The sequence below is a fragment of the Leuresthes tenuis genome, unplaced genomic scaffold (assembly GCF_036924035.1).
Source record: "Leuresthes tenuis unplaced genomic scaffold, fLeuTen1.0.hap1 SCAF_4, whole genome shotgun sequence".
NCBI classification, from domain to species: domain Eukaryota; kingdom Metazoa; phylum Chordata; class Actinopteri; order Atheriniformes; family Atherinopsidae; genus Leuresthes; species Leuresthes tenuis.
The window spans coordinates 684,729-807,032 of NW_027325358.1; the positions used below are offsets into that span (position 1 = coordinate 684,729).

Below are 122,304 nucleotides of genomic sequence, written 5' to 3' on the forward strand. Positions count from 1 at the left end.
ACAGAGTGGCAGGACAGGACAGGTGTTAGCTTTAAGTTACAGAGCAGCAGGACAGGACAGGTGTTAGCTTTAAGTTACAGAGTGGCAGGACAGGTGTTAGCTTTAAGTTACAGAGCAGCAGGACAGGACAGGTGTTAGCTTTAAGTTACAGAGTGGCAGGACAGGTGTTAGCTTTAAGTTACAGAGCAGCAGGACAGGACAGGTGTTAGCTTTAAGCTACAGAGCAGCAGGACAGGACAGGTGTTAGCTTTAAGCTACAGAGCAGCAGTACAGGTGTCAGCTTTAAGTTACAGAGCAGCAGGACAGGTGTTAGCTTTAAGTTACAGAGCAGCAGGACAGGACAGGTGTTAGCTTAAGTTACAGAGCAGCAGGACAGGACAGGTGTTAGCTTTCAGTTACAGAGCAGCAGGACAGGACAGGTGTTAGCTTTCAGTTACAGAGCAGCAGGACAGGTGTTAGCGTTAAGCTACAGAGCAGCAGGACAGGTGTTAGCTTTAAGTTACAGAGCAGCAGGACAGGTGTTAGCTTTAAGTTACAGAGCAAACCTGGAACGGTGTTATTTAGTTTGAATAAAGACGTGAGAGCAGAGGAGGCGTTTACGTCCTTAATCACAGAGCCACCGGCTGCAGCAGCTCTGATTTTTCTGTGAAAACACAGATTTATGAACACGTTTCTGAGCTGCTTTAGATGCTTCTGCTGGGAGGTTTTTTTACATCTGTTATTATGCGTAACCACGGCAACAGGAAAGCTGTTCAGCTGCTGGAGCAGCGAGCTGAGGGGAAATGTGAGATGGATAAAATGGAGCAGCTGGAGCCCTGATGAGGACAGCTGGTTTATATTTCATGCCTCATTCAGAGTCTCCAGGCAAGTTGCCCCTCAGGTCCCAACTCTCCCAGCTTCAGGACGGTTCACCGCGCCCCGACCGTTACTTTAACCTGAACAAAGGTGCCTCTTTTTGCACATCGTGTCGTGTGGAAGAAGAAGAGAGACGCTGATCTGGCATCGCAGCACCAACCCAGTGATGCCAGCGGGTTTTAGAGCTCTAAAGAGAGTTCTGTGACGCCGTCTTCAACCACGTGAGGAGCAGCAGCAGCTTAACAAGGACGTCTTTTTGTGCCTAAAAGCTGCAACTGATGGGTGAAAAAGCTGGTTTGGTCAAAATCAAGTTCACCGAATGTGGAGAAACAAATCAGAAGCCCTGGATGAGCAGCTGACCATCTTCAGATGCTGAGAGATCAAGTTCTTTCCCGTCTGACTCTGAGAAACGTTTCTCTACCTGATGGATGAATCTCTGACGGAGTTTGGCACAAAGTGGGGAGCCACGACGCTTCCCTGCTGGGGAGCCTGGGGCCAGGAATAAACCTGATTATAACTGCAGAAACGCCTGTTTATCATCGTTTATCCTGTGTTCACAAGCTGCAATATGCAGGTGACCAGCAGGGGCAGTGTGGGGCCACATTCAACCAGATAACGGGTCACAGGGTCACGGGTCATGGGGTCACAGGGTCATGGGGTCATGGGGTCACTGGGTCACGGGGTCACAGGCTCACGGGGTCATGGGGTCACAGGGTCATGGGGTCACAGGGTCACGGGGTCACAGGGTCACGGGATCATGGGGTCTCAGGGTCATGGGGTCACTGGGTCACGGGTTCATGGGGTCACAGGCTCACGGGGTCACAGGGTCACGGGGTCTCAGGGTCATGGGGTCACAGGGTCATGGGGTCACGGGTTCATGGGGTCACAGGCTCACGGGGTCACAGGGTCATGGGTTCATGGGGTCACGGGGTCACAGGGTCACAGGATCATGGGGTCGGCAGAGGGAAAAAGGGCAGGAAGCTTTGAGGAGGAGCTTGTAGAGAACGTCTAACACGTCCAGCATCTTTCTGATGTGGTTTTGCCACCTAACAGTCACACTTTCATTCAGGGACATGCAAAAAGAAGTGGGTCCCTGAGTCATGTGATCCTGACACCTGTCAGCAGGTGAGCTGCTGGGTGCAGAAGCTTCCAGAAGCAGAAGCTTCCAGAAGCTGTGGAGTCTCTAAACTTTCTGCTGCTGCAGATTCTACTTTCTGTGGATTCTTCTGTTAAATAAAGTTCAAACTAATTAAAATGCAGCAAAATGTTTTTGTTGCATTTTAGATCATTTTCATCTTTTCTGGGAGTAAAGTGGAGAAATCATCAAGAATAAAGATGATCACATTTAACACAAGAACTCCGACATGTGGGGTTCATTTCAGAAACGCCGGATCCTCCAGCAGGGATTCAGAGACGCTTCAGTGCTGCTCTCACAGAGACTTCCTTCTAATGCGATTACTGGAATCTAATTAGATCATGGAGATCAAACTCCAGGTCAGAGGGGGTTGTGAGGACTTGTTCCAGCCTCCCTCCAGGTCAGAGGGGGTTGTGAGGACTTGTTCCAGCCTCCCTCCAGGTCAGAGGGGGTTGTGAGGACTTGTTCCAGCCTCCCTCCAGGTCAGAGGGGGAAGGATCCAGGTGAGCTGCTCCACCTGAGCCCTCATTACTGCAGGATCAGGCAGAGCCTCGTCCCTCAGCTTCCTGCCAACAGCAGCCAGTGGAGCTAATCCTGCTAATCTGCTGCCAGCGTTACGCAGATCTCATTTCAGGGGGGGGGGGGGGGGGGGGGGGGGGGGGGGTCCTGCTGGCCTCCATTAACACTGAAGAAGGTTCGTCTCATTCAGAGGTTCATCCATCCTCATCTTCTGGTTATCTGAGGTCGGGTCCCAGAACCAGCAGGTAAACCCGTCCCAGAAACACTCTCCAGCTCCTCCTGCAGGGACCTGAGGCCAGAGGGGATATATGACCCCTCCAGAGAGTTCTGGTTCTGACCCGGGGCCTCCTCAGCTGACTCCCTCCTGTGTGGAGGAGCAGCGGCTCGACTCTGAGCTCCGGATGGTGGAGGATATTCTATTCTACATTATCTCTGATATCTGAGAGAACCTTTCTGTGACCACAGGATGAGATCAGATCCACCAGATCCATCAGATCCACCTGATCCATCTGATCCATCAGATCCACCAGATCCATCAGATCCACCAGATCCACCAGATCCATCAGATCCATCAGATCCACCAGATCCACCAGATCCATCAGATCCACCAGATCCATCTGATCCATCAGATCCACCAGATCCACCAGATCCATCAGCAGCTGTTTCTGGAGAGGATTTACTGAACATCTGGAGTCTCAGACCCACATCACAGCTGGATGCTGAAGCAGTTTTCTCCGTCTGACTCTGACCTCCTGATGTTGAGGTGAAACAGACGATGATGGGAGGCTTTTTAAGAATTGGACCAGAGCTCTGAGCTCATGATCCACAAAGTGTGGCCCACAGGCAGGGAGCCGGATCTGCTCAGCCAGAAAACCCAACCACAGAGGAAGAGGCCAGCTGGTCCAGAACCAGCACACAGGTGTGTTTCACAGGTGTGGCGCACCTGCAGGTAGCTCCGCCCACACCAGGGACTGATTATTAGTGATTTATGTTCATCATCGATTCAAATAGTCTGAAGGTTTAACTCAGTCCGGATCCTCAGGAGAAGTTCTCCTGGAACAAAAGGTCCAATCAAATAAACATTTAACGCGCACGAACACGCGCCCACCCCGCGCGCACGGCACAGATCTTCCTCCTCTTCACCTGGCAGCCCGAACATTAATCCTCTTACCTGGGCACGCAGCTCGGAGATGAGCGGTCAACCTCCCACGTCGCATACAGGTTCATCGGAACTGTGACGCGACCGTGTGTGAGTCCATCAGCACCGGAACCCGCCGCCGGGTCCGCTGCCGGAGCCGGACCCGGCGGGAGAGCGACTCCCCGGGAGCCTCCTCTGTCCGCGGCCGCCGCCATGCTGCCGTGATGCGGCTGCTGCTGATCTCCGGTGCCGCGGCAGGGCGCCGAGGGGCGGGGCTGAGCGGATGGACGCGGTGGGGGGGGGAGCGCGCGGGTTCTGCTCACTGTTCCTGTTCCGATGTGCTGGGTTCTAAGAACTGATCCTTTTGAACATGACACCAACACAGGGTTCCGGGCCCTGAGTGGGAGTCAGGTGGTCCCCCCCCCCCCCCCTTTCCCTTTCTTTGATTGGGGGACTGAAAATGCCACAAAGTGGCCAAATAAATAAGTTTATAAGATGATAAATACTATTAAAAGTAGATAAAAATAATTTATTCTGAAATAATTTCATAGAATGTGAAACAATTTGAATTTTCTGCTTTAATTTTCATTCATTTGTCTTAATGTTTACTTTTTTATTTACTTTCTTTCTGTTGATTTATTTCTGTTTTTCTTTCATTTGCTTCTTATTGAATTACTTTTTATCATTTTATATTGAATTTCTTTTCTTTCTTTCTTTTTCTTTGCAAGTTATTTATCGATGTATTTACTTTCATTTCCAATATTTTCTCCCCATTTTTATGTGTTTCTGCTTCATTATGTAAAAGAATAAGTTGTATTTTACAGATATACATCTTTAACACTTTATTATCACACATGGTTCACATTAAACAGGAAAACATTCTTTATTTCTCACAGAGAAAAAGATGAAAATAGATTTAACAGAAAAGTTTGTGACTCAACATCATTTTAAATGTTTTCTGAAACATTTAAATGAACAGAACTATCCTGATTAGAGCATTATAAGCAGGAAACGTTCAGTTTAACAGTCTTACTGATGCTGCCATCTTGTGGCGGAAATATGAACCGCAGGAAGAGATTATTTTACATGAATAAATAACTGATGCACGTGCATCTGCACGGACAGGTGGAGTCAACCTTCGAGTCCAGATAATAAAACCAGGGCTGACTTCCCTTAAATAAGATTCAGTTCTAATGGCAGAAGGACAAAAAGGACATTTTTATATATCATAAAGTTTATATAAAACTACATCAGTTAACCTGGATTTATGGTTCCAGCTACAATTCTTAATTCAGCACGATGTCTCCTTGGTTAATTATGGTTCCTTTGATGGAAAATCATTCAGCAGAGAAGGCAGGATGGGGGCATGTGTCAAACCCTAACAAGGAAAATCCAAACTGGAGTCTTCAGAACCAGAATTCAGCAGCCAAAGGTTGCCATGGCGGCTGTTTTTGTCCAAGCTGCATGGCGTTAACCTTCTCCGCCCAGGACTGAGCTCCTATTGGACGCAGCATCAGAGAAACACTAATCAGACCCGTGAAGTCCTCCTCCTCTTCCTGTGGGATGGAGGTGAACTCCTCCTCCTCCTCTTCCTGTGGGATGGAGGTGAAGTCCTCCTCCTCTTCCTGTGGGATGGAGGTGAAGTCCTCCTCTTCCTGTGGGATGGAGGTGAAGTCCTCCTCCTCTTCCTGTGGGATGGAGGTGAAGTCCTCCTCCTCTTCCTGTGGGATGGAGGTGAAGTCCTCCTCTTCCTGTGGGATGGAGGTGAAGTCCTCCTCTTCCTGTGGGATGGAGGTGAAGTCCTCCTCTGGCTGCGCAGGGGCGCTGCACACCGCCCCCTGCTGGCTGCGCAGGGGCGCTGCACACCGCCCCCTGCTGGCTGCGCAGGGGCGCTGCACACCGCCCCCTGCTGGCTGCGCAGGGGCGCTGCACACTGCCCCCTGCTGGCTGTGCAGGGGTACTGCAGCGGGTCAGAAACACATCCACTCACCATCAACTCATCTACAACAAATGCTGATAACGTCATTAATTTAACAGGCTTATTTTTTATTTGGTATTAATCAAATTTTTAAGGTACAATACAGCATCAGGTAGTAATTTGTCATCAAAAACTGATCTAATGCCTCTGTCTTAATCATAAAGCAGCTCCCAGTAACCACAGTCAATCAAATCATCATCATCATCATAAAAGTAATCAGCAGCCATCAGATCCAAATAGATATCAGATATTCAGAAACCAGTGGGATCAAAGTGTTTCTGAGCTGAAACAGTGTTGCTGCTTTAACCCGGTAAAAGAGAACATGAGGATAAAACATTAATGTTTGAGCTTGTTGTCAGGTCCAGATATCTGTGCTGCTCCTAGATAACAATGGACTGTCAGGGTCCCCACTGCTCAGTAAGAGTTAAGGAACCAGAACCTCTCACGTTAGCTTTGGCACAGTTTAATCTACTTTAATGTACAGTTTAATCTGAGGAGAAGTTAAAAGCAGTAGCACCAAAGCATTTGTAAAGTGTTATTAGCACCTCTGCCTGAGCAGTCCTGTCCACTGATTTCATTTCATCAATGAGGTAAAATGAAGCCGTTCAACTACTTTATTGTTTTATTTTTGGGCTCAGATCAGAGCAGAATCCTTCAGAGGAGCAGAACATGTCTGCCAGTACGGCGTCTTTGGCCTCCGATGGGCTGAGACTTCAGAGACTTTTCTGGATCTTGTGTTTTCCAGGAGGTTTTAATCTGTTTGTGGGGCCGGATGTGAACGTTTTGAACGGCCGAGCGTCTCTCTCCACTTTCTACAGGGAACACAGAACCACCGAGGACTTGGTAAATAATCTGAAGCAGGCATAAAGAGGCTCGGTGAAGGTGGTGCTGAAGGTGTGGAGGTGGGTCAGAGTGTCGGAGGAGACTCTGTAGAAGGACAGAGTGCCAGCAGCATGGTCCACATACACTGCCACTCTGTTAGAGACCGAGGAGGAGGAGATGTCCGTCCTTTTGTTATTGTGCCAGAAAAAGTAACCTTCCTGAGAGCACCTCAGGCTCCAGGAGTGATCGTTCCATCCAAACCAGCAGTCCCTGCTGGCTCCGGCCCGTTTGATCCCCCTGTAAGTCACTCCCACATAAACCCATCCTTCCCACTCGGTCTCCCAGTAGCTGCGCCCCGTCAGACCAGCTGAACACAGGGTCTGCTTCCAGTAGTCAAACCTCTCGGGATGATCAGGGTACGGCTGCTTCTGGTCCACCCGGCTCACAGTCCTGTTGTTCTCCGACAGTCGGAGGTTGCTGTTGGCCGTGTTTGTGTCTGCTGCGAGTTCACAGTAATCTGAAGGAGAGAAGAAGAACAGACACAGCAGCAGTTTACATGTCCTGGGAGTGTTCTCAGGGAGTTCATATAAAGGCTGGAGTCACAACTATCTGACCCAACTTTCTCTTTATAGACGTGAGATGGTTATAAAGCTGCTGAAGCTGCTGCTAAAGCTGCTGCTAAAGCTGCTGCTAAAGCTGCTGCTGCTAAAGCTGCTGCTAAAGCTGCTGCTGCTAAAGCTGCTGCTAAAGCTGCTGCTAAAGCTGCTGCTGCTGAAGCTGCTGCTGCTGAAGCTGCTGCTGCTAAAGCTGCTGCTAAAGCTGCTGCTAAAGCAGCTAAAGCTGCTGCTGCTAAAGCTGCTGCTAAAGCTGCTGCTAAAGCTGCTGCTAAAGCTGCTGCTGCTAAAGCTGCTGCTAAAGCTGCTGCTAAAGCTGCTGCTGCTGAAGCTGCTGCTGCTAAAGCTGCTGCTGCTAAAGCTGCTGCTAAAGCTGCTGCTGCTGCTGCTGCTAAAGCTGCTGCTGCTAAAGCTGCTGCTGCTGCTAAAGCTGCTGCTGCTAAAGCTGCTGCTAAAGCTGCTGCTAAAGCTGCTGCTGCTAAAGCTGCTGCTAAAGCTGCTGCTAAAGCTGCTGCTGCTGCTAAAGCTGCTGCTAAAGCTGCTAAAGCTGCTGCTAAAGCTGCTGCTGCTAAAGCTGCTGCTGCTAAAGCTGCTGCTGCTAAAGCTGCTGCTGCTGCTGCTGCTAAAGCTGCTGCTGCTAAAGCTGCTGCTACTGCTAAAGCTGCTGCTAAAGCTGCTGCTACTGCTAAAGCTGCTGCTAAAGCTGCTGCTAAAGCTGCTGCTGCTGCTAAAGCTGCTGCTAAAGCTGCTAAAGCTGCTGCTAAAGCTGCTGCTGCTAAAGCTGCTGCTGCTTCCTTCAATCTGAGGAAAACCGAGGATTAGATCACTATACAAAGATCTCAAACTGCTTTCAGCCAAGAGGAAGTAAAGAGCACTCAGTGAAATTAAAATTTCACTTTAGCTTTCAGCTCAGTATGAAGTGGAGTAATTATCGTGTAATTACCACAGTAATAACAGGTAACAGCAGGTAAAGGTCAAAGATGACAACAGAACAAAGTATCGTTAGAATTTAGTAATAATATTATAACTTATAACATTTAATATGAAAACTGTTAATAATGATGACGTAATATCGGATGAAGTCACCTTAAAATTCATCCCTTACAACCAAACTCTGACTTTAGAGAGACTCCAGAGGGGATGAGATTCTGCGCTTTAAGGAGATCTTTTACAAACTATGACACCGTTTTCTAAAAGCAGAGATCTGTGCGTAGCCCTGCTGTAGGACAGCTGAGGTGCAGCAGGGAACAAGCATAACCCTGTAGGCTTCCTCACAGTTTTCATGGCATCTTATGAAGACTGACTCATGATTACATGCAGAAAAAACTCTTTTTCTGGATCCTGAATCTGAGAATTAACACACTCACATTTCCTGAGTCCACGTTTCAGCCTCATCTCTCCGCCAGAATCCAACCTAACGGAAGGAAAACGATGAACCTTCAGCAGCCTCTTCAACACTGAGCTTCATGAAACTGCATCATTCGACAGCCTCAGACCTTCTTGACCTCATGATATAAACAGAGTGACTGTAGCAGCTCATATATATGTCTCATCAGTAAACAGAGCAGCTGTTAGAGTTCCCCTTCAGACAGTTCATGGCTATAAGAAAACATTCTGCCACGGTTTATCATTGTTGTCCCTCAGTAAAAGTGACAAAAGGACCAGTTCAGCTCTGCTAACTACAGAGTGAGTTCTTCTTCATCTGTCACCACCGATTCTGTGGTTCGCCTTCAGTCCAACACACATAAGAACTGAGACAGCAGAAAAAGTCTGCTAGAAACATTCAAGCCAGATATGCATTCATCTCTGAAGAGACATGTCAAATGTTGGCATCAAATACAAGTCGTAGTGTGGGCTGTTTATACCTGAGTGTCTCCAGCCTCCAGCGTGGATCCTCCAGCGCAAAAGTCAGCAGCTTCCCTCCGGAGGCTCCTGGGTGGTTGTAGCTCAGGTCCAGCTCTCTCAGATGGGAGGGGTTGGAGGTCAGAGCTTCAGCCAGAGAAGCACAGCCTTCCTCTGAGATCATGCAGCCCGACAGGCTGCAGAGGAGCAGAAAAGCTGATTGGACAGAGCTTCACAGTGTACCCAAAACATACCAAGGAAACAATTCAGCAGTTTACAGAGTTCTGTTGATTCTATTGTTTAAGAGAAATATCTACAAACAACTGCCACAGTAAAGGCCTGCAAAGCATCATAAAGGAAGAAACTCGTGTTGGTGATATTAACAGGTTTAACACCTCAGTCAGTCATTGCCTGCAAAGAATGTTCCATCCATTAAGAAATCCATCCTTTTCTGCCCTGATCTCACTCTTACAAGTCAGCATCTCTTCTAGAGGGACACTAAAGCATTTCCAAGCCAGCTGAGACCCATAACCTGTGCGAACCCTTGGTGTTTTCCCATCACCAGGGAGATTTTACACAGAGACCTGAACTAATTAACTTGCTCCTTTATAAGTGGAAGAGCAGAGGCTCTCTCAGGCCCTAAAGATTGACCAAACTCAACACCATATCCCAAGGAAGGTCTTGTTCTTTCATATCATCATTAAGGGTCTGTTGAGAAGTGGGATCCCTCTGTGTTTAGCCCACAGACTCATCTGTCTTCTTAAAAAGGCAAACAAACACCCCTGTCAGCCAGTAACTGTTCTGTGCACTTTGAGGAGGATGGAAGTCTCAGAACTGAGGTTTATGATAAACCTACACACCCAGACCAGCACAGACCTGCTTTTCTACTCCACTTTTCCAGTGCCACTTCTCCTCATCACTTGCTTGCCTGTTTTCTTTAGACTGCTATTTGCACACCGCACATACTGCACGGATGTCTGCCCTATCCACTTTCGATGGTACTTTCTGTGCCTACCAAGGTGACCACGGGTAACGGGGAATCAGGGTTCGATTCCGGAGAGAGAGCCTGAGAAACGGCTACCACATCCAAGGAAGGCAGCAGGCGCGCAAATTACTCCCGACTCGGGGAGGTAGTGACGAAAAATAACAATACAGGACTCTTTCGAGGCCCTGTAATTGGAATGAGTACACTTTAAATCCTTTAACGAGGATCAATTGGAGGGCAAGTCTGGTGCCAGCAGCCGCGGTAATTCCAGCTCCAATAGCGTATCTTGAAGTTGCTGCAGTTAAAAAGCTCGTAGTTGGATGTCGGGATCGAACCGACGGTCCGCCGCGAGGCGAGCTACCGTCTGTCCCAGCCCCTGCCTCTCGGCGCCCCCTCGATGCTCTTAGCTGAGTGTCCCGCGGGGTCCGAAGCTATAAAAGCTATAACTTTGAAAAAATGAGAGTGTTCAAAGCAGGCCCGGTCGCCTGAATACCGCAGCTAGGAATAATGGAATAGGACTCCGGTTCTATTTTGTGGGTTTTCCTTCTGAACTGGGGCCATGATTAAGAGGGACGGCCGGAGGAATTCGTATTGTGCCGCTAGAGGTGAAATTCTTGGACCGGCGCAAGACGGACGAAAGTGAAGAATGTTTTCATTAATCAAGAATGAATGCCGGAGGTTTGAACACGATCAGATACCATCGTAGTTCCGACCGTAAACGATGCCAACTAGCGATCCGACGGCGTTATTCCCATGACCCGCCGGGCAGCGTCCGGGAAACCAAAGTCTTTGGGTTCTGGGGGGAGTATGGTTGCAAAGATGAAACCTAAAGGAATTGACGGAAGGGCACCACCAGGAGTGGAGCCTGCGGCTTAATTTGACTCAAACGTGTCTCAGAGACGATTCTTGTTTAGTTTCTTGTGCTCATTGGTTTATCCTTTGTTTCAGGATCAGCAAATCATTCTCTGGTCAGCTTCAGGTTTCTGTGCTCACCTGGATGATTGCCTGGGCCAAACATGAAGACCTCAGTGTGTTGTCTGTGCCTCCAGTCTCTGAAAGTCCTCATTAGAATCTGTTCTAAATTAAGTAAAAATTGCCTTTTGAGTCAGTCTCTGCTTAAGTAGTCCTTAATTTGGTAAATTATAACATTGGAGGGTGCAAGCGCATTAGCTCCAGTGTTTCTCAATTCCGGTCCTCCTGACCCACCGCCCTGCATGTTTCGATGTTTTCCTCCCCCACCACACCTGATTCAAATGAATGGCTCCTTATCAGGCCGCTGCAGAGCTTGATGACGAGCTGATCACTTGAATCAGGTGTGTGTCTGTGGGTGTTTGTATGGGGAAGAAGCTCTTTGTCAGTCTGCTGGTGTTGTAGCGTCTCCCAGGGGGCTACAGAGCAAACAGGGGGTAGGCAGGGTCTCCTGTGATGGTCTTCTGAGACAGCAGGATGTGGAGATGTTTTGGGAGGCAGTCAATAAAGATTTATAGATAATATTACGTAGGTTAGGAGGAAATGCAAGCGATAGGCTAGAGAAGATGGGAGATATAATTTACTCCTATGGTGTAGAAAGATCTGGGGTGCAAGATAGAAGGCTGAATATCTGTGTGTGACTGTGTTTTACAGGGACCTGTTCAAGTTTGTTAAAGGGTTGTTTAACCAGGAAAAGGGAGGGCAGCTTAAAGCAACAAAGTCAGAGGTGGAAGAGTATCTAAGAAACACTTATTCAGATCTTCAGCAGTGGAGAGTTGGAGGCCTTCCACCTGACATGCCACCATTAGGAGAGATAGCTCATAAGATGGATGTTAGACCACCTGGGTGGAAGGAGGATGAGGAGGTAGTCAGGTGTGCAAAGGCTGGATTTTTAAAAGTGCACCTGATATCCTAAAGTTTTTGAGGAGGCAAAGAGACCCTTTTACCCATGGAGTATTGGTGTAAAACCTCTCAGCAGAACTTCACCGGGCAAAAAGACTTATTGAGAGGAAAAACCAAAGTGGGGACATCGTCAGCTCCACCTATGATGTGCTGGTGAGGCCTGAGCTGTTCAAACTCTCTATGACACTGACCGTCCCATCAGCTGCATGTGAGAGGAGCTTTTCTTGCTTACGGCCTATAAATACCTACCTGAGAAACAGAAGTGGAGATGCACGAACCAGCATTCTGGGGGTGCTGGCAATCAGCTCAAGTAGGGCCAAAGAACTGGAAGTAGATGCAGCCATTAACTCTGCAGCTAATCACAACAACAGGCGGATTGTTCTCTTGTGACTAATGAGTACACAGTTTCTTTTTGACGGGTTATTACTGATTGTTTGCCAAATATTATGTCGATTGTACTTGTAGTATTTAGCCTGCATGTGTGTGTGTTAGTTTCAGCAGAGCCCAGAGAAGAGGAGGAAGAGGACAGTTCTCACAGTTGGGTCAGAATTCACTACCACCTCCTACAAACAATCAGATCCCCCCTTTGCCCCCCTCAATGATCATTTTCTGGTGCCGCCGCTGTGTTAAACAGAAGCTGACCTGAGAGCTTCCAGGGTACAGTTTGGACTCTTCAGTCCATCAGACAGCTGCTTCACTCCTGAATCCTGCAGGTCGTTGTTACTCAGGTCCAGTTCTGTCAGACTGGAGGACTGGGAGCTGAGAGCTGAGGACAGAGCAGCACAGCTTCTCTCTGAGAGGTTACAGCAGCTCAACCTGAAGGATATATGACAGTTAAATGCTTTGTCACTGATAAAAACCCTTCATATGTGACAGAGTTGGTATCTGCAGCTCTCTCTGTACTTACAGAGCTTTGTTGGAGGCTTTGACCACTGGCAGCAGCCTCAGAAGAGCCTCCTCTGAAGCAGAGTATTTCTTCAGGTCGAACACATCCAGATGTTGTCCTGATGACAGTAAGATGAAGCCCAGAGCTGACCACTGAGCAGGACACAGTTCATCTGTGGAGAGACTTCCTGAACTCAGGGCCTGTTGGATCTCCTCCACCAGAGAACGATCATTCAGTTCATTCAGACAGTGGAACAGGTTGATGCTTCTCTCTGCAGACAGATCCTCACTGATCTTCTCCTTGATGTAATCAACTGTTTCCAGATTGGTCTGTGAGCTACTTCCTGTCTTTCTTAGCAGGTCCTTTAGTTTATCCTGGTTGGTCTGCAGGGAAAGACCCAGGAGGAAGCGGAGGAACAGGTCCAGGTGTCCATTTGGACTCTGTAAGGCCTTGTCAATGGAAATCCTGTGGATTTGCGTTGAGGTCTTTTTCCCTAAACGCAGTCGGAGGTTTTTCAGTGACAGTTGTGGGAAGGACGTCACATTTTTGTTGCTGTTAATTAGTGACATCCTCACATAAACAGCAGCCAGAAACTCCTGAACACTCAGATGGACAAAGCTGAACATCTTTTCTCTCTCTTTCCTTCCACGCTCTTCTTTGAAGATCTCTGTGAACACTCCTGAGCACACCGAGGCTTCTCTGAAGTCAATGCCGCTCTCTCTCAGATCCTTCTCATAGAAGATCAGGTTGCCCTTCTCCAGCTGATGAAAAGCCAGTTTTGCTAATGACTTAATGTACTGAATGCACCTCTCTGGCCCATACTTCTCTTTTGTCCGATCAATGTGAAACACCAGGAACTCTGTGTACATCTCAGTCAGGGTCTTGGGCAGCTCTCCTCCCTCTCTGGTTTCCAACACATCCTCCAGAACTGTAGCAGTGATCCAGCAGAAGACCGGGATGTGGCACATGATGTGGAGGCTTCGGGATGTCTGGATGTGGGAGATGATGCTGCTGGCCTGCTCCTCATCTCTGAATCTCTTCCTGAAGTACTCCTCCTTCTGTGGGTCAGTGAACCCTCTGACCTCTGTCATACAGCTGACAAACCTTCGAGGGATCTGATTGGCTGCTGCGGGTCGTGTGGTTATCCAGATGCGAGCAGAGCGTAACAGTTTTCCACTGATGAGTTTCCTCAGCAGGACATCTGTTGTAGCTGACTTTGTTGCATCAACAGAGCCAATGTCTCCAACATGAAGGTCCAGATGAAGGCGGCTCTCATCCAGTCCATCAAACACAAACACAAGTTTGAATTTGCTCTTGTCATAGTTGCTGTTTCCTGATGACTGCAGAGTTGTAAAGATGTCATTAAGAGCCTCCTCTTTGATGTCCACAGTTTCTGGGATACATTCATGAATGAGTTCTGCCAAACTGAACTTTTCTCCCTGCAGTGGATTCAGCTGACGGAAGGTGAAGGGGAACATTAGATGCACATCCTGATTGGATCTGTGTTCAGCCCAGTCCAACACAAACTTTTGCACCAGGAAGGTTTTTCCTATTCCTGCGATTCCATTGGTCAGCACAGTTTTTATGGGTCTGTATTCTCCAGAGGGATGTTTGAACATGTCTCTGGGTTTCACTGCTTTCTCTGGTTCTGCTGGCTTCCTCGCCCCCTCGATCTGTCGGACCTCATGCTGCGTGTTGATGTGTACGTCACACCCTGCTGTGATGTACAGCTCTGTGTAGATATCTACCAGACGCTGCTTATCTTCTGCCCAGCCCTCCTGGGCACACATGAACTTGTCCTGGAAGTTTGACTGAAGCATCTGTTGGTAAAATGTGATGCGCTGCGGCTCAGGAACTGGAACCATTAAATCTGTCTCAAACAGAAAGAGGGAAGTTTCAGTCTGAAACACTCAAATCAGTTACAGATGACTAAGTTCCTCTCAGAAGCTGTAAACACAGCATGTAAACACATTCAAACCAAAGTAAAAAATGCCATGAGAGCGAATCACAGAGTATGCTGCTCTACACACATCAGTCAAAGGATCCCCAAAAACATCTCTGACGTGACCCTTCCTGGAGCAGAGGAAGCCCCAAACACAGATGCTCTGCCCAGTGGGCGAGATGCTGCTCTGAAACTGTCCACAGTGGTTCCCTCCGGCTGCATCAGGAGCACTGATGCTGAGCGCTGAAGATTCAGTTAGACACACGACACTCGTTTCATCTTTCAAGGCTTTCTTTGCTACCCAGAAAATCCAGTAGTTTTACCTTCAGTCTGAGGAAGAGGAGCCTGTGACCGAGAGGATGAAGGTCCTCTGCTCTCTGGAGACCCCTGAACATCCCAGTCAGCCACTGAAAGGCAGTTTATGTGGGTTAAACTGATATAAACTGTTCTCTAAGAAGCTTTCTGATGTATGAGTCAGTGACTTTACGAGTTTCTCTTCCTGTGACTGACCTTCTGGTCCTGAGCTGATGGCAGAAAAACTCTGCAGCAGGTCATTCCTGTGGATCCTCTCTAAAACCTTCCTGGTCACCTCCACAGCTCCAGGAAGTCTGTAGGTGTGCACCATCAGGTCCACGGTGTCCCACCTGTTTGCTGCCTGCAGTCGGCTCTTTTTGACGGCTGGGAGGCCTTGAAGGCTGTCGGCCTGCTGCAGAAACCACTTGAACTTACAGAACTCCTCATCTCCCAGATCTTCCAGAGTGTTAAAGATGTCCTCTGGAGTCATCACAGCTCCCTGGTGAAGTCAAATAATATTAAATTTAAGTTTTTGGTTCAACCAGATACCAAGATATATCTACTCTGAGAAACGCTCAGTAAAACCAGTGACTGGACTCAAAACCAGTGTCAAGATATAAAACCAGTGACAGAATTTAAAACCAGTGTCAGGACTCAAAACCAGTATCAGGACTCAAAACCAGTGTCAGGACTTAAAACCAGTGTCAGGACTCAAAACCAGTGTCAGGACTTAAAACCAGTGTCAGGACTCAAAACCAGTGTCAGGACTTAAAACCAGTGTCAGGACATAAAACCAGTGTCAAGATATAAAACCAGTGTCAAGATATAAAACCAGTGTCAGGACTCAAAACCAGTGTCAGGACTTAAAACCAGTGTCAAGACATAAAACCAGTGTCAAGATATAAAACCAGTGTCAGGACTTAAAACCAGTGTCAAGATATAAAACCAGTGTCAGGACTCAAAACCAGTGTCAGGACTTAAAACCAGTGTCAAGACATAAAACCAGTGTCAGGACTTAAAACCAGTGTCAGGACTTAAAACCAGTGTCAGGACTTAAAACCAGTGTCAGGACATAAAACCAGTGTCAGGACTCAAAACCAGTGTCAGGACTTAAAACCAGTGTCAGAATTTAAAACCAGTGTCAGGACTTAAAACCAGTGTCAGGACTTAAAACCAGTGTCAGGACATAAAACCAGTGTCAGGACTCAAAACCAGTGTCAGGACTTAAAACCAGTGTCAAGACATAAAACCAGTGTCAAGATATAAAACCAGTGTCAGGACTTAAAACCAGTGTCAAGATATAAAACCAGTGTCAGGACTCAAAACCAGTGTCAGGACTCAAAACCAGTGTCAGGACTCAAAACCAGTGTCAGGACTCAAAACCAGTGTCAGGACATAAAACCAGAGTCAGAATTTAAAACTAGTGTCAGGACTTAAAACCAGTATCAGAATTTAAAACCAGTGTCAGGACATAAAACCAGAGTCAGAATTTAAAACTAGTGTCAGGACTTAAAACCAGTGTCAGGACATAAAACCAGAGTCAGAATTTAAAACTAGTGTCAGGACTCAAAACCAGTATCAGAATTTAAAACCAGTGTCAAGACTCAAAACCAGTGTCAGGACTTAAAACTACTGACAAGATATTAAACCAGTATCAGGACCCAAAACCAGTGTCAGGACTCAAAACCAGTATCAGGACTCAAAACCAGTGTCAGGACTTAAAACTACTGACAAGATATTAAACCAGTGTCAGGACTCAAAACCAGTATTAGGACTTAAAACCAGTGTCAGGACTCAAAACCAGTGTCAGGACTTAAAACTACTGACAAGATATTAAACCAGTGTCAGGACTCAAAACCAGTATCAGGACTTAAAACCAGTGTCAGGACTCAAAACCAGTATTAGGACTTAAAACCAGTGTCAGGACTCAAAACCAGTGTCAGGACTTAAAACTACTGACAAGATATTAAACCAGTGTCAGGACTCAAAACCAGTGTCAGGACTCAAAACCAGTGTCAGGACTTAAAACCAGTGTCAGAATTTAAAACCAGTGTCAGGACATAAAACCAGTGTCAGAATTTAAAACCAGTGTCAGGACATAAAACCAGAGTCAGAATTTAAAACCAGTGTCAGGACATAAAACCAGTGTCAGGACATAAAACCAGTGTCAGGACTCAAAACCAGTGTCAGGACTCAAAACCAGTGTCAGGACATAAAACCAGTGTCAGGACTCAAAACCAGTGTCAGGACTCAAAACCAGTGTCAGGACTTAAAACCAGTGTCAGGACATAAAACCAGTGTCAGAATTTAAAACCAGTGTCAGGACATAAAACCAGAGTCAGAATTTAAAACCAGTGTCAGGACTCAAAACCAGTGTCAGGACTCAAAACCAGTGTCAGGACTCAAAACCAGTGTCAGGACATAAAACCAGTGTCAGGACTCAAAACCAGTGTCAGGACTCAAAACCAGTGTCAGGACTTAAAACCAGTGTCAGGACATAAAACCAGTGTCAGAATTTAAAACCAGTGTCAGGACATAAAACCAGTGTCAGGACATAAAACCAGTGTCAGAATTTAAAACCAGTGTCAGAATTTAAAACTAGTGTCAGGACTCAAAACCAGTGTCAGGACATAAAACCAGTGTCAAGATATAAAACCAGTGTCAGGACTCAAAACCAGTGTCAGGACTCAAAACCAGTGTCAAGATATAAAACCAGTGTCAGGACTCAAAACCAGTGTCAGGACTCAAAACCAGTGTCAGGACTCAAAACCAGTGTCAGAATTTAAAACCAGTGTCAGAATTTAAAACCAGTGTCAGGATTTAAAACCAGTGTCAGGATTTAAAACCAGTGTCAGGACTTAAAACCAGTATCAGGACATAAAACCAGTATCAGGACTCAAAACTACTGATAGGATATTAAACCAGTGACAGGACTTAAAACCAGTGACAGGATATAAAACCAAAGCTATTCCGGTCGGCCTTTATGGTTACAGCTGTGATAGTTTGGATTGAAGGGAACGATTCGATCTGATGATTAACCAATGAAATAATGACTTTAGCAGGAATGGACAGTTTGGTCAATAGTTATTCATGTAGTTTTTGGCACATCTCACATTTGGAGGTATTACACAAGCACTATTCCACCTAAAGGGCAACTCCAGTGGAAATGGAGAGAAGAGAGTTATAAGTAATTAATTTAATGATAAAAGGTGTCTGTAACTGTAACTGTCGCCCTTAAGCGAGATGTGAAATTGTCTTAATCCACTGAATTTAAGGCCACTAAACCTGGTTTTACAGCTGATGACCGTATTAAATTTCCAGCCTTATTAATCATTACTTAATCGTTACTTATTAATCATTGTGGGAGTTTTTGAGTTAGAAAGAGCAGTGATGTTGTCTTACTCACCAACAAATGGTGTAGTTTGTAATTCTAAAATACAGCTGGCAGGGTTAAAACAGACAACAATCTTCAGTAAATTAGACTCACTCAGAATAAAGTACCATCTGATCTCCTGCAGTTAAAGTTAAGCCTGCAAACAGCCGACCATCAGGACGGAGAACTGAGAAAAATTATATGAAAATAGAGGAACTACTGCAAACACGTACAATGCACATAGTTCCTCATGCAAAAGCAGAATAGTGAGTTGGCTCATACCGGAACTGAAGTAAATGGGGTGGTAACTTTCACATCCTGTTGCTGCTAATCAAAGAAAGAACTAAATCTGTCAGAAACAACTGTTCCATCAGATGAGCGAACATTCAGCATTTCTCTCTGTACTGAGAGTTGAATGTTTGGATGTCAGCATCTGCTAACTCAGTGTCCTGTTTATGGGAGGATGTGATTAACCTGATTCACAGTAGAAACAGTGGGACAGTGGTGTATTAAAGCAGGCTGCTCTCAGAAAGCCCAACATGAACACAAGAATAACAGCATACTTAGATCATAAAAAATATGCAGCTGGAAAGTTTACTGACTCGGAGGATGAGATATGACTCAGATATGGTGTCAGATTGATTGAAAAGTTATCTCGAGCTACGGTGTCCCACAGGGGTCAGTATTGGGCCCATCCATCTTCTATACTCACTGAATCCGTCGGTCGGGTAGTGGGGGGGCTGGAGCCTATCCCAGCGGTCATCAGGTGAGAGGCGGGGTCACCTGGACAGGTCGCCATCATAGGCCACACAGAGACAAACAACCAGACACAGGCTCCTAAGGACAGTTTTAGAGTCACCAGTTAACCTAACAGCGTGTTTTTGGACGGTTGGAGGAAGCCGGAGAACCCACGCCTACACAGGGAGAACATGCAGACTCCACACAGACAGAACCAGCTGGGAGTTGAACCTGGAACCCTCTGCTGAGGCGATGCTGTTGACCACCACAGCGTTCACCGTTCTCTGCTCAGACGCTGTCTTTAAGTTACTTTAATGGTGATTCTGTCAGATGAGGCTGTGGTTATAAAATCAGGATTTTATTAGGGCAAAGCGACAGTCTGGAAATGCTTTAAAGGTGACATGTTAATAATTTGACACAATTTTCTGAGGTTTCATAGAGATGTTTGAGAGAGACTTTGGTCCAAATATCTGTTGGTTTAAGCTCAGCGGCTCTCAGTCTCAGCCCTGTTTTAACACCTCTTTGTTGCTTTGTCTGTTTTCAGGGTGGAGCAAGAGCTCAACTCCACCCTTTGGTGGTGTTCGTGGCAGTAAACAGACGTAATGAAGCTGTTCCTCCAGTCAGAAACACTCCAGCTCTATAGATACAGATAGTTACTGTATTGATCCCAGAGGGAAACAGGTTAGCAGTTAGCTGTAAGCTAGCAGTTAGCTGTAAGTTAGCAGTTAGCTGGAAGTTAGCAGTTAGCTGTAAGTTAGCAGCAGATGCTAGCAAACAATGCTTTCTCATCAGCAGTAATGGACCAAGCCGGAGATGTGCACAGCGTAACTCGTAGTAATGCATGTGAACCGTTAATTACTGCGTTTAAACATTTTGGATATATTAACCTCATTAAACAGTTGGACCTGGAGACCTCCATCTTTATCAGAAACATGCCGATAATGTAACGTTAACACAGCGAGAGTGAGGAGAGGACCGGTGTTGTGTTGGAAACACACCTTAAACACAGCTGCAGGTTGTCTGAGTTACAGAACGATGAGGCTTAGCAGAGGAGGTTACAGAATGTGTCACCTTTAAGTTTCCTTAAGTTGAGTTTTAATTGGCTGATTTTCAGACAGTTTCAGACGCATTTAGCCATCTGACAAAAACAGAAAAAGATGTCAATGAGAGAAGCTTTATTGGCAATTTTTGTTAATATACACTTACACTGAACTGTTTTTACAAAAAGGTGGAAGGCGGGAGGGGTTCAAACTCATCATCAGGGTGTGTTAGTACTGCTATTCTTTTTCATGTACAATGTGTGACTCAAATAACAGAAGAACATGCTCATGAAAGCATGTCTGTCCAACAGTTCCAAGTCAAAGAGGGTCAGGAGACACTTTCTCCTACAGGGAACACAGAGATATGGAGGAACCTGCCCACCAGAACCCAAAACCGGCATAAAGAGGCTCAGTGAAGGTGGTGCTGAAGGTGTGGAGGTGGGTCAGAGTGTCAGAGGAGACTCTGTAGAAGGACAGAGTGCCAGCAGGATGGTCCACATACACTGCGACTCTGTTAGAGGTGGAGGAGGTGGAGGAGGAGGAGGAGGGCACCGTTTTTCTCCCATTGTGCCAGACAGAGTAATCACCACTGTGAGAAGAGAGAATACTCCAGGACTGATTGTTCCACCCAAACCAACAGTCAGCATTCTTTCCTCTCCTTCTGATTCCTTTGTAACTCACAGACACATAAACGCCTCCTTCCCACTTGACCTCCCAGTAGCAGCGGCCCGTCAGAACATCTGTACACAGCAGCTGACAGCATTCAAACCTCTCTGGATGATCGGGATACGGCTGCTTCACTCTCACTCCAAGAATCCTCCTGTTGTTCCCAAATAGTCTCATTTTACTGTTTACTGTGTTTGTGTCCACAGTGAGTTCACAGAAATCTGATGGAGATAAGAGACAGCACATAAGCTGAGACATCTGAAGCCTTTATTGGCTACTTTACACCAATTAACCTCAACATACTTTATATGTTCAAAGCAGGTGTGACTCCCCAAAGCATTGAATTCATGCATATTCTGTTCAGGATGGGTTCAGAGAACATAACAACGACTCAAAATCCTCCAGATGGATATTCCAGGGAGGAAAATTGCCTGGGAGTTTGTTCCTGAACGGTTTATTCTCTTGGTCTTTAGAGACTATTTTTATGCAAGTACAGAACATCTGGAAATCAGCCATTAAAATAAATTTTTAAAATTAGAAGCACCTCCAGTTCAGTTCAGTTTGCACCTTCCCTGAGCCCTTCAGTGGAAAAGTTAGCTCATCTGTGCTGTTGATCCTCTGAATGCGTATAACCGGACTGACAGTTGGATAAAGAAGAAGCAGAAGTCTAACAGGTGATGCATTAAAGTGAACAAACACTCACACTTCCTCAGGCCAGGTTTCAGCCACTGTTCTCCAGCATGTTCCAGTCTGAAGGAAGAAAAAGTGTAAATGAACCTTTAAAAAAGACAGAAAGGGACACCACGATGCCAGGCCAGGGAAAGGCTGAAAAGTGAGAGTTAATTATTTGAATGAAAAGTACAGTGAAACAGGAGCACATCTGGCATCGAAAGGTCGCCGCTCAGATCTAACCAGGAACAGCTCCCGTTCCTCAGGGGCTCCTCTTCCATCCTGTGACTGTTGAAGTATGTTCATACCTGAGAGTGTCCAGTCGCCAACATGGATCCTTCAGGGCGGCCAGCAGCTTCCTTCCTGAGGCTCCTGGATGGTTGTAGCTCAGGTCCAGCTCTCTCAGATGGGAGGGGTTGGAGGTCACAGCTTCAGCCAGAGAAGCACAGCCTTCCTCTGTGATCAGACATCCTGACAGGCTGCAGACACACAGAACAACTTTATTTTCATTAGATAGAAGCATTTAAATGTTCCAGAGACTGAATCCTGACCTGAGAGCTTCCAGGTTACAGTTTGGACTCCTCAGTCCATCAGACAGCTGCTTCACCCCTGAATCCTGCAGGTTGTTGTTACTCAGGTCCAGTTCTGTCAGACTGGAGGACTGGGAGCTGAGAGCTGAGGACAGAGCTGCACAGCTTCTCTCTGAGAGGTTACAGCAGCTCAGCCTGGAGGACAGTTGGAATACTTCTCTTAGGCTTTTTAACCCATGTTTCAGGGCAAAGTCATGTTCCATTCACAATGGGCAGTGCAGTTACTGTCGTCTAACAGTGATCTAAAATAACAGCACAAAGTAATTATCTTATCATATCAATAGTAGTTTAGTGACATCTAGTGGTGACATAATCCCTGAGCTCACATCCTCCTTTCAATAATTTATTAGTAGGCACGAAGGTCTGTTGGTTATTTCTTTATTCCTTTTTTAAAATAACACTGTACCTGTGTGTTTTGGGTGAAAACTGACTGCTCAGTTTACTTTTTTATCAGTTTTACCTCCTCTCCTCTTCTGAACTCTTCCCATTTTGGACTTTTCACCCATCAGTTAAGCCCTATTAGTGCTGAAAGACATCTTCATTAAGCTGTTGCTCCTTTATGGTAATTCACACAAATAGACATGTCTGCGTGTGCTCAGTTGCAGACATCAGAATCAGCTGAGTGATGGCAGCAGAATATTCTTGCTTTCCCACTGGCTCTGTGCTGTAAGTCGGTAGTTTTTGGACTGTAAGAAAGCCGTGTGAGCCACTTTGTCTTTGCTGCTCATCTGATTGATGCTACGCTGTGTCCTAGACCACCTGTTGGGGTTTCACTGCACATGCTGGGAGACCTGCTGGAAGAGCATTGCTGTAGTTGAGGTGAGCGATGACCATAATCTTTACCAGGAGGCTTACTGAGTCAGACACAAACTGATGTTATTAAGATACATGACCAAGAAACAGACACAACATCATTAGAAAAGGAGAAGTGGTCATGGAGGTTTCCAGGTATTGCTAAGAGAGATGAAGAGATGGTCTTTATGTTGGTATTGTGAAGGTTAGACTGATTGTCTAGATGATCAACAATCTTGGAGAGGTTAATCTGAAGGTGGTATTCCTTCATCGGTGTGGATATCAGAGTAGCAATGATACAAGAAGACCTGAGAGTGGATGACTGGGCCCAAAGAGGTGGTTTATATTAAAAGCGAAGGGGCTGCAGTAGGTTTCCCTCACTTTGACAGCTTGAAAGAACACCCAGCAAGTTATGGTTCAAACCAGAAGTATGTCGTAGCTGAGATGTCCATCTCAGAGAGTACAGATTGAACAACGACACGATTAACCTTGTCAAAAGCTGTAAAGAGGTCTATCGAGATGATTCCATCCGCTGTCGGTGGCTAGCGTGCAGAACTCTATTGCATGATCCACTGATCGCCTTCCCTGCCTCAGGGAGTGAAGAGCTCTCGCAGCTTCTCTAGCGGGAAGAGTACGCTGGAACATTTGTTTGATCGTGTCCATGAAGAGAAGAAGAAGTTTAATATGGCAGAACGCCGGCTCCATTCCGTGGTGGCCTGGCTCTCCCCGATAGATGGGAGACGAAGGCTATTTTGGCTCGATTCAAAGGAAAGTCATCAGCCTGGAACTCAAAATGGAGCTCGCACTGAGTGAGGAAGGGACGACAGTCACCAGACTCCCTGGAGAATCTTTCCCAGCTGGAGAGCTGGACGGGTCTGGTCCCTGAGGGCGGAGTTGGAGCTGGAGCTGATGATGAGGCCGATGCAGGGGGTCAGCTGACTGCTTCACAAGCCACATCACTGCGTTGTGAAGCTTCTGCCCGATGGATCTGTTCCATCTCCTTCTCCTGTTGTCGGACCCGACACTCCTGCACCTCAAGAGTAGCGAGAACAGAGCCCTGCTGATTGTTCCATCAAGAACTCGGAGACTGGCGGACACAAATGCAGGCAGACAGATGTTATTCAGGTCTCAGGGTTATTTATTCGGTCCAAGGGTCAAAATCCAAGAAGTCAATCAGAACAGGCAGAGGTACAAAATCGGAAGGGAAGACTCAAAATACTGGGAAAGAAAATGATTAGACACGGGGAATATCTCTCTTTAATAAAACAATCTGCTCTAGGAGACAAGACAATCTGGCACTGAAACACAGGGTAGCACTGGTTATATACACCCAGGAGCGAAGGGATAACCAGAGACAGGTGAAACACTTAAGGGTGAGGACGGGTAATCAACGGCAAAAAGGAAGTGACTATCAAAATAAAACAGGAAACTGACACAAAACACAGACCCTGACAGACTGTAGAGGAAATTACAGTATTTCAAATATCTGATAACGATAAACGACATGGAAAATACTTTGTAGAACTGACACTAAATTAAGGTGCTAAAAAATTCTGTTGTTTCACTTCCACTAAAAACCTGCTGAATTTTGGTAGTTGATACCCGACATTCTTCTTGTATGTCACATTATTGCAGCTCTCTCTGTACTTACAGAGCTTTGTTGGAGGCTTTGACCACTGGCAGCAGCCTCAGAAGAGCCTCCTCTGAAGCAGAGTATTTCTTCAGGTCGAACACATCCAGATGTTCTCCTGATGACAGTAAGATGAAGGCCAGAGCTGACCACTGAACAGGAGACAGTTTATCTGTGGAGAGACTTCCTGAACTCAGGGCCTGTTGGATCTCCTCCACCAGAGAACGATCATTCAGTTCATTCAGACAGTGGAACAGGTTGATGCTTCTCTCTGCAGACAGATCCTCACTGATCTTCTCCTTGATGTAATCAACTGTTTCCTGATTGGTCTGTGAGCTACTTCCTGTCTTTCTTAGCAGGTCCTTTAGTTTATCCTGGTTGGTCTGCAGGGAAAGACCCAGGAGGAAGCGGAGGAACAGGTCCAGGTGTCCATTTGGACTCTGTAAGGCCTTGTCAATGGAAATCCTGTGGATCTGCGTTGAGGTCTTTTTCCCTAAACGCAGTCGGAGGTTTTTCAGTGACAGTTGTGGGAAGGACGTCACATTTTTGTTGCTGTTAATTAGTGACATCCTCACATAAACAGCAGCCAGAAACTCCTGAACACTCAGATGGACAAAGCTGAACATCTTTTCTCTCTCTTTCCTTCCACGCTCTTCTTTGAAGATCTCTGTGAACACTCCTGAGCACACCGAGGCTTCTCTGAAGTCAATGCCGCTCTCTCTCAGATCCTTCTCATAGAAGATCAGGTTGCCCTTCTCCAGCTGATGAAAAGCCAGTTTTGCTAATGACTTAATGTACTGAATGCACCTCTCTGGCCCATACTTCTCTTTTGTCCGATCAATGTGAAACACCAGGAACTCTGTGTACATCTCAGTCAGGGTCTTGGGCAGCTCTCCTCCCTCTCTGGTTTCCAACACATCCTCCAGAACTGTAGCAGTGATCCAGCAGAAGACCGGGATGTGGCACATGATGTGGAGGCTTCGGGATGTCTGGATGTGGGAGATGATGCTGCTGGCCTGCTCCTCATCTCTGAATCTCTTCCTGAAGTACTCCTCCTTCTGTGGGTCAGTGAACCCTCTGACCTCTGTCATACAGCTGACAAACCTTCGAGGGATCTGATTGGCTGCTGCGGGTCGTGTGGTTATCCAGATGCGAGCAGAGCGTAACAGTTTTCCACTGATGAGTTTCCTCAGCAGGACATCTGTTGTAGCTGACTTTGTTGCATCAACAGAGCCAATGTCTCCAACATGAAGGTCCAGATGAAGGCGGCTCTCATCCAGTCCATCAAACACAAACACAAGTTTGAATTTGCTCTTGTCATAGTTGCTGTTTCCTGATGACTGCAGAGTTGTAAAGATGTCATTAAGAGCCTCCTCTTTGATGTCCACAGTTTCTGGGATACATTCATGAATGAGTTCTGCCAAACTGAACTTTTCTCCCTGCAGTGGATTCAGCTGACGGAAGGTGAAGGGGAACATTAGATGCACATCCTGATTGGATCTGTGTTCAGCCCAGTCCAACACAAACTTTTGCACCAGGAAGGTTTTTCCTATTCCTGCGATTCCATTGGTCAGCACAGTTTTTATGGGTCTGTATTCTCCAGAGGGATGTTTGAACATGTCTCTGGGTTTCACTGCTTTCTCTGGTTCTGCTGGCTTCCTCGCCCCCTCGATCTGTCGGACCTCATGCTGCGTGTTGATGTGTACGTCACACCCTGCTGTGATGTACAGCTCTGTGTAGATATCTACCAGACGCTGCTTATCTTCTGCCCAGCCCTCCTGGGCACACATGAACTTGTCCTGGAAGTTTGACTGAAGCATCTGTTGGTAAAATGTGATGCGCTGCGGCTCAGGAACTGGAACCATTAAATCTGTCTCAAACAGAAAGAGGGAAGTTTCAGTCTGAAACACTCAAATCAGTTACAGATGACTAAGTTCCTCTCAGAAGCTGTAAACACAGCATGTAAACACATTCAAACCAAAGTAAAAAATGCCATGAGAGCGAATCACAGAGTATGCTGCTCTACACACATCAGTCAAAGGATCCCCAAAAACATCTCTGACGTGACCCTTCCTGGAGCAGAGGAAGCCCCAAACACAGATGCTCTGTCCAGTGGGCGAGATGCTGCTCTGAAACTGTCCACAGTGGTTCCCTCCGGCTGCATCAGGAGCACTGATGCTGAGCGCTGAAGATTCAGTTAGACACACGACACTCGTTTCATCTTTCAAGGCTTTCTTTGCTACCCAGAAAATCCAGTAGTTTTACCTTCAGTCTGAGGAAGAGGAGCCTGTGACCGAGAGGATGAAGGTCCTCTGCTCTCTGGAGACCCCTGAACATCCCAGTCAGCCACTGAAAGGCAGTTTATGTGGGTTAAACTGATATAAACTGTTCTCTAAGAAGCTTTCTGATGTATGAGTCAGTGACTTTATGAGTTTCTCTTCCTGTGACTGACCTTCTGGTCCTGAGCTGATGGCAGAAAAACTCTGCAGCAGGTCATTCCTGTGGATCCTCTCTAAAACCTTCCTGGTCACCTCCACAGCTCCAGGAAGTCTGTAGGTGTGCACCATCAGGTCCACGGTGTCCCACCTGTTTGCTGCCTGCAGTCGGCTCTTTTTGACGGCTGGGAGGCCTTGAAGGCTGTCGGCCTGCTGCAGAAACCACTTGAACTTACAAAACTCCTCATCTCCCAGATCTTCCAGAGTGTTGAAGATGTCCTCTGGAGTCATCACAGCTCCCTGGTGAAGGGATTGTTTATAGTTATGTATCAGCTGTGTTAACGGTTTCTGGGGTTCTTTCTGATAAATTATATATGTAGATAAGTTAAACTTATATCATGAACCTGTGATTAAAACTCAGCAGTTTTTGTTGTCCTGAAGCTTCCAGCCGACTGATATTCAGTTTCTGTGCTGCTGCTCTCTTTAAAGTCTGATGGAGACTTTCTGAACCAGGCTTCGGAGGACTGGAGGGTTACAGAGACTGGAGCGTCTGTAAAGAACAACATACCTTCATGGTTTCATTCGCACTGAGATGTAAAAGTCTGCTGTGGATAAGCTGTTGTTGGGATAAGCAAGAGCCACAGCTGACATATCTTCTCCAAACAAAACCTGCCAAGATCATTAACTTAGTAGACTTTGAAGGATCACAGGCCCCTGTGTAGCAGTATATAAAAGTAATTATAGGAAGAATAAACCAAGTAGTTCACTGAAACATTAACCAAAAAGGACTCTATGGTTCTATAAATCTATGACTGAATTTAAAAGCTCATTGCTAACACATCATTAGGTAATAATTTATGAAGAAAAAGAGACTGAGTATAAGAAATGCTCCTAACAATATTCAAAACACCATAAGATAGATATTACTCCTTACTTACTCCTTGAAACCATACAATAGAAAGGGGGTGGAGTCCAAGGAGGGTTGGGGTTAGGGTTAGGCAATTACAATAATTATTAGGGTTAGGGTTAGATAATTACAATAATTATTAGGGTTAGGTAATTACAATAATCACTGCAGGGTTAGGGTTAGGTAATTAAAATAATTACTAGGGTTAGGGTTAGGTAATTACAATAATTATTAGGGTTAGGGTTAGGTAATTACAATAATCACTGCAGGGTTAGGGTTAGGTAATTAAAGTAATTACTAGGGTTAGGGTTAGGTAATTACAATAATTATTAGGGTTAGGTAATTACAATAATCACTGCAGGGTTAGGGTTAGGTAATTAAAATAATTACTAGGGTTAGGGTTAGGTAATTACAATAATTATTAGGGTTAGGGTTAGGTAATTACAATAATCACTGCAGGGTTAGGGTCAGGTAATTAAAGTAATTACTAGGGTTAGAGTTAGGTAATTTCAATAATTACTGAAGTGAAGAGTGAGCAGGAGGTAGAAATGTTTTATAGACTCACCCAGAAACAGGCTGCTTCTCTCTGAGGTCGTGTAACTTTGCAATGAACCAAACAAGAACTGGTCACACATGCTTCCTCATACAAAAGCAGAAGTGGAGGCTGGCTGAAATTAAGAAATGTGGTCAAACCGTCATTTCTGTTACTTCACAGAAACTTCAAAGCCTGAGAATAAAATCTGAGCCGTTGCTGGAAGCGAACACATAAGTACGGTCAGCACCATCGCCTCATAGCGAGAGTGTCATGATCTGATTTGGTTTGGAGGTTTTCTTTTAGTTTCAGGCTGGGTGAGCAGGTTTGCCCGGTTACCTGGGCGGAGTCTGGTTACCTGGGCGGAGTCTGGTGGCTGCCTGCTGACACACCTGTGGTGCTTCTACCAAAATCAAGAGCCAGTGGCTGCCTCTCCCTCCTGCCGCGGCCTCCTCAGACCAAAGTAAGGCAATCTCACCGAACTGTTTGGGACATTCTTCCACTTGGATTCTCATCCTCATTAACCTGTCGTCACCCAGTGCTCCAGCCGCTCCGAACCCTTGTAATACTTGTTTTCTCCAGCGTTTCCCCAGCGTTTCCCCAGCGTTTCTCCAGTGTTTCCCCAGCGTTTCTCCAGCGTTTCTCCAGTGTTTCTCCAGCGTTTCCCCAGCGTTTCTCCAGCGTTTCCCCAGCGTTTCTCCAGCGTTTCTCCAGTGTTTCTCCAGTGTTTCTCCAGCGTTTCTCCAGCGTTTCTCCAGCGTTTCTCCAGCGTTTCCCCAGCGTTTCTCCAGCGTTTCTCCAGTGTTTCTCCAGCGTTTCTCCAGCGTTTCTGCAGCGTTTCTCCAGCGTTTCTGCAGCGTTTCCCCAGCGTTTCTCCAGCGTTTCTGCAGCGTTTCTCCAGCGTTTCTCCAGCGTTTCCCCAGCGTTTCCCCAGCGTTTCTCCAGCGTTTCTCCAGCGTTTCTGCAGCGTTTCTCCAGCGTTTCCCCAGCGTTTCCCCAGCGTTTCTCCAGTGTTTCTCCAGCGTTTCTGCAGCGTTTCTCCAGCGTTTCCCCAGCGTTTCCCCAGCGTTTCCCCAGCGTTTCTCCAGCGTTTCTCCAGCGTTTCTGCAGCGTTTCTCCAGCGTTTCCCCAGCGTTTCCCCAGCGTTTCTCCAGTGTTTCTCCAGCGTTTCCCCAGCGTTTCCCCAGCGTTTCTCCAGCGTTTCTCCAGCGTTTCTCCAGCGTTTCTCCAGCGTTTCCCCAGCGTTTCTCCAGTGTTTCTCCAGCGTTTCTCCAGCGTTTCTCCAGCGTTTCTCCAGCGTTTCTGCAGCGTTTCTCCAGCGTTTCTGCAGCGTTTCTCCAGGGTTTCTGCAGCGTTTCCCCAGCGTTTCTCCAGCGTTTCCCCAGCGTTTCTCCAGCGTTTCTCCAGCGTTTCCCCAGCGTTTCCCCAGCGTTTCTCCAGCGTTTCTCCAGCGTTTCTGCAGCGTTTCTCCAGCGTTTCTGCAGCGTTTCTCCAGCGTTTCCCCAGCGTTTCCCCAGCGTTTCTCCAGTGTTTCTCCAGCGTTTCTGCAGCGTTTCTCCAGCGTTTCTCCAGCGTTTCTGCAGCGTTTCTCCAGCGTTTCCCCAGCGTTTCCCCAGCGTTTCTCCAGTGTTTCTCCAGCGTTTCTCCAGCGTTTCTCCAGCGTTTCCCCAGCGTTTCTCCAGTGTTTCTCCAGCGTTTCTCCAGTGTTTCTCCAGCGTTTCTCCAGCGTTTCTCCAGCGTTTCTGCAGCGTTTCTCCAGTGTTTCTGCAGCGTTTCCCCAGCGTTTCTCCAGCGTTTCTGCAGCGTTTCTCCAGTGTTTCTCCAGCGTTTCTCCAGTGTTTCTCCAGCGTTTCTGCAGCGTTTCTCCAGCGTTTCTGCAGCGTTTCTCCAGTGTTTCTGCAGCGTTTCCCCAGCGTTTCTCCAGCGTTTCTGCAGCGTTTCTCCAGCGTTTCTCCAGCGTTTCTCCAGCGTTTCCCCAGCGTTTCTCCAGCGTTTCCCCAGCGTTTCTCCAGTGTTTCTCCAGCGTTTCTGCAGCGTTTCTCCAGCGTTTCCCCAGCGTTTCCCCAGCGTTTCTCCAGCGTTTCTCCAGCGTTTCCCCAGCGTTTCCCCAGCGTTTCCCCAGCGTTTCTCCAGCGTTTCCCCAGCGTTTCCCCAGCGTTTCCCCAGCGTTTCTCCAGCGTTTCTCCAGCGTTTCCCCAGCGTTTCCCCAGCGTTTCTCCAGCGTTTCTCCAGCGTTTCTGCAGCGTTTCTCCAGCGTTTCTGCAGCGTTTCTCCAGTGTTTCTCCAGCGTTTCTCCAGCGTTTCCCCAGCGTTTCTCCAGCGTTTCTCCAGCGTTTCCCCAGCGTTTCCCCAGCGTTTCTGCAGCGTTTCTCCAGCGTTTCTCCAGCGTTTCTCCAGGACACAGATTCAGCACCTTCTCCCTTTGTGTAAATAAAGTCTCTGAATTCGAATCTGCTATTGAGTCCTATCTGTGTTTTGGCAGTCACCCCGAGACAGAGAGGGTTCCCGGTTCAACTCCTGGGTTCTTTCTGTGGGGAGTCTGCAGGTTCTCCCTGTGTCTGCGTGGGTTCTCTCCGGGTTCTCCGGCTTCATCCAACCGTCCAAAAACATGCATGTTAGGTTAACTGGTGTCTCTAAAGTGTCCTGAGGAGTGTGATTGTGTTTGTCTCGTTCCTCTCTCTGTGGCCCTGTGATGGCGACCTGTCCAGGTGACCCCGCCTCTCGCCTGATGACCGCTGGGATAGGCTCCACCCCCCCGCGACCCGACCGGCAGATTAAGCGGGTATAGAAGATGGATGGATGGGTTATGGGGGAATATTTTCACTTCATGATGGTGACACTGAGCTCAGTTCAATAGATATAAAGAGAAATCATGTAATGGTTGAAATACAACTAGATGAAATCAAATATTAAAGGTTTCAGAGGTGCAGAACCTGGCCAGTAGTGATAGAAAGCGCCACACAGTAACCTGTTGCTTCTAGATGGTATTAAAGTACCTGTGGAACGAGTCGTCTGCTCTGATTGGTCAGGTCCATCTGGCACCGCCCACTATTCTGCTGAAAGTAAACATTTCATAAGGTGAAACGTTAGTATAAGCCCCCAGAATAACCTTATTCACAGTTTTCCAGGAAATTACACTCTACAATTACCATGAAGAATACCTATAAAACTACTTTTTATATTGATGGACCAGGTATGGACAGCTGATCAATACCATGGGAGGTGTGATCAGAGTTTAAAATGATCCAGGTCTCTCCCGGGCATGATGGAGCTCCTCCCCCCGGATTGTGGAGCTCCTCCCTCCAGATGGTGGAGCTCCTTCCCCCGGATGGTGGAGCTCCTCCCGGATGGTGGAGCTCCTCCCTCCAGATGGTGGAGCTCCTCCTCCCGGATGGTGGAGCTCCTCCCCCCGGATGGTGGAGCTCCTTCCCCCTGATGGTGGAGCTCCTCCCTCCTGATGGTGGAGCTCCACCATCCGGGAGGAGGAGCTCCTCCCTCCTGATGGTGGAGCTCCTCCCTCCCTTCAGATGGTGGAGCTCCTCCTTCCAGATGGTGGAGCTCCTCCCTCCAGATGGTGGAGCTCCTTCCCCCTGATGGTGGAGCTCCTCCCTTCAGATGGTGGAGCTCCTTCCCCCTGATGGTGGAGCTCCTCCCTCCTGATGGTGGAGCTCCTCCTTCCAGATGGTGGAGCTCCTCCCTCCAGATGGTGGAGCTCCTCCCTTCAGATGGTGGAGCTCCTTCCCCCTGATGGTGGAGCTCCTCCCTCCTGATGGTGGAGCTCCTCCCTCCCGGATGGTGGAGCTCCTCCCTTCAGATGGTGGAGCTCCTCCCTCCAGATGGTGGAGCTCCTCCCTCCCGGATGGTGGAGCTCCTCCCTTCAGATGGTGGAGCTCCTCCTTCCAGATGGTGGAGCTCCTCCCTCCCGGATGGTGGAGCTCCTCCCTTCAGATGGTGGAGCTCCTCCTTCCAGATGGTGGAGCTCCTCCCTCCCGGATGGTGGAGCTCCTCCCTTCAGATGGTGGAGCTCCTCCTTCCAGATGGTGGAGCTCCTCCCTCCCGGATGGTGGAGCTCCTCCCTTCAGATGGTGGAGCTCCTCCTTCCAGATGGTGGAGCTCCTCCCTCCCGGATGGTGGAGCTCCTCCTTCCAGATGGTGGAGCTCCTCCCTTCAGATGGTGGAGCTCCTTCCCCCTGATGGTGGAGCTCCTCCCTCCTGATGGTGGAGCTCCTCCCTCCCGGATGGTGGAGCTCCTCCCTTCAGATGGTGGAGCTCCTCCCTCCAGATGGTGGAGCTCCTCCCTCCCGGATGGTGGAGCTCCTCCCTTCAGATGGTGGAGCTCCTCCTTCCAGATGGTGGAGCTCCTCCCTCCCGGATGGTGGAGCTCCTCCCTTCAGATGGTGGAGCTCCTTCCCCCTGATGGTGGAGCTCCTCCCTCCTGATGGTGGAGCTCCTCCCTCCCGGATGGTGGAGCTCCTCCCTTCAGATGGTGGAGCTCCTCCCTCCAGATGGTGGAGCTCCTCCCTCCCGGATGGTGGAGCTCCTCCCTTCAGATGGTGGAGCTCCTCCTTCCAGATGGTGGAGCTCCTCCCTCCCGGATGGTGGAGCTCCTCCCCCCTGATGGTGGAGCTCCTCCCTCCAGATGGTGGAGCTCCTCCCCCCGGATGGTGGAGCTCCTCCCTCCTGGTTGGTGGAGCTCCCCCCGGATGGTGGAGCTCCTCCCTCCTGGTTGGAACAAAGATGGAGCAGGAACCTGAAGCGGGTTTGTGCTGTTAAGGATGAGGAGAGTTTACCCCTCCAGTGAGGAACAGTCCAGTCTGAACTGTCTCATCTGTCAGCTTCTCAGCAGGGGGGTGTTGCACCTTTTCTGGACCCCTCTAGGAGACTCCAGGTGTTACAGACCAGCTTCAACACAACATCCTTCTGAACAAAGATTCTCCAGTGCAGCAGAGGAGCTGCAGGACTGAGCCTGTACTGAGGAAGGAAATCAGATGGATATTGGAACTGTGGTATACTGTTGTTAGTGCCTGATCCAGAGGAAGAACTCCACCTTTTTATCAGTTGGAAACCATGACACCAGCTTAAAAATCACTTTGCCTGCTCCTGCTATCTGTTCATTGATACTTTTTAAACAATAAGATAATTACTCTTCTACACACTCTTCTTTAATACAGTTTTTGTGCATTTGTCTTCCACCGAAGACACCTGGATGATTCTATAGCAGGTGAGATCTTGTGGGGAATTTTACCAACTTATCTCCTTTAAATCTCCTTGAAAGCTGAGACCATCAGAAAGGACAAGAACAAATGTTCAGAACTACAAAGTACGCTTAAAATCTGATGCATACGTCAGCGGTCTTGACAGTGAACGCGCTCTACCTGTTTCACCTGGAAAGTTTGTGTAGACGCAAACAGTTCACAGAGCGGTGCATGCTGGGAGATACTGAGGCAGGACAGCAGCACCAGCAGCCGGCGGTCTCAACCTTCACTTCCAGCCGTCCCACCGGTCCGGTCGGCCGCCCCTGACCACCAGCGGACAACGCTGTCTTTACCCGAGTCATGGACGTCGGCGGCCAGCGTCTCGCGGTGAGCACCGCTCCTAATTCCGGACCCCGGACACACCTGCTGTCAAACAGCCGGCTGACGGAGCTAATGCTAAAGCTAGCTCAGGGGTTAGCTAGCTGCGTAGTTAGCTCAGGTAGTTTACTTCTCACCTGCGTTTAGCTGCATCTTTACTTGTCAGTATGTATCTGAATGGACATTTTTTTGTTTCTATGATGATATAACTGTCTCTGTTCTGCTCATGTTTAACGTTGTCAGCTAATTTCTGTCTTAGTCGGCAGGCTAGCAGAGCTAAGCTAAGTTAGCCTCCGCTGAATCCCATCACAGCAGTGTCCCGGCCTTGTAGTTTAATTAGCCGCCCTCTGTTTGACGCTAACAGAGCTGTTGATGTAAAACCAGTGAGCCCCACGCGTATTGTTGTCTGCTCAGGATAAAGAGCCAGCTGTCAGCTCTCTGATAGCACACCTCGGGCTGTTAGCCTGCTCTGTGTGCTTCCTGTTAGCAGCCAACGTCACACAGGTGGGGAGAAAGTGTCGGAAACTGAGTGTTAAGTTTGTGTCCAGAAGGTGCGGGCTCGTTTTGGCACGTGTTGTTTGTTGCTGCTGTGATTTGAACTTGTTCTGCTGGTGCCGGGCTCAGTCTGCTGGTGCCGGGCTCAGTCTGCTGGTGCTGGTGCCGGGCTCAGTCTGCTGGTGCTGGTGCCGGGCTCAGTCTGCTGGTGCCGGGCTCAGTCTGCTGGTGCTGGTGCCGGGCTCAGTCTGCTGGTGCCGGGCTCAGTCTGCTGGTGCCGGGCTCAGTCTGCTGGTGCCGGGCTCAGTCTGCTGGTGCCGGGCTCGGTCCGCTGGTGCCGGGCTCGGTCCGCTGGTGCCGGGCTCGGTCCGCTGGTGCCGGGCTCGGTCCGCTGGTGCCGGGCTCGGTCCGCTGGTGCCGGGCTCAGTCCGCTGGTGCCGGGCTCGGTCTGCTGGTGCCGGGCTCGGTCCGCTGGTGCCGGTGCCGGGCTCGGTCCGCTGGTGCCGGGCTCGGTCCGCTGAGGGCCAGCAGGTGAACAGGGGGCTAAACGCTTCCTCGTGGCTGTGGAGCTGCGAGCTTTAACACCAGCTGTTTGCAGGTGTTCTGGAGGCCAGCAGTTGGACCTCTTACAGTCTTTGGGTCCACCTTTGAACCCGTCCAGGACAGAAGACCTGAAGAGGTCTTGTTGGTCCATCTTTATGCTGCTTATTCTGACAGAGAAAATGCTCCAAAGCACAAATGCATGTGGTTGTTAAAACTCTAAAGTTGGGACTCAGATGCTCAGATTCTCTGTAAAGGAGGACATTTTCTGCTCTGTAGGTTTTAAAGTCGAGTTTCCATCGTGTGACACAAGCAGCTTAATGGGTTGATGCTGCATGAAGCCGTCAGTCGGCCAGAATATTGGCTGCTTTCGGACTTTAACGGTTCAGATTGGCTGCTTTTGGACTTTAACGGTTCAGATTGGCTGCTTTTGGACTCTAACGGTTCAGATTGGCTGCTTTTGGACTCTAACGGTTCAGATTGGCTGCTTTCGGACTTTAACGGTTCAGATTGGCTGCTTTCGGACTTTAACGGTTCAGATTGGCTGCTTTCGGACTTTAACGGTTCAGATTGGCTGCTTTCGGACTTTAACGGTTCAGATTGGCTGCTTTCGGACTCTAACGGTTCAGATTGGCTGCTTTTGGACTCTAACGGTTCAGATTGGCTGCTTTTGGACTCTAACGGTTCAGATTGGCTGCTTTTGGACTCTAACGGTTCAGATTGGCTGCTTTTGGACTCTAACGGTTCAGATTGGCTGCTTTTGGACTCTAACGGTTCAGATTGGCTGCTTTCGGACTTTAACGGTTCAGATTGGCTGCTTTCGGACTTTAACGGTTCAGATTGGCTGCTTTCGGACTTTAACGGTTCAGATTGGCTGCTTTTGGACTTTAACGGTTCAGATTGGCTGCTTTCGGACTTTAACGGTTCAGATTGGCTGCTTTTGGACTCTAACGGTTCAGATTGGCTGCTTTTGGACTCTAACGGTTCAGATTGGCTGCTTTCGGACTTTAACGGTTCAGATTGGCTGCTTTCGGACTCTAACGGTTCAGATTGGCTGCTTTTGGACTTTAACGGTTCAGATTGGCTGCTTTTGGACTCTAACGGTTCAGATTGGCTGCTTTTGGACTCTAACGGTTCAGATTGGCTGCTTTTGGACTCTAACGGTTCAGATTGGCTGCTTTCGGACTTTAACGGTTCAGATTGGCTGCTTTCGGACTTTAACGGTTCAGATTGGCTGCTTTCGGACTCTAACGGTTCAGATTGGCTGCTTTCGGACTTTAACGGTTCAGATTGGCTGCTTTTGGACTTTAACGGTTCAGATTGGCTGCTTTTGGACTCTAACGGTTCAGATTGGCTGCTTTTGGACTTTAAAGGTTCAGATTGGCTGCTTTTGGACTTTAACGGTTCAGATTGGCTGCTTTCGGACTCTAACGGTTCAGATTGGCTGCTTTCGGACTCTAACGGTTCAGATTGGCTGCTTTCGGACTCTAACGGTTCAGATTGGCTGCTTTCGGACTCTAACGGTTCAGATTGGCTGCTTTTGGACTCTAACGGTTCAGATTGGCTGCTTTCGGACTCTAACGGTTCAGATTGGCTGCTTTCGGACTCTAACGGTTCAGATTGGCTGCTTTCGGACTTTAACGGTTCAGATTGGCTGCTTTTGGACTTTAACGGTTCAGATTGGCTGCTTTCGGACTTTAACGGTTCAGATTGGCTGCTTTTGGACTTTAACGGTTCAGATTGGCTGCTTTCGGACTTTAACGGTTCAGATTGGCTGCTTTCGGACTTTAACGGTTCAGATTGGCTGCTTTCGGACTTTAACGGGTCAGATTGGCTGCTTTCGGACTTTAACGGTTCAGATTGACTGCTTTCGGACTTTAACGGGTCAGATTGGCTGCTTTCGGACTTTAACGGGTCAGATTGGCTGCTTTCGGACTTTAACGGTTCAGATTGGCTGCTTTCGGACTTTAACGGGTCAGATTGGCTGCTTTTGGACTTTAACGGTTCAGATTGGCTGCTTTCGGACTTTAACGGTTCAGATTGGCTGCTTTTGGACTTTAACGGTTCAGATTGGCTGCTTTTGGACTTTAACGGGTCAGATTGGCTGCTTTTGGACTCTAACGGTTCAGATTGGCTGCTTTTGGACTTTAACGGTTCAGATTGGCTGCTTTTGGACTTTAACGGTTCAGATTGGCTGCTTTTGGACTTTAACGGTTCAGATTGGCTGCTTTTGGACTTTAACGGTTCAGATTGGCTGCTTTTGGACTTTAACGGGTCAGATTGGCTGCTTTCGGACTCTAACGGTTCAGATTGGCTGCTTTTGGACTTTAACGGTTCAGATTGGCTGCTTTTGGACTCTAACGGTTCAGATTGGCTGCTTTCGGACTTTAACGGTTCAGATTGGCTGCTTTTGGACTTTAACGGGTCAGATTGGCTGCTTTCGGACTCTAACGGTTCAGATTGGCTGCTTTCGGACTTTAACGGGTCAGATTGGCTGCTTTCGGACTTTAACGGTTCAGATTGGCTGCTTTTGGACTTTAACGGTTCAGATTGGCTGCTTTTGGACTTTAACGGTTCAGATTGGCTGCTTTTGGACTTTAACGGTTCAGATTGGCTGCTTTTGGACTTTAACGGTTCAGATTGGCTGCTTTTGGACTTTAACGGGTCAGATTGGCTGCTTTCGGACTCTAACGGTTCAGATTGGCTGCTTTCGGACTTTAACGGGTCAGATTGGCTGCTTTCGGACTTTAACGGTTCAGATTGGCTGCTTTCGGACTCTAACGGTTCAGATTGGCTGCTTTCGGACTTTAACGGTTCAGATTGGCTGCTTTTGGACTCTAACGGTTCAGATTGGCTGCTTTTGGACTTTAACGGGTCAGATTGGCTGCTTTCGGACTCTAACGGTTCAGATTGGCTGCTTTCGGACTTTAACGGGTCAGATTGGCTGCTTTCGGACTTTAACGGTTCAGATTGGCTGCTTTCGGACTCTAACGGTTCAGATTGGCTGCTTTCGGACTTTAACGGTTCAGATTGGCTGCTTTCGGACTTTAACGGTTCAGATTGGCTGCTTTTGGACTCTAACGGTTCAGATTGGCTGCTTTTGGACTTTAACGGTTCAGATTGGCTGCTTTTGGACTTTAACGGTTCAGATTGGCTGCTTTTGGACTCTAACGGTTCAGATTGGCTGCTTTTGGACTTTAACGGTTCAGATTGGCTGCTTTTGGACTTTAACGGTTCAGATTGGCTGCTTTTGGACTTTAACGGGTCAGACCCGGCCGGCGCTGTTCACCTTAACACCTGCTTCACATGCAGCTGCTTCCGTGTGCTGTCGGGTCCGATTGTTCCGAGTGCCTTTGGGCCTCTTTTACAGAACCGGGCCTCTTATTCTGAGGGTCAGGTTTCTGTCACAGGATCTGGAGTCTGAGCAGAACCGCTGTAACAGGAGGAGCAGAAACCTGAGTCCGTGTAATCCGACCCGTATGAGTGGGCCAGCTTTCACAGAAATGGAGTTTCAGAATAAACAGAGCAGTGGGAAGAGCTCCACGTTCAGGTGGAACCCGGCGGCGCCGTTCAGGTGGAACCCGGCGGCGCCGTTCAGGTGGAACCCGGCGGCGCCGTTCAGGCTCAGCCTAAATATTCTTATTGTTTCTTTCCTGTTTATTTCAGCAACATCTGAACCAAGCAGGTTATTTATCAGATCACAGAATGACTTTTTCCTCAAAGGAACCTTCAGCTGTGAAACCGGGACAAAGGCGCCGGTCCAGTTAAGCAGAACCTGAAGCTCGATTTAACTGTTCCCAGTGAGTTCCAGAAATAACTAAATGATATTTACTTTGGGACCTTAAGTTGTTACTAATCTCTGTTTTCAGCTTCAGGTCACATGAAATAGAACCAGAACCAGATTCTGGTCACATGAAAAAGAACCAGAACCAGATTCTGGTCACATGAAAAAGAACCAGAACCAGATTCTGGTCACATGAAAAAGAACCAGAACCAGATTCTGGTCACATGAAAAAGAACCAGAACCAGAACCAGATTCAGCTTCTGGTCACATGAAAAAGAACCAGAACCAGATTCAGATTCTGGTCACATGAAAAAGAACCAGAACCAGATTCAGATTCTGGTCACATGAAAAAGAACCAGAACCAGATTCAGCTTCTGGTCACATGAAAAAGAACCAGAGCCAGACTCAGATTCTGGTCTCATGAAAAAGAACCAGAACCAGAACCAGATTCAGCTTCTGGTCACATGAAAAAGAACCAGAGCCAGACTCAGATTCTGGTCACATGAAAAAGAACCAGAACCAGAACCAGATTCAGATTCTGGTCACATGAAAAAGAACCAGAACCAGATTCAGATTCTGGTCACATGAAAAAGAACCAGAACCAGATTCAGATTCTGGTCACATGAAAAAGAACCAGAACCAGATTCAGATTCTGGTCACATGAAAAAGAACCAGAACCAGATTCAGATTCTGGTCACATGAAAAAGAACCAGATTCATAATCTCAGCTTTAAAGGAACAGCTTTGAGGATCAGATCAGGTTCTGGTTCAGATAGTTCTGAGTTCTGGACTTAGGTCATGTGATGTTTTACAGCTCAGCAGAGGAAACATCACATGACCTGCGCCGACCCTCATGACAGAAACCTTCAGTTTGTCCCTCTGAGGCTTCCGTAGTGGCGGCTGATCTGTCCTGACCTCCTCTCTGTGTCTCAGGTGTAGCCCGGAGGACCCGTTGACTGCCAGAGAATCATGGAGCCAGATGTGATCCGCTTGTACTCCTCCTCGCCGCCGCCGCTGGAGGACGGCGCAGAGGAAGAGGACGACGAGTTTGGAGACTTCGGCACCTTCTCCGGCGTTCCAAACAGCATCAGCTTCTCAGAGTTCGACACCCCGACCACGTTCAACCAGAGCCAAGCGTTGACTGCGACCTCGCCGCCTGAGCTGCTGAACAGGGGGGGGGTGGGGCTCGGTAACGAGCTGTCCAAGGCGAACGGCGTGGCGCCCCTCAGCCTCAGCTCAGAAAGGACTGAGATGAAGAAGCTGGTGTCCCGCTCGCTGAGCGGCGAGCCGGCTGACTGTAACGGCGCCGAGGTGCTAACAAACGGGTTTGTAACCTTAGACATTCAGGGTCGGCCCCCCTCACCCAACTCTGTCCACTCTCAGTTAAAAGGAACATCCCCGGGGGACCCGAGCGGCGCCCCGGGGGACCCGAGCGGCGCCCCGGAGGACCCGAGCGGCGCCCCGGGGGACCCGAGCGGCGCCCCGGGGGACCCGAGCGGCGCCCCGGGGGACCCGAGCGGCGCCCCGGGGGACCCGAGCGGCGCCCCGGAGGACCCGAGCGGCGCCCCGGGGGACGATTTTGCAGACTTTGCTGCTTTTTCCAACGAAGGACGCCTCAGCCAGGCGGCGCAGGAGGACACGGACGACCCCGCCTGCTGTGACCGCCGCTGTAACACGGAGCAGGAAAGCGCCTCAGAGGACGGCAGCACGAACAGAACTGAAGCCGAGTCGTCCGGCTCTGAGTCGCCACGCGCTCCGGCTGAGGCGGGCGGCTCCCGGGGGCCTCGCACAGACTCGCCACAAAGGGACGGGGCCCCTTCACCGAGGCCCTCGGAGGCGGTTTGCACTCACAGCCCGAGCGGGACGGACGGATCCAAAGAGGCGGCGGGCGGCAGCGAGCTGTCACCTGACGCGGCTGCAGACAGCGAGGCGGCGCCGTCGGACGAGAAGGGCTCGGAGACGGAGACGGAGACGTCGTTCGGCCGCCCGCTGTCCGCCGACGCTCTGGAGGAGTACGGCGACGCCAGCACCACGGGCTCGGTGCCGTCGCCGCCCCTGCAGGGCGACACGGCGTCCGCCGGGGAGGGCGACACGGCGTCCGCCGGGGAGGACGACGAGGACTTCGGGGACTTTGGGGGCGCCGCCTCCTTCGGCGCCCACGGCTTTGCAGATTTCGACCAGCTGGACGTCCCGAGGGCTCAGAGCCCGCCGCAGACTTCTTCTTCTGCGCAGGAAGCTGCGAACACGGAGCAGGACGACGACTTCGGAGACTTTAACTCTCCCAAACTTCAGTCCGGAGGAGAAGGAGGAACCTTCGCCAGCTTTCCCGTCAGCGACAGTTTCGGTAACTTCAGCTCCGCCGGCGGCGGCGAGGCGGACGGCGGGTGGAGCGCCTTCGGGGAGCAGCAGGAGGGGGAGGAGTCCTGGGCGGCGTTCAGCACGGAGCCGAGTGGCGCTCCTCCTGCAGAGAGCCGGCAGGAGGAGGAGGAGGAAGGTGAAGCTGCCGCGGTCAGCGAGGAAAGCAGCCGGACGGACAAACAGCCGGTAAGTCGCTCAGGGATGAAAAGTCATCCACAGGATGGGGGCGGCGGCCTTTAGAGTTCAGATCAGAGGCGTTTCAGCAGGATGGCGGCGGCGTTTCAGCAGGATGGGGGCGGCCTCTCAGCAGGATGGGGGCGGCGGCCTTTAGAGTTCAGATCGGAGGCGTTTCAGCAGGATGGGGGCGGCCTCTCAGCAGGATGGGGGCGGCGTCTCAGCAGGATGGGGGCGGCGGCCTTTAGAGTTCAGATCAGAGGCGTTTCAGCAGGATGGGGGCGGCGGCCTTTAGAGTTCAGATCAGAGGCGTTTCAGCAGGATGGGGGCGGCGGCCTTTAGAGTTCAGATCAGAGGCGTTTCAGCAGGATGGGGGCGGCGGCCTTTAGAGTTCAGATCAGAGGCGTTTCAGCAGGATGGGGGCGGCGTCTCAGCAGGATGGGGGCGGCGTCTCAGCAGGATGGGGGCGGCGGCCTTTAGAGTTCAGATCAGAGGCGTTTCAGCAGGATGGCGGCGGCGGCCTTTAGAGTTCAGATCGGAGGCGTTTCAGCAGCTGAGGTGAAGTCGTCTCACAGTAACTGACCTGTGCGCTGATCACATGATGTTTAATCTGATGAAACGGCTGAACTCGCACAGCTGCGATGACTCATCATAACGATAACTTTATTTCTCCAGACGCAGGACAGGAAGCGATTCCCTTCAGTTTAAAAGCATGAATAAAGGGTGAAATCTCCGGAGCTGAGTTTCTCAGGGACTGAACACTGATTCGCTTTAACTCCTCTGTACCTCAGGGGAGAAGGTTGGGCTCTTTGCCTCCTTCGGCTCACAGCTGGAGCTACTTTGTCGTCACATTTACTTGCTTAATGAACTCTGAGTGAAACAGAAGCAGCATCTTGTCCTTGGCTCAGATGCTGACAGGAACCCGGGTTTGTCTGAGAGTTACTGAACCTTCATCCTTTCATGAGAGGCTGAGCGCCCATCAGCTGTTGTGCTCTCTGCAGGTGTTGCTGTCCGGCCGCCTGGAGAAGCTGTTTCAGAGCAGCTTCCCTCCATCTGCCGCCCAGAACCAGCTGCTGCAGGACCGGGTGCTGTCTCTGCAGATCCTGCTGGACCCGGCAGAGCCTGGAGCCGAGGAGGAGAGGTCGGCATGCAGCCGGTGAGACCATCACACCCGAACCCTTTGGTTCCCACAGCCAGTCCAGTTTAATTTGTTCCTGCCATTAAACATGTTTAAAAGCAGAGAGCTGGTTCCAGCAGCTGCTGGTTGAACCAGGAACAGATCCTCTGCAGAGTTACTGAAGCGTCTGAAAGCAGACGGTCCGATGGTGGGTCCAACGCGGTCCGGCACCAACCGGCACCGGCTGTTTCCTGCAGCTTTGAGTCATTTAAACAGAGCCCTGTTAGAAGCTCTTTACTCTCAGCTCAGAGTTTATCTGGATCAGCAGTTTGGTTCTGATGGGAAGAAGCAGGAATGCAGCTCAGAGTGGATGGAAGCAGAGTTCTGCTCACACTCTGTTTTTACTCAAATCTGTGAGTAATCCTGGAGAATAAAGGTGGTTATTATAGGATCACAATCATCAGGACAAGTATTCTGGCCGAGCTGCACCTGCTGAATCTGTGAAACCTCCTCCTCTTTGACTCCTCTGCTTCTCATTGGTCGGTGCAGGTCCGGGCGTGGCGGCGTGTGGATGCAGCTTCAGGACATCCACGAGGCGCTGGGCCTCAGATACCAGTGGGGGGGCTCCTACTGCAACAAAGCCCTGCTCTGCTGCCTGGGCATCGACACCCGGAACATCGTAAGTTTCTGCTGGACCTGAAGTCTTTGAACCAGCTCCGGCCTGCGGGGGCAACCTTAAAGACCGGTTCCTACTTCTCTGGAAGCCCCCCCAAAGCTTTCTTTTTTTCAGGAAATGTTTTTTTGTCCACTTCATCGCAGAAGAGGCTGAAACAGGTTCACAAAACCTGATTTTAGAGCTCTTTTCTACCTGATTTTGCCTGAGAGGTTTATTCCCTGAACTTTGTCTGAAGGCTGAAGGTTTAACCCTCCAGGGATCATGTTCCAGCTTTAAAAGCTGAGAAAAGTTTATTTTTTTAGAGCTGAGGTGCTTTGTTCTGTTTAAAAAAAAAAAAAAACTTAAGTGATGTCAGTAAAGGCTAAAATCATGCATCATTTTAATATTTCTGCTTTAATTTAACAGCTTTATGACATTTATTTACTTTATGATTTATTTAAGAATTCCTTTTCTTTGCATTTTGCTTTTATTTATTTCCCCTGAATAAGTTTTGTTCTCATTTTACTCTTTATGTTTTGTATTATGGATTGATCGACGTAAACTGCTTCAGTCGTCCACTAACTGAGTGTTTCTGTGGTTTCAGCTGTTCACGGGACAGAAGAAGCAGCCGGTAATCGTGCCGATGTACGCCGCCGGTCTGGTGAGTTCCCTTAAACCTCCGTTGGCTCTTCATGATGCGTTTCCTGTTTAGCACAAGGTCGGGAAATGTTCATTATGACTAAAATATGATTAATCATTGGAAGATGGTCAGTTGGTTCAACATTAACTCTGTTGTTGGCTGTTATTTCTGTTCGTTACTGAGTTTAAACGCCAGGAAGTTGGTCTACAACCAGCACAAAGTCATGGCTTCATGGTTATGCTGAACTGTGCTACTGGCTGTCTGCAGGGGATGCTGGAACCAACCAAAGAGCCGGTGAAGCCCGTCTCAGCAGCAGAGATGATCACCTCCATCGCCCAGGTGCCTCCAGCAGCTCCAGAGAAAAGCTCCTGCTCCTCCGACTCTGTCCAGGTGGGGGGTCCAACACCTGAGACTCACTCTGAGACTCCATCTGACTCGCTCTGAGACTCCATCTGACTCGCTCTGAGACTCCATCTGACTCGCTCTGATTTTAACTCTCTCTGAGACTCACCCTGACTCGTTCTGAGACTCACACTGACTCACTTTGAGACTCGCTCTGATTTTAACTCGCTCTGAGACTCACACTTACTCGCTCTGAGACTCACAGACTCACTCTGACTCTCTCTGAGACTTACTTTGACTCACTCTGAGACTCACACTGACTTACTCTGACTCTCTCTGAGACTTACTTTGACTCACACTGACTTACTTTGACTCACTCTGAGACTCACACTGACTTACTCTGACTCTCTCTGAGACTCACACTGACTTACTTTGACTCACTCTGAGACTCACACTGACTCGCTCTGAGACTCACACTGACTCACTTTGAGACTCACTGACTCACTTTGAGACTCACACTGATTCGCTCTGAGAGTCACTCTGACTCACTCTGAGACTCACTCTGAGACTCACTGACTCACTTTGAGACTTACTCTGACTCACTTTGAGACTAGCTCTGACTCGCTCTGAGACTCTCTGACTCGCTCTAAGACTCACTCTGAGACTCACTGACTCACTTTGAGACTCACTCTGACTAGCTCTGAGACTCAGTCTGAGACTCACACTGATTCGCTCTGAGACTCACTCTGAGACTCACTCTGACTAGCTCTGAGACTCACTCTGACTCGCTCTGAGACTCACTCTGAGACTCACACTGACCCACTTTGAGACTCACTCTGACTAGCTCTGAGACTCAGTCTGAGACTCACTCTGATTCGCTCTGAGACTCACTGACTCGCTCTGAGACTCACTCTGACTCACTTTGAGACTCACTCTGACTCGCTCTGAGACTCACTCTGACTCGCTCTGAGACTCGCTCTGACTCGCTCTGAGACTCACACTGATTCGCTCTGAGACTCACTCTGACTTACTCTGACACACTGATTCGCTCTGAGACTCACTCTGACTTACTGACTCACTGACTCACTTTGAGACTCACACTGATTCGCTCTGAGACTCACACTGACTCGCTCTGAGACTCACACTGATTCGCTCTGAGACTCACACTGACTCGCTCTGAGACTCACACTGATTCGCTCTGAGACTCACTCTGACTCGCTCTGAGACTCACTCTGACTCGCTCTGAGACTCACTCTGACTCGCTCTGAGACTCACTCTGACTCACTCTGAGACTCACTCTGACTCGCTCTGAGACTCACTCTGAGACTCACTCTGACTCGCTCTGAGACTCACTCTGACTTGCTCTGAGACTCACTCTGACTCGCTCTGAGACTCACTCTGACTCGCTCTGAGACTCACTCTGACTCGCTCTGAGACTCACTCTGACTCGCTCTGAGACTCACTCTGACTCGCTCTGAGACTCACTCTGACTCGCTCTGAGACTCGCTCTGACTCGCTCTGAGACTCACACTGATTCGCTCTGAGACTCACTCTGAGACTCACTCTGACTCGCTCTGAGACTCACACTGACTCGCTCTGAGACTCGCTCTGAGACTCGCTCTGAGACTCGCTCTGACTCGCTCTGAGACTCGCTCTGACTCGCTCTGAGACTCGCTCTGAGACTCACACTGATTCGCTCTGAGACTCACTCTGAGACTCACTCTGACTCGCTCTGAGACTCACACTGACTCGCTCTGAGACTCGCTCTGAGACTCGCTCTGAGACTCGCTCTGACTCGCTCTGAGACTCGCTCTGAGACTCGCTCTGACTCGCTCTGAGACTCACACTGATTCGCTCTGAGACTCACTCTGAGACTCGCTCTGAGACTCGCTCTGAGACTCGCTCTGACTCCTGACATCCTGAGTGTGAATCGATCAGAATCAGATTTGTTGGCTCACTGAACTCCTCTCTGCCTCCTCCAACAGGAGGCGCTCCCTCCCGTCCAGTTCGACTGGAGCAGCAGTGGCCTTACGAACCCTCTGGACGGTAGGTGACCTCCGCCCTGACCCCACCTGCTCCGTCACAGTTTCTGCCTTTAACCCTCACATTGTTCCATCATAGCTGCTGTTTGTCAGTTCAGGATCCACCAGCCGATGAGTTGAAGCAGAAACTATAAAAACTGGATTTGCTTCAGTTCACGTAGCAGTAAAAATGCCTAAACGTCTGAGAAGCAGAGCGCTGAACTGACCAATAAGTCGTGCATTTCCTCTTAATATCAGACCACTAACCTAATTCTGTGTGTGTGCTTTGTGCTGAGTCCTTATGTCCCATCGGTTCTGCTGCAGTTTCCATCGGTTCTGCTGCAGTTTTCTGTGGAAAGCAGAGAGTGGAGTCTGTAGCGTCCACGTCAGCTTGTTGTTTAGGTCAGAGACGGCTGGTTCCACCCTCTCATCTGAACTTTGTCCCTCTCACTGCACCGTAGTTGGATCGCGCCTCTTTTACTACGACCCGGAATCTAAATGGATCTGTTTCAGGATTTTACGTCACCGACCAACATACAACAGAACAAAGTTTTTAAGATAAAAACACTGAAAAGTCGTGTTGTGTTCTCCGAGTTAATCTGTTAATTTGCAACTTCTGAGGTCCAGAGACGCTTCAGACCGACAGAGTTATTACCAATCGATCAATAAAACAAGACCAGAAAACTGAAGTAAAGTCAGGAAAGGTTCTGATGAGATTTCAGGGGCTCCTGAACCAGGGGCTCCAGGACCAGGGGCTCCAGAAGCTGGCGTTTCACTAAAAGGTTAAATTAATGAGGGGAAAGGTCACAGCTGAGTGTCGACGTGTTGATCAAACGATACAAACCCATCTCCATGTTCTGAGAACAACTTCCCTCCATGTTCTGAACACTGTGGACCGGCACACACTAACCCCACCATGGGGGGGTCAGGTGCCCTGAACATGGGGGGTCAGGTGTCCTGAACATGGGGGGTTAGGTGTCCCTAACATGGGGGGTTAGGTGTCCCTAACATGGGGGGTTAGGTGCCCTGAACATGGGGGGGTCAGGTGCCCTGAACATGGGGGGGTCAGGTGCCCTGAACATGGGGGGCTGCACCTGCTCTGCATGAACACCGACTCGTAGCTGCTCTGCTGCATGACTCTGCTCTCTCTCTCTCTCTGTCTCTGGGTGTTAACCTCGGCCCCCCCGGCTGGCAGCCAGCGGAGGCTCGTCTCTGCTGAACCTGGACTTCTTTGGTCCTGTGGAGGACTCGGGCTCCACCAGCTCCCCCTCCATCCCAGGTCAGCAGCTGCTCTCAGCCCCTGCCTCACAACCCTGAAACACCCTGATTACAGAGAGGCACATTTCACTTCTACGGGACTGTAGCCGGTTAGGGGGTCCCGTTGGGTCTCTGCTGTGAACCGTCTGACTGAAACCATGTGAGAGGAGGCTTCATGTGAAACCGGGTCACTGCAGGTTCTTACAGACACGGACGAGGGGTCCGACACCGCCTTTGATCTCAGAACCAATGACCTGAGCTCAGAGCAGCTTTATTGGGATTTCAGCTGCATTAATGAACAGTTTTTACTAAAAGATGTTTGGAGCATGAACAGAGCAGCTGGAACCATCTGACTCCAGCTGAGTGTCTTTCAAACCCAGCTGGATCATCTGGGTCCAGTTGGAGAAGCTGGATGTCGTATGATTTTGGTCAGACTGATCAACCAGGTGGCCCAGGTACAGGTTAACACCATAACTAACCACTAGTTCTCCACAGAACACGTAACTTTAGCTGAAGCAAAGTCAGAAACACGTAAAAAAGACCCGAAACACCAGTTCTGAGTCAGTCCGGTGTGGTCGGTGGTCACCGTGCCGGCTGCGGTGGGCTTTTAACCCGTTTAAACGCTGCATCCTGGACCCACATGAGTGGACTGACCCGTTTCTGTGCAGAAATGTTTGTTTTTGGACGTTTCAGGTGTGGACCCCGAGCTGTTCGAACTGACCACCGTCAAACTGGATCCCGCTGCTTCCGGCGGCCGGGTGGCCGACGCCTTCGCCCGCCTCATGTCCACCATGGAGAAGACCAGCACGTCCACCAGGTGAGTGCGCCGACCCGCCCGGCAGCGGTGGCAGTTCAGTGAGCGGTTCTGAGCTCAGTGTTTCTGCTCGTGTCCACAGGAAGCCGAAGAAAGACGAGAACCTGAGCGAGGAGGCGGCCAAGGTGATCGCAGCGCTGCCCGACCTCTCCTTCATGCAGGCCAAGGTGCTGATGTTTCCCGCCACGCTGACGCCGCTCAGCTCGCAGGCCACACCTGACTGAAGCCCCGCCCCTGACTCCACCCACTGCCCCTTTTCCTCCTCGTTCTTTTCAGACATTTAATTTTTAAAATGTTGCTTTTTCTCATTTTATCATGTTAAAAACTAAGTGAAGCATTTATGGTTGTGGGCGGGGCCGCGTGACAGGTCACATGATTAATTTATAGGTGTGTGGAGGGCTCGTGTACATAATCAGGGATTCAATGTTGAGTTTTAACTGGATGATTTCTGAGGCTGATTGAAGGAAACACTGAATATATGACAAGTATGAATTAATAAGTTTCTAATCATATATAAAAACTTTATAAATATATTTATGGACTTGAAACCACACTGCCTGCAAAATCCAGCTGAATGTTTGTCCCTCGTTGTGTTTGGAGGCCTTAGTTTTTACCTGCCGTCTGTAGATTTTAACCTAAAGCAGCTTTTAACAGACCAAACCGAAGCTGCAGTCGTCCAGTCTCCTCTTATGTTGACCTGTTTGCCTTCCTTCCTGTTTCTGTTCTGTCTGGAAAACCACTGAGCAGCGAAGGTCGACTCACATCAGAAGGGAATTTAGGGACCAACGTGTGCGTCCTGTTTGCTTTTGTTCTCCGTTTGTTCGTCCCGCTCATACTACTGTCGCCCGTCTCCCAGGAGGATTTTGCACATTGTAAAGATGAAATGGATGTAATCATAGTTCACTGTGGCTTTAGACTGTGTACAGTTAAACTACGGACTGTAAAACGTGCGGGAAAAGGTTCCTGCGGACTGTAAAACGTGCGGGAAAAGGTTCCTGCGGACTGTAAAACGTGCGGGAAAAGGTTCCTACGGACTGTAAAACGTGCGGGAAAAGGTTCCTACGGACTGTAAAACGTGCGGGAAGGTTCCTATGGAAAAAAGCAGATCACTTGAAGAGCCTGTGGAAAGGTCATCTGCATGCCCAGGTTCTTATGAGACTATAAGTGTGTAAATTTTACTTTTAGTGGACACAAGAAATTAAAATAATTTAAGAGAAAGTTGACTTTGACTTCTGAACTTTTGTTCTGTTCACCACCAATAAAAGCTGAGCTGAACCGTTTTCGTGTGACTGAAAGCTGCCGTTTGTCCAGCAGGAGGCGACACCGAGCTGCAGATTGTCTGACAGAAGTGGGCCAGATTCACTCATTATTCCTGGTATCTTCCACAGTGAACTCAGCTCCTTTAACTGGAGTCATTCATCTGTTTAAACTGCTTCTGTCCTTAACAGAAAAGAGATGAAACCTGATCAAACTGATCAGCTTCTCTCTGTAATCAAACTTCAGCCAGAAGTCGGCCTGATCAAAGCAGGTAAACTGTTTATACTTACGAGACTGATGATCAAAGATACTGATCAATCCAGTCTGCTGATCAAACACTAGTTCTATTGATTAAAGATGAAGAGGATCTGATTTAACCAGAGCAGGATAAATGTGGAAAAGCTGTAAGAACTCCAGTGTCTGTTCATCTTTTAACTGCAGATACAATCATTAATGTGAAAATACTTCTGATTCAGCAGCCGAGTTTCCTGGTTCTGATCCTGGTTCTGATCCTGGTGACTTTATCTGCAGGTCGATCTGTTGCAAACATGATAAAAAGGTTCCATCAGTACATTAAAATCTGCTTTCAGAGATGAGGACGGATATAAAACCATCAGATCAATAATGATCTGATTAAAACCTGATTCCAAACTAAATGAAACATTTAATGTTCAGATCAGCAGGAAGCAGGATGGGAGTCATCATTTAAAATGGACTCGACTGTCTTTGGCAGAGGAACGCTGGGAGAAGCTATCGCTGACCACCAGCTTAAGGAGTTCTCTTTAAAGAAGTTTAAATCGTGACACCACAGAAGAAGACACGACTGACTCAGTAACAGCAGGTAAAACGTAGTCATTTTGGACAAAGTTTCCACACAGCAGCTGCTGAGGGTCAGTGATGGTGCCCAACAGTTTTACCTTTGACCCCAGCTGCATCATCTGTGGAGGCCAGACTCCGCCCACCTCTGTTCCCATCAGTAACTGAACCATCAGACTCCGCCCACCTCTGTTCCCATCAGTAACTGAACCGTCAGACTCCGCCCACCTCTGTTCCCATCAGTAACTGAACCATCAGACTCCGCCCACCTCTGTTCCCATCAGCAACTGAACCGTCAGACTCCGCCCACCTCTGTTCCCATCAGCAACTGAACCGTCAGACTCCGCCCACCTCTGTTCCCATCAGCAACTGAACCGTCAGACTCTGCCCACCTCTGTTCCCTTCAGTAACTGAACCATCTGCAGCTCCATCTTTAATGTGTTCACTAACTGATCAAATTTGGTTCTTTGGTCATTATTGACATTATCTCCATTTTGTAGTTTTCTTTCTTTAAATTTCACTCTTTTTGTTCCATCCATTTTTAAATTGCACTCACCTGATTGATTACTGATTATTGGAAAGATGCTGCCCTCTGTTGGGTTTCACCACCAGGCTGCTCCTTCACTCTGACCTTTGACCTTTACAGCAGGTTGAAGGAGACCCTCTGAAGCTTTCGCTGTTCCCCTCCTGATGTCTCAGTGATCAGTTGGATTGTTTTAATCTATGAAGCTCTTAATGACCGAGCTCCATCACATCTTAAAGATCTCACAGTTGGATATTTCCCCAACAGAGCACTTTGCTCTCAGGCTGCAGGTTTCCTTGTGGTTCCCAGAGTTTCTAAAAGCAGAATGGGAGGCAGAGCCTTCAGTTATCAGGCCCCTAAAAGCAGAATGGGAGGCAGAGCCTTCAGTTATCAGGCCCCTAAAAGCAGAATGGGAGGCAGAGCCTTCAGTTATCAGGCCCCTAAAAGCAGAACGGGAGGCAGAGCCTTCAGTTATCAGGCCCCTAAAAGCAGAATGGGAGGCAGAGCCTTCAGTTATCAGGCCCCTCTCTGTGGAACCAGCTGCCAGTTTGGCTTCAGGAAGCAGACACCCTCTCTACCTTTAAGATCAGGCTGAAACTTTCCTTTCTGATAAAGCTTATAGTTAGGGATGGCTCAGGTGAGCCTGAAACATCCCATGGTTCTGCTGCTGTAGGCCCAGCCTGCTGGGGGAGCTCCCATGATGCACCTCTCCTCCCTCTGCATGTACATTAATGTCGTCATTATCTCCTCTCAGCCCCAGCTGGTCCAGGCAGATGGATCCTTCCTGGTTCTGGTTCTGGTTCTGATGGAGGTTTCTTCCTGTTAAAAGCTCAGGACGGGGATTGGATCAGAGAGAAGTTTCAGTGCAACCTGCTGGTTTCCTTATTGAGGACACTTTTTAACTGGGTCTGTATGAACTGGCTTGAATTGGTCCGTTTGTTTGAAATGATTTGATGCTTTTCTAAATAAAGCTGAACTGAATAAAGTGTTTGAACCTGCTGAAACTCTGCTGCAGGTGTCCCGACCAATCAGAATCACTGATGTTTAAATGCTCTGACCAGTCACTGGAAATGTTCATTTCCCATCATCCAGCCTCTAAAACGTTCCTCTGATGAATCTGTCTGATTCTCTTCAGTTAAACTTTGTTTGTCAACTAAAGATTTACTGTTTTAAAACCAAAGGAAAGAGTTCTCTGGCATGAAATCCATTTACTGAATGAAAGGCTCATATTGAAGAAAGAAACAGAAACTGGGCTTTTCCTTGACTTTCTGCCGCCTCAGACGTTCACAGCAGCTGTGAAGCCGTCCCTGCTGCTTCGTTACCTTCAGAGCTCCCTCAGTTTGACCGTTTTCTTCTTCTGCCCTTTGACCTGGAACATCTGTGGAGGACTGAAATGATCAAACACTCGAATATAGAATCAGCTAAATAAGGAAGTTTATGTGGTGGTAAATAATAAATCACAATGTTTTCTCCTTTCATTTTAAACTCGTTTATTAACTTTCTCTTTGTTTCCACGTTTCTGCTTCAGGTTAATAAAAAAACAAAAGTAAAGTTCAAATTAATTCTGTTTCAAATCAAAGCAGAAAAACTTTTCTGTGCGATTATTTTTGCATAAATGATTTCATTATTTTTAATAACTTTATTTAGGGATAAATACTTATTTTAGTTTTTACTTCCTGCTCTGTGCTATAAATGTTCCAAACAGATGTTTTTACAAATCAAGTCTAAATAAAACAAATAAAATAAAAACACTGTCAGAGTTCAGAGATTTTAATCAATAAAAATCATTCATGTTGGTTTAAAAGCTTCAGAAGAATCAGTCTCTGTTTGAGGCTGCAGGATGACGACGACAGCGATGACTCTAAGAGCTGCTCAGGGGGCGGAGCTTCTACACGAACTGATCCGTGCTGGTCAGTCATGTCTGCCCCCCCTTTGAGGAGCACAAACCTGGTTTGGTGTGATGTGGAAGTTAAAATGTGAACTCTGAGGGTCGTTACATCAGATGTGAACCACTGATAATCAGAGAAGAAGAAGAGCGAGGTACAAACCACACGGGGACGAGCTCTTATCAAAGATCTCCTTCATTGTTTTAATGGTTGACATTGTGCCACAAAAATGTCGCGTCCGCAGCCACAGATGGCGTGCTGAGACTCTAACTCCACCTGCTTCTCTGCACAATCTGGAAATCACTTCTTACATTTATGTATAAATATATACAGTTTATAGTCATTCTGAGTGGGGGGGGCACATGAAACCAGCAGCGCGCACGCAGCCGCGTATTTACACAAACAGGAATGTACAGCGGCGTGAAGGAGGGGCGTCCTGCCACGAAGGCACGTGGATGTTAGGGGGCGGGTGTGAGGAGCTGCACGTGCACGCTGCTGGTTTGAGCATGTGCACAACGGCGGTGTGGGGGTGTCGCGCTGCTCTGCACGGGGGTGAAGGGCAGCACGAACCAATCAGACACCACCGTCCGTTTCTGTTAAAAATGTTTACGTGTGTTTTATCAGCGAGTGTCAATCAAAGAGGCCCGGTGGGGGGGTCGGGGTGGGGGGGCTTACCATCCTACTGCCGACTGATAAGGGGTGGGGGGGTGTTGTGTTGGAGCTGCACAGCGGCCTGCTCAGAGTCTTCCTCCCTCCTCTTCCTCCCTGCTTTCTTCCTGTGGAGCATGGTAACATCGAGGCGGGTCGTGGGCTGGGGGGCGGAGGGGGGCCGGTTGTGGCTGATTTTGACTCTCAGCAACAGCCTCCAGACGAGGTGTTGACCGGCTTGCTCTGGATCTTGACGTTGGACTTCTCTGAGGCGCCGGCCGTGGCCCCGGGGCCCATTCTCTTCTTGATCTCGGCTGCCATGGTCATGAAGGCCTGCTCCACGTTGGTGGCACTCTTGGCGCTGGTCTCCAGGAAGGGGATCCCCAGGTTATCAGCAAACTCCTGGTGGGGGAGGAGAGGAAGATGGAGAAAAAACAACACAGGTCTGTTATTATTTAGTTCCCTTTCTGTGAAAGTTCCTCCTTTAACGAGCCGTTCTGAGTTTCATTTCTAAAGTACGTCACTCCTTAAGTTGACTCCGCCTCAGAAGATGGAGGTAGCATGTTTCTGATAAAGATGGAGGTCTCCAGGTGCAACTGTTTAATGAGGTTAATAAATCCAAAATGTTTAAACGCAGTAATTAACGGTTCACATGCATTACTACGAGTTACGCTGTGCACATCTCCGGCTTGGTCCATCACTGCTGACGAGAAAGCATTGTTTGCTAGCATCTGCTGCTAACTTATAGCTAACTGCTAACTTACAGCTAACTGCTAACTTATAGCTACCTGCTAACTTACAGCTAGCTGCTAACTCACAGCTAACTGCTAACTTACAGCTAACTGCTAACATACAGCTAACTGCTAACTTACTGCTAACTTACAGCTAACTGCTAACATACAGCTAACTGCTAACTTACAGCTAACTGCTAACTTACAGCTAACTGCTAACTTACAGCTTACAGCTAACTGCTAACATACAGCTAACTGCTAACTTACAGCTAACTGCTAACCTGTTTCCCTCTGGGATCAGTAACTATCTGTATCTATATACAGAGCTGGAGTGTTTCTGACTGCAGGAACAGCTTCATTACGTCTGTTTACTGCCACGAACACCAAAGGGTGGAGTTGAGCTCCTGCTCCACCCTGAAAACAGACAAAGCAACAAAGAGGTGTTAAAACAAGGCTGAGACAGCGAGCCGCTGAGCTTAAACCAGCAGATATTTGGACTAAAGTCTGTCTGAAACCTCTCAGAAAAACTGTAAAAAGGGCAGAATGTCACCTTCTTTGAGTGTGTTTGTTAAAAACAAAGATCAGACTCAAATCTTAAAACTGGAATCTTTCTTTTAGTTTGCTTGGGTCAATATGAACATCTGCCTCTGAAATCAGTTTTTGGGGTTGTATGTTAAAGTTAAACAAACTGTTTACGTTTTTATGGAGACAGTTTGTGACAGAAGCCACTCGCAGATCATTTTATATTGAAAAACTGAGGGATTCTTTCTATTCATGAACTGATCTTCATGTTTTAACATGTACTCCTGAATGTGGCCGGTAGGATAATGACTCAGAAGTGTTACAGTCAGTTCTAATAGATGAGATCATGACCCTTCCATTTAGCCATTTATCTTTTTATTATGCACTTATTCAGTTTTGATTCCTTTTCTTCACTGGTTTTTGACTACTTTCATTATTCATCACCAGTCTGAGGTTATTTGTTCTTCTTTCAGTCACACCTTCACCATGTCTACTCTCCAGTAAAAGGTTTAGACGTTTGAGGCCAAAAGTGATCTCAGTTTCAGACTGAATGATGTCATTAATTAGACAAAAATATGTTTAATTCAACTCAGGAAACTTCCATTCTGGAACCTGGAGACTGATTCAGATGTTTAACCTGGAGGTAAATCGTGTGGTCAGAGCCAGACCGTTGGCGCCGTCGGCGTGGCCTCCACTCACCTTGGCGGTGGTGTAGTCCACAACCTTCTTTGTTGTGAGGTCACACTTGTTGCCGACCAGCAGCTTGTTGACGTTCTCGCTGGCGTAACGGTCGATCTCTTGGAGCCACTGTTTGACGTTGTTGAAGGATTCCTGAGGACGAGACGCACAAACACACCTTTAACACATCACTAATGATGATGAAGAGGCAGTAAGAGGCTGAGAGCAGGAAGCTGGTATTCTGAGGTGTGCCGAGGTGTTCTGAGGTATGCCGAGGTGTTCTGGGGTGTTCTGAGGTATTCTGAGGTATGTCTTAGTGTTCTGGGGTATGCCGAGGTGTTCTGAGGTGTGCCGAGGTGTTCTGAGGTGTGCCGAGGTGTTCTGAGGTATGCCGAGGTGTTCTGAGGTATGCCGAGGTGTTCTGAGGTGTGCCGAGGTGTTCTGGGGTGTGCCGAGGTGTTCTGGGGTATGCCGAGGTGTTCTGATTTATTCTGAGGTATGCCGAGGTGTTCTGAGGTATGCCGAGGTGTTCTGGGGTATGCCGAGGTGTTCTGAGGTGTGCCGAGGTGTTCTGGGGTGTGCCGAGGTGTTCTGGGGTATGCCGAGGTGTTCTGATTTATTCTGAGGTATGCCGAGGTGTTCTGGGGTATGCCGAGGTGTTCTGGGGTGTGCCGAGGTGTTCTGATTTATTCTGGGGTATGCCGAGGTGTTCTGATCATCTTCTCTGTCACCAGCTCTGCAGACCTCTGACACGTCATAGCTAAAAACCTTTTAAAGACTCGTGTTTACACATTAGACTGCAGCAGCTCTGTGCACGTGGGTGTAGAGTGTGCACCCACGCTGGCCCAGTATGGATCAGGTTGTGCTCATTACTTCAAACCTTTTAAGGTTTTTGATATTCATCTCAGATCATTGTTTTTATTTGTGGTTTTAAACACGTGCTTAATGATGCCTGTTGTGCTTTTAACGCGTTACAGAGAGCACATCTATGGGAGGGCGGGGCCTGAAACAGAAGCCCCACATGGACTCAGAGTCATCCAACAGACTGGGTCCTGTGTTACACACTTCATGAAGTCACGGCCACATATTCGCTGCCACTGTGTAAATAATAAGCTGAACGGAGCACCCAGGAAGCTTTGGCGCCGCCTCCACCCCTTGCCTCCGTCCTTGTGTGCAGTGACTGTGGTTAAAACAAAGACACGACCTGTTCTGGAGGAGCTTCATCACAGCTGACGCCTCGGTCCGATCAACTGGTGCCTGTTAAAGCTTTAAGAGGTCGTGACCCTAAAATTTACGTTTCAACCAGTTTTATTTAGAACAAAGTGACTTATTTCTTTATCGTTGACACATATTCTGTTTCATGTATTTAAATAGTATAGTTTTTTAAAGATTAAATTTGTTTTTGTTCCCCCCCTCATATGTCTAGAAATTAATGTGATTTTCAGGTAAAAAGTTAAATAAATGAGACAAACAACGCAGGTACCAGCCCCCACCTGCAGGTGGCACAGTTGAGCTGCTCAGTGCATCCTGGCAGAATTCAAATATATAAACAACATTTAACCACTTATGTCCCAGTTAAACGTGCTTTAGATGGAAAATAATCAGATTTTCTTGCTGCTGACACCAATTCTCACAGTTTACTTCCTTTTTGGGGCTCACACGGACTCTGGCTCACCTGATCCGTGACATCATAAACCACTATGATGCCGTGGGCTCCTCTGTAGTAACTGGACGTGATGGTTCGGAACCGCTCCTGCCCGGCCGTGTCCCACTGAGGAGGTAAAGCAGAGCCCGTCAGACCAAAAATATCACATGCAATAAACTCCGCCCACAGTGGCGGCCACCCATCAGCCGTGTTCTCTTACGATCTGCAGCTTTATGGTCTTCCCGTCCAGCTCGATGGTCCTGATCTTGAAGTCCACGCCGATGGTGCTGATGTAGCTCTCTGTGTACGTGTCATCCTGAGGGGACAGACAAGTGGGTGTGATACCTGCAGGTTATCAGCAGGTTATCAGCAGGTTATCAGCAGTGACACAACAGGTAACTTACCGCAAACCGGAGGAGGAGACAGGACTTTCCAACCCCAGAGTCGCCGATCAGGAGCAGTTTGAATAAGTAGTCACTGTAAGGACAGAATCTGGGTTTATTCATGAGAAAATCACGTCTGATCGTTCTGAACTTCGTTAAAGCTCAACGTCTCACTGTGTGGCTGAAGCAGATCAGCTGTTTATCAATGAGGCCGCCTCCCACCAAGCTGCTAACGGGTCACATGACAGGAAGTACAAACTCAAGAGCAACTTCAACCGATCGGCTTTCTGAGAGAGAAGGTGGAGGAAACGTTTCGGTGCGCTCAGAAACAGGAGAACCAGCACCCCTGTCTGATGGTCCGATGGTTCAGTCCGGAGTGGTTCTGCCGCCTCCTCTCAGATGGAGAGAGAGCCTCCATCTTATTTTACATAATCATCATCATACCTTCATCTACCTAGAATCAAACTATCAATAACACAGTCTGCATGTTTAATAGAAGCCAAAAATCGATCAGTTTGTTCAAAAATCAGGCTGATTGATGAGATTCTGATCCAACAGATTCAGGCTGAAACTCAACTTGAATCATTTTAGATTCAGCACAAAAATAACTGATCAATGATCAATATGGTTCCTGTGAAACGATGTGAAACGCCACAAACCGAGAGAAGAAGAAAACGTTTCACTTTGACGTTTTCTAACTTGACAGGTAAGACACGCCCCCGACGGCGTGTCAACTGATGACCACCAGGCGGCTGTGTGGCGCCCCCCTGTGGCCGTGGCCTTTGTTTCCTTGTGTCCGTTTAAATAGAACGGCGTTCAACACCGCCGCCAGGGGCTGGGGGGTCATTCTGATGGATGATCAGCACCGTGGGAAACTGACCCAAACCTACAGATACGTTACCCTGAAGTTCTTATTAAAGCCGGTGCTCAGCTGCTGTCTCACAGCTGGTTCCTTATAACTCAGCTTTGCTCTCACTGCTCTGCATCAATCTTCACTTTATGTTCCTCCTCGCTGCTGGAGCTCTGGAACACTTTAACTGCCTTTATTTTACTTTGAAATCACTTCTTCCATCCAGCTTCCCTTCCTTTGCCCCCGAACATAATCCTCTGAGGTGGAACTCACTGCCGTCTCACAGAACTTCACTTCTGAACACGCCTCCATTTTACAGAGCCGGCGACATCGCTGGAAGGTCATGTGACCATAAAGTGCGACGGACTGCTCCTCTCCTTATCAAACAGCTCTGACCGAACAAACCATCATGTTCATACAGGCGGTGAAGAAAATCGCAGCATTTTGTGGTCACATGATCGATCCGAACACGTCCATGTTCACTTACTTTGGCTCTAATAAACCTACACACCGGACTGATTTTAGATCATTTATGATCTATATGGTGAACCGTGCCAGAAGGAAACCTCCAAACTGTCTCTAAAGCAGAGAAGAAGAACTTTGTGGAGCCAACATGCTTTTCACAGCGCAGTTTATCAGACTTCCAGCAGAAACACAATGACTGGCAGCATCTGTGTGGCAGAGCTTCAGGTGTTACCGGGGCGACCAAGTTCTTCCTTTTTTAAATTCAGGAAATAAAGATGCTGAAACAGATTTCTAACAGAGATACCAGACCAGCTCATACTTTTACTACCTGCTTCTGCACGTTTCTGTTTGACCAGTGTGAAAAAATGCAACACAAATGGGTCCATCTTTAATGTTCTGTGGTTCTGTACAGGTTTAACAGAACCATCTTTAATGTTCTGTGGTTCTGTACAGGTTTAATAGAACCATCTTTAATGTTCCATGGTTCTGTACAGGTTTAATAGAACCATCTTTAATGTTCTGTGGTTCTGTACAGGTTTAACAGAACCATCTTTAATGTTCCGTGGTTCTGTACAGGTTTAACAGAACCATCTTTAATGTTCCGTGGTTCTGTACAGGTTTAACAGAACCATCTTTAATGTTCCGTGGTTCTGTACAGGTTTAATAGAACCATCTTTAATGTTCTGTGGTTCTGTACAGGTTTAATAGAACCATCTTTAATGTTCCGTGGTTCTGTACAGGTTTAATAGAACCATCTTTAATGTTCTGTGGTTCTGTACAGGTTTAACAGAACCATCTTTAATGTTCCGTGGTTCTGTACAGGTTTAACAGAACCATCTTTAATGTTCCGTGGTTCTGTACAGGTTTAACAGAACCATCTTTAATGTTCCGTGGTTCTGTACAGGTTTAATAGAACCATCTTTAATGTTCCGTGGTTCTGTACAGGTTTAATAGAACCATCTTTAATGTTCTGTGGTTCTGTACAGGTTTAATAGAACCATCTTTAATGTTCTGTGGTTCTGTACAGGTTTAATAGAACCATCTTTAATGTTCTGTGGTTCTGTACAGGTTTAATAGAACCATCTTTAATGTTCTGTGGTTCTGTACAGGAACGGGTTTAATGTTCCGTGGTTCTGTACAGGTTTAACAAAACCATCTTTAATGTTCCGTGGTTCTGTAAAGGAACAGGTTTAATAGAACCATCTTTAATGTTCCGTGGTTCTGTACAGGTTTAATAGAACCATCTTTAATGTTCCGTGGTTCTGTACAGGTTTAATAGAACCATCTTTAATGTTCCGTGGTTCTGTACAGGTTTAACAGAACCATCTTTAATGTTCTGTGGTTCTGTGCAGGTTTAATAGAACCATCTTTAATGTTCTGTGGTTCTATACAGGAACGGGTTTAATGTTCCGTGGTTCTGTAAAGGAACAGGTTTAATAGAACCATCTTTAATGTTCCGTGGTTCTGTACAGGTTTAACAGAACCATCTTTAATGTTCTGTGGTTCTGTACAGGTTTAATAGAACCATCTTTAATGTTCTGTGGTTCTGTACAGGTTTAACAGAACCTTCTTTAATGTTCCGTGGTTCTGTACAGGTTTAATAGAACCATCTTTAATGTTCTGTGGTTCTGTACAGGTTTAATAAAACCATCTTTAATGTTCTGTGGTTATGTACAGGAACGGGTTTAATGTTCTGTGGTTCTGTACAGGTTTAACAGAACCATCTTTAATGTTCCGTGGTTCTGTACAGGAACGGGTTTAATAAAACCTTCTTTAATGTTCTGTGGTTCTGTACAGGTTTAATAAAACCATCTTTAATGTTCTGTGGTTCTGTACAGGAACAGGTTTAATAGAACCATCTTTAATGTTCTGTACAGGTTTAATAAAACCATCTTTAATGTTACGTGGTTCTGTACAGGTTTAATAGAACCATCTTTAATGTTCTGTACAGGTTTAATAAAACCATCTTTAATGTTCCGTGGTTCTGTACAGGTTTAATAGAACCATCTTTAATGTTCTGTGGTTCTGTACAGGTTTAATAGAACCATCTTTAATGTTCCGTGGTTCTATACAGGTTTAATAGAACCATCTTTAATGTTCCGTGGTTCTGTACAGGTTTAACAGAACCATCTTTAATGTTCCGTGGTTCTGTACAGGTTTAACAGAACCATCTTTAATGTTCTGTGGTTCTGTACAGGTTTAATAGAACCATCTTTAATGTTCCGTGGTTCTGTACAGGTTTAATAGAACCATCTTTAATGTTCCGTGGTTCTGTACAGGTTTAACAGAACCATCTTTAATGTTCCGTGGTTCTGTACAGGTTTAATAGAACCATCTTTAATGTTCTGTGGTTCTGTACAGGAACAGGTTTAATAAAACCATCTTTAATGTTCTGTGGTTCTGTACAGGAACGGGTTTAATGTTCTGTGGTTCTGCACAGGTTTAATAGAACCATCTTTAATGTTCCGTGGTTCTTTACAGGTTTAATAAAACCATCTTTAATGTTCCGTGGTTCTGTACAGGTTTAATAGAACCATCTTTAATGTTCTGTACAGGTTTAATAAAACCATCTTTAATGTTCCGTGGTTCTGTACAGGTTTAACAGAACCATCTTTAATGTTCTGTGGTTCTGTACAGGTTTAACAGAACCATCTTTAATGTTCTGTGGTTCTGTACAGGTTTAACAGAACCATCTTTAATGTTCCGTGGTTCTGTACAGGTTTAACAGAACCTTCTTTAATGTTCTGTGGTTCTGTACAGGTTTAACAGAACCATCTTTAATGTTCTGTGGTTCTGTACAGGTTTAACAGAACCATCTTTAATGTTCCGTGGTTCTGTACAGGTTTAATAGAACCATCTTTAATGTTCTGTACAGGTTTAATAAAACCATCTTTAATGTTCCGTGGTTCTGTACAGGTTTAATAGAACCATCTTTAATGTTCCGTGGTTCTGTACAGGTTTAACAGAACCATCTTTAATGTTCTGTGGTTCTGTACAGGTTTAACAGAACCATCTTTAATGTTCTGTGGTTCTGTACAGGAACAGGTTTAATAAAACCTTCTTTAATGTTCCGTGGTTCTGTACAGGAACAGGTTTAATAGAACCATCTTTAATGTTCTGTACAGGTTTAATAGAACCATCTTTAATGTTCCGTGGTTCTGTACAGGTTTAATAGAACCATCTTTAATGTTCTGTACAGGTTTAATAAAACCTTCTTTAATGTTCCGTGGTTCTGTGCAGGAACAGGTTTAATAAAACCTTCTTATCCTTTCTTTTAGAACACCATTAATCATCACCTGGTTTGTTTTGGACCTTAAGAGACCCTCCTTCTCCAGGTCAGCTCATTATATATGTTCTGTGTATTTTTAGAGGTTCTGTTATGGTCCATCTTTGATACCGTGTCGTGTTGGAAGTCTTCGGGTCGCATTGGACATATCTAAGTTATTCTAAACCGTCTTACTCAATCGACTCGGTGTTTATCTTCGCCCTGATAAAACGGAACTCACGTCCGTCTGAGCAGACGTTGATGACGGGACATTTTTACACGCACTCGACGTTGTAATGCGTCAATAAACAGCAAAGTTATGGATTAAAATGGTCCACAGCCGAGTTGTTCGTTGGTCGCAGTCACGCAGTGAAGTAACACTTATTACCAAACCTACTTCCTGTTTGCGGGGCTCTGTCACGGCCCGGCTAGGCTCGGCCAACACGGCCATGGGTCACTTTGTGTGTCCACGTAGCTGCTATCTGCCATCAGAACCGAGCCCGTGTGTCGGGAACTCCGTGAAACTACCGAAAATCAGAGTAACGAAACCGTCAGCGTAGCTGGTAACGGTTAGCATGCTAGCTGCTAGTTGAAATTAGCTAAAAGTGAGCTAACAAACATTGTTAACAAATCCCGGATAATTCGTCGATTGCCACTGTGTTTTATCGATCATAAAATGATGACAGAAGTGACTTTGGGGGCAAACAAAACAGCTGTCAGGAGATGCTGCGTACAGCTCGCTGCCTGAGCACCGAGGACAAAGCAGCTGACGTTCATTTTAGACACAGCCTACCGGTCCGCTCGGCTAGCTGGTGTTAGCTTAGCTTAGCTTAGCCTCCCCGGCTCAACCGGACCTGTCATAATTCACATCATAAAACTGGCACTTACTATTCAGGATTCATCGTTGACTACTGGGTGTAATCTGTTGTCGCTCTGAGTGCAGCTGGAAATCGTCGCCGATAATCTTTAACTGGCCTCGTAGTCACGAAAATACGCCGTTTTTTCGTCAAAAACTGGCTAAACTGGTTGTCGCAGCCAGAACAGTGTAATCGAATCAAATATGGCTGTCTGACTACAACCCACCCGGAAATACCGTGCGATAGGAATCATGGGTAGTGTAGTCTTACGGCAATGGGCGTTTTCTCAGTCTGAGCACACAAACGTTGTTTATTTAAAGAAGACTCGTTGTAAGTAAGTACTACATACGAAATCTAAAAGGATTAAATAGACATTTACATCCAAATATACATGAATACCTAAATAAGTTTACATATCATACTATTTTGCGTTTTTATTCCTGTTTTTTTTCTGATTACAATGTTATTTTTGTTTATCTGCTGAGCTGCTGGATATGGACATATTTAGAGTTGATCTTATTTTATCTGATTATTTTAGATTATGTGTTAGTCAGATGCATAGAAGATAATGAACTGAATAAACTATAAATGAAAATAAAAAGTACCACAGAAATGTTTAATTTTTTTCCAGTTTTACAGGAAAAGTTTGAGAAGAACAAGAAAAACTGTGTATTTCAAATGTGGGAAAATGGGAAGATTTACCGTTCCAACTCTTTTTGGGATGTTTTGCAGGTTTGAAATGTAAAAGTTTATTACAGGTTAAATGAAGCTGATGAGTCAGAACTGGAAATATGTTGAGTTCAAACTGTCTGACATGACATAAAAGTTAGAGGAAATGTGAGAATAACTGTGTAACCCCATGAGAAATGCACTTAGTTTAATACGTGTATTTAATTTTATTCATTATGTGAGTTCATTAAGAGTTGTTTGTGATTGTAGTTGCTTAGAGTAACCACAAGGGGCGCTTCGTGTACATTCACCACAAGAACTTCAGTGAGGGCGCGCTTTGCATGCTGGGAAGGAGACGCACTCGTCAAGCCCCGACACTGATTTACGAGCGAGTTAATTAACGTTTTTTGGGAAGATTATCGTTTATTTTCATGGACAGCTGCTGTATGTTTTCAGAGTTGTTGTTTCTTTGAGTTCCAGGACGGCTGCGACCGGAGAAATTTCTGTGATTTGTTTTCTTTTCGGAGGACTCAGGTGAGTTTTCTGGTTGTATGCTACGTGCTAATATGCTAATCGATACGCACATTTTCAGTCATTATGAATGCTAATGTTGAAGTTCTTATGTTACAAAAAACATTCTGAGATTGACCGTAAATGTTGCAAAGAACTTTCAATGAGTTATTATGCTGTTTATTATGATGAGTTGTAAATGTAATTGTTGACATGACGACCGTAATTCTTACTGCGCCATTTTGTGACGCCGCCATGTTCAAGGTTGATGAGTTTAAATTCTCCGCTCAGGCTACATGTGTGTATTTTTATATTGTGTATGTATACTTAAAGGGTTTTCCCTGATTTTCTGATGTGAACACTGTGTGAAGTTAATTTTGAGGTGGTTGAAACATAATAATTGATACAATAAAACTTGGTTTATGTAACACTGTTAAAGACTCACATTGATGGTGATTTGAGTTTTTTTTCATAATACAGTTATTTATAGGTTGCATTTTAGTAGATTAAATACAAGAAATATCATTCTGTGCAGAAATTGATTGAGACGGAGTCGAAGAGGACGCACAATCCCCCATCTTCCTCATCTTTGTGAAGAGTCCCACCGGGATCAGATAAGATCTAAACAATGTACCACACACACACGACCCGGGTGGCATACATTAAATAGACTTTGACGTCTGTTACTGACTTTGAACTTTGACCTTTGCTGTCAGATCAGCTATAAGCTGGAAAAACACTTTATTTAGTTGTTCAGGGGTTTTGAATCCGAATGGATTTGACTTTTTGTTTGTGTGAATAAATATTTTCCAGGATACAGTATTTATCTAAAGGTCTAACTTGCTGGGTTTTACACTCCAGGCTACAAACTTCTGCATTTGTTGTGTCAGTTTTGTTTAATTATTCTTAATTTGTGTTTTCATCAACTGTTTCAGATTAAAACTAACTTGAACTGAACTGCAGAGCAACACATGATGATCTGCAGCTTTTCATCTGCTTCTGTTTTACCACAAACTGAACTCATGATCGCAGTGAGACTTTTCACCATCAGGTGGTGCTGAAGTCCTCCCGAGGTCCTCAGCAGCAGGTGAAAGGTTTCAGGACATGTTTCAGTGTCGCCTCTTTCTGCTGAGCAGCACAGAAAAACTCCACTTCCTCCGGCCTGCTGATGTCCGACACTCAGCTTATCGTGGAATGGCAGAAAGAAACGAACAGTAAGAAAGAAAAATAAAGTTTCTTTATGGATTAAATTCGTCTTTGTGTCTCAACGCGTCTTAAACTCGTTGTTTTTGATGGACAGACGTGACTCCCGTCTGATCTCAGTCTCCTGAACACTTAGAGTTTCTGATGGTTTTTGAACTTGACTTCATGTTAATCCAATGTTTCCATCGTAGATTCAGGAAAACAGACAAACTGTGGATTAAAAGAAAAGCGCCGAGTTTAAACTTATGGGGTTCCACATGGTTCAGTTCTGGGTCCATTGTGCTTTTACCTCTTCACTGATGATATTCGGCTGTATGTCTAAGCTGACAACAAGACAAAGGCCTTGATTACAGGTTAAATGGAGATTTCAGCCATTCGTCTCTGCAGGATATCTACAGAACGCTGTCTTCCAGGAGCCTGACGGGCATCAAAAAGAAGCAGCTCAGCCGCTGGTTTCAGGTCTTATTGACCTGATTATATCCAGATAACCTTCAGTTGGTGCCTAATTCAAGTCAAACAGAATAACGTCTGACTGAAACCTTTGTTTAAAATGACTGTTTCACGAGGTTTTCCACATTAAGATGAACACAGTTTAGATGCTGCTATCCAAGTAATTTAATATCCAGATGTTTTTGTCTTCATACATTTTTATCTCTTTTACAGCCACCATTTTAGAAACAATAAAAAAATAAACTGAAAATGTACATCATACAACTGATACATATACATATATATTTATATATTCTGTTCTTTACATCAGTAAAAATGTGAATATATGTATAAAAAGACAAACTAATGGACCGAACCTTTGCTTTTTTCTTGTAGATACGATGAAGAGGAGGCTTCAGGCACTTTCTTTCACCAGCTGAACGGAGCCAGCAAGACGAAGACACAGACACTCATCTTCCTCAGCACACACAGAAATATCATTTACTTCATTTAATTCTGTCTCCAACATCACCAAAGGTTTGTGTCTGCTTCACTTTAACGTCTGAACCTGATGTAAAACCTGACAGACTCTGCAGAAAAGGACATTTTATATGAAATCAGAGAAAATCAAACACAAAAACCTGCACAGTCACAACATCTTAAACATTGAATTAGCGTCTCAGTTACAGAAGTTGTGCATTTCTGAAGGATTTCATAAATACTGGAGCTGCTTACAGCCATGTTGAAAAGAAAGTATTATTAGTACCCTGTATTCTAATTTCAAGATTTTTACGCATCGGGACACAGAAATCATCTGTTTCAGGTGTTAAAACTCAGTAAATCTGACCTCAGATGAACATTTATTGAGCAAAAACTAAGATAAAAGCAGAAGTTCTGTCAGTTTAACACGATGCCAAGGAGGAAAGACACCAGCAATGATCTCAGAGAAGCAGCTGCTGCTGCCCATCAGTCTGGGAAGGGTTATAAGACCATTTCCAGACTATCTGGAGTCCATCATTCTATGCATCATACACTGCTGCTGAAGCTGCTGGATCAGGGGTTCACTTAGTTTTTAACACACTGCCTCTGTGTTTTGTCTCAGTTTTCTCCAATAAATGAGTATATACTTTACTTTATATAATATGTCTTATTACTAATCTTAACACCAGATGTTTGTGTCTTGGTATGTAAAACCTTTTCAACGCTGTAGCTTCAACCGTCATTTTGGATCAGTTTTGTGTGGTTTAGTTACAGGGGAGCAGAAACTAATAACTCCCCTCAGGAAAGCAGAGCTTCCCACGCAGTGAAAGCATCTTAACGGCAGGCTGGACGACACGAGGAGGGCCGACTGTTGTTAGCATAGTTAGCCTAGCTTAGCATAAACATGGAAACAGCTAACGAGTGCTCACAAGCTCACTGTTTATCGGGTATCTGGTTGCTTTATGCTGCACAAAAAGAGAAAGAAGCAAAAACAAAGTTTTGTGCTATCAGCAGTCAAGCTAGCTGCTAAGCTAAGCTATCGGACGAACACTGACTGAACTTTAAATGGATTCACTGAGCCGTAGAAATCATTTCTCCAAACGATTCTTTTTCCTGAATGTACCGTCCGCTAAGGCTGAATGTTTTGCACGGACTCAGTGAGCTCCACGAACACGTTGACGTTCACACCAACCAACGCTGATATAACACGCATTCAGCCTCAGAACACAGATGGAAAAATATACCTGGAAGATATATATTAGGGCTGTCAGTCAGTGTTTAGGAGATTAAATTCAGAGTGTTTAATATCTTCAGGGCTGGTTGTAACAGCTGAGCTCTGGTCAGGAGATGGATGACCTCAGAGAACACTGAAGTGTGTCTGAGGGGGACTTCGGCCTTTGTGGAGGCCATGTTTCACCCACAGGTGAAATCTGACCAGTCGGGGGGGCTTCCTCCTCTTTGTTGCACCTCTGCAGGTCGCTTTGGGGTCTTTGCTGACACAGTATCGGTCCTAAAGGTGCATCCTGTGCTGATGCAACATGTGATACAGGAAGTACTGTCGTTGGTTTTCTTCCTTCAAACAGATATTTAATTTAACCAGAGAATCTCAGTGTTTCTGGTTCAGTAAAAATCCATCCGATGGTTCCTGTCTGACTTCCTTCTTCACTACAGACTCACATCTGTCTCGGTGGTGTCTTTCACCACAGCTCTGACGTCTGGATCATGTGACCAAAGCCGTCCCTCTCTGTAGATCTTTATCAATAAATCATGCTGTGATGACCTTTGACCCCTATGAGTTGTGGTGTAAAACTCAAGTATCGGTGTGTTTATGTTGTTGTGTTAGCAGTGCTAGCGGTGTTAGCATCCAGGTGAGTTCACACCTGCTGCTGCAGGGCTTCATCAGACTTTGGTACAGTGTCGTCCTTATAAAATCCAGATGATCTACAGATGTTGGGCGTCCATTGGCCAGCTGCTATTTGTAAAGGTCAGCAGACTTCGCTCACTGGGTCGCAGGACCTGGTCAGAACCACAGTTTTCTTACACTGACTCTTTAGGATCCAGAAGGAAACCTTTGTGGAGAGTCTTGAACGTGAATCAGCATCAACATAAAGATGTAATTAAAACTGGGTTCTGATTCAAATCATTTCATGTTTAGATGTAATTTTAAACGTGTGGAGTTGAGACCATCCTGTAGTGATGGGTCCAGCTCAGGTTAAGGAGCAACGCCTCAACTATGTTTCATCACCTGGAAAACCTGACGCTTCCCTCCAACCACTCATCCACCCTTCCCCCAACGCCTTGTTTCCCATCCCTTCCTTCTGCTCTTTTTCAGGTATCAACTGGGGGGTTCTAAGTCGGCTCAGGTCATCGAACACCCCAGATGCACCAATCAGGAAGCCTGAAGTCCAGCTGCTCATGACATCACGGTCCCTCTTTAACGGCTCTGGGGTTTGATCTCCTTCCTGTGACATCAGGAGCCGGAGGAACGCTGATTTCTTCCTGCATGGATCAGGAGTTCATCCGATAGTTTGCATTAAAGGCACTAATCTATCAGTTTTAGGGGGATGTTGTGGTAATACATCATTATCTAATTGCCTTTGACAGCCCTGATATATACATATAAAGATGATATATATGTTTTCTGTAGAAATTAATTTTCTTAGCGACACAAAAACATTTTGTTTGTATCCATGGTGACAAAGTTGGACCTCCATTTTCTGGACTTTTAGACGAACAACGACGACAGAAATCACAGCGGCCTCCGTCTCTGTGGGCTCTGGGGTGGGCGGGGCCTCCGAGGCGTCAGCCTGCAGCTTTGTGTTTGCCGCCGCAGCAGCGGCACGCCACGCCGCAGTGGTGGCACGCCCTGAGGGGGGCGTAGCAGCACATGCAGGGCGCCAGCAGCGACAGACCCACCAGCGCCGACCAGCGCAGGCAGAAGCGCTCGTCGCTGGTGTCGCAGGAGCACGGGTCGGTGTAGTCGCCCTCCGGGTCCGACATGCAGTGGTACAGCAGGCTGTCGGCGCACCATATGAAGCTGACCCGCCGGATGCAGGTCTGAAAGGGGTCTGGCGCCTCCTGGCAGCGGCCCCGCCCGTTGTCCTCATGGTTAAACATGTCCTGACAGTAAACGCAGCGCTGCCCGCTCTCCGTCCTTCGCTTGCCTTTGAGCTGGAGGGCTTGCGGCTGCAGTGTCACCACCGCCCTGTGGCCGCCGCCCAGCTCCAGGCAGCCGGGCTTACCGTTGCAGCCCCGCTGCACGCCGCAGCTCAGCGGGTGCGGGTAGGTGTAGTCGTGCTTGGGCGGCTCGCTCTTGGTGAAATGCACGTAGGAGTCTGGGTTGTTAGGCTGGGCGTGTTTGTCCCGTGTGGAGTTGGCGTGGCGATAATCCCCGTAGCCGGTGAACCAGGTTCGCTCGCGGGGGTTGATGCGCACGATCTCCTCCTCCACCTGGAAAGTGGCGTGATGGGGAAAGGTGTGCACGGCCTGCAGAGACACAGGACAGGCTCAGCCCGTTTGGGGTTCTGAAAAGGATCTCAGAAAGCTCAGCACTTGACTCACTTGGTTCAGGAAGCGGTGATCTGAGGGTTGCTCATAGAAATGACCCAAGATGCAGTGGTGCCGGCGCGGTTCGCAGAAGTGGGCCGGCGCCAGCGTGTGCATCACCGGTTCCCTCCTCTGAGACGAGTTGGACGAGCTGTCGGTGGCCGTCTGGGGAGGAAGAAGAAGACAAACACTGACTCACCGTCACAGTTTTACCTGAAGCTTTCCAAGCTGTTGGAAGTGAGTCAAACCGAGGCAAACTGCCCAGAAACTGAACCTCGTTGCCTTCAAACCTTCAGCGTTTCAACTCAGAACTTGACTTTTTTCCAGAGAAGAAGTCCAGTAACAGTATTGATCTCCGTCCTCACAGCCTCGGGGACCAGCTCCTTCCAAGAATCTTTTCCTGAAACACCTCCTCCCCAACCCCTGCAGGATGGACTGATGTGCAGCCAGCTGTTCGATGCTTTCTGCCCTCCGAGGTCAGATGTGTAAACAGGAAGTGACTCGATGCTGTGCGAAGGCCTCTTTAACGCTTTGACACCGGAGACAAAGGTGTTCGGCAGAGTCTGAACACCTGTGTGTTCAGACTAATATGAGCAACTCGTTCTTTTACGGATCAAACACTTCAGTTTCTTTATTTTTTCTGTTCTCCAAACTCTCTCCTTCATGCTGAAACTTCCAATATTACCTGAGTTCACCTGATCAACTCACATGTGACTTATTGGCTGTTCATTAGTTCCTCCTGATGCTTTGCCTGGTTGCCAGAGTTAGTCTTTTGAACTGTCCTTTGGACTGACTACCTGTGCTAATTACCTTCTGCTCCTGAACAGATTCTCATCATAATTATTTATATTCCAACACCAACCGTCCAAATGTAAACTGTTTCTTTTCCAGGAAAGTCCCAGAGATGTTTTATGGGTCAGACTTTCCTTCATCAGTCCTCAGAGATAAATGCACTCGTGTCTCTGCTGCTCTGACTAAAGCAAACAGGAAGTCCGACCCTCCCGTCCTTCGGACTTCCTGTCCAGCACACGTTTGTTTTTCTGTGCAGGCGCTGAATGTTCAGTAAGGACGGCTGAAATGTTCTCGTTGCCGGGTCTAAAGGTCAAATCGGTCCTTACACAGACAAACAAACAAAACAAATTCAAACAACAAAGCCAGCGATAAAAGATTATCATAACTTCAGATTTATAAAAAAAAATTGAATTTACCTTTTATTAATTTCAAGGGTATTCAATGTTCTGATGCCACAATAACTCTAACAGCTCCATGTTTCCACCTCTCAGATTCAAAATAAGTCACAAGTAACTGTGGGAGCAAAGTGTGTCGAATAATTCATAATAATTAATTTTAAGGTAATTTAGAACAAAACTAAGTATGATTCAAAGCTTCATTCAGAACATTCAGCAGCTCCTTCCTGCGACACAGTTGAAAACAACCAGGAATATTTATGCTTTTCTGCTGAAAAAATGTTGATTCTGTCAAAAACACACAAAATTGTGTTTTGATCTTTGTAGCGATTGGCACAATGCCCTCCCTAACACCTCACCTTAAGCCTAACTAACATCTGAATGCCTAAACCTAAAGGAGCAAAAGTAACAACCATCTGAACAGAATCCAGAGTGAAGACACCAGGAAGCTTTCACACTAACACTGTTTCAAATGATTATTCCATCGAATATTCAGGTAGTCGAACATGTCTGTTCTCTGTTAGCTTCCTTCTGCTCTCTGCTAGCTTCCTTCTGTTCTCTGCTAGCTTCCTTCTGTTCTCTGCTAGCTTCCTTCTGTTCTCTGCTAGCTTCCTTCTGTTCTCTGCTAGCTTCCTTCTGTTCTCTGCTAGCTTCCTTCTGTTCTCTGCTAGCTTCCTTCTGTTCTCTGCTAGCTTCATTTTGTTCTCTGCTAGCTTCCTTCTGTTCTCTGCTAGCTTCATTTTGTTCTCTGCTAGCTTCCTTCTGTTCTCTGCTAGCTTCCTTCTGTCCTCTGCTAGCTTCATTTTGTTCTCTGCTAGCTTCCTTCTGTCCTCTGTTAGCTTCCTTCTGTTCTCTGTTAGCTTCCTTCTGTTCTCTGTTAGCAAGCCGACTGATAATAAATTGATTATCCATTAAAATGCTAACATGAAATGTTCCCTTGTGTTTGTTCCGCTCAGTGGACTCGATGTGAACTGACTGCTTTCTGCTGAGATGCTGTAGCATTGATGTTGTCCTATCATGCTAAGCTAACTGACTTTTACAATGGACACACTGTTCAGTATTTTCTCTTTTCTTTTCTTTGAAATGCTCCCAAACTTTAGACATTTTTCCTCTTTTTCTCTGATTTTGCTCCTCATTTTCTCCGGTTTCCTCCTGCTACAAACCAAAGAGTTTTGTGTCTACGTGACATTTTTCCTCTTTTTCTCTGATTTTGCTCCTCATTTTCTCCGGTTTCCTCCTGCTACAAACCAAAGAGTTTTGTGTCTACGTGACATTTTTCTCTCTCTGAGCTCCAGCGTCGTTTCTCAGTAGTTCCCATAGAGGAAAGGAAAGATTTTCCTTCTTTTCTTTAGTTTTAGACTCTCCGGCCTTAACTTTATTACCACCTTCAGTTGCAGTTTGACTCTGACCCTCAGAATACCAGAATAAACATGTGGGATCAGGTTGGACCACACAAGCATAGTGGGCCTCTCGTTTTTGGACCTTATAAATACAGAAAAACAGCACACACACACGGGGGTGTTCTCACCGTGAAGACGTCATCATCACCGAGCTCCGCCTCGTTCTGCAGCGTCGATGAAGACGTGGTGGAGCCTGGAGGTCAGAGAGCACAGCTGTGACACCTGCACTGAGTCGCCTTCAGGATCTGCTCCAATAACTGTCTGAGGATCAATAAACTGTTCATTTCATACAACTTTTACTGCAACATTTTCTTAATGCAATCAACATAAGAAAAGTTAGGTTGGCCTAAGAAAGCCAATCCCCTCCCAGGCCAGCACTGTCCCAAAGAGCCGTGACTCAACAAACCAAACATGACTTCCAGACCAACATCTTGGACCCAAATCAGTCCGGTCTGAACTCCTCTTTCTGACTGAGGCCCAAAGGACAGCGAGATCTGCTCCATCCTCGGTTTTTAGTCCCGAGATCTTCTTTCAGTGTGTAACGAGAAACAAATGGTCACGACCACAGGGATGCCCAAAGGCTCCGTACTGGGGCCCCGTCTCTTAGAGATACACACCAACTCCTTGGATCCAGTCCTGAATCCGATCCAGTCCCTGATGCTGCCCACAGAGAGACTTCTGGGTCTGCAGCAGCTGTTTAAACTCAGTCCTTCTGGACCTCTGAGTTCCTCTCAGAACCTCATCTGGTTCTGGTTCTTCCCTACAAACAGGGCTGCTCTCACTGGTGGTTCCATGATGGTGGAACCAGCTGCTGTCAGGGCAGGGTTTCCCTCTGAGGACTCATCTTTTCAGAGAACACCCAAACAATCTCACACTGAGTTTGGAACCGGTTCTATCTGAAGTTTCTGAGGTAATTATGTCTTACATGGAACTTGCATTTGACTGCCTCTAAAGGCAAAGCTTGACTTTGTACCTTTTTAATTTCTCCTGGGTATTCGGGATGAGTTGGACCTCATAAGCAGAGTCTTTCCACAGGAAACAGTTTTGGTAAAAACACGTTGCCTTCGGTTCATTTCATGAAAGGACGACCGATAAATCTGTGAGATTAATAAATGTAGAAAGAACCAGAGGCTTCTCCAGCTGAAGTTTCCAGGTTATCTCTGACTTTCTCATCCTTTGAGCATCTTGTCAAACGATTCGTCCTGATTGGACATCTTCTTCTTCTGGCTTTCCACACAGATGAATGCTCTCTGCCATCATCTGTATGAAGCCGACTTTGGGCACCGGCAGCATTAAAGTAGATGCTGCAAACCTTAGAAAATCAGAACCACCTTAAAAAACCTGAAATGGAAGCACCACAGATACAGATGTGGACCTCTGGACCTGTTCTACTGGACTCCATTCAACGGATTTAGTTTTGATGCTGACAGCAGAGTTTCTGACTGAGCTGAAGCTGGAACAGTGTGAGGAAGGTTAAGAATGAACTCAGTCTGCAGGGGAGGAGCTCTCTCCTCATCATAAACCAGGTTTAAAGGTTCCTCCGTACCTTCTGTCAGGTTCTCCAGCGCTTTCCTCACCCCGCGGTCGAAGGCGCGAGCATCGGACGGGCTCTGGAAGGTCAGACCACACTTTCTGTTGTCCACCTTCCAATGGTGGAATGTGGGCGTGGCCTTCGTGTAAACCAGGTCCTTCTTTAAGAAGCACTCCAGAATCACCTGAGAGGAAAGGGATATTATTGTTATTATATGTGCTTTTATAATGAATTAATGTATAATTTACTAATTTATTCTCTAATTTAAGCCTTAACGGGATGTTTACATGGGCAGAGGAACATTAAACTATGGAACATCTGCAGCTGGGGGAGCTCCCATGATGCACCTCTCCTCCCTTACCTTGTTTCTCTCTCTCAGCAGGTGTCTCTGGCCTGGTGTTACCTACCTGTCGGTCTTTCAGCCGCTCTCCATGGATGAGGAAGCTGTTGCGTCCCAGCAGCTCGCTCGCCAGCAGTCTGCAGACGCCCACTCTGCTCAGGCAGCCATCCTGCGCCAACCAGCCACCGCTGGACTCGTCTCTGGTCATCACCACCGCTTTGACCCGCACAATGTAGCTGTCACTGCAGCAGAGACAGATGAAGCCTGTTAGCAGCGCGGTGAACCTGATGATGACCTCACAGGGTGGAGGAGTTTATGTCCAGACTCTGTGACTCTAAAGACTTCACTGCTTATCGGTTATTTTCTCTGATTCCAAACCGTCTTGGAGTTTTTAAATGTCCGGTTTAATAATAGTGACTCCACCTTCTCTCCTTTCTGAGCTCCACCTTCTCATTTCTTTTCCTACATCTTATCAACGGGAGATTTGAAGATCAGTGACTCATTCACTGAGCATCAAAGTGACATTTTTCCCCCAGATTCCTCCACAGACGGTCATTAAAAGTAGATTTATTTGAATTCTCCTCTGAGCATCCAGCTCTGAGAGCATCAGGGCAACCCGGTGAAGGACGGCTCCATGACTGTGTTTCCTGAACATCTGGGAACTAAAAACGACGGTTAAGGAGGAATAGAGCGGCGCTGAGGCTGTCATGTGTGACGTGTCGTCCAATCAGAACCTGAACAGCTCCTGAAGACGAAATGAATTCAAACAAAAACGTTTCTGTCACCAACATCATCCTGTTTCAGCAACCAGTCTGAAGCTGATATGAAGCCAGTATGAAGCTGATATGAAGCTAATATGAAGCCAGTCTGAAGCTAATATGAAGCCAGTATGAAGCTAATATGAAGCCAGTCTGAAGCTGATATGAAGCTGATATGAAGCCAGTATGAAGCTGATATGAAGCTGTGTTTCAGTGACTCATCACTTTAACCTTCAGCTCCACATTAACTGATGATGTTCATTTTAAGATGTTTGATCACATGATGACATCATCAGCTTCTCTTTTTTTACCAGCCGAGTTACAGTTCAGGAGAAAAGCATCTGCAGCATGTATTTGTTCATGTTATCGTACGCATTTAAAGTTTAAAAATCCTCACGTTTCGCATCTTTCTGTGTAAATATCTAAAAATGTGGAGCTGCTGATATTCAGGTGCTTCTATAGTCCAGAATTTACGGTAATTACAACCAGAGCCCATTCAAAACTGAATAGAATCTTAAATTTTCAGCAAGTCCTTGAACACAATTCCATCTGAAAAACAACTAAATCTGATGTTGATTTGTTTTATTTCAACATCATTTATAAACTTACTGAAAATAAACAGTTTGTACAAGAAAGATGCTTTAAAAGGGCCAACCAGAGGCAGAAGGATGCTGAACTGAGACTTTATTTAAACACCCAAAACCTGGAAAACCACAAACTTAACGTGAGAAAAAACAAAAGACCAAGTTAATCAGATGATAACCAGGATCATTAACGACGAGGATCTGACAAAGACTGAGAGAAACCATGTGTACAGAAAAAAAAGATGAGGAAATGTGACCCCAAGTCACCAAATAAAACAGAAAACAACTAAATAAAACAGAAAAACACAAAATAAAACAGAAAACAACAAAATAAAACAGAAAAACACAAAATAAAACAGAAAAACACAAAATAAAACAGAAAACAACAAAATAAAACGGAAAACACAAAATAAAACGGAAAAACACAAAATAAAACAGAAAACAACTAAATAAAACAGAAAAACACAAAATAAAACATAAAAAAACACAAAATAAAACAAAAAAACAACAAAATAAAACGGAAAACACAAAATAAAACGGAAAACAACAAAATAAAACAGAAAAAACAACAAAATAAAACACAAAATAAAACAAAGTAAAACAGAAAACAACAAAATAAAACAGAAAACAACAAAATAAAACAGAAAACAACAAAATAAAACAGAAAAACACAAAATAAAACAGAAAAATACAAAATAAAACAGAAAGTAAAACAGAAAACAACAAAATAAAACAGAAAAACACAAAATAAAACAAAGTAAAACAGAAAACAACAAAATAAAACAGAAAAACACAAAATAAAACAGAAAACAACAAAATAAAACAGAAAAATACAAAATAAAACAGAAAGTAAAACAGAAAACAACAAAATAAAACAGAAAAACACAAAATAAAACAGAAAACAACAAAATAAAACAGAAAAAACAACAAAATAAAACAGAAAAATACAAAATAAAACAGAAAAACACAAAATAAAACAGAAAACAAAATAAAACTGAGAAACTATTAAATAAAATAGAAAAACACCAAATAAATAAAAAAATAAAACAGAAAAACACAAAATGAAACAGTAAAAATCCAATTAAATGCAACAGAAGAACCAAACTCTAACTGTGAAAGTGGAAACCTGAAGCTGAAGATTCACTGATTCGAGCAGAAGTTCCATCAGAAATGAGTGTTTCATATCTCATGGAGGGTTTCTAACCTGTGCAGGTTTAATTTGAGATGTGGTTCCTGTCAGAACTCCCAGAACCAGCAGAACCAGCAGAACCAGCAGAACCAGCCTTTGAGCTGCCTGAACAGGAATAATCAGCAGGAACCTGCAGCCTGATGATGACTCACAGCACGCCGCCTCCTTTTCGGAGCTGAACCGAGCCCCCGTTCCCCTGCAGACCCTCCTGTCTGCCATCATGATGCACACCGCCACCCCCCCACACCTGCCTCCCCCCCACACCTGCCGCCACCCCCACACCTGCCGCCCCTCTGCCTCAGGTGGAGGAAATAAGAGGAGGAAGATGAGGAAGATGAGGAGCCTCCTCATCTCCAACCTTTGACCACAGCCATGTGATCCGAGCACAAACTCACTCAATGTCAGAGATGAGGTCGCTGGTTACCATGGAGTACTCACTCGTCTGGGCGCGTGTCCTCGCTCATTTTCTCCGTTTCACCTCCGGTAGAAACGAACTGCCGCCGCCGCCGCAACGCGGTGCGGTTCCTTCATGGTTCCTGCAGCGGCGGACGCGGCAGACGCGGCGGCTGCGGTTTCCTCCCGTGCGCCGCTCGGTTCTGACCGTGTTTGAGGGGTTCTGGTCCTAAAACACCACCATCACCTGCTCCCCTCCTCGGCTGATGGCGCTGATCCGACCTCCTCCTCCTGCACCTTTTAATCCTCTTATCTTCCTCCTCTTCAGCGCCGCCGCCTCATCCTCTTCCTCCGCCGCCTCCGCCGGATCGGCCCGGAACGCAGTGACCGAAGGTGGTGCGCTGGTGTGGGTGAGGGTGGCCCCGGCCGAGCCCCATCTCCTCCTTATTCCATGTTGGACACGGAGAGGAGACGGTGGGTGACGTCAGACCCGAAGGACCGCAGAGTCACGTGTCATCACACACTAACAACAATAAGATAATAATAATAATAATGATGATGATGACGCGGCAGCAGCTGCAGGTACATCAGCTACAGTTCACTCTGAAGGGATTTTATAAATAGTTTTAAATGATTCACACTTCGCTGCTCGGTCACTCAGAGCTCCTCTGATGTTTTCCTCAGAAACTCAGTTTTTAATTAAAAAGTCGAACTGCTCAGTCTTCGCGCTGTGCTGCCGCCTGGTGGCCGGATGGTGATACTGCGGCGGTGCTGGAGGGAGGAGAGTTTAACCCACCGTTAAATGAATAAATAAAGAAATAACACGACGGGATTCATTCTGATAAACAAAGAACTTAATGTAGTGAAAAAAATCAATAAGTGTTATTTTGTTGAGGTGGTTCTGATTGGGTCGGAAATAAAAAGAGCTGAGAGTCAAATCTGCACAGGAAGCATCAAAGGAGGCATTTATAATGACTGCTGTGGGCCGGGTGTAGTCCAGGCTGAAGGCTCTCATCTGTCTAAATATATAACAGCAAATACCACCCAGGGCACAGAGAAAGTATCCAATGGAAAGGATCCATCCTGAGTCCTAACCTCCATCAGAACCAGAACCAGGAAGGGTCCATCTGCCTGGACCAGCTGGGGCTGAGAGGACAGGAAAGAGGGGACAACAAGCAGCGTAACACCAGGCCAGAGACACCTGCTGAGAGAGAGAAACACAAGTTAATGACAGCAATGATGTCATCTGTTCATGGAGGGAGGAGAGGTGCATCATGGGAGCTCCCCCAGCAGGCTGGGCCTATAGCAGCAGAACTATGGGATGTTTCAGGCTCACCTGAACCATCCCTAACTATAAGCTTTATCAGAAAGGAAAGTTTCAGCCTGATCTTAAAGGTAGAGAGGGTGTCTGCTTCCTGAAGCCAAACTGGCAGCTGGTTCCACAGAGAGGGGCCTGATAACTGAAGGCTCTGCCTCCCATTCTGCTTTTAGGGGCCTGATAACTGAAGGCTCTGCCTCCCATTCTGCTTTTAGGGGCCTGATAACTGAAGGCTCTGCCTCCCATTCTGCTTTTAGGGGCCTGATAACTGAAGGCTCTGCCTCCCATTCTGCTTTTAGGGGCCTGATAACTGAAGGCTTTGCCTCCCATTCTGCTTTTAGGGGCCTGATAACTGAAGGCTCTGCCTCCCATTCTGCTTTTAGGGGCCTGATAACTGAAGGCTCTGCCTCCCATTCTGCTTTTAGGGGCCTGATAACTGAAGGCTCTGCCTCCCATTCTGCTTTTAGGGGCCTGATAACTGAAGGCTCTGCCTCCCATTCTGCTTTTAGGGGCCTGATAACTGAAGGCTCTGCCTCCCATTCTGCTTTTAGGGGCCTGATAACTGAAGGCTCTGCCTCCCATTCTGCTTTTAGGGGCCTGATAACTGAAGGCTCTGCCTCCCATTCTGCTCTTAGGGGCCTGATAACTGAAGGGTCTGCCTCCCATTCTGCTTTTAGGGGCCTGATAACTGAAGGCTCTGCCTCCCATTCTGCTTTTAGGGGCCTGATAACTGAAGGCTCTGCCTCCCATTCTGCTTTTAGGGGCCTGATAACTGAAGGCTCTGCCTCCCATTCTGCTTTTAGGGGCCTGATAACTGAAGGCTCTGCCTCCCATTCTGCTTTTAGGGGCCTGATAACTGAAGGCTCTGCCTCCCATTCTGCTTTTAGGGGCCTGATAACTGAAGGCTCTGCCTCCCATTCTGCTTTGAGGGGCCTGATAACTGAAGGCTCTGCCTCCCATTCTGCTTTTAGGGGCCTGATAACTGAAGGCTCTGCCTCCCATTCTGCTTTTAGGGGCCTGATAACTGAAGGCTCTGCCTCCCATTCTGCTTTTAGGGGCCTGATAACTGAAGGCTCTGCCTCCCATTCTGCTCTTAGGGGCCTGATAACTGAAGGCTCTGCCTCCCATTCTGCTTTTAGGGGCCTGATAACTGAAGGCTCTGCCTCCCATTCTGCTTTTAGGGGCCTGATAACTGAAGGCTCTGCCTCCCATTCTGCTTTTAGGGGCCTGATAACTGAAGGCTCTGCCTCCCATTCTGCTTTTAGGGGCCTGATAACTGAAGGCTCTGCCTCCCATTCTGCTTTTAGGGGCCTGATAACTGAAGGCTCTGCCTCCCATTCTGCTTTTAGGGGCCTGATAACTGAAGGCTCTGCCTCCTATTCTGCTTTTAGGGGCCTGATAACTGAAGGCTCTGCCTCCCATTCTGCTTTTAGGGGCCTGATAACTGAAGGCTCTGCCTCCCATTCTGCTTTTAGGGGCCTGATAACTGAAGGCTCTGCCTCCCATTCTGCTTTTAGGGGCCTGATAACTGAAGGCTCTGCCTCCCATTCTGCTTTTAGGGGCCTGATAACTGAAGGCTCTGCCTCCCATTCTGCTTTTAGGGGCCTGATAACTGAAGGCTCTGCCTCCCATTCTGCTTTTAGGGGCCTGATAACTGAAGGCTCTGCCTCCCATTCTGCTTTTAGGGGCCTGATAACTGAAGGCCCTGCCTCCCATTCTGCTTTTAGGGGCCTGATAACTGAAGGCTCTGCCTCCCATTCTGCTTTTAGGGGCCTGATAACTGAAGGCTCTGCCTCCCATTCTGCTTTTAGGGGCCTGATAACTGAAGGCTCTGCCTCCCGTTCTGCTTTTAGGGGCCTGATAACTGAAGGCTCTGCCTCCCATTCTGCTTTTAGGGGCCTGATAACTGAAGGCTCTGCCTCCCATTCTGCTTTTAGGGGCCTGATAACTGAAGGCTCTGCCTCCCATTCTGCTTTTAGGGGCCTGATAACTGAAGGCTCTGCCTCCCATTCTGCTTTTAGGGGCCTGATAACTGAAGGCTCTGCCTCCCATTCTGCTTTTAGGGGCCTGATAACTGAAGGCTCTGCCTCCCATTCTGCTTTTAGGGGCCTGATAACTGAAGGCTCTGCCTCCCATTCTGCTTTTAGGGGCCTGATAACTGAAGGCTCTGCCTCCCATTCTGCTTTTAGGGGCCTGATAACTGAAGGCTCTGCCTCCCATTCTGCTTTTAGGGGCCTGATAACTGAAGGCTCTGCCTCCCATTCTGCTTTTAGGGGCCTGATAACTGAAGGCTCTGCCTCCCATTCTGCTTTTAGAAACTCTGGGAACCACAAGGAAACCTGCAGCCTGAGAGCAAAGTGCTCTGTTGGGACAGGATGTTCCTGATTTATTACGAAGGTGAAAGAAGGCAGAAACAGTTTAATATGTGAGTCAGAGGACAGATTCTGGTCAGAAATAACTTTAAAGGTTCCTCACTGTGGGACCAGAAGAAGGAAATGTTCTGACTCATCAGCCAACTTGAACATATTGAATATATCACATTCAGTGTGAACTTTGAAGCTTCTTGAAGCGCTGAAGCATTCTCCAGATGTTTGGATGTTTGGTTCAGGTTCTGGAGGCTCCACCTGCTGATCCAAGAAGCTTCGAGCAGGAAGTGATGCAACATGTGAGTGTTGATCTGAGGGAAGTTTAACTTTTTCATTCATCACAGTTCATCACCATGACGACCTGAAACCATCCAGGAATGTCCTGCAGGACAGATGTGTGGCAGTTTCACATCTAAAGGCATTCAGCCACAGAAAGCTGGTAACAGGCAGGACTCTGATCTATGGCCTCAGGGGGATGAAGACGCTGCTCTTTAACATTTAGTCTGATGAAACAAACAGAGCTCTGATCCACCTCGAACCCGCTGGAAATGGTTTGCTGCTGTCTAATGATCCTGATAAATGAGTGAACAAGAAGAAGCTGTTTTAATGCCTCCGCTGAGTAGTAACCAGAAATCATCACTTTATGTCCTGTTTAAGTCCCTTTGTATCAGGAATCCTTCTTTTTACAGACTTGTTTTTGCTAACCTCCGAGTTCTTCCTCCGAGGTGTTGCACAGGGAACTGTACTGGAGCCTCAGTATTTCAGACACAGGGAGACTGTGGTTCAGAAGGTGTTGCACAGGGAACTGATGCTGTCGCTGTTCATATTATTTATGTTTACGAGCCGCACAATGCTAGGAGGAGGCCTTTTCTCAAAGATAACTTCATGATTTTCCCTGTTCACAGCCTCTAAATGGGAAACTTTGATCTTTATCGGGTCTTTGTACAGTTGGAAATGTGCACGGTTTGCTTTTGTTTTTAATTTAATTTAATGTGTGATCTGGAAATGGCTTTTACTTTTATTAGCGAGCTCATTTCACAGTTCTGTTTCGTTACATTTTGCTTGAAAAATATTTTATAAAATCTCAAACCTGCAAATCCCTGAAAGCTCGAGTCTGAAAGGGGACAAACCACAGTAAAAAGACTGCTTTTAGAGCAGGAACTGCTACTCCTACAGCGACGCTGACATGTTGCTCGGGAAATGTTCTGGAAGAAGGTGACTGACAGTCGCTGCTGCCACCTGCTGGCAGAGACCGGCTCCACAGGAGACTCATCTCTGGCTGCTTTATTGTTGGTATTTCCTCCTTTTTCACTGTTTCCAGTAATTATTCCACTCAGTAAAATGATAAACTTTATCAAACTGATCGATATTTATCTGAACTGACGACGTTTCTACGGCGACGAACCAAAAAATACTGAGAAAGTGTGAGGAAGGGGCGAGTTTCAGCGCTTTGTGCCAGTAAAACAGTTCTGTGTCTCTGTGTCTCTGTGGCTCTTTGGGAAGCAACACGATGGTCACATGACCTGTGATGCAACACGGCGGCGCCACGGGTCCGATCCAACAGTCAAACTGCTTCAGAAACAGAAACATCAAACTATGGGAAATATTAAAGGGATAAATATGAGTCTGAGTAAAATAAAAGTAACAGCAGCTGATAAATCATTTAAAGTCTCTGCTGAGCTCTGCATGTTTAACCTCTGACCCGGTGCTGAGTGGTTCTGTTTGGACCCGATGCTGAGTGGGTTTGGTTCTGTTTGGATCCGGTGCTGAGTGGGTTTGGTTCTGTTTGGACCCGGTGCTGAGTGGGTTTGGTTCTGTTTGGACCCGGTGCTGAGCGGGTGAGCTTTGGTTCTGTTTGAATCGACACGTTTCTGCTGTGGATTAATCATCGTTTGGCTTGAACCTGAAGCTGCAGGGACTCCTCCGGACACCAGATGGCGCCGCTGCTCAGCTGCAGTTTTATTAAGAACTGGAGACACTGTTCAGAGAGACTTTAAAGTTTTAAAGTTTTAAAGTTTCTTCATTTCAACCGCTGCCGTTTAAAAGAGACAGAAGCTGAAAATCCTCTGAAACTGGATCTAAAGCCACAGTTTTGGGGCCAAACATGACTTTATTTCAGCAGATTTCAGCTGAATGAAGAATCTGATCACGTTAACGAGCACTCGCGTTTTTTTCCGCGGGGACGCGCCGCGGCTCCTCCTCCACCTTCACCCTCCAGGCCGCTCTGACGGGCTGGGATGGCCCTCACTGTCCGGCTCAGAGCGCAGCGGGCGGGTCCTCCTCAGCAGACCCCCGTTCGGAGGTAACCAGGTCGGATCGGAGGAGCCGGGTTTTCCGGAGGCTGGAGGCTGGAAGCCGGGCTGCGGCCGCCGGTCGTTTCCTGGTGTCTCTGTGCGCGTCCGTGCGTTCAGGATACGCGTTTTGGGATTAACTGCTTAGCGCTCCGGGCCCGGGGAGCTGGATGTGTGTTCTGCCCCGCGGGAGTCACCTGGAGTCCGGGAGGAGAGACGGAGCTGATGGCGCAACGGGTGCGTAAAAAGTGACGGAACTGAGTGTGAATCTGTGGAAAAATGTAATGATTTAAAGTTTAAACTGCGAGAAAAGCGCGATTAAAGAGAGAAAAGAAGCCATCTGAAGACTTTAAAAGGGTTAAAAGAAGGAAAATAATCTGTTTCTTTTATTGAATTTTGTTCAAAATCTGAAAACATTTTAAAAATAATTGTTGATGAAATAATTTAAAACTGAAGCTTTTTATGAAATATTTACAGAAAAAAACTTTTCTCAGATTTAAAAAATAAACTTTAACTGTATATTTTAATAACTTTGTATTTTAAATTAATTTGTCAGAAACTCTTTGAAGTTAAATAGAAAAATAAATAAAAGTTTTTAAGTCCAACAAACTGTTTTTTCTTTACGTTAGAAAATAAAAAAGTTTCTTTGTTCACATTAAAAACTTCTCAACATGAAAAATATTAAAATAAAATAATTCAAATAAAACTAAATCTGATTAAAGAATAAAAACATTTTCACAAACTTTCTCTGCAAAAAATCTCTTTTTGTTCATAAAATTATTGTTTTATTCTGTAATAAATCACATTTACTGAAGTCTTTTTTATTTATTTACATTCATATTTAATTTCATCCGGATGATAAAATCTTTTTATCTTTAGAATAAATTCAGCTTTATATTTAAAATGACTCGGAACAGGCTTCTGAGCCTCTCCTCAGTTCTTATTACTGATTATTGATCTTTGGAGGTAAAATCGGGCTGTGAAGCTGAATCTTTGCTCCCAGATTTACTGTAGAGGTCAGAGGTCACACATCTTTCTCCTCTGTTTCAGTACGAAGATGTCAGCCTCTACGGTCTGGAGGGGGTTTACGGGGACCCTCACCACCACCACGCCGCAGCGGCCGCGCGCTCGCTGCAGGCCGTGCACCTGGCCGCCGCCGCCGGTCCTTTCCCTCCACACCAGTCGCACCAGTTCGCCCAGTCAGCCGGAGACGCCGTCAGGAGAGACAAAGTCGCCATTTACGGGTCCGGCGAGTTCACAGAGTGAAGCGGTTCTGTGTCACGGAGCTCAGCTTTTATTACCCTCAGTCAGATGATCAATAATATCCTGAATTTATAACAAGTTAAATGAGTTAATTTTAAAGACATTATCTGAGAAATACGATAAAATAATAAGAAACTCATTATTAGTTACAATAAGATTTAAAGTTAAGTTTTAAACTTTAATGTAGGAACAGATGAACTCAGACAGTTTATAATTATCATATAATTATCATATAATAATCATATAATTATATAAACACAGAAATAATTAATATTAAATAATACTTTCAGATCACATGATTCTGTCCTTTTAGTTTGAGATGAACACAGGAAAGAAAGAAAGAAAGAAGTGATAAATAATAATAGATAATAATAATAATAATATAGTAAATAATATAAATAATAAAGTTTTCATTTTGAAGGAAAACGTTCAGACCAGCTGATTTTTCATGATTCATCATTTTTGATGATTCGTCATTTTTTTAATGATTTTTGATGATTCATAATTTTTTTAATGATTTTTGATGATTCATAATTTTTTTGATGATTCATCATTTTTTTAATGATTTTTGATGATTCATAATTTTTTTGATGATTCATCATTTTTTTGATGATTCATCATTTTTTGATGATTCATAATTTTTTTGATGATTCATCTTTTTTTTGATGATTCATCTTTTTTTTGATGATTCATCTTTTTTTTGATGATTCATGGTGGTCACTCAGCTGCTTCTAAGCTCCACATTTTACTGTCATATGTCACCTGCGTTTTATTGATGAGCGTTTATCAATAATAATGATAATATTGATCCTGTTTAATTATCTTAAACATCTGAATCATTAATCAGAGACGATCATTAAAAGTCTGACAGATGTGTTTCACATCTGGTTCTGCGTGCCGCTGAGGGGGCGGAGCTTCGCAGATGTTTTCCTGAACCTTTTAATACCAAAAAGACCCGTTTGGAGCCCTGAATGTCTGAATTTAACCCGAAAACGAGTCACTTCTGTGCCCGAATGGGTCGGTACCACGACCTTTAGAACCTTAATTCTTTAAAAAGGAGCCTTTAAAACTTTAAACTAGATTTAAAGATACAGGAAAACTGATATTTATATATTTACTGATATATTGAATCCAGTTAAATTAACTGTTAATTTACTTTTTTATTTCCATAATCAAAGGAAAATCCTGTTTGGTTGATGAGATGCAACATTTAACTCATTTTAACTAATTTTAATTCATTTTAACTCATTTTAACTCATTTTAACTCAATTTAACTCATTTTAACTAATTTCCTCAAATTTAACACCAGATCAGATAAAACTTTAAATACTTAAGTGAATCTTTTAGAGAAATCTTATGGACGAGAACTGATTTATTAACTTTAAATCTTAATTTATGGTGTTTTGATTTTTGCTCCTCAGCCTTCAGTCATCGTTATATTTATTTATAATTAACCTGAAACTGTTTTAATGATCAAAGCTGAATAATCATCATTTATCAGCTGTTTGTGTTTAATTTAAAATGAGTTAGAACTGTTTAATTAAAGCTGTATGTGTGACTTTCAGTGCTTTTATTTTATAGTAATTATGTAATGGATAGAAAGGTAAAAATGAGTTATTTTATTCAACATTTGGGGCTTTTTTCTGAGGATTCACAGAAGAAAACATTGAAGTCTAATCACCAGCATCTTAATCTCTACGTTTGAGCGACTGAAACATGTTTGGAAAGTACCTGAAAGCTTTATCAGTTCTATAAAGTTTACCATAAAGCTCCTGGAAAAAGACATTTTAAGTATAAAGCTGATCTTTCATTGTTCTGAGCATGAAAGCAGCAGCAGAAACCGTCAGGATTCTGGGAAACTTTAACCTTTTAGTCCGATTCGAGCCCAGAATCCCTTCAGAGTAGAAGGAGGCTGAACGGATCCTTCTCTTCCTGCAGGCATCCCCTGTTTCCTCTGCTTGCTCTGATATTTGAGAAATGTGAGCTGGCGACGTGCACGCCGAGGCAGAGCGGCGTGGCCGGAGGAGACGTCTGCTCCTCGGACTCTTTCAGCGAAGACATCGCCGTCTTCTCCAAGCAGGTAGAAGTTAGTTAAAGGTTCCAGTTACTACTTTCAGTTCTTATTTCATTTTAGAAAACTTGAGATTCTTCATTTGAGTTCATTTATCATCTGTCTTTATTCAGATGTTCATCTGACGACCTTTGACCCGTGACCTTTAGCTTCTGTGATGCTGATTGCAGGTTTTACAGGTTTTTTCCTTGATTTTTACGTTGGTTTCGCTGTTTCTTCGTGTTTAGATGCGACTGGAAAAGCCTTTGTTTTCATCAAACCCAGAGCTGGATAACTTGGTGAGTTATTTCAGCTGAAATCTGGTTTCTATGTTCAGATTTTTATGGAATGAATGAACTGAAAGGCCCCTCTGGGACAGGTAAATGAGCTTCAGTTAACACCGTGGTCGGCAGCATTATCCCTACAGAGAGAGGACTGGTCTGCTGACATCAGTTACCTCCTGCTGAGCTGCTGAGCTGCTGTAGATCAGAACTTAATGGGACCTTCTTTGCATCCTCTGAAAGTTTCCTGATGAGCTTCTTGTCTGTGAAAATGCTGAGTTTCCTCTCTGCTTTGGACACTCTGAAAGCCTTCTAATGGTCTTTCTGGCACTTTTTTGCAGAAAATGAGAGTTTTCTGTCCTAAAACCTCGAGCTAACGTGGCTCTATGACTCTAAGTGAAGGCTTGCTTGGTGCAGGTTAGAGTTCAGCTGGCTTCAGGAGATCCAGCTGTGACAGGGAAACAATATTTTAATATATCTGCATCCGTAGGAAGTTGTTTGGGTGTAAAACATGTCATAATATCAGCTGCAGGACTGATCCCATCTCTAACCGTGACCAACGAGTTGTTCAAAAAAGGAACTTTCTCTCTGTTCAGCTTTAATGTTCTTCTGAAAGATGTTCGGTTTCCACTGGTTGTGTCGTTGGTCTAAATGTTGAACATTTGTGACATAAAATGTGTGATTCTTGAGTAAAAACCTTGTTTCTGTGGGTTGAATCAGAGAGAAAAGTCTCCATCTTACAAAGAATATTTAGTTCTGGTTTATTCGTGATTTTTACTGAAATTACCACTTTAAACGTGTTTCTGCAGATGATTCAGGCAATACAAGTGTTGCGGTTCCACCTCCTGGAGCTGGAGAAGGTAAAAAACTCCAATTAATGTAACATCTGATGCTTTATCTGAAATAATGAGATTATCACCTGTTAAATCAGGTTTAGGTTGAATAAATTCTCTGTAACAAACTGTAATATTCCAATAATATCAGATGCATTACACACATATTAATAAAAAGTTCTGTTCAACATTTGCATATTTTTGTCATTATATTTATATGAAGTGAGGAATCATAACTGCACATTTCATGACTGAAAATACACGTGCGCTTCTTTTTAGGTTCATGAGCTTTGTGATAATTTCTGCCATCGATACATCAGCTGCCTGAAAGGGAAAATGCCGATCGATCTGGTCATAGACGACAGAGATGGGAACAAATCAGACAGCGAAGACTTTTTCAGGTCCTCAGGGAACAATATGGAGCAGGTAAAGAAACTGAGAAAACAACAAATGTTCTGGATTTAGATCCAGTGTGAGAGGTCAAGGGTTTAGATCCCGGACAAGCCCCCAATTATGCTGTGACCCAGAAATATAAAGTGGAGAAAAATAAAAGTTCACTTCAGGAAAGAAACCAAAGTTTAAAGTAAACCTTTTTAAAGCGATGAGGACGATGAAGCTCATGCACAACCCAGCAGGAGTATTACACATGCATAATTTTAAATATCCTCTTTTATTTTACTACTTAATTATCCAATTATTAACGGTAGCGTGCTTAAAGATGTGAGAACTCCATCCAAGAGTCGACAGGGAAAAACCTTTGTCTGAATGGGGGCTTGTCCGGGATCTCAACGCTTGACAGATTGTGTGCAGTTTGGTTTACATGCCAGTAGGGGGCGCTACAGCCTGTAGTTTAGTCTAACATAAAACACAAAGAAGGAAACAAAAAGGCGTCTGTTGGTTTGGAGCTTTTCAAGTTGAGTTTGTCTCGTCTGAACTGAGAGGAAAAGTTTCTGCTCCTCTAAACTGAACTAAACTGGCTTCATTTCATCTTAAAACCAGAGTGAGAACAACTGAAACTTTCTAAATGTAAATAAATAACTTAAATAAACTTGATGATTGAAACGATGTTTGCTGCAGAGTTCATGGAGCAGAGATCAGGACGACTCGGCGTCGGTCCGGTCCGGCGGCACACCGGGAGGTGCAGGACAGGCGTCTCATAACGGGGACAACAGCAGTGAACCAGGTACGACCGGAGAACACAAACAGCCTTCTTTACGACTTTAACACCTCTCAGGTTCTCCACCTGCAGAGTCCAAACTCTTCGGAGGTTCTTCAGCATGTTCAAATATGTCGGATTCATAGCCGAGGGAAATATTAACAGGATGAAGGTTTTCTTTGCATGTTTTTGTCTTGTTTTGACTGAATAAAAACTCTGTAAACAGTCACTTAGATGTTTACCTTTCCGGAGCTAAAATTAGCACGTTTTAACGGGAGAGTTAGCAACCCTGGACCCGAAAGAGGGATCGTATCCCTGGACAAAAGTGCATCTTTGAGCACTTATCTACCAGCTATAGAGATCATCTGTTGTTTTCAGAAGGAGCAACAGGCCACTGATCAGAATGACTCGAGCTAACTGGCCTTATGGCTTCTTTGGCCGATGACTGTTTCCCATCAGCAGCCATCGGTGGTTTTACACTTTAATACACATCATTCTTACAGTCAGTGAGTATAACACATCGAGACATCGCCTCTCAGAACCTGCAGAACCTCTTGAAGCGCAGCCCCAACCTCTTCTTTGGTCCGAGCTCCAACTCTTCAACACGTTCTGTTGGACTAAGCTTTTTGGACTTTGTGTAATCGAACCGACAAACACCAAAACAAACGATCTGGGAGGAATAATCTGTGAAATCTGTATCTTTTTAGGCCCATTTTTATTTCTAAGATTATTAAGTATTACTACAATAAGTTTGTTTATTTAATAAAAAATCAGAAACAGCAAGAACTGAGCAGAAAATGAGCAGAAAATGAGCAGAAATGCTCCCGGTCTTAGCTCGGAGTTACCTGGCGTGTTTCAGGTTAACGTGCAGCTGTCGGTGTGTTTTGGAGACGTTTTACTGGACCTTTGAAATGACCTGATATGAAATTTGTTGTGATCTGTGGCTGCATAAATAAAACTGAAGTGAATCGAATGTTCTGATGTTGGGCTCAGTTTGCAGGTTGCAGTAAGTTGGACCTCCTCCTGCTCAGGGCTGTGCCGGGGGAGGGGTGTAAAGCAGCCTGGGGGAGTTGGCGGTTCAGGCCTAATGAGGCTGAGAGCTTGTTTATGGAGTTACGCATCGTTTTTATGATTATTTCCACCTCTTCAGGCTGCAGGGCTCGGCTCAGCTGAGGCTCTGGGCAGGACGTGGGCTGCCGGGACCCGGGGCCCTAACCCCGGCCCTGTTAAAAACACTGAGGAGAAAACGAGCCTCATTAAAGAGGCAGAACGAGTGCCATAAAGGCTGCAACTCAGCTGCTGTTAGTGGTTTCCAGTTGAAATGCTGCGTTATGTGGGGGCGTGGGGGGGTCAGCAGTGTGAATCCACACTTTTTAGTGTTGGCTGGAGCTGTGCCGCCACAGAAATACACTCAGCCTGTGTGAATATTCAGCTAATTAGCTGCCAGTTCATCAGCTGTGATAATGAGAAGTTAAACATCTCATGAAATGTTCGTAAAGCACCTTAAAACAGCCCAAGACCTGAGTTTTTACAACCTGGAATCTAACGTAATGGAAACATTGTTCGGTATTCAGTCAGTGGGCGGAGCCACAGATATGACATCACTCTCATGAATGAATTAATCATCATCCTGCAGCCAATCAGAACCCAGAATTCTGTTCAGAACTGTTCATACAGACGAGTTCCTGCAGATTCATCAGTCCCAACCACAGCATGTGAGGCCCTCATGGGTCCTAAATGAGCTGAAAAATGGGCCCCGCATGGGTCTGTCCACGGGTTCCAGATTAGTTCTGAATGGGCCCAGAACCACACTGGAGAACCCAGGTGGGCAACAATAAGGGGCCTAATTTCAGCCCATTTAAAACCCACATGGGCCCCACATACAAATGTTCACCACATTCCTTAAAATGTGACTATTATTCATATTTTATTATTCTGTCTCTGACATATTTAACTCACAGGAACATTAGATTTATCCCATTTATCAACTTTAATTCTTTTAGGTGTTTCTGTTTAATGTACAAAGTGGGACATGCTTTCAGAGACTTTGAGACTTAGTTTTCAGGGTATTTTAAAGCTTTATGAGGTGTATCAATCCCACCCAGAAACATCTCAAAGCTCCATGCTTGGGGGGTGGCTGTGTTCCTCTCCTTTGACTTCCTTGTTATCTGCGAATAACTCAGAACTAAAGAGGGATGCTTTTCTGTTGCTGTCAGTTAAGGCTGCAGAAGGAAAGATGGTATCATGCACCTGTGGAGCAGTTCCCTGTGCATCCGAAGGTGAAGTTAAAGGGGAACCTCCTGCACTGATGCTTGGGTTTGTAGCCAAATCTATGGTCTGGTTCCTCATTGGCCAAACTCTGCTAATCGCTCTAAAATGCCTTGTATAAAATGTTGTATAATGTGGCTGATCGGTACATCGTTGCTGCTGCGTTGTACGGATCAGTCACATCATACTGTAACGCAGACCACTGAGAAACCAGTAGGGACCACAGGGGCGTCTGCTGTGTCCTAGGAGAGTTCAGACTTTGTCTCCTGTTTCTAAGTCATGTGACCTCCCCTCTACCTTCCTTATGAAGGCCTTTTCACCTGTTCAATAACATCTACTGATGGCTGTTCCTGTTACTGATGCACGTCTCAGAGACCCGAGCAGCTCAAACTGAACACCTGCACAGGTTGTTTCTGACCAGGACACTGAACAAAACCTCTGCTGTCTGCTAACATGCTAATGTCTGCTAACATGCTAATGTCTGCTAACATGCTAACGGTCCTGTGTCGACCAGGTGACTGTCTGGATAACAACATGGCGTCTCCCAGCACGGGCGACGATGACGACCTCGACAGAGACAGACTGCACAACAAGAAGAGAGGCATCTTCCCCAAAGTGGCGACCAACATCCTGAGAGCCTGGCTGTTCCAGCACCTGACGGTAGGAGTTTAGTGAAGCGTTAGCATTAGCATACTGTGGAGCGATTTCATCCCAACGGCCCTCATTTTCATCATAAAAAGTGCTGCTTTCAGCAGAAGACCAACCAAAGTCAGGTTTACGTGTCTTACTTTGAAAATATTCAGGTTCAGATAAACCTGATTTACACACTTTTAAGTTTGTGAAAGAATGAAAAACATATTCACAGAACTGCAGAAACGCCCAGAAGTTTTCTTCAGTCTAAAATCCTGTGAAAAAGGTATAAAAGGTTTGGTTTTCCGCTGCCCCTGGAAGCTAAACATCAGCCCAGTGCTTCAGTTGGGATTAAATAGAACATTCGACAGCATTTGTCCGGGTGTTTGGACTCTTGTTTGACTTGTTTTCTGTCTGCCCGGTTTGGTTTTGTTGGGTCGGTACCGTTGAACTCTGCCCTGCAGCATCGGCTCTTCTGTTCTGGGGATTTTTCTGTACCTTGTTGATCTAAATGACTTAGTGACTCTTCCTCTGTGCCTTAGTTAAAGACAGCTTGCAGTGAGTTTCCTGTTTAACTGGAAAAGAAGCTGTGTGTTCAGGTGTGTCTGAGCAGGGAGTTTCCACAGGATTAGCTCTCTGAGCTTTGTCTTAATAATAAGAGATTTATGAAGCTGAAGTAACTCTTGCTGTAAAAGTGGAAAAAGAGACAGCTTAGTGCTGAAAATCCCAGTACGCAGTGACTCCGGGTTTTGGCTGAGCCCTGCAGAACAGCCCTAACCCCCCCCCGCCTGCCTCCAAACAGGGACGGGCTAAATCTGTCGCCGTCTGCTCAGGGGGGGTCGGGGCCGCTGCCAGGACTCAAAGCTGAACCTGCAGGACGGCGAGTGCTGCAGCAGATGGGAGGTGGAGAGAAAGATGGGGGAGGGATGGTACCTGAGAGAAAGAGGGAGGAAGGGGGAAAGAAAGAACCTGTCGGGGGTGGAGGTTGTGTGAAGGGCAGCTTGTTCAGAAAATACTGAAACAAAGCTGCAGCTCTGACACCCAAAAGACTCAAAACACAACATTAATACCTTCTGTTTGAATATTAGCAGCAGTACGAAGGTTCATCCTGACATGTTTCAACAGAGCAATGCTGTTATTATTCTTTTTTCAGCATCATTTGTGTAAAAACACACCCATCCATCCAGGGTTTACCCCGCCTCTCGTCCAATGACAGCTGGGATAGCTGACGAACTTTTTAAATGAAACTCAAAACTCGTTAAATGAGGAACTTTCACACAAAGGGGAACTAAATAAATACCAGGGTTGTGTTTTGGGGGAGTTTTACACTTCAGACGCCCTGATATATGCTCCCAGGAGCAGGAAGAAGGAGTTTTACACTTCAGACGCCCTGATATATGCTCCCAGGAACAGGAAGAAGGAGTTTTACACTTCAGACGCCCTGATATATGCTCCCAGGAACAGGAAGAAGGAGTTTTACACTTCAGACGCCCTGATATATGCTCCCAGGAACAGGAAGAAGGAGTTTTACACTTCAGACGCCCTGATATATGCTCCCAGGAACAGGAAGAAGGAGTTTTACACTTCAGACGCCCTGATATATGCTCCCAGGAGCAGGAAGAAGGAGTTTTACACTTCAGACGCCCTGATATATGCTCCCAGGAGCAGGAAGAAGGAGTTTTACACTTCAGACGCCCTGATATATGCTCCCAGGAACAGGAAGAAGGAGTTTTACACTTCAGACGCCCTGATATATGCTCCCAGGAGCAGGAAGAAGGAGTTTTACACTTCAGACGCCCTGATATATGCTCCCAGGAGCAGGAAGAAGGAGTTTTACACTTCAGACGCCCTGATATATGCTCCCAGGAACAGGAAGAAGGAGTTTTACACTTCAGACGCCCTGATATATGCTCCCAGGAACAGGAAGAAGGAGTTTTACACTTCAGACGCCCTGATATATGCTCCCAGGAGCAGGAAGAAGGAGTTTTACACTTCAGACGCCCTGATATATGCTCCCAGGAACAGGAAGAAGGAGTTTTACACTTCAGACGCCCTGATATCTGCTCCCAGGAACAGGAAGAAGGAGTTTTACACTTCAGACGCCCTGATATATGCTCCCAGGAGCAGGAAGAAGGAGTTTTACACTTCAGACGCCCTGATATCTGCTCCCAGGAGCAGGAAGAAGGAGTTTTACACTTCAGACGCCCTGATATATGCTCCCAGGAACAGGAAGAAGGAGTTTTACACTTCAGACGCCCTGATATCTGCTCCCAGGAACAGGAAGAAGGAGTTTTACACTTCAGACGCCCTGATATATGCTCCCAGGAGCAGGAAGAAGGAGTTTTACACTTCAGACGCCCTGATATATGCTCCCAGGAACAGGAAGAAGGAGTTTTACACTTCAGACGCCCTGATATATGCTCCCAGGAACAGGAAGAAGGAGTTTTACACTTCAGACGCCCTGATATATGCTCCCAGGAACAGGAAGAAGGAGTTTTACACTTCAGACGCCCTGATATATGCTCCCAGGAGCAGGAAGAAGGAGTTTTACACAATATGGAGACTTTACAAAAATGTACGTGAAAACTTGGATGGAAACCTGTTTCCCAGATTATTTCTGAGGTCCTGATAAATTCTGACAATTCAGCTCCAGTTTTTCCTCCATTTTGCCTTGATGGATGCCTCATGTCCGTTGACTGTGTGGCTATTTGTGCTTTGTTTGCTCGGTACAGGAAAAGACTGTCACCACACAAGGAAAGCCATTTAAAATAATGAGTTTCAGAGAGTTGTTGTATTCCATCTGAAAGGAACATCCCTCCTATACCCTCATGACCTCAAGCATCATTTCTGGGTGATGCATCGGTGTCCAAATCAAAATCAGCCACTCTGTAACGGCTTTAAAGGTTCACCTGCAGTTGGAACTATTTAAGCAAATGTGTTAAAGTGAGAAAGCTTTAAAAGGACAGCGGGCTGGATGCTGCTGTTCTGATGTTTGGGAACTCACTGAAGGCAGAAACGTCTGATAAATGACTGAAAACAGCACAAATATTTAACCTGTAAGAGATTTTCCTTCATTAAACAGAAGAACTCCGCAGAAGTCGGAGCTGTGAGTCAGACGTTAATTAGAAGCAGATGTGATGAAACATGAAAATCTGGGAGTTTATCATCAATAATCTCAGCGTGATTAAAAGCAGACGCTTCATCAGTCTGAGGCTGTGGAGCTGAAACGGCTTCATCATCCCTGTCAGCGAAGGTTTGTCTCACATCAACACTGCTGACCGCCTCAGCCGGAGCTGCAGCTCATAAAGACTGAAGCTGCCGTCTGCACACGTGCACGCACACACGCACACACGTGCACGCACACACGTGCACGCACTCAGTTTCATGTGAAAGTGCAAAAATCATCTGCAGCGAGGGTTTATTTCCTGCAAAGCCGAAGCAGGTGGGTGACGCTGTGCCACCGTTTGTTTACGCTCACTCGGCTCGTTCATGACCAGCTCTAACGAGCGCTTCACGCACCTGGCGTGCACGTGATCGAATGGTTCACGCACGTGGCGTGCACGTGATCGAATGGTTCACGCACGTGATCCCGTCAGCAGATCTTTCCACATTCAGCATGACGACGACCGAAAACTCCACCAAACCAGTCGTTGCTGACTGTGAAACTTCAAAGCCGCAGAACTCCACCCAGCCGAGGCCTCCTGAGCTGAGCAGGAAGCCCCAGCGCTGACCTCAGGCCCCCCTGCACCCATCCATCTGGGTTCAGGGGGCAGCGGGCCCCCCTGCACCCATCCATCTGGGTTCAGGGGCAGCGGGCCCCCCTGCACCCATCCATCTGGGTTCAGGGGCAGCGGGACACCTCCACCCATCCATCAGCAGCTGTTTACGGCCTGAGAGCGGCAGATGTGGGTGGATGGCGAGGACACGGCAGCCCAGGGGGAGCAACATGTGTGCAGCCGCCTGCCGCCACCCAACGGTAACCCCCCCCCCCCCCCCCCCCCTCCTACTGCAGCCATGACCAAACAGGAAGTCTCTCTAACAACGCCGTCAGACATCAAACGGCAGCACTGAGAGCTCCACCATCACCTCCGTCTGGTTGCAGTGACTCCGTCCATCATCATGTTGGCAGATCGACCCCCGCACCCCCCCCCCCCGCACCCCGAGCTGATTGCAGTCTGAGTGTTTGGCGCCACAGATGTAACAAATGGAGCGCATTAACTGCGGTGGTGATTGTGTTTACGCCTTCAGCCTCCAAACTGAGAAAGGACAGCGTGTCAGCATGATGTGAACGTGGTTCAGATGTTTCATGGTTTCCAACACGGCCGTTTATCAACGACACCGATGGTCTCAATAAATGTGAGCGATGAAGATCTCTGCAGAGTTCTGATGTAGTCCTCGTGTTTCTCTGCAGCCTTCAGTGTCTCAGACTCTAAAACATTCATATCACAGAGCTGTTGGAGTTTTATTTCTGTTCAATTATGCAGCAACAATTCACAAAGAAAAAAGAACAATTAGGAAACTTTATAGTTTAGTTAAAGTCCAGTTAAACTCATCCCAGTCCAGTCCAGTTCAGTCCAGTTTAGTCCAGTTTAATCCAGTTCAGTTCAGTCCAGTTCAGTCCATCCATCCATCCATCCATCCATCCATCCATCCATCCATCCATCCATCCATCCATCTTCTATACCGTCAAACCGTTAATCGGGTAGCGGGGGGGCTGGAGCCTATCCCAGCAGTCATCGGGCGAAAGGCGGGGTACACCCTGGACGGGTCGCCAGTCCATCACAGGGCCACATAGAGACAAACCATGCACTCACTCCTACGGACAATTTGGAGTCACCAGTTAACCTGACATGCATGTTTTTGGATGGTGGGAGGAAGCCGGGGAACCCGGAGAGAACAGGGATACACAGGGAGAACATGCCCAGTCCAGTCCAGTTTAGTCCAGTTTAATCCAGTTTAATCCAGTCCAGTTTAGTCCAGTTTAATCCAGTTTAATCCAGTCCAGTTTAGTCCAGTTTAATCCAGTCCAGTCTAATCCAGTCCAGTCCAGTCCAGGGGGGTGGGGGGGACCTCTGGTCCAGCAGAACCAGAACCGAACATGAGTTTGATGCTACTCGAGGCTGAGGTCAGGTAACAGAGAAAATACTTAACCTGAAACTCTTCATCACCTTCATGGCTCTCTGGGCCTGGTTAAATATAAAGGAAGGCTGCTCCGTGGCACCCTCTCCCTGCAGTGAAAACATCATCCATTACCTCTGTGACAGCCCCCCCCGGGGGCCCCAGGACCAGCTCTCTGTGGGGGTCGCCTTCATTGACCTCTCACCCCTGCATGCACACACTTAAACACACACACAAAGCCCAGCATGTGGTCACATACATCACGGCCGTGTAAATTAGCATCAGTCAGATAATGAAGCCAGGAGGCAGTCAGATGGCAGATGGAGGGAAACACAGTTCAGGAGCAAATAATCACATCAAAAACTGATCATTTTTTGCTTTTCCACCTAAATTTAGCTTCTTTAAGGTTCTGATGACCTCATCTGAAGTCCCTGTTGGAGGGTCAAATAGTTTCTGGTGAATAAACACCATCACATGAACTGATAAATACAGTGAAAACAGATAACTTCAGTCTCATGTCCTGTTATCTGTCCCTGACATTCTGATGTGTTGAAGCGTCTCAAATCACAGGCTGCAGCACTCAACTTGATTTGTTTTTATCTCCAAAGCCCGACTCCATCAATAATTCATTTTATTTGCCCCAAAATGAAAAAGAGGGTGTCAAAAAAGTTGGATTGAATGAATAATTTATACACCATAAAGCAGTGCTGCTGCTTATCACTCATCACTCTTACTCATGAGACATGAAACAGCCGCTAAATGTGTAACCTACTCTTAAACTGAGCCTAAAGAAAACATAAAATCAATTCGAACAGCCGCCTGTAGGAGACTCTCAGGGTTTCAAAGCATGTTAAAGGTGTGCAGCAGCAGGTTAAAGGTCTGCAGCAGCAGGTTAAAGGTGTGCAGCAGCAGGTTAAAGGTGTGCAGCAGCAGGTTAAAGGTGTGCAGCGGCAGGTTAAAGGTCTGCAGCAGCAGGTTAAAGGTGTGCAGCAGCAGGTTAAAGGTGTGCAGCAGCAGGTTAAAGGTCTGCAGCAGCAGGTTAAAGGTGTGCAGCAGCAGGTTAAAGGTGTGCAGCGGCAGGTTAAAGGTGTGCAGCAGCAGGTTAAAGGTGTGCAGCGGCAGGTTAAAGGTCTGCAGCAGCAGGTTAAAGGTCTGCAGCAGCAAGTTAAAGGTGTGCAGCAGCAGGTTAAAGGTGTGCAGCGGCAGGTTAAAGGTGTGCAGCGGCAGGTTAAAGGTGTGCAGCGGCAGGTTAAAGGTGTGCAGCAGCAGGTTAAAGGTGTGCAGCAGCAGGTTAAAGGTGTGCAGCGGCAGGTTAAAGGTGTGCAGCGGCAGGTTAAAGTGTGCAGCAGCAGGTTAAAGGTGTGCAGCGGCAGGTTAAAGGTCTGCAGCAGCAGGTTAAAGGTCTGCAGCAGCAAGTTAAAGGTGTGCAGCAGCAGGTTAAAGGTGTGCAGCAGCAGGTTAAAGGTGTGCAGCAGCAGGTTAAAGGTCTGCAGCAGCAGGTTAAAGGTCTGCAGCAGCAAGTTAAAGGTGTGCAGCAGCAGGTTAAAGGTCTGCAGCAGCAGGTTAAAGGTGTGCAGCAGCAGGTTAAAGGTCTGCAGCAGCAGGTTAAAGGTGTGCAGCAGCAGGTTAAAGGTGTGCAGCAGCAGGTTAAAGGTCTGCAGCAGCATGTTAAAGGTGTGCAGCAGCAGGTTAAAGGTCTGCAGCAGCATGTTAAAGGTGTGCAGCAGCAGGTTAAAGGTGTGCAGCAGCAGGTTAAAGGTCTGCAGCAGCAGGTTAAAGGTGTGCAGCGGCAGGTTAAAGGTGTGCAGCAGCAGGTTAAAGGTGTGCAGCGGCAGGTTAAAGGTCTGCAGCAGCATGTTAAAGGTCTGCAGCAGCAGGTTAAAGGTGTGCAGCGGCAGGTTAAAGGTGTGCAGCGGCAGGTTAAAGGTCTGTAGCGGCAGGTTAAAGGTGTGCAGCAGCAGGTTAAAGGTGTGCAGCGGCAGGTTAAAGGTCTGTAGCGGCAGGTTAAAGGTGTGCAGCAGTAAGTTAAAGGTGTGCAGTAGCAGGTTAAAGGTGTGCAGCGGCAGGTTAAAGGTGTGCAGCAGCAGGTTAAAGGTGTGCAGCGGCAGGTTAAAGGTGTGCAGCAGCAGGTTAAAGGTGTGCAGCGGCAGGTTAAAGGTCTGTAGCGGCAGGTTAAAGGTGTGCAGTAGCAGGTTAAAGGTGTGCAGCAGCAAGTTAAAGGTCTGCAGCAGCAGGTTAAAGGTGTGCAGCAGCAGGTTAAAGGTGTGCAGCAGCAGGTTAAAGGTGTGCAGCAGCAAGTTAAAGGTGTGCAGCAGCAAGTTAAAGGTGTGCAGCAGCAGGTTAAAGGTGTGCAGCAGTAGGTTAAAGGTGTGCAGCAGCAAGTTAAAGGTCTGCAGCAGCAGGTTAAAGGTGTGCAGCAGCAGGTTAAAGGTGTGCAGCAGCAAGTTAAAGGTCTGCAGCAGCAGGTTAAAGGTGTGCAGCAGCAGGTTAAAGGTGTGCAGCAGCAGGTTAAAGGTGTGCAGCAGCAGGTTAAAGGTGTGCAGCAGCAGGTTAAAGGTGTGCAGCAGCAGGTTAAAGGTGTGCAGCAGCAGGTTAAAGGTCTGCAGCAGCAGGTTAAAGGTGTGCAGCAGCAGGTTAAAGGTGTGCAGCGGCAGGTTAAAGGTCTGCAGCAGCAGGTTAAAGGTCTGCAGCAGCAAGTTAAAGGTGTGCAGCAGCAGGTTAAAGGTGTGCAGCGGCAGGTTAAAGGTGTGCAGCAGCAGGTTAAAGGTGTGCAGCAGCAGGTTAAAGGTGTGCAGCAGCAGGTTAAAGGTGTGCAGCAGCAGGTTAAAGGTGTGCAGCAGCAGGTTAAAGGTGTGCAGCAGCAGGTTAAAGGTGTGCAGCGGCAGGTTAAAGGTATGCAGCGGCAGGTTAAAGGTGTGCAGCGGCAGGTTAAAGGTATGCAGCGGCAGGTTAAAGGTGTGCAGCGGCAGGTTAAAAGTGTGCAGCGGCAGGTTAAAGGTGTGCAGCAGCAGGTTAAAGGTCTGCAGCAGCAGGTTAAAGGTGTGCAGCAGCAGGTTAAAGGCTTTTTGTTTTATGTCTGTCTGACGTTTGGCAAACAAATCTCAAGAAAATAGCTTTACAACGGAGTGATTTATAGATGTACTGTTGGAGCGAGTAGCACTGACCAAGATGGCCGCCCTGCAGGCCCGCCCCTCTCGTGTTTATGTACATATGTCTCTGGTCACATGACCCTCTTCTCCTCATGGACCCCCACCGGCTGCATGAATCAGATCCAGCCCCTGATGCTGCCCACAGAGACTTCTGGGTCTGCAGCAGCTGTTTAAACTCAGTCCTACAGGCTGATGCTCCTTCTGGACCTCTGAGATCCTCTCAGAACCTCGTCTGGTTCTGGTTCTGCCATCCCTACAAACAGGGCAGTCTGAGTCTGGACTGTTCTCACCTTTTTAATTTCTCCTGGGTATTCGGGATGAGTTGGACCTCATAAGCAGAGTCTTTCCACAGGAAACAGTTTTGGCAAAAACACGCCGCCTTCGGTTCATTTCATGAAAGGACGACCGATAAATCTGTGAGATTAATAAATGTAGAAAGAACCAGAGGCTTCTCCAGCTGAAGTTTCCAGGTTATCTCTGACTTTCTCTTTTAAATTAAGAAGCATTTTGTCAAATGAAGACGAAGAAGAGATTTTGTGTCTTAGTGGGACAAAAAGGGCAAATAAGAATAGAAAAACTAATTACTGCATTTATCACCTCAACAGGCTGAAACATCTTCATTCTGTGCAACAAGCTGTTTAAAGTCAGGATGATGCTGAGGAGACGTATTCACTCACATGAAATTTGGTCTTTTGACTACAATTGAAATATTTCCTGGAGGCCAAGTTCATGCTTCCTAAACGGTGAAGTAGAAATAATGACAGAAACACAGGACTGATGATTTATTCTGGCCTCACACTGAAAACAGATCCTCGGTTTAAGGACCACTGATAACAGGCACAGTCGGACCTACTCTGGGCCCTGATGGTGCCGCTGTGGGACTTTCACGGTCCAACAGGTCATGAGCCTAACTGGGATTAGGAAAGGATCTAAAATGGGTCGTGGCAAGTGCTGCTGTCTCAGTTATCGTCAGAGATCAAGTTATTTGTCTTTCCATCATTTAGATTTTCTTGGTGTTGAAATGAAGCATTTCGTACAAATGAGATGATGCTCATCGGTTATCTCGTGATGAAATCTGATTCGCTCTTCAGTTCAGTTTTGTGTTAAAAATCAGCTTAAAATGTTGTTACTTTTCCTCTCAGCTGGTCTGTTTTAAGGCCCGTTTCCTCATCCTAACCGTTCATATAACTGATCCGAGTCGTGTTTAAGGAGCTTAAATAAGACCAAACACTGAGTGGAACAAACGGTGAAAAGAAGCAGAAGATGAAAGAAAGTTCCTGCTCTGACTGCATGTGAAACCTGGTTCATGCACATAATGAAGCAGCTGTGATGATAACTCAGAGTTCTGAGTACAAACTGTCCACAGCCAGAAACACAGCGTCTCCGCTGAGCCTTAATTGGCCCAGCGTCTCCTCCCGTTATTTATGCCCCATTTCACTTCTCTTTAATGAGTCGAGTTCCTCCTCATGACTTTAATTAGCAGCAGCTTTAGGATGCTGACGCTCTGTTTTGTCCCTCTGCAGCACCCGTACCCATCAGAGGAGCAGAAGAAGCAGCTCGCTCAGGACACCGGCCTCACCATCCTGCAGGTCAACAACTGGTGAGTGGCGACGTGTCGGCGGCCCGAACGTTCGGGCAACCTGAGGCGGATTAGCACAATGATTCATTTCCTTTGTTGCCACAGAGAAGAAGGGCCTAACTGGAGAGTTAATTTGACCCCTGAGGTGTTCGCCTGAGGGACGTTTTTACTGAAACACAAACACTAACCAGAGTTTCATCGCTGGGGATCGTTAGCAGACTATCTAATTAAGCTGTTTTTGTCACAGCATTACAGACCTCAGCACAAGGCAGGTTAATGCTGTCATGATGTAAAGAATGAAGAAAATAAGCCCTTTGGTGCCAATTTACATTATAGCAAAGTAAGAAATAATAGTGAGAGAATACATGTCATTACCATCATAATAACCAGGTAAAAACATGTAATAACAGAGAATAAAGGGTCAGAAACCAAGAGCAGTAACAGGGAAACTAATTTAAAGATGACAGCAAAGCAAAGCTATCTGGTAAAAGTGTTTTAACTCTGTAGAAATAATATGAAAACCTGCTAAAAATAAAATGGTGATTAAAATACCAGTTTCGAGTTGGATAGTTGAATATAGTATAGTTGTATCGTCTCCAGGGGTCTTTGTGGGTGTTTGACCCCAGTGACCTGTTGGCCAGCTCTGCTCTCTGGTCTGTGGGGATCATTGGGTTCAGGAGGGTCCTCATTCAGTACTGAGTCAGTATTAGAAGGTTCATTGTTGAATTTAGGGAATTATTCACTGAGTCTGGTCCATTTTTCGGTGTTTACTTTGAATTGTGAACAAACTGAAGACTTTAAGAGAAAAGTCCTGTGTTCAGTCTGTTCTGGTGTTAGATTTAATATGTTTGTAGCAGCTGAGGAAGGTTTATAGTTTCAAACAGTTGTGGTTTATTCTCCAGACCTCCTGACAGGATGGAAACATAAGTCAGAGTCATCTGCATAGAAACTGACACTTACCGAAGTGTACATTAAACAGGATATAAGACCCGCTGTGGTGGTGAGAGTAACTGCATGTGAGGATGTGAGCATCCTTCTGAAGACTTTTTCATGTGAGGTTCCTTACAGGACGCCATCCTCAGCTTGTTAGTGTCACACAGGTTTAGTCTTAAAGCTCAGAAGTCGGGTTTTAACAACCTGACTGCACTCCTTCTTTCTTTCTCTTGTTTCTTCTTTCCTGTATCTTTCATATTCTCTATTAGTTCTGTTTCTCCACCTCGAGTTGTTAAAGTGACACAAGTCGGTAGGTTTTATATATTTATTTAAGCTGGAATGTCCTCATGACGTTAAATTTAATGTTTCCCTTCTAAGTAGCTTATTGTTAGCTGTGATGTTAGCTGTGATGTTAGCTGTGATGTTAGCCGTGATGTTAGCCGTGATGTTAGCTGTGATGTTAGCCGTGATGTTAGCTGTAATGTTAGCTTATTGTTAGCTGCGATGTTAGCTGCGATCTTAGCTGTGATGTTAGCCGTGATGTTAGCCGTGATGTTAGCTGTGATGTTAGCCGTGATGTTAGCTGTAATGTTAGCTTATTGTTAGCTGCGATGTTAGCTGCGATGTTAGCTGTGATGTTAGCCGTGATGTTAGCTGTGATGTTAGCCGTGATGTTAGCTGTGATGTTAGCCGGGATGTTAGCTGTGATGTTAGCTTATTGTTAGCTGTGATGTTAGCTGTGATGTTAGCTGCGATCTTAGCTGTGATGTTAGCTGTGATGTTAGCTTATTGTTAGCTGTGATGTTAGCCGTTATGTTAGCTGTAATGTTAGCTTATTGTTAGCTGTGATGTTAGTTGTGATGTTAGCTGTGATGTTAGCTTATTGTTAGCTGTGATGTTAGTTGTGATGTTAGCTGTGATGTTAGCTGTGATGTTAGCTGTGATGTTAGCCGTTATGTTAGCTGTAATGTTAGCTTATTGTTAGCTGTGATGTTAGCCGTGATGTTAGCTGTAATGTTAGCTTATTGTTAGCTGCGATGTTAGCTGCGATGTTAGCTGTGATGTTAGCTGTGGAGAAACTGAGCTGAGAGTTAGATTAAAGCTTTTCTTTTTCCTGCATCACTTAAACGTGACTTTGGTGTGAACTTTAGTGGCTGCCATCAGCTGGAGCGTGTTGTGTTCAGGTGTCGGAGCAGCTGTAAGGTGTCCCTGCATCACTGATACTGTTAATGACCAGGAGCCTTTTCCTAGTTAACTTCCAAACATTTGAAGAAGTTTTCAGATTAAATGGAAATAATATAATGTGCAATGACTCCTGTCCTTGTCTGCAGCTGTTTTAGTGTTAGCATTGTTGCCTTGTTTGCAGCTGTTTTAGTGTTAGCATTGTTGCCTTGTTTGCTGCTGTTTTAGTGTTAGCATTGTTGCCTTGTTTGCTGCTGTTTTAGTGTTAGCATTGTTGCCTTGTTTGCTGCTGTTTTAGTGTTAGCATTGTTGCCTTGTCTGCAGCTGTTTTAGTGTTAGCATTGTTGCCTTGTTTGCAGCTGTTTTAGTGTTAGCATTGTTGCCTTGTCTGCAGCTGTTTTAGTGTTAGCATTGTTGCCTTGTTTGCTGCTGTTTTAGTGTTAGCATTGTTGCCTTGTCTGCAGCTGTTTTAGTGTTAGCATTGTTGCCTTGTTTGCTGCTCTGTGTGCAGCCTGTGTGCCTTGCTCCTCGGGGACAAATAAAGTTTTTTGAATTAGATTGAATTGAATACTGATGGATTTACTTGAAGCATCGTTTGTTGCAGCCCTGCTGCTTTTTATCCTCAGACATTAAAGCACCATTCAGACTGAGGGCAGCTCAGCTCAATCACTTTTATGCCATTTTAACCCTGGATTTGGTCTCATTTAGTCAAACTAACAGCAGTAGAAGAAGCAGAATTCTCCATTAGCTTCTCCTGTTGGAATAACTATCATTGGATCACTTTTCTTTACCCTTCTGATTCATTTTGTCCTTCACGACATATAAAATGTGACTATCTGGGTTGAATTAGAGGAATGTTTTGGTGGAAATAGTTCCTGTTCAGCTTAAATCTGAATCTCTGCACCATAACCTTCCTCCTCCTCCTCTTTTATTCCTGAAAAGGCTGCTGCTGCTTTTGTTTTTCTGAAAGGAAACTTTCCTCCTCCCTGAAATGGAAGCATCCCACTCAGGGGTGAGGGGGGGTCAGGGTGTAGGGAGACATAAATCAGGGGGCAAACGACAGCGCTTTGACTGGGGGGGGTCAGGAAGGTCGGCGGGCGGCTTCAGAGCAGAGAGGAGTTCAGGGAGGGGGGTCACAGGAGGTGTCGGGTCAAAGGTCATGCATACCAGGATGATGGCTTTGGACGGGGATGTGTGGCTGCTCTCTGCAGTGAAACGGGACGTGTTGGAGGTGGGGGGGCCGCCGGTGACCTTTTACCTTCTGCCTCCTCTGATCTGTGATGCACTGATGGAATGATCTGGTTTTATTCTTGGTTATTCTTGCTTAGCGGGTCTCTTTGGTGGGGAGATATTCATGAAATCTCCCTAAAATGAGGGAAAACGCGTCATGTCACAGACGTTTTGTGCAGTCAGCTGTTTGCTGTCAGACACGAAGTCCTGAACAGCTCTGAGGTACAAACTTCCTCATCCTTAATCTTCTTTTTCAGGTTCATCAACGCCCGGCGGCGAATCGTCCAGCCCATGATCGACCAGTCCAACAGAGCAGGTTGTTGTTTCCCTGATCAGAACTGATCAGTTCTTTGATTAAAGCTCCTGTAACTGACGGATTCTGCTTGTATTTATCTGTACCGTCTGAGATCAGCATAGAAACACCTGAGCCATGACTGGAGCTCTAATGTGTCTGTAAACGGGCTGAAGCAGGACGCAGGCTGACCTCCTGCAGTCTTCTTCTGGCTCCTGGCTGAGTTGAAGCGAACAGAGAGGCTTAAACTCCCAGAGTCTCTAACCCTCAGCAGGATTATCTGCAGACAGAGATGCTAATCGCTCTGTCCGACCTCTCCATTCAGCATCTAAACTGGGATTAAAACAAACCGCAGCCCCAGCTGAAGTGGAGCTAAAGCACCGTTAGCCTCTTGGCCCCTCGGCTTTGTTAGCATTAGCCTGAGGCTGACTTCCTAACAAAGGCTTGGAAACACAGTTTGAAAGAGTTAAAGACTCAAAAGCCTCTTTTGGTTCTTCCTCAGATGAAACATTATGAAGTTAATTTCCCCACGAGGAAGAAAACGTTTCATTTAAAGTCTTCTCATCCCTGATTAATGGCCCCCAAAAGATTTAAAAAAGAAACTAAACTGCATCATAAACAGTGAAAAACAGGAGGTCTGAACCCAGTATCTGTGCTGAACGCCATGATGTCACTTCCTGTTCTGGCAAAAGCAAACAGCACCACACAAACCAGCTGTGAACCGGTATAAAACATCTGCTTTACCACACAAACCAGCTGTGAGCCGGTATAAAACATCTGCTTTACCACACAAACCAGCTGTGAACCAGTATAAAACATCTGCTTTACCACACAAACCAGCTGTGAGCCGGTATAAAACATCTGCTTTACCACACAAACCAGCTGTGAACCAGTATAAAACATCTGCTTTACCACACAAACCAGCTGTGAGCCGGTATAAAACATCTGCTTTACCACACAAACCAGCTGTGAACCGGTATAAAACATCTGCTTTACCACACAAACCAGCTGTGAACCGGTATAAAACATCTGCTTTATCACACAAACCAGCTGTGAACCGGTATAAAACATCTGCTTTACCACACAAACCAGCTGTGAGCCGGTATAAAACATCTGCTTTACCACACAAACCAGCTGTGAACCAGTATAAAACATCTGCTTTATCACACAAACCAGCTGTGAACCGGTATAAAACATCTGCTTTACCACACAAACCAGCTGTGAACCGGTATAAAACATCTGCTTTACCACACAAACCAGCTGTGAGCCGGTATAAAACATCTGCTTTACCACACAAACCAGCTGTGAACCGGTATAAAACATCTGCTTTACCACACAAACCAGCTGTGAACCGGTATAAAACATCTGCTTTATCACACAAACCAGCTGTGAGCCGGTATAAAACATCTGCTTTATCACACAAACCAGCTGTGAACCGGTATAAAACATCTGCTTTATCACACAAACCAGCTGTGAGCCGGTATAAAACATCTGCTTTACCACACAAACCAGCTGTGAACCGGTATAAAACATCTGCTTTATCACACAAACCAGCTGTGAGCCGGTATAAAACATCTGCTTTACCACACAAACCAGCTGTGAACCGGTATAAAACATCTGCTTTACCACACAAACCAGCTGTGAGCCGGTATAAAACATCTGCTTTACCACACAAACCAGCTGTGAACCGGTATAAAACATCTGCTTTACCACACAAACCAGCTGTGAACCGGTATAAAACATCTGCTTTACCACACAAACCAGCTGTGAGCCGGTATAAAACATCTGCTTTACCACACAAACCAGCTGTGAACCAGTATAAAACATCTGCTTTATCACACAAACCAGCTGTGAACCGGTATAAAACATCTGCTTTACCACACAAACCAGCTGTGAACCGGTATAAAACATCTGCTTTACCACACAAACCAGCTGTGAGCCGGTATAAAACATCTGCTTTACCACACAAACCAGCTGTGAGCCGGTATAAAACATCTGCTTTACCACACAAACCAGCTGTGAGCCGGTATAAAACATCTGCTTTACCACACAAACCAGCTGTGAACCGGTATAAAACATCTGCTTTACCACACAAACCAGCTGTGAACCGGTATAAAACATCTGCTTTATCACACAAACCAGCTGTGAGCCGGTATAAAACATCTGCTTTACCACACAAACCAGCTGTGAGCCGGTATGAAACATCTGCTTTACCACACAAAGCAGCTGTGAGCCGGTATAAAACATCTGCTTTACCACACAAACCAGCTGTGAACCGGTATAAAACATCTGCTTTACCACACAAACCAGCTGTGAACCGGTATAAAACATCTGCTTTACCACACAAACCAGCTGTGAGCCGGTATAAAACATCTGCTTTACCATACAAACCAGCTGTGAGCCGGTATAAAACATCTGCTTTATCACACAAACCAGCTGTGAACCGGTATAAAACATCTGCTTTATCACACAAACCAGCTGTGAGCCGGTATAAAACATCTGCTTTACCACACAAACCAGCTGTGAACCGGTATAAAACATCTGCTTTACCACACAAACCAGCTGTGAACCGGTATAAAACATCTGCTTTACCACACAAACCAGCTGTGAACCGGTATAAAACATCTGCTTTACCACACAAACCAGCTGTGAACCGGTATAAAACATCTGCTTTACCACACAAACCAGCTGTGAACCGGTATAAAACATCTGCTTTACCACACAAACCAGCTGTGAGCCGGTATAAAACATCTGCTTTACCACACAAACCAGCTGTGAACCGGTATAAAACATCTGCTTTACCACACAAACCAGCTGTGAACCGGTATAAAACATCTGCTTTACCACACAAACCAGCTGTGAACCGGTATAAAACATCTGCTTTACCACACAAACCAGCTGTGAACCGGTATAAAACATCTGCTTTACCACACAAACCAGCTGTGAACCGGTATAAAACATCTGCTTTACCACACAAACCAGCTGTGAGCCGGTATAAAACATCTGCTTTACCACACAAACCAGCTGTGAGCCGGTATAAAACATCTGCTTTACCACACAAACCAGCTGTGAGCCGGTATAAAACATCTGCTTTATCACACAAACCAGCTGTGAGCCGGTATAAAACATCTGCTTTATCACACAAACCAGCTGTGAGCCGGTATAAAACATCTGCTTTACCACACAAACCAGCTGTGAACCGGTATAAAACATCTGCTTTACCACACAAACCAGCTGTGAGCCGGTATAAAACATCTGCTTTACCAGACAAACCAGCTGTGAACCGGTATAAAACATCTGCTTTACCACACAAACCAGCTGTGAACCGGTATAAAACATCTGCTTTACCTAAAAACTGGGACCCGACGAGCGTAACGATTCATTCCCGGGCTGCAGGTCGGAGGATGTTGACTGGTTCCTGGATTCAAGACCGAACTCTTCTTTCTGTTCACTCGTTTGTTTTAATTCAATTCAGTTTTATTTATAAAACATTACAACAAATAGCATGTCAGGGCAAAGATACAGTCCAATTCAAACCAATTACAGTCCAATTCAAACCAATTACAGTCCAATTCAAGATGTTGTAAATTAGTCGAGTTCATACAGAGCCAATTAAAAAGAAGTTGAAACTTCTCTCTGATCCTGAGCTGCGGGAGGCGACTGTGGAGAGAAAAAACTCCCTTTAACAGGAAGAAACCTCCATTAGAACCAGAACCAGGAAGAAACCTCCATCAGAACCAGGAAGAAACCTCCATCAGAACCAGAACCAGGAAGGGTCCATCTGCCTGGACCAGCTGGGGCTGAGAGGACAGGAAAGAGGGGACAACAAGCAGCGTAACACCAGGCCAGAGACACCTGCTGAGAGAGAGAAACACAAGTTAATGACAGCGATGATGTCATCTGTACATGGAGGGAGGAGAGGTGCATCATGGGAGCTCCCCCAGCAGGCTGGGCCTATAGCAGCAGAACTATGGGATGTTTCAGGCTCACCTGAGCCATCCCTAACTATAAGCTTTATCAGAAAGGAAAGTTTCAGCCTGATCTTAAAGGTAGAGAGGGTGTCTGCTTCCTGAAGCCAAACTGGCAGCTGGTTCCACAGAGAGGGGCCTGATAACTGAAGGCTCTGCCTCTCATTCTGCTTTTAGGGGCCTGATAACTGAAGGCTCTGCCTCCCATTCTGCTTTTAGGGGCCTGATAACTGAAGGCTCTGCCTCCCATTCTGCTTTTAGGGGCCTGATAACTGAAGGCTCTGCCTCCCATTCTGCTTTTAGGGGCCTGATAACTGAAGGCTCTGCCTCCCATTCTGCTTTTAGGGGCCTGATAACTGAAGGCTCTGCCTCCCATTCTGCTTTTAGGGGCCTGATAACTGAAGGCTCTGCCTCCCATTCTGCTTTTAGGGGCCTGATAACTGAAGGCTCTGCCTCCCATTCTGCTTTTAGGGGCCTGATAACTGAAGGCTCTGCCTCCCATTCTGCTTTTAGGGGCCTGATAACTGAAGGCTCTGCCTCCCATTCTGCTTTTAGGGGCCTGATAACTGAAGGCTCTGCCTCCCATTCTGCTTTTAGGGGCCTGATAACTGAAGGCTCTGCCTCCCATTCTGCTTTTAGGGGCCTGATAGCTGAAGGCTCTGCCTCCCATTCTGCTTTTAGGGGCCTGATAGCTGAAGGCTCTGCCTCCCATTCTGCTTTTAGGGGCCTGATAACTGAAGGCTCTGCCTCCCATTCTGCTTTTAGGGGCCTGATAACTGAAGGCTCTGCCTCCCATTCTGCTTTTAGGGGCCTGATAGCTGAAGGCTCTGCCTCCCATTCTGCTTTTAGGGGCCTGATAACTGAAGGCTCTGCCTCCCATTCTGCTTTTAGGGGCCTGATAACTGAAGGCTCTGCCTCCCATTCTGCTTTTAGGGGCCTGATAACTGAAGGCTCTGCCTCCCATTCTGCTTTTAGGGGCCTGATAACTGAAGGCTCTGCCTCCCATTCTGCTTTTAGGGGCCTGATAACTGAAGGCTCTGCCTCCCATTCTGCTTTTAGGGGCCTGATAACTGAAGGCTCTTCCTCCCATTCTGCTTTTAGGGGCCTGATAACTGAAGGCTCTGCCTCCCATTCTGCTTTTTATTCTGTCATCAAAGCCCTAAAAGAACAACAATAATCTTTATTGATTCAAAACTTCCAGCCTTACATATTCCCAGTAAAACAGGAAACTGCTGCAGTGATTTATTGAAACATGAAAAGTAAAAAAGGACAGACGGACTTCCTCAGGTGTCGGCTCTGTAGGAGGACCTCATAAAGGTGTGTTTGTGTCGCAGCAGGTGAGATAATTAAAAAGAGTCTCTGTCTGTCCACAGTGATCCAGGCAGGACCGTACGGCCCAGATGGTCAGCCAATGGGAGGCTTTGTGATGGACGGACAGACGCACATGGGCATCAGACCACCTGGTAAACCTCAGCGCTGACTGATAATCATTCATTCATTTAAAAAGGATTCTCAAAGACCCTTTACCTCTGATGGTTTTAGTTTAGAGGTTTATTGGAGCAGCGCCTCGTCTCACCTTCTGTCTGAAACTCTTCAGTTTAGCTCCTAAAAAGCTCAGTTTGCTCTCATTGATCAGCTGATTGCTCAGAAATGTCCCAAAGAGAAGCAGATCTTTCTTTAAGTAAATGTGCTTCATGGTGATATCAAGAACGAGGCGTTCAAGGGCAGTGATTTCAGTCAGTGAAAATACTCTGAGGCCTTTTCCTTGCAGAAGAAAGCTTTAACACACAGAAGGAAGTATGAGGAGCTCCTTAAACACCTTCGTAACATTTATCCGACACCTCATCATGAGCGAGATAAGTTCCCGAAGGCACCAAGAACTCTGGTTTCTGGGTTCGAAACATTCACGAAAAATCCCTTTTTTATCACTTTTAATCACTTTCTTAGTTCCCCTTTGTTTGAAAGCTCCTTATTCCTCGCTGTGCTAACGTTACGTTATCGGCATGTTTCTGATAAAGATGGAGGTCTCCAGGTCCAACTGTTTAATGAGGTTAATAAATCCAAAATGTTTAAACGCAGTAATTAACGGTTCACATGCATTACTACGAGTTACGCTGCACATCTCCGGCTTGGTCCATCACTGTGGATGAGAAAGCATTGTTTGCTAGCATCTGCTGCTAACTTACAGCTAACTGCTAACTTACTGCTAACTGCTAACTTACAGCTAACTGCTATCTTACAGCTAACTGCTAACTTACAGCTAACTGCTATCTTACAGCTAACTGCTATCTTACAGCTAACTGCTAGCTTACAGCTAACTGCTAACCCATTTCCCTCTGATCAGTAACTATCTGTATCTGTAGAGCTGGAGTGTTTCTGACTGGAGGAACAGCTTCATTCTGTCTGTGTTACTGCATTAAATTACAGAACATTAACGACTATAAACACACCTGAACTCTCCACAGCAGCATGCCGGCGTGTCCTCAGCCAACACACAAACCCAGAAACTGACCCTTCTCCAGCGTCCTGTTGAAGCCTTGATGGTTGAACCTCTGAGCTCTTTGACTCCAGTTCAAACTGCATTCACTGAAGTGTCCATCTGTGTTCTTCCACTGTCTTTCTGTGATAGTGAGACTGTGTTGTTGGCTCCACAGGTCCGATGGGTGGCGTTGGGATGGGGATGGAGGGACAGTGGCACTACATGTAGCAGCACCACCTCCCCCTGCAGCCAGTCGAGCCATCCGGCAGCCCAGGAAGCATCGTAAGTAAACGCCTCAAACAAAAGAGCTTGTTGATGCTCAGAGGTGGAAAACAGGAAGCCTGATAGTTTATTTTATTGTAATTAATAATTCTGTTATTGGGACAGGTTTTCTGCTGTTGTTCCTGACATCATGTGGACCGTGTGTTCCTCTGATGACAGAGTTTAGTGTATATTGGTGCTACCTGCATCTGATCTGAATGTGCTGCTCAGGGTTTGTTTACACTCAGAATGATGATGATGAGCCTCCTCTTCACTAATTAAATCCAGTCCCTCAGATATAAAGGTCAATTAATCCTCAGAGATCCGCTCCATGTTGGAACAAAGCGCTCGTTAGTGAGAGACGCTCAGTGCTCTCATCTCTTTATTTGATTACACACAGTCCAATTACTGCATAAGCAGATTTTAGCATCGAGGAGGAGGATGAAGATGAAGGCAGCATGGAGACAGATTAGGCTGTGATTAGAAAGGAAGAAAACGATGGTCTGAAACTACATTCCCATTAAAGTTTTAACGGGAAGAGTTTTAGCCCAAACAGCTTGTAGGCTCCTCCCTATCCGCTGTGCTTAAGCTCCGCCCCTACAGCCCCTGCAGAGATAACCAGCTACCGTAGGAAATGTGGAAGTGACACTCCTGGTTATGATCGTAACTAGGAGTGTCACTGCTAGCTTCTTTCTGTTTTCTGCTAGCTTCCCTCTGTTCTCTGCTAGCTTCCTTGTGCTCTCTGCTAGCTTCCTTCTGTTCTCTGCTAGCTTCCCTCTGTTCTCTGCTAGCTTCCTTGTGTTCTCTGCTAGCTTCCCTCTGTTCTCTGCTAGCTTCCTTGTGTTCTCTGCTAGCTTCCCTCTGTTCTCTGTTAGCTTCCTTCTGTTCTCTGCTAGCTTCCCTCTGTTCTCTGCTAGCTTCCTTCTGTTCTCTGCTCGCTTCCCTCTGTTCTCTGCTAGCTTCCTTGTGTTCTCTGCTAGCTTCCCTCTGTTCTCTGTTAGCTTCCCTCTGTTCTCTGCTAGCTTCCTTGTGTTCTCTGCTAGCTTCCTTCTGTTCTCTGCTAGCTTCTTTCTGTTCTCTGCTAGCTTCCCTCTGTTCTCTGCTAGCTTCCCTCTGTTCTCTGCTAGCTTCCTTCTGTTCTCTGCTAGCTTCCCTCTGTTCTCTGCTAGCTTCCCTCTGTTCTCTGCTAGCTTCCTTCTGTTCTCTGCTAGCTTCCTTCTCAGCTAACAAGCCGACTGATTTCCATTAAAATGCTAACGTGAAATGTTTCCTTGTGTTTGTTTCGCTCAGTGGACTCTATGTGAACTGGCTGCTTTCTGCTGAGATGCTGTAGCATTGACGTTGTGCTATCGTGCTAAGCTAACTGGCTTTTACAAAGGACGCACTGTTCAGTATTTTCTCTTGGTTGACTGAACCACATCTGTGTTAATAAAACTGAAACTTGCATTCTGGAGACATGCAATTTACACCAGTTTGATACTACAGTCTGGCTTGTTTGTTGTTGACGTGTTTCTTGTGTTTGTCTGCAGACTGCTGCAGGACCCCACCACCTGTCCTCCAATCAGCTCCCCCACCCGATGGTGTCTACCTGCCCAACGAAGAAACACCTGACTTCTTACTCTGGACAAACTGAAATCCGGGGGGGGGGGGGGATAAACAGCTGTGTTTTAACCGATGAAGACTTTTCCAGGTTGACACAGAATTTAAACATCAGTTTAAAAGCAGCAGATCTGAGCTGCTGCTTCTTCTCTGGACTACAACTACGGCTGCCCTGAGGGGACATTTTGACCCAAACAGAATCTCCTTCTCTGCCTTCTCTGCGCATATGAAGCTGATGTTTCCCTCCACGAACACTTTGAAATGTCACAACTTGCTGGAACCTTTTGTAAAAAGTTCGTTTCTTGAAGAGAATTTTTCATTTTTCACACTGTGTGTGTTTGTTTCTTCCTTTGAATCCCACAGATTTCTGAGTTTTAAAATAAAACAGTAAAACTTTTACTCCTGGATTCATGAGTGTTTTGTAAAAATCTCCTTCTGATCAGCTTCAGTGATGCTGGATATTTAACCAAAGTACGACAGAAATGTTTAACGTTTTTTAACATTTAGAAGATGTGAAGAAGAAAAATGTTAAAAATCAACAAAACCTCCTCTAATGTAAAAGTATTTATCCTCTCGTGAGTTTTTGTCTCATCAAAGAAGACTTTAGAAAGTAAAGTTTTATTCAGCAGAGAAACACGAGGATTGGATTAATTCTTATGTTTAGCAGAGGCTGCAGACTGTGGTTCTTTTGTTTCTAACCTGAGATCATCCTGACCTCAGCCTGAATAGACTGTATATCGTACGGATATGATGCAGATTTATCTGTTATCATTCCTGAAGAAGAGTTCTCTCCACTTTCCTCTGGTTGATGTCCACCACAGCTGTTGTTTTTTCCTCCTCCAGGTTTGTTTCCTGTTAGAACTCTTCTTCTACTGAATTACAGCCACTAACAGCGCAGCCCACAGCGCCCCCTCTGGTGACAGCTGAGTTCAAACCATCCGTGGAAACGGATGCATCATGTTTGTTTTTAAGGTTTTTGCTTCACAGATTTAAGGGAAACTGGACAAATGTCTTTCTCTCTTTATTTCTAATCTACAACTTTAAATCAGAAAAAGTTTGATTCTTATGTTATTACAGACTAAATTATATAAACATGTTTTGTCTAATTAACTATATTTAATTTGTGAAAATTTCATTTCAGGTGGGAACACATTCCAAACAACAGTGGATGAATTTAGGGCTGCTGATGAGGTGGAAAATATTAATAATAATGTTATTTTAAACCTGATTTGGTTCCATCCATGATGGGCTGATCCTGACCCTGATCTGGTCCTAAAACAGCCTCCATGACAGTCTGAGCAGCAAAGATGTTCAGAGGAGCTCCAGTTTGTGTTTAAAACAATGTTCCTCAGAGAAAGACTGGAAGGGATCTGCATATTTCTGCCTCTACAGAGCAGAATATCATTAAAGCATTCAGGGAATCTGGAGGAGTTTCAGTGTAAAGGACGAGGGAGCAAGCCGAAGCTGGAACCCGTGACCTCTGACCCCTCAGATCTCTGAGCCTGAGCTGGACCACTGTAAGCCACAAACTCAGACGTTCCAGTAACACTCAGTTATTTCTTCACATCTTCACCGTGAGAAAGTTTCCCAAAAGGTTTTATTCAATGACCAAAACCTCATTTTATGTGGATGAAATGCCAAAACAAACATAAAAAGATGTTTAAGTGGACAGCTTGTCTCCACAGACACAGGAAATGACCCGTTTTTTTACCTTAAAACATGTAAATCTGTGAAATGATGAAGCTGGAGATGAAGGTGGCTTCAGATCCAGGCACAGAGTTAGGAACACGGCTCAAACTCAAGCTTTTACGGCTCTTTTATAAAGAGAAACGGTTTTTAATTTGAAGTAAAACGTTAATTTGTTCAAACTTTGGATTCCCACCTTCATTCTTCTTTAGCCTCACTGAACAAAAAGAGCTTTAAAATATCATCAGCTGACATCTTTTAAAGGAGTTTGAGGAACTGTGCTGAAGGAGAGCTGCTGCTGTTTCAGTTTTACTCCCAGAAGCTGAACATGTTGGCTTCAGCTGCTTTGGACCTGTTTTATGCCTGCATCGCACTGCAGCTGAAACCTTTCTGCTGATATCTTGCCTTCTGCTGCCTTCTTGGCCAGAACTCCCTGGAAGAAGAGATCTTGTCTCAGTGGGACCTTCCCGGAAGAAATGAAAACAAATGAAAGTGAAGATAAGTGATGGTTTTGGTGTCTTTGGTGGTTTCTGGGGGATGAAAGCAGAAAACAGAGCTAACAGACAGTGGACGGTCCGGTTCGGTGTGAAACAAGCAGCTGAGCAGCTTCTCCCCCTCAGAGCTCTGGAATCTGGCTGAGGAGGGAAAAGGGGGCGATTTGTGTAAATCAGCTCTGAACTCCTAAATGGGAGATTAGTTCCCCCTCACGCTCCACTTGGCCCCCTCAATGGATCTGCTCTCCCAATCCTCTGGGAGTTTCCTGGATGCACCTCATTTCAGAGCCGACAGACACAAAGAAAAACCATTTGTCTTCCTTTCAGAAACAGTTATGAGTTGAAGTGACTCACATATTCTGCAGGATTCTGCTGAAACCTTTTCAGGTTATTTGTGAGGCAGGAAACAGGACAACGAGTCGTGGGTTTCGCACTGATCTGACTGACAGGCGGCAGGGTTTGACTGCCCTCTTTAGGGGATTCTGCCTTCATCTCTGTTTTTAAAGTGTTTTTAATGTGGGATCAGTCGGCTGCTGAGGGCCCATCAGAGGATCAGATGCTGAAAAATGCAGACATGAAGAGTCTCTGTGGATGGGGGGGGGCTGCATCACTGAGAGGAGTTTAATGTTTGTTACTGTAGACCAGATCCAAAGGAAGGTGGAAATCAAACCAAAGAGTCCTCAGGAGGAGCAACACAAGCCCCGACAGATAAGAGGAAACAACAGAAATAAAACTGAGCAAACACACATGGTCAGAGAGTCATAAAGATATTACTCCTATAAAAGTGCTTCTAAAACACTTTTCATCCCTCAGTTTTAACAACTTGGTCCAGTTCAACGCTGGACTGAAGGAACTGAGCCACAAAGAGGATCAGTTCCAACTCTCAGAGCCTGAACTTCAGAGCAGGGAAATGGAAGCATCTGAGAAATAACTCCTCATGGTTTATTTATTGATTTATTTTTTCCTTTAGCAGCAGCTAACGCTAACAGCTTAGCTAACAGCTTAGCTAATGAAGTAACTCCTCATGGTTTATTTACTGATTTATTTCTTCCTTTAGCAGCAGCTAATGCTAACAGCTTAGCTAATGAAATAACTCCTCATGGTTTATTTACTGATTTATTTCTTCCTTTAGCAGCAGCTAACGCTAACAGCTTAGCTAATGAAATAACTCCTCATGGTTTATTTACTGATTTATTTCTTCCTTTAGCAGCAGCTAATGCTAACAGCTTAGCTAATGAAATAACTCCTCATGGTTTATTTACTGATTTATTTCTTCCTTTAGCAGCAGCTAATGCTAACAGCTTAGCTAATGAAATAACTCCTCGTGGTTTATTTACTGATTTATTTCTTCCTTTAGCAGCAGCTAACGCTAACAGTTTAGCTAATGAAATAACTCCTCATGGTTTATTTACTGATTTATTTCTTCCTTTAGCAGCAGCTAACGCTAACAGCTTAGCTAATGAAATAACTCCTCATGGTTTATTTACTGATTTATTTCTTCCTTTAGCAGCAGCTAACGCTAACAGCTTAGCTAATGAAATAACTCCTCATGGTTTATTTGATTTATTTCTTCCTTTAGCAGCAGCTAACGCTAACAGCTTAGCTAACGAAATAACTCCTCATGGTTTATTTACTGATTTATTTCTTCCTTTAGCAGCAGCTAACGCTAACAGCTTAGCTAATGAAATAACTCCTCATGGTTTATTTACTGATTTATTTCTTCCTTTAGCAGCAGCTAACGCTAACAGCTTAGCTAATGAAATAACTCCTCATGGTTTATTTACTGATTTATTTCTTCCTTTAGCAGCAGCTAACGCTAACAGCTTAGCTAACGAAATAACTCCTCATGGTTTATTTACTGATTTATTTCTTCCCTTAGCAGCAGCTAACGCTAACAGCTTAGCTAATGAAATAACTCCTCATGGTTTATTTACTGATTTATTTCCTCCTTTAGCAGCAGCTAACGCTAACAGCTTAGCTAATGAAATAACTCCTCATGGTTTATTTACTGATTTATTTCTTCCTTTAGCAGCAGCTAACGCTAACAGCTTAGCTAATGAAATAACTCCTCATGGTTTATTTACTGATTTATTTCTTACTTTAGCAGCAGCTAACGCTAACGGCTTAGCTAATGAAATAACTCCTCATGGTTTATTTACTGATTTATTTATACTTTAGCAGCAGCTAACGCTAACAGCTTAGCTAATGAAATAACTCCTCATCGTTTATTTACTGATTTATTTCTTCCTTTAGCAGCAGCTAACGCTAACAGCTTAGCTAATGAAATAACTCCTCATGGTTTATTTACTGATTTATTTCTTCCTTTAGCAGCAGCTAACGCTAACAGCTTAGCTAATGAAATAACTCCTCATGGTTTATTTACTGATTTATTTCTTCCTTTAGCAGCAGCTAACGCTAACAGCTTAGCTAATGAAGTAACTCCTCATGGTTTATTTACTGATTTATTTCTTCCTTTAGCAGCAGCTAACGCTAACAGCTTAGCTAATGAAATAACTCCTCATGGTTTATTTACTGATTTATTTCTTCCTTTAGCAGCAGCTAACGCTAACAGCTTAGCTAACAGCTTAGCTAATGAAGTAACTCCTCATGGTTTATTTATTGATTTATTTTTTCCTTTAGCAGCAGCTAACGCTAACAGCTTAGCTAACAGCTTAGCTAATGAAGTAACTCCTCATGGTTTATTTACTGATTTATTTCTTCCTTTAGCAGCAGCTAATGCTAACAGCTTAGCTAATGAAATAACTCCTCATGGTTTATTTACTGATTTATTTCTTCCTTTAGCAGCAGCTAACGCTAACAGCTTAGCTAATGAAATAACTCCTCATGGTTTATTTATTGATTTATTTCTTCCTTTAGCAGCAGCTAACGCTAACAGCTTAGCTAACAGCTTAGCTAATGAAGTAACTCCTCATGGTTTATTTACTGATTTATTTCTTCCTTTAGCAGCAGCTAACGCTAACAGCTTAGCTAATGAAATAACTCCTCATGGTTTATTTACTGATTTATTTCTTCCTTTAGCAGCAGCTAACGCTAACAGCTTAGCTAATGAAGTAACTCCTCATGGTTTATTTACTGATTTATTTCTTCCTTTAGCAGCAGCTATCGCTAACAGCTTAGCTAATGAAATAACTCCTCATGGTTTATTTACTGATTTATTTCTTCCTTTAGCAGCAGCTAACGCTAACAGCTTAGCTAACAGCTTAGCTAATGAAGTAACTCCTCATGGTTTATTTATTGATTTATTTTTTCCTTTAGCAGCAGCTAACGCTAACAGCTTAGCTAACAGCTTAGCTAATGAAGTAACTCCTCATGGTTTATTATTTACTGATTTATTTCTTCCTTTAGCAGCAGCTAATGCTAACAGCTTAGCTAATGAAATAACTCCTCATGGTTTATTTACTGATTTATTTCTTCCTTTAGCAGCAGCTAACGCTAACAGCTTAGCTAATGAAATAACTCCTCATGGTTTATTTACTGATTTATTTCTTCCTTTAGCAGCAGCTAACGCTAACAGCTTAGCTAATGAAGTAACTCCTCATGGTTTATTTACTGATTTATTTCTTCCTTTAGCAGCAGCTAACGCTAACAGCTTAGCTAATGAAATAACTCCTCATGGTTTATTTACTGATTTATTTCTTCCTTTAGCAGCAGCTAACGCTAACAGCTTAGCTAACAGCTTAGCTAATGAAGTAACTCCTCATGGTTTATTTATTGATTTATTTTTTCCTTTAGCAGCAGCTAACGCTAACAGCTTAGCTAACAGCTTAGCTAATGAAGTAACTCCTCATGGTTTATTTACTGATTTATTTCTTCCTTTAGCAGCAGCTAATGCTAACAGCTTAGCTAATGAAATAACTCCTCATGGTTTATTTACTGATTTATTTCTTCCTTTAGCAGCAGCTAACGCTAACAGCTTAGCTAATGAAATAACTCCTCATGGTTTATTTATTGATTTATTTCTTCCTTTAGCAGCAGCTAACGCTAACAGCTTAGCTAACAGCTTAGCTAATGAAGTAACTCCTCATGGTTTATTTACTGATTTATTTCTTCCTTTAGCAGCAGCTAATGCTAACAGCTTAGCTAATGAAATAACTCCTCATGGTTTATTTACTGATTTATTTCTTCCTTTAGCAGCAGCTAACGCTAACAGCTTAGCTAATGAAATAACTCCTCATGGTTTATTTATTGATTTATTTCTTCCTTTAGCAGCAGCTAACGCTAACAGCTTAGCTAACAGCTTAGCTAATGAAGTAACTCCTCATGGTTTATTTACTGATTTATTTCCTCCTTTAGCAGCAGCTAATGCTAACAGCTTAGCTAATGAAATAACTCCTCATGGTTTATTTACTGATTTATTTCTTCCTTTAGTAGCAGCTAACGCTAACAGCTTAGCTAATGAAATAACTCCGCATGGTTTATTTACTGATTTATTTCCTCCTTTAGCAGCAGCTAACGCTAACAGCTTAGCTAATGAAATAACTCCTCATGGTTTATTTACTGATTTATTTCTTCCTTTAGCAGCAGCTAATGCTAACAGCTTAGCTAATGAAATAACTCCTCATGGTTTATTTACTGATTCATTTCTTCCTTTAGCAGCAGCTAACGGTAACAGCTTAGCTAATGAAATAACTCCTCATTGTTTATTTACTGATTTATTTCCTCCTTTAGCAGCAGCTAACGCTAACAGCTTAGCTAATGAAATAACTCCTCATGGTTTATTTACTGATTTATTTCTTCCTTTAGCAGCAGCTAACGCTAACAGCTTAGCTAATGAAATAACTCCTCATGGTTTATTTACTGATTCATTTCTTCCTTTAGCAGCAGCTAACGCTAACAGCTTAGCTAATGAAATAACTCCTCATGGTTTATTTACTGATTTATTTCCTCCTTTAGCAGCAGCTAATGCTAACAGCTTAGCTAATGAAGATGACGTACACCAACTTCTAAGGAGTTACTGCTGTTATGAGCTAAATAGAAGTACGACATCTGTTAACATCTGGATTTCGAAAGAAGGAACTTTGTCTGCAGCAGGACAGGTGTGAACACTCACCTGGTGAGACCTGGATGCTAACACAGCTAGCACAACCACAGCTCGGAGAGGTCAAAGGTCATCACAGCATCTACCGTCTGATTTGTTGATAAAGATTAACAGAATGGCCGAGAGCTTTGGTCACATGATCCAAGCGTCAGAGTGTTTGATATCCGGCATCCACTCAGGGTCACCTGCAGTTTCCTCCAAGTGCACCTCCACCTGGAGCTTCCTTTAGCAGCAGAGCAAAGAGCTGTTGTCTTCATCTCCTCCCCTCTGCTGCTGGGACAGAGTGTTACTTCACAGCCTTGAAACATCTAAGTTAGTATAAAGACTCCATGACAGCTGCAACAAAAGGAACAAAAGGCAGCCCACATCCAAAGAAGAGCTTTGGGATGTCCTTCAAGAAGCCTGGAGAACTATTCCTGAAGACTCCTTAAAGAAATGACAGAAAGCTGGTCTCAGAGGGTTCAGGCTGTGTTGGAGAATAAAGGAGCTCAGACCAGAGATTCACTTTAAAGCTGCTGAGAACTGAGAAAAACTCTGTTTCTGCCTCAGATTCTGGGTTTATGTTCATGTTTGAACATGTTTCAGTGAATCTCTGCAGCTGCTTCCTGTTTTTATGTAGAAATATAAAGAAATGAAGCTGATCAGAACTTCTGAACAGTTTTGCATCATTAAAGTTAATTGTTAGTCTTGTTTTATGTTATAAATTATTATCTTTATCTGAAGGATTCAGGCCCACATTCAGTCAGTTTGATGATCAGGTATTTGTCCTAAATCCAAATGCATGAATGTGGCTCAGCGAGCGTCTTCCTGTCCTGCAGAACCTGTCAGAGGAAGCTGCTGCTGCAGTTTGACAGCTAACTTTGTCTCTGACTCATGGAAGTTTGATCACTTTGTAATGAACAGAACCAGACTGGAAACCAGAACCAGACTGAAAACAAAGACTGGAATCAACAAGGAGGTTAAATAGTGACATCATCAGCTAACAGGAAGCTGCCTTTCAAAATAAAACAGGAAACTAAACAAAGCGCTGAACAGAACAACAAGAAACAGAATCAAACCACACAGAGTTCTGCATGTTCAGAATGTACTGAGGTTCTGACGGATGTTTCGTTTCCATTTGAAGCTGAACTGAGTTAAATTCAGTGATCTGCAGCCATGTGTCTGACACGGTTTGGACCTGCATGTTGGGTTTAAAACCACCAGGAAAGGTTCTGATTGGCTGTTTTTTTCCCAGAACTTTTCTCCATCGTGAGCCCGACAGGCTGCAGCAGGTAACCGGGGTAACCGGGTTCATCCAAACAAACTGGATCCAGGGAGACATCCATCTGGTTATCCGGGTCAGAACCTGCGACCTGCTGATCCATCACCCACGCCTCCTCGTCTTTAATGAAACACTGTGGCGGCAGCGCGGGTCGCCTGGCGGACAGGAAGTCGTTCATCAGCTGTTGGGCTGAAGGTCGGCTAAAGACCAACTGCTGATTAATTACAGCGACTGACAGGGAGTGAAAACACAAATTAAACCATCTGATGAACGACTCCTGCAGGGAGCGCTCCACCTTTTTCTGGACCAGAACCGGGTCTCAGATCTGGAGGAGCTGAGCTTCATCCCGGCTGCTGTGAACTGAAGGTCACGGCCCGAAGAGGCCAACAGAACCACATCATCTGCAGAAAGCAGAGCTGAACCCTGACGCCCTCCTCCCCCGACGACACCTCCAGATCCTGTCCAACAGGACCGGTGCCGAGGGGCAGCCCTGGTGGAGACTGGCCTGACTTTCAGAGCGAGCCGAGGTGCATTCATCCTAAAAGCTCATCAGCATTGGCCTGGAATCCATCGTATTCTGGGATCTTTACGGTGACTTCCAGCTAAAAGATTTAATTTAGGACATTTATTTGTACTTATTAGCCTCTGAACAGAATACACCCAAAAATTAAGCCTGAAAGTCAGATTTCACGATGCTTCCCTCTGCTGGAAACATCCGGAATTACATAAAAACTATTCTTTATTTCTCTACTTTCACATAATATATCAATTTCACTTCTTCATGAATTCT

At 45.9% G+C, this 122,304-nt stretch overlaps 7 protein-coding genes and 1 long non-coding RNA gene across 10 annotated transcripts in view; 3 read left to right on the top strand and 5 right to left on the bottom strand.

Annotated features, from left to right (window-relative positions):
• Positions 1-3,835, bottom strand: part of LOC140305246 (phosphofurin acidic cluster sorting protein 1-like) — a 23,670-nt gene extending 19,835 nt beyond the window's left edge. Inside the window, exon 1 of the mRNA XM_072384010.1 lies at positions 3,681-3,835. Coding sequence (XP_072240111.1) covers positions 3,681-3,736 — 56 coding nt within the window. The 5' untranslated portion in view covers positions 3,737-3,835. The remainder of the gene's footprint in view (positions 1-3,680) is intronic.
• Positions 3,836-6,435: 2,600 nt separating this feature from the next.
• Positions 6,436-8,571, bottom strand: LOC140305166 (stonustoxin subunit beta-like). Its single transcript, XM_072383922.1, has 2 exons — positions 8,567-8,571; positions 6,436-7,008 (listed from the first exon to the last, which is right to left on the bottom strand). Exons 1-2 carry the CDS (start codon positions 8,569-8,571, stop codon positions 6,438-6,440), a joined length of 576 nt encoding a protein of 191 aa, XP_072240023.1. The 3' UTR covers positions 6,436-6,437.
• Positions 8,572-8,740: 169 nt separating this feature from the next.
• LOC140305167 (uncharacterized) lies at positions 8,741-27,694 on the bottom strand. The gene is made up of 15 exons (XM_072383923.1): positions 27,220-27,694; positions 26,833-27,115; positions 26,646-26,729; positions 24,402-26,250; positions 21,920-22,093; positions 21,677-21,847; positions 21,403-21,449; positions 20,383-20,920; positions 17,996-18,026; positions 15,099-15,381; positions 14,912-14,995; positions 12,668-14,516; positions 12,403-12,576; positions 8,927-9,100; positions 8,741-8,789 (listed from the first exon to the last, which is right to left on the bottom strand). Exons 2-15 carry the CDS (start codon positions 27,104-27,106, stop codon positions 8,741-8,743), a joined length of 5,781 nt encoding a protein of 1,926 aa, XP_072240024.1. The 5' UTR covers positions 27,107-27,115; positions 27,220-27,694.
• Positions 27,695-33,534: 5,840 nt separating this feature from the next.
• Positions 33,535-49,241, top strand: aftpha (aftiphilin a). 3 transcript variants are annotated; one of them, XM_072384007.1, is made up of 10 exons: positions 33,535-33,836; positions 39,579-41,189; positions 42,179-42,333; positions 42,844-42,973; positions 43,554-43,610; positions 43,857-43,979; positions 45,917-45,977; positions 47,148-47,231; positions 47,903-48,026; positions 48,106-49,241. In XM_072384007.1, exons 2-10 carry the CDS (start codon positions 39,615-39,617, stop codon positions 48,245-48,247), a joined length of 2,451 nt encoding a protein of 816 aa, XP_072240108.1. In that variant the 5' UTR covers positions 33,535-33,836; positions 39,579-39,614; the 3' UTR covers positions 48,248-49,241. The 3 variants fall into 3 exon arrangements, with proteins under 3 accessions (XP_072240108.1, XP_072240110.1, XP_072240109.1); XM_072384008.1 differs by lacking the exon at positions 33,535-33,836 and adding an exon at positions 38,564-38,662; XM_072384009.1 differs by lacking the exon at positions 47,148-47,231 and having other exon boundaries at positions 33,537-33,836.
• A 3,132-nt stretch (positions 49,242-52,373) lies between these two features.
• On the bottom strand, positions 52,374-62,773 carry LOC140305251 (ras-related protein ORAB-1). Its single transcript, XM_072384016.1, has 6 exons — positions 62,581-62,773; positions 57,134-57,206; positions 56,950-57,045; positions 56,760-56,855; positions 55,106-55,237; positions 52,374-53,555 (listed from the first exon to the last, which is right to left on the bottom strand). The coding sequence occupies exons 1-6, from the start codon at positions 62,592-62,594 to the stop codon at positions 53,358-53,360; spliced, it is 609 nt and encodes a 202-aa protein (XP_072240117.1). The 5' UTR covers positions 62,595-62,773; the 3' UTR covers positions 52,374-53,357.
• A 1,493-nt stretch (positions 62,774-64,266) lies between these two features.
• On the top strand, positions 64,267-66,156 carry LOC140305255 (uncharacterized). Its single transcript, XR_011915343.1, has 2 exons — positions 64,267-64,942; positions 65,757-66,156. It is a non-coding gene; the product is annotated as an uncharacterized lncRNA (long non-coding RNA).
• On the bottom strand, positions 65,533-77,437 carry spred2a (sprouty related EVH1 domain containing 2a). Its single transcript, XM_072384019.1, has 6 exons — positions 76,814-77,437; positions 73,912-74,086; positions 73,520-73,688; positions 72,102-72,166; positions 69,402-69,551; positions 65,533-69,326 (listed from the first exon to the last, which is right to left on the bottom strand). Exons 1-6 carry the CDS (start codon positions 76,837-76,839, stop codon positions 68,643-68,645), a joined length of 1,269 nt encoding a protein of 422 aa, XP_072240120.1. The 5' UTR covers positions 76,840-77,437; the 3' UTR covers positions 65,533-68,642.
• Positions 77,438-82,457: 5,020 nt separating this feature from the next.
• meis1a (Meis homeobox 1 a) lies at positions 82,458-113,379 on the top strand. The gene is made up of 13 exons (XM_072384020.1): positions 82,458-82,980; positions 83,794-83,987; positions 85,945-86,086; positions 86,305-86,355; positions 87,147-87,197; positions 87,450-87,596; positions 88,248-88,353; positions 91,109-91,254; positions 101,015-101,091; positions 104,673-104,731; positions 110,049-110,138; positions 111,330-111,436; positions 112,945-113,379. Exons 1-12 carry the CDS (start codon positions 82,969-82,971, stop codon positions 111,380-111,382), a joined length of 1,128 nt encoding a protein of 375 aa, XP_072240121.1. The 5' UTR covers positions 82,458-82,968; the 3' UTR covers positions 111,383-111,436; positions 112,945-113,379.
• The last annotated feature ends 8,925 nt before the right edge of the window (positions 113,380-122,304 follow it).

Bases quoted from the DNA above. Each gene is read 5' to 3' on its own strand.
- meis1a (XM_072384020.1), top strand. The intron at 83,988-85,944 runs GTCCGGCGAGTT...CTCTTCCTGCAG, and splicing joins GACAAAGTCGCCATTTACGG to GCATCCCCTGTTTCCTCTGC. The intron at 86,356-87,146 runs GTGAGTTATTTC...GTGTTTCTGCAG, and splicing joins ACCCAGAGCTGGATAACTTG to ATGATTCAGGCAATACAAGT.
- LOC140305251 (XM_072384016.1), bottom strand. The intron at 55,238-56,759 runs GTGAGCCAGAGT...TCTCGTCCTCAG, and splicing joins TTTATGATGTCACGGATCAG to GAATCCTTCAACAACGTCAA. The intron at 53,556-55,105 runs GTGAGTGGAGGC...CTCCCCCACCAG, and splicing joins TGGACTACACCACCGCCAAG to GAGTTTGCTGATAACCTGGG.
- LOC140305167 (XM_072383923.1), bottom strand. From the start codon at position 27,106: ATGACTCCAGAGGACATCTTCAACACTCTGGAAGATCTGGGAGATGAG. The intron at 15,382-17,995 runs GTGAGATGTGCC...TGACTTCACCAG, and splicing joins CTTGTGTAATACCTCCAAAT to GGAGCTGTGATGACTCCAGA. The intron at 14,996-15,098 runs GTCAGTCACAGG...ACTGCCTTTCAG, and splicing joins CATCAGCTCAGGACCAGAAG to TGGCTGACTGGGATGTTCAG.
- aftpha (XM_072384007.1), top strand. From the start codon at position 39,615: ATGGAGCCAGATGTGATCCGCTTGTACTCCTCCTCGCCGCCGCCGCTG. The intron at 42,334-42,843 runs GTGAGACCATCA...TGGTCGGTGCAG, and splicing joins GAGAGGTCGGCATGCAGCCG to GTCCGGGCGTGGCGGCGTGT. The intron at 45,978-47,147 runs GTAGGTGACCTC...CCCGGCTGGCAG, and splicing joins CCTTACGAACCCTCTGGACG to CCAGCGGAGGCTCGTCTCTG.
- spred2a (XM_072384019.1), bottom strand. From the start codon at position 76,839: ATGAGCGAGGACACGCGCCCAGACGA. The intron at 73,689-73,911 runs GTAGGTAACACC...CTTTCCTCTCAG, and splicing joins AGCGGCTGAAAGACCGACAG to GTGATTCTGGAGTGCTTCTT. The intron at 69,552-72,101 runs GTGAGAACACCC...CTTCCTCCCCAG, and splicing joins GTGATGATGACGTCTTCACG to ACGGCCACCGACAGCTCGTC.